This window comes from Pseudonaja textilis, chromosome 2, assembly GCF_049901715.1.
Source record: "Pseudonaja textilis isolate UNSWEBS1 chromosome 2, rPseTex1.2, whole genome shotgun sequence".
Taxonomy (NCBI): domain Eukaryota; kingdom Metazoa; phylum Chordata; class Lepidosauria; order Squamata; family Elapidae; genus Pseudonaja; species Pseudonaja textilis.
This window is the reverse complement of record NC_141991.1, coordinates 151038930-151183108: the sequence shown is the minus strand read 5'-3', so window position 1 is coordinate 151183108 and position 144179 is coordinate 151038930. Positions and strand designations below refer to the sequence as shown.

Here is a 144179-nt window from a genome sequence, read left to right as displayed (position 1 = left end):
AAAGTGGCGGCTGGGGGGAGCGCGTTGACTGTGTAACGTACGCAAAATGGAGTAAGATAGTTACTACCCTAAGAAACAAAACTAATATTCAAAACGATTTTGATGGATCAAGGACACGGGTCCAAAGTTACAGAATAGCATTGAACCGAAAGAAATGCAGATTTCTTCTGAAACAAAAGCAAATCCATGGATAATGGGTGGGGGAAACCCGACTCAAAATTCACGCAAAAGATCTTGCAGTGTGAGTTGATCCCCAAAATAAAATGAGCCAGCAATGTGATGTGGCTGCAGTAAAATCTAATGCAGTTTTAGACTGCAGTTTAAGCAATACATTGACCATGTTGATGTGCGCACATGCAGGTTTTCAAGTCCCTAGGAAGATGTGGAGGTTCTTTGGATCCTCTTGGTAACACCTGAATGTTGTGGAACTTTGTGGCAATCACAGGCATTGGTGGAGAGCAGACTTCGGAGCTTCCCCCAAGCCTGGGCCTGGCCTGGGATTGCAGCCAAGCAGTGGAGGAGCCGAATTGGCACAGATCAGCTTTTAGAAAAGCTGGTCCCCTTGAGTGGTGCATCTGGTTCTAGGCTTTAAGAAGCGTTCAGACAAAATGTAGCAGGCTCAGAGAAGAGCAGGATAGTTAAAATTAAACCAAGGCTTCATTTTATTCACACCGTGTTAGGCTTGAGATGTATGAATAAGATTCTGTATTAGTTAACTGTAAAGGAATCTTGAAGCCAAACTTAACTCTTGGTAATTTCCACACAGTTTTCTTAATACTGGCATTCTCCTGTTCAAGACATAACCAGGCATGGCCCTTCAAAATTTAAGCAAACTTAGTCAGAATAACTTTGAGAGGGCATGTCATACCTGCACTTCTTAAGTATTGGAAAGAATGTCTCGGAGGAGGAGGAGGAGGAGGTCTCGTTTCCCAATATTTCAGAGTGATGGACATGGCATAATCAGCTTAGGAGGAAGGCAGATTCTGCTGAACGAAAAGCGGGCGGGCGGCGGGGGGGGACTTCCTACAGTAACAGCAGTTCAGCAGTGAACTATCATTGGATACATTCAAGCTGAGGCTGGGCCATCTCTGGATGCTCTGATTTGGCCATCCTATTCTGTTTATACAATTCCCATGGTTTATACTGCTGAGAGTCACATAGTGTAAGGAATACTAAAGAAGCACAAGACACAGTATCTTACAATATCTAGAATCTAGGTATTTCACTTTTCCTCTGTTTGTTGGACTAAGAGATAGAAACTACTACTTCCAATCATTTTTCTTTTTTGTTATCTCTTAGGCCACCCTGTAACCTCTAGTTCTTATAGATGGGGAAACTACTCCAGGTTGCAGGAGGTGACAGACCTGGTGGAAAATGCCTCCATGCCAATTGAAATTATTGGGTCCCCCCCCCCCCTTTACTGAAAATCAGCAAGTCAGTCTAAGCCTTATCCAGACTTTTCTCTATGAAGGAATGTGGGGAGACTTCCCTTCCTCCATATGGAAATATTTAATCATGCAGTCTTTCTCCCCCCACTTTCTGTAGTCTAAAATGGCTGCATTTCTTAGAGCAACTAGAGGAGAGACAAGACAAGGAAGAAAGAGCAGCTGTGATGAAGGGAGAGAACTCTCTAGCAGTCTTACTCTAAAGGAAAAAGACAGCCAAAAGATGGGCAGAGCTAGTGGTAGGAGGAATCCAAGACACCTAAATAAGCCGATGCTGAATGGGCAGAATCAGAAAAGGTAAGGCTGAAGCTCCAACCAGACAGAGGCAGATCACTGGTCCAAGGCTCTGCAGATGAAATGGGATAATGGATCCACTGGCTGTAGAGAGGAGAAGTAGCCTAAATCAGGACACCTCCAGAATTTTACATTGGCAGAAGGCATTTTTACAGTATAGTATCCAGATCATCTAGTTTGAGCTGCCAAGGACTGAGGAGGACAACTGAGTGGAAGGACAAAACAGTTGTTCAAGAACCTAAAGGAAGCCTGTACACGGATGGGCATAATAAAAGATAAAGGAAATCAAGTTCTATTGAAGAAGGTATAAAAGGATGGCACAAATGCACAGAAAAACTACAAAAATAATCTTGAAAACCTGTGGGATGTAGGAACTAGGGCCAGATATTTTGGAAAGTGAAGTTAAATAGGCCATGGGAAATATTACTAACAGCAAAAACTGCAGGAGTGGATAAAACGTTTACCACAACTGTTTAAAACTGTATAAGATGGTGTAGTTAAACTGCTGCTTGTGGTTCATAAGCAGGCATGGAAAACGCTGTTGGCTAAGAGGACCTGAATGAGATGAATTCATAGTCCAATCCCCAAAGGGATGGAGCTAAAGGATGCTAAAACTTCCAGATGGTTGAACTTACATGCTAGTTAACATATTGTTCAATTTTTTGCAATCCATATTTCAAAAATGCAAGAACAAGAACTGTTAGACATAAAAACTGGATTCTTTAATTGCAATTATCTGGGGTCACATAATTAATATATAATAGATAATTGAAAAGGCAGTGATTTTCTAAAAATAGTCACTGCTGTATTGAAGGCTTGATTACAGAGACCACTTTTTTAAAAAAAACACATTAAAATGGATGTGCCAGGACACCTCATCTGTCTATTTCTATGAGGAGCAAACAACAATTAGAACCAAATACGGAATAACTAAATGGCTCAGAATTGGGACATTCAAGGAATATCTTGTTGAAAAAATGAAAGGAGGAAGTGCAAAATCTGGTCTGCTACTCAGAATTTTTTTTAAAAGATCACTTATATTGACAGATACAGATAATCAGAGTTGGAAGGGACCTTGTAGGTCATCTAGTCCAACCCCCCGCCCAAGTGGGAGATCCTACACCATTTCTGACAATTGGCAGTCCAATCTCTTGAAAGTCTCAACTGATGGCGCTCCCACAACTTCCGAGGGCAAGCTGTTCCATTGGTTGATTGTTCTCACTATCAGAAAGTTTCTCCTTGTTTCCAGGTTAAATCTCTCCTTGTTCATTGCAAGCTATGCCAATCTAATGCATATAGGCAGAGAAGAAGTTGGTGATAAGGACTCAATTATTCACAAGGAAAATAACCATAGCTATGAATTAAAAAGATGGCTGCTACTTAAGAAAAAATACGATACTACAGTATTCATATTCTTGGGGTCAGCAACAAAGTGCTGTTGTTACCCACAAGTTAAGCATGAGCCAAACAGTGTGATGCAGCTACTAAAAGGACAAACACTATCTTTGGGTACTTTCACAGAGTCCAGATCATGGCAAGATTTTTTTCTATTTTGTCACGCTCTGGTCAAATCCTTTAGAAAATACTATGTATATATGCTCACCTTAGAGCATTATAGTTCAAATTATAGCAAGTTCAAAAGATAGCTATTGAGGTAGTGAAAGGACTGGTGATAAGGCAAGGTATTAAAAGGTTCTCAAATATCTGTGGAGTTGTGTAAAAGGCAGAACAGGCTTATTTTGTGTTGCCCAAAAAGGCAATACCAGCAGATTAAAAACAATTTTAATCCAAAACTAATACATTAAAACTACAAGGAAACAGCTTCAGATTCAACATCAGGAGGAAACTTGATTGCATGAGCTGCTCACCAGTGGAACAGGCATTTGTTCATTTGGCTCATATGTTTTCGTTTCAGTCCCCGGCCCCCCCACCCACCCCCCAAAAAATCTCTCCCTCCCAACCAAGGGAAATTCTATTTGGAACATGACTTTTCCATTGGAAATGAACTGCTTTTAAAATGTTTGAATTGGGCTGAAATCTTCATTGTTGTTCTGATTTTTTGGACATCCTGTTGAAAATTTGTATAAATACTTTGTAATTAAAAATAAATGAATTACGTATAATCTTGTGTTTGTAAAAAAAAAAGGCAGTGGTTTAGAAGAGAACTGAATTCAGTGAGAATTGGATAAGAACTAATTCTTGGTCCTACAACTGCTCTAAATGCCCATGATTAAACAAAGTTTTTGGAAAATGCATCAAGAATAATGCATTAGAAATGTATTTCTTTTTCAAAAGGCAAGCTTAAGTTAAATGGAATCTTTATTGTTTAAGTATGTTATTATTTTGCTAGTTAGTAACATGTGCAAAAACTTATAAATAAAATAGCAATATTGCATGTGAAAAAAATCGTTTTAAAATCTGGATAAAAATGAAGAGAAGAGCAAGGGGTTACCTTCTTGAACTCTGTTTGGAAAATCTCTAGAGTATCATCAACCTGCCCGCTTGCCAGAACAGAAGGCAAAAGGAAGGCCTTTGGTGACTGGTTTCAAGGAAAGCACATGTTGCCACTATTCTATTTCCCATTTTCCTGAGCAGAAAGAAACAAGATGGACTCGGCAGTAGAAAAACCATGAATCTCATAGAAGGACAATATTGTCATATGGCTCATTATTCTGAAAAATTATATGAAATAGTTTTGAAAAATAACTTTGTAAAGGTTTTTGGGGGGAAACACCCTCTCACGCTTTTCCAATGTGATATCTATCTATAGTGACACTCCAGTATTCCTCTTCAGTTGCACAACTGGCCTGGGCCCAACTCAACTTTGCCCCATGATTTTAACTCTTAAACCTTGCTTCATTTCTTAGAATTAAAAAAAAATATTTTCCCCTTAACTGGATACTTGTTCCATAAACAGTAGCTTCAAGCACTACCATAACTTTGATGCTTTGCCATCTTTTATTGTGTGAACTCAAATGAGTTTTGCAGATGTGACTGGTTATATGTGTCCTGGTCATTTTGGGCTGATCCAGGCATGTTCACTCCCCTTGGGACACCAGACAGCCTCAGCTGGTGCTATTTCTGCCCCAATCCCACCATAACAAGAAAGATCTTGAATCTGCTAGAAATATTTTATTATATAAAAATGTCAAGTATGCTTAATCAAAGAATTAAACTAGTGAAAATTCTCTCTAAATCAGCAGGAGCAAAAGTTAAAATCCAGATTTTGTTGGAATGCATACTGTGATCCTGAAGGTAGTTACCTACAGTATCTATATATTAAGCCAAACCTTCCAATGAAGCTCAGCAAAATAGCCAGCCGGTGGAAATACTGCCACAGATGCCAAATTTGCACAACCTAATTTTTAACAAAGATCTAGATTCTAGAATGTAGTCGGTGATATGGGCAATCCACTTGATGCTGGGATTGTTTTCTGCTGACACCAGACTAGATAGTGCTTCAAATAGTCTCTGTATTATCACGTTAATTATAGTGGGACATCATCAACCATAATATAAGGCACTCTACCTTCTCCATCACATAAGAATAATTCTTCCATGGGTCTTGCCAATTGTTGGGGCTGCGTAATGACGATGGACACAATGCCAATTGCATAGTGGGGGCACCTGAGAAGACATGTTCCACCCTTCATGACCAAGAAGGGAGAGCATCTCTTCAAAAGCCACTGCTTTTTGGGCGGGGGGTTGGACTAGATGATCTACAAGGTCCCTTCCAACTCTGATTATCTGTTAAGCATTTGATTATAATTTAAGAAAACAGCATCTCTACCTCTACCATTCCAGACTCCTTAAATCTAATCATTATTTTGTCTAAGTAAATAGTAATGGACTACAAACTAGACATAATCTCTGTGACCTAATGATTCTGTATGTTCATGATCTAAATATGCATAGCTCAGCTATAGAAGAGGGTTTTTCTCTTGTAAATTGCCATTTCCTCTCCACCCCAGATAAAGAAGTGGGTATCTTCTGCGGGGGTGCTGACTAAGTGGCATTTATAGATGTCTTATTTCAACCACGCATGGACAGACATGTTCGTTGGAACGTGTCTGGTGCACCTCACTTTTCATACTTACTGTGGTTTAGAGGGTGAGACAATAAGGGAAGGGGAAAATCTTTTACTATACTTGGAACCACTAGCAAGTCCGTTACAGCACTAAGCCTTTCCTTATTTTTCCTCCCTCTTTTTTCTCTCTCCCAGACTTTTTTTTTTTCCTCCTCTCCCTTTCTTTAATTAAAACCGGCTTTTGCTCCTGGCTTGCTCAGGAATGAGGCATGGAAATCATTACGCCTACATATTATTGTTTCAAAACCTTCTAAACTGCAGGTTATTGGGAGAAATAATCTCCTGCTCAGACTCAGAGCCCAGACTCAGAGATGGCACTACCTGCTTTTGCAGCAGTGACGGGAGGTATTCAGCAGGTTCTGACCAGTTCTGGAGAGCCGGTAGCGGACATTTTGAGTAGTTTGGAGAACCAGCAAATCCCACCTCTGACTGGAGGTTTTACAGTATCCTTCCCCTGCCATGCCCACCAAGCCACGCCCACAGAACCAGGAGTAAAAAAAATTTGAATCCCACCATTGGTTGTCACCAAATACTCTTTTCACTGTCATCAGAAGCAGAAGCATTCAGGAGAACTAAAACACTGATATACTTGACAATAGGCAAAGGTTCCTCATTTAGACTGTGGACTTGACTTAGATTGGAAGATTGTCCCAGGGACAAGAGAGAATGCTGCAGAAAGATTTTTCCACATAACCTCTTTGGTGCTTCCTGCACTACTTGTCAGGTCTTATGTGGCTTTTTTAAAATGTGGGTTTAGTGCTTTTTTAAAAACAGAACTAAGTCTATTTTTAAACATATTCTAAACTGTTTTGAAAATGCCTATGCACAGAGGTTTGAGTTATATGAGAACAGAAAATCAGGTTCCACCAGGTGACTTCTGTCATTTTCTGTACATTTTCTGTGCTTCTGCACTTCATACGACTATATTTTAATTTTATATTTTATCGTTCTTGAGGACTTGTGCAAGCATGCTACCTCTATCATCCTGATCAGTCAATGTGCTTTGGATCACTTGTGCAACTATACTTCCTGCAGCTGCTTCCAAAATGCACCACAACTATTTATGTTGCCTCTCTGGCTTTGGCAGCACTATGTGCAATGGTACTATGGCACTAAGCAGAAGCCAATTGAATTGCACAGTTCCAGATGCCCCAGGAATGCACATGTCCTCATTCATTAGCCACTTCCTGATGCTGTCAGCTACATCAAGTATTACATTCTTTGGTCACTTGCTGTCTGCACTGCTGTTTCTTTTCCCCTTCAGTCAAAGATGGAGCTTGCTCACTCTCAAACTCTCCTGCTCCTTCCTTCCTCTTTCCAGACCAAAAGCATTTATCTCTTCTGCCTAAACATAAGCTGACAAGGAAAGAAGCTCACAATATGTTGAAGAGGGAAAGACTCATCAAATAGGGCTGAGACATTTGCCCTGCAGTTCAGTCACCTGGATATGAACATGCTTGAGAAAATTGCATTGCAGAGAAAATGTACATTCATTCATTAATTGACTCTGCCATGCTCCCACGTCTGGTGGTGTACAACATAAAATACAATAAAAGCATAGAATAAAAAGTGCACAACAATATCATAAATTACCAGAATTGTATTAATGTATGTGTCTCCCAATTGATAACGTAATAACCATAAAAAGTTCTGAGTAATCCCATTTTCATTCCCTTCCTAAGAATAGGGCTCTGTCCTGGAGAACTAGAATCCAGCTTGCACCCCTCCCATGATTCCTGCGCCCATCTAGAAAAGTTAGGTTGGCTGTGATTCATCCCTGCCTTTGAGTGCACCAATGCATCTCCCTCAAAATGACCATTCCCTCCTGAGTGCCACCGCCACCCCACCCCCGACACAATGTCAAGCATAATCTTCCTTGTTCCAAATATATTCACACAGGTCTTTAGAGCTCCTTACAATAAATAAAATTCTGCTTTTTATGTGGGATGCACCAACTCTGGGCTGTAGCTGGAACAAACTACTGCTCAAGACAATGTTTTTATAAATTATGTGGTAAGATAGATGAAGAATCTCTACATTCAGGATCACTGAGCTGTTGGGATTCAAGTGATATATAGATTTAATAAAGAAAAGTTTATATTTTGCCTAATGGATCGTTTTGCAAAGCAACAGTTAAAATATTATGTAGGATATTACATAGATAAAGTGCAGAGAGTGAATGCTGCTTCTCCATAACAATCAGTGGGAGAAATAAAGAAGGGAAGGAAGGAAGGATCAAGAATCTGAATTCTGCCCTAGTACATATGAACTTTCTATGCTAGCTGTGTTCACAGGACCACAATGAAAAATGATATGTAATCATGGAATCTACACAGCTGCAGAGCACTCCAGTTAAGGCTGGGTTGGCCAACCTTTTAATAACCAGTAGGTCCCACTTTGGAGGAAGAAACTTAGGTAAAGAGAGGAGGATAATTATATAAAAAGTGGGCAGAGACATATCAGACATAGTCAGTTCCTGGATTTCTTTTCTCCTTTTTTTCTTTTTAGAACTATATTAAGCCTCTTAGATGTCAAGTGTTTCCTGTCAAGATGCTGAAAAGCTGCTTACAATTTTCAACAACTGTAGTCATAGCAGACTTCAGAAAAGTTGCCCAAATTGTATCTAGACCACATGGAAGCGAGGCCTTCAGTTGCTCATTTCTGAGCTAAAGGAAATATGAAATGACAATCATACAATCTCTGCATAAAAGGCTCAAGCTCTTCACACCTGTTATCTTCTCATTCTTCCAACAACCTTCTAAAGAAGGCGAGTAATATTGCCAAATTATTTCTAACAGAAGGACTGAAGGTAAAAGACTGGCTTGCTTGAGGCACCCAGTAAATTTGCAGAAGTAAAGAATGAATCCAGCTGTTCTGAATCGAGCTAGAAGAAACTGATAATAGTCACAAAATATAGCTTTTCTTGGGGCAGCACTGTGATTTCTATTTTTGTGTGCAGAAGGTAGGCCTGTGCAGCTCTATACTTATGGTCAATGTTGTACATAATGCAGAGGAAGAAGTGGCCGTACAGTACCCACATCAGTACATACTACTTCCCTGTGGGAATTCACTCTGAATATGCCAATAGCCAGGAGGAAGTGGCCCTACATATGGGGAATTTTCCATTTCTCCTTCCAGTTCCTTGCCTTTTTTCCCCTTTACCTTATAAAAGCTTTGTTGAGAAGTGCTTCCTTCTCAGCACAAAGCTCTGACATATAAATCTCCACATATAACAAGTGGACAACTTGAGACCTTCCAGTGTTGCTGAACTACAATTCCCATTATCCGTTATCATAGACTGAATTATCCAGGGGTGCTGGAAGTTATAGTCCAGGCACATCTGGAGAACCTCAGGTCTTCTACCCCTTCAGCCTCTCTACTGGTACAACTTCGGTCTTGTGTAATCCGGCTCACTCAGATTACACTCAGATTATTTCGATTGTCATCTCATCACTTCCTGTCTATAAATATTGAGACAACTCACAGCATGTAGACCAGTGGGCTACAAATGCAAGAACTAACTTGTTTCTGTTTTACACAAAATATTTCTTCTACCCTCAAGCAAGCCTAGCAACAAATGAAAGAGGAAATTTAACAAACTGCTCCTGCATCCTTCTCTGGCAAATAGGGAGCAACGTGGCTGCTTTGACCCAGGTGTTTGAACCATCTGGGATGCGCAACCATTTTATACATGGAGCGGCTGCCCTTTGTTTGCGATGTGCTGTCATCAGGATGATGAAGTTCATCCATAGGTGCTCCTTGTTCGTCTCCAAACTGAGATTAGGATTCTGTTCCTCTAGGATAAAGGAACATAATTTTTCAAACCCTGGAATAAGCAGTCCAAAGTCCTGTGCAACGGCACCCCCTTGTGTGCATGTATGGGGAAGCAGGAAGGGACAAAAGAGGTGGCAGTGTCTCCCTCCCACCCTCCCAAGCTCTCTTTGGAGAGGTGCTCTTGCTTCCTAACCTTCCTATTCTTGCAAGGGGGGAGGAGAGGGTCAAAGATCAAGAAACAATAAAATGAGAACAGCAGAATCAGTGATGGAAAAAAAGAAGCAAGTTACCCTGTTGTATTTGTAATCAGTGTTTTCTTAGCAAATATTACATGTCTTATAAGTATCAAATAATGATGCATTTGTAATAGATGGCAAGAACTGTGGTGGTGGTGATGAGTTTGTGTTTACTATTTTTCCTTTATGCTTATTTAAAATACTGTATTTGGGGCTCACCAGAAGTAAGCAGGTTATTGAGGAGCATTTGTGAGTGCATTCACAATTCATGAATGCACTGACTCATGTCCTCTGAACTTGATCTTCACTTTCTTTCTTTCTTTCTTTCTTTCTTTCTTTCTTTCTTTCTTTCTTTCTTTCTTTCATTTGACTTACATAGCTGCCCATCCTATGCGCTTGAACCTCCGGTGGCTTACAAAGAGCATTGATTCTGGCAATTTGGGATCCAGCACCATCACTATGATTATGGAGAGGAGAGGAGGCAGCCTTAGGTTACAGATAGGCAGCAGCACAGAAAATTTCCTAATATAAGACATTTTCCTAATATAAGACAAGACTAGGTGCACATCTATAAAATGATTCTAGGAAATCACTATATGTATTTCATAGGCCTGGACTGGTACTCTCACTATGATTTCACCACCAATCCTCTTGTCTCACCTGACTCTAGGTCCTTCTCCTAACACCTTTACTCTGATTACCAGACTGGAGCTATAGACTACTTCTTTACCAATAGTTTGCTTCAAGGGGTTAATCAGACTCGAAACCTGGAAAGCTCCTGATATACTTCTGTGAGATTTCAAAATACACTATATGCAATTATAAGAACAAACATAGTTCTGATTTCTCAGGGAAACCAAGTGGGATTCAGAGATGGCTTGGATACCCAGGTACTCCAAAAAAGTAATGACTTGAACAATCTCTCATCTGTATGCTTACCATCAACCTTAGACCATTTCTGGACCATTTCTGGATGCAATATATCCTCCAATTGTTGAATGGGTGTCAGATAAAAATCAGAGAACAAGCTGAACACCAGAAGCCAGATGAAGGCTGCCTCTTTTCCTCCTCACAGGAAGAGGACAAAGAGCAGGAGCGCGTGGATTTGTTGATTTGTTTTCTTGGATTCTTATTTCATTTTACTACAGCAGTCGCTAAGATAAGAGGACAGACTCTTTGGGTAATGCACGCTACCAAGCTTCCCTGCCTTCCAGCATCAAGGAGCCAAGGCCTATGCTAGTGAAATAACAGCTCACAAAGACTCCATTGTTATTTTAGGGAGAAGCTTTCCTGGAAAGCTTCATTCAGAGAACTGGGCAAAGATAAAGAAGAAAAACAACCTGATCTGAATCAAGGCGGTGAGGAACATCAGAAAGGTCCTAGTATTGCCACAGACTTTTGTCTGGTATTCTCTCCTCAGAATGGCACAGGAGGCCTCGATGCAGGTCGGAGAAGATGAGCACAGCTGCCTGCCCACATTCCCACCAACTGAAATGGAGAGCTTCAAATAGGGACACTGTTGCTTGCAGCCTTGGATAACCTTATATTCTGCATGGATTTGTCTCCCCTTTTAAAGCTGAGAGCGTTGCTTTAGCTCACAGCAGAAAATTTGACAGCTTAACAATATGTGATAGGAAGAAATACTTCCTTTTATCTATCCTGGCTTTCAGATCTGTGATGAGAACAGGAGAAAAATCTCTCCCTTTTTCTTGCACCGTGTCTTCTTTCATTATGTGTCTGGGTCACGTTCCTCTCCACAGCCCGGCAAGAAATACAAGATGGGGCAGGCAGCCCTTCTGATTCCAAGGGAGGGGATTACCCATCCTTATTCATCTCTTGTTCCTGGAAACCATCACAGAGGCTTACTGTGTCAGGAGAAAAGAAGGTAGAAGGGAGTGTGCAGGAGTAGAATGATTTGATAGGAACCTTTCTCCAGTCTTGGCTGTGTTAGGTTGAGAAAGAATATGGACAAAATCACAACGTGCTCTTGCTCTTCTCACCGGAGCCTGTCGGAGACACCAAGCAGGCTGATCAACAGCCAGATTCAAATCTCCTTTTGATTTCTGGTGGGGAGGCTCTTTCTGAGCAAAGGCAGCTCAGCTCACCCAGGTGCAAGTACTACACCACACACCTGCTGCTCCCCCTCCCTCCCTCCCTCCCTCTCCCCCTCCACTGTACAGAGAGACACCAATAGAAATACACCTCTGCACATTTGTTTGGGGTGGGGGAGGAAGCAGCAAAAATCTCACAAAGCACAAGAGAAATACCATCTGTGCTGGGAGGGATAAGCAAAGCACGCAGCGGTCCTCCAAAAACCTGGAGCTGTGATTTGGTCATGCAGGGAAATGGGGAGACAGGCTGAACGTATGAAAAGAGATAAGAGAAGAACCTTTGGCAGTTGTGAATCAGTGAATTATTAAGATCAAATTAGTTCCATTTATCAACTCGTCCCGCTGAGATATTGCTCACAAACGGTGTTTTTCCCTGGCCAGGCATCCTTGCTGCATCTGTGGCTGGTTGTGGTTTAATACAGATGCCAAACTCATAATTCTAACGAAGGGTGACAGGGTCACCTTGAATCCCAGATGCTCACATTCTGACAGATGGTGCTGGCAAACCTGATTAGCTGCCACTGTGCCAACGCCAATGCCACCTGCATCCCTCCCCAGCTTCAGCATCCTCTACCTCCATCACATGGCTCACACCCCACCCACTTTGCGCTTTTCCCAGAGTAATCATTATCTAGCCACTTCAAAGGTAGAGCATTTGATGGGGAAGCAGAGGCTCTCTGTGAAAGGAAGTCTTCCGAAGCCATGGGCTAGAAGGGGCTGGGATAAGTGAAGGGGAAGGCCAGAACCAAGGGCCTCGAATAAAGAAGAGAGATGGACACTGGGAGACTGATAAACCCGAATCACCAAATGAAGAAAGAAAAGACCACAAATATATGTAGCGATTTGAGCCACATGGACACGCCCAAGCAATCTAACATTTATCTTGAAAAGCAAACACAATAGAACAAAAAGGGACCAAATCATTTTAAATGTTGCACCTTTACAATACACCTATCGTCTATCACAAATTACCAGAAATTTCCTTTATATGTGGTGCCCTTAGAGAAGGCACAGCAGTAACTAATGAATAATTTGCATAGCAGACTTTCTAAAACTATGAATGTATCCTTTTTCAATAAGATAACAGGATTTTAAATCTCCTTTCCCCCAGACATGCACACTATTTCTTCTTCAAAATATCCACAATTTACTTCTTCTTTGTGAACACACACATATGATTCCAGATCCTTGTGATAGAAATATGTCTCAGAAGCCTGGCAAAAACAGGGAGCAAATGAGGACAAATGATTACAAGTCATTACAATTCATACGTGAATTTTCCAATTGTCATTTTTACTTAAACTAAAAATGGTCTAATTTTATATATAACAGACAGTTACTGCAAATATCAGAAAGACCACTAAAATATTTTTACTCCTGATGTCTGTTTGCTTTTGACCTTGTTTAGGATACAAAAAAGGAAGAAAGAAAATAGTGAATTCATACATTGCAAATCAATAAATATTTTACTAATTTACTAATTTAAAATATCAAATAATAATGAATAATTCATAAAAGAAAGTTGATAGCTGCGTCTGGATTGGGTTGCTTAGTACAGCATCTTTTGGTTTTTATGGCATCATTTTAATATAATGGCAATTTTGGTTGCAGCTGATTCTGATTTTTAACATTTGGAATACAGGCTTTTCAGTGAATGCCAAAATCTTCTTCCCATGTTTATGCATGTGCATGTGTGTGCGTGTGCATGTGTGTGTCCGCACACACACACGCATATTCATGTGTGAGTCTATTTACCTATCTATCTATCTTTCATCTCTTATCACCTATGAATTGTGATGGCACAGTGGTTAGAATGCAGTACTGAAAGCTACTTCTGCTGACTGCCAGCTACAGTTCGGCAGGTCAATTTTCACTGGTTCAAAGTTGACTCAACCTTCTATCCTTATGAGTGGGGTAAAATGAGGACCCAGATTGTTGAGGGCAATATGCTGACAATGTAAACCACTTAGAGAGGGCTGTAAAGCACTGTGAAGCGGTATATAAGTAAGTGCTATTGCTATCGCCATTGCTGTTGCTATCTATCTATTTATCTATCACCTATCTATCTATCTCTACCACTATCAGGCAGCCTGGGCTTTTGAGCTGACCCACAAAGTTCTTTGGTATGATGCCTACTGACTAGGAGCATGAGCTATGTGCTGTAGCAGTAGGACCTGTATACTTCCAGTTAGTTTTACATGAACTTTTAATTCCACAATATGAAGCCAGTGTCCCACTTCATAGTTGGTCTTAAGAATTATTGTAGCTATTCTGATTTAGAATGTTATAATGCACGATACTTACTTGGATTTTTTTTACATTGCTTTTCTTGTTGTGTGCTCATTTAACAGCATGCATTCAATTCATGTATAATTACAGTCAGCCATGTCAACAAAAAGGTTGGCAAAATGTCTACAATACTAGTAAAATGTCAAAGATAAGGAAGGAAAGCATACAAAAACACAGAACATAAAATAACAGAGTTGAAAGGGACCTTGGAGGTCTTCTAGTCCAACCCCCTGCACAAGCAGGAGAGCCTCTATATCAATCCAGACAAATGGCTGTTCAGTCTCTACTTGAAAACTTCCAGGGACGGGAACAGCATCCTGGCCAGAATGTGATGGCACAAGAAAGATGTGACAAAAAGAAAAACAATGCTATCACGAGTAAGCTGTGTTTCATGCCACTTCAGTCCCAAGCCGCAATCTACTTGTCAGCCTAGGTTTGTATCATTTTGAGAACTGGAGCAGAGCAATTTTTCATAGTGATTGACTTTGGGTACACAGTTTTAAAAAGCTGTGTTTCTTATCCCCCCAAATTTTATAACTCAGTTTAGCAGCTACACATTTGCATTAAGGAAATAGTGACCCTCACCATGCAAAAGGGACCCATACTTCCAACAGAGAGATGGGCAGTGTGATCCAGTTCTCTGGGCTTAGATTATAGTGCTGGGGGTGGGCAGTTGGTTGATGAGAACAACAGGCAAATGACACTGCGCAAAACCAACCTGATTTCCCAAGATATACAGAACCAGAATTGTTGCAATGCCTACACTTCTTTGCCTAGGCTTTTCAGAGGCACTTGGTCTCCGGATACAAACAGCCTCCTGTAATCCAACATGAGTCACGTAGGCATCAATAGAAGACCTGTCATCCACTATCTCCACTTCACCCTGTTACAATGGGATAGTATCAATATCACACGTAGAATTAGTACCACTTTATAGTGCTTTGGTAAGACCCTACCTGAAAAGGCAATAAATGGAAACTTATCAAGGAGAGAACCAATTTAGAACTAAGGAGAAATCGCCATCAGTGAGAACAATTATTTAATGCAACAGCTTGCCTCCAGAAGTTGTGGGAGTTCAATCACTGGAGTTTTTAAGACGGGATTGGACAGCCATTTATCCAGAAGGGTATAGAGTGCCTGGGTCAAGAAAGGGGTTGGACTAGAAGACCTCCAAGGTCCCTTCCAACTGTGTTATTCTGTTTGTTGCAGGTAACTGTGATGACTTGTTACATTGCATTAATGTCTATAGGGAGCAATGGATACTGGGAAGGGATGAACTTTCTTCTGCAGGCAAGTTGTGGCTGGCAAAAGCCGGACACTATTCTATCTTATGTCAAAGATTCAGGCCATGGCACTTCTGCTTTGCTTAGTGCAGGCAGGAGAACAAGCTATGTCGTGATGACTGCAGTTTTTTCCATTCCTCCAGATTCAGCAGGCATCCCAGAAGTCTCCGTGATCTGTTCCGTCTCTCATAAATCTGCACCCATCTAGCCATGGCAGAGTCATCCCACACTTCGTGTCACACTTTACTTTTAATTATTAAGCTCACTTGAGTCTGTATGGAGAGACTCTAACCCGCAGAACCCACAGGAATTAGATATATTGCGATAAATCTAATTCCTGCCTCTTGTGAATGAATGCTCTGTTTGCAATACTGGACCCTTGGTATTAACTGTTCATTAAAAGATTTATTTTCCCCAGATGGGCCTTGAATTCATGTCAGGTGATGGGTGCTTTGTACAGACCTTCAGCCAAGTGAGCTATGTGGATGCTGGGTTTTTTGTTTTGTTTTTTGCATAGACTGTTCCTTCTCTCTTCCATGTGTTGCATTCCAAAGCAGGATTTGTGAAAGGCACAAAGAGATTCTAATCCCTGCCTACTCTTGGGAAGAATTGGCAATGCACCGGGCTCTTGGTATCTGAGCCACCAGGGCCGATGGACTGGGAAGCTCTGACTTTGCTGTGCCCATTGTCAGACAGGCTTCTCCCTGCAGTTCTGAGATCATTGCTCCCTTCCATCTTTGGGCTGCATTAGGGTGTTAGCAATGGCATAATCCTTGACTGATTCATGGGTGAAATGTCCTAGGATATGCTGTTGCATACTTCTGCTAAGTTCAATTCTTCTTATTCAGGCTGAAAATTCACAGGTAATGTTGGCAGTTTCATTGACATAGTGGTTATGTATCTCCCTTACCTCCCTAGTGAAACCAGAGAATTTTCCTATACATACAAATATCCATACATCCATAAAAACCAATTCTTCATCTCAGTAGTTTCGTAGCCAGGATAACCAAGATATTCATGAACTGAAGTTTCTCTGGCTATAATCCTTTAGATTATGAGGCTGAGTTTCCACTTGTAGTGCTTAGCTGAAATACTCTTTTCCAAAATATGCACAGTGGTACTCCTATATTATGATCATGTGCATTAATCTTCATTGGCCTCTGTACTGAAGCCATGCTCAGAGAAGGGCCTCCGGGTCCACAATCAGACTGGAAAAGAAAGTATAGTCCTCTGCCACCAAAATAGTCTGTTGAAAGAAAGACCAGCTGCTTTACTCCTAGATTGGCAAAGGTTTCCTGGTCCATCTCCGAAAACATCTCATTATATGATAGGGGATGAGATGAGAACAGGAGCAGGTTTTGGCTCCCTGGCATCACTTAGCAGATGTCTTACATGCAACATTATTATTAGTAGACATCAAAGCTAGCACTCGGGGAGATTAATGGATCAAACAGCCACATCAGCTGCTACTCCAAACAGTTGGCTTCACTGGGTGTGGAGTTGTGGGACGTGGCAAGCCTGAGAATGCTTCCAAAGGGCAACTTATGGCCTGAATGGAGCCAGGCACCCACTTTTGCTACAATGACTTAGCAACTGCCAGGAGTCTTGGGCAAAAGTGAAAAGTTACTGTTTTCTCCTGTGTGCAGATCAAATCTTGTTCTTGGTGGACTCATAAACAGAAATAATATCATTTATAACTTGGCTGTGCCAAGTTATTACATAATACCTTTAAGTTTCATCTTCCTATATCAAGGATGTTAAGTATTCATCTTTATAGGTAAAGATGGATGGGAAGCCAGTGTGACTACTGGTATCCACATTTCCCTCAAAGTAATCAGCTTTCAAATACAGCAGAATATTACATCTTCCAAATGTTTAAGAAAACCCACGGCTTCCTAATCTCTTTCTTTTTCAGACAAAATGTAGCATGTGTTTAGGAGTAAATACTTTGAAATATTTGTGAGCTCCTAAGTCTAGCTTCTTACTAAAATACCATTAAACATGTACAATCCAATTTTAAACAATACTTTAGATCAGGGGTCGCCAACTTTTTGGACCTCAGGGACCACCAAACTCATAATTTTAGATCCCAGGGATCACTAACTGGTTCTGCCGGGAGATCTAGATTAGCTAGGAAGCAGGAAATGGTTGGATTTTCTGCTTTCTTGCTAGTCTTTAGATCTTCGGGTCTGCTTTTAAGTACAGCTGAACCTCCCTTAGGACTGAAGGTTTGCTTGCAAACAAATTCAGTGCAGACTCACGGCAAGCAAATTTGAGAGACTGAGCAAGCTGATGGCAGATAGATAGATCATTGAATGATTCTGTGAGCAACTCAATCTGCCTGCTTTGCCTGATTTTGGGTAAAAGTTGCTCTTTTTTATAAAAAAATTCAATATTTACATACATGGTGTGTTGTGAGTTAATTTTGTGAGTTTGCTAGCAAATTTTATGTGACAGACTGAGCTAGCCAATGGCAGATAGACAGATCTCTGAATGAATCTGTGATTCTGTGAGCAACTCAATCTGCCTGCCTGCTTTGCCTGATTTTGGGTAAAAGTTGCTCTTTTTTTAAATAAGTAATTCAATATTTATATAAATATTTATAATATTTACATACAAGCCATGCCCAGCCAGTCACATGACCACCAAGCCACACCCACAAATTAGGCCACGTCCACAGAACCGGTTAGTGGTCCCTGAGATCTAAAATTATGAGTTTGGTGGTCCCTGAGGTCCAAAAGGTTGGCGACCCCTGCTCTAATTCATGTGCAGGCCTTTCTATCTTGTCTTGTAATGCCAAGCATGTATCTTTCCATGGCTCTTTATGCCACTTGTAGCTTTTGTATCCATTGTGAGGTTAGTGTCCATGTTTCACTGGCATATCTTAGAACAGGCAGCACACACTAATCAAAAACTTTTCTCTTCAAGCATAGGAGAGGCTGGTCTTGAAAATTATGCTTAGCTTGCCTGCCTACCACATTTAACTAGCCATTCCATTTCTTTTATTATATTACCTAACATTAAGATCTGTTGGCAAACATGGACTTCCGTGAAGATGGCTGACTGAATACTCGCTCAAGGAGGGATCCCTGAAGAGTTTTTCCTTGGGCTGTAACTCTCCAGCTTTCAACTGAAGGGATTGCAACTCCTTCAGTTTTTATGACCCACCCAGATTAGGGAGAGTCTAAGAACTACTCCTCAAGACCTTCCAATAAGGTGAAATCCTGCAAGCAGCTTCTGGAGTTGGACTTCAAAGCTATCTGCATGCCAAAAACTGGGGGTGGGGGGGGAGGGGCTGCAATTTGTTCATGGTTGAAGAAGCTGCTATTTCAAAATTTATCTTTCTAGCAGTAAGTTGTGCCTTTAATTTCTTAATCACCTTTAAGGACTATTATTGTTTCCTAAGTTAAATTAAAAGAGGCTTTTTTAAATCACAGCTTGCTATGCCTTTTTGAAGAGCAGTGCCATTTTAGGGATTTCTTTTCTGTTAAATAACACAGAAGAAGGCTGCTAAGGGAAGCCAAAATAAGGAAGTGTGGAGCAAAAAAAAAAAAACGGATGGAGAAACATAAAGATTAAAGGCTGTGATGTAAGTTTATTATTGTAGTAACTTGTAGCTTGGTCTTCTCTGCTGGAGATGGCTAAAATTTTCTGATCCTGATTAAAGAGGGCGCCAAAATGGAGGAGCAAAGTATTAGAATATATTTGAAAGATCTCTAAATAAAATCCACTAATGTGTTGACCAGTTGTGCTCCAAGGATGATTTTAAAATCCTCTCAAATTACTTTAGAGATGCAAATATGTAGAGAAAGTTACCAAACTACCAAGGCAATTTCACAAGTAGCTGAAACTGCAGGACAGTTCATTGCAATTTTGGAAAAACCTGATTTTTCTGCCTTCTGCACAGAGGTGGATTTTTAAACTGTACAGATGCACATAGATGTTATGGACAAGACGTCCATAACAAATTACATTTATTGGTTCATCAGGTATCCTCATAACTCATGTTTGTGATGAAGTTCTTCTTTAATGACCAATCCTTTGTATATCTGCCTTGTAGTAAAAGATGGTTATCTCCTAACCCATTTTGTAGCAATAGAAAGAAGCTCCCATGAGTTAGGGAGTTCAGGCAAAAGTGAGGAAAACCTCCCCCAGCCCACCAAGGGTCAATTCAGTGACCAATCAGGATTACAGATGTGGCCATGTGACATGGACTACATTTCCCAAGATACCTTTAACTACATTTACCATGATGCCTTCCCTTAAGGGGACAGCTCATAATTCCTATCCAATTCCCATAGACTGGCTGGGACAGCACACTGATACTTTTATTATGATGGTTTAAACATAAACCTCTCAACAAAACTGAAAGAAGAATGTCAAGAAAAAAAGACAAATTTGGGACTTTTTCTTTAAGGACATTAACAAGGTTGAAAAATCTGTGATAAAAATGAAGGCTTATAACTACTTGATAAACTTTCCAAAGAAGAAAAAGATTTTACTCCATGAAGACAAGCTGGAAAGACTGACTTAAATTTAATGAGTTAACTGGATCTAACCAGTTTCAAATCCAAAATTTGAAATATATACGCGTGTGTGTGTGTATGTGTGTGTGTGTGTATATATATAATTTTAAAGTAATTTTAAAGTATGCAAATGTTATTGAAAATGTATTTGAGAGTATCAGTATCTGTTAAAATTAAAGAAGATGCATTATAACATTTTAATTTTAGAAAAATGTTTAAAGTTTAGCATTTTAAAAAACAGGCGTCTGTGAAAAAAAAAATTCTGATAAGGTCAAAGAATTTGAAAGAAGATAATGAATCTTGTTAATAAAAATGGGGACAGTCCACAAAGATTACTAGGTACAAATAGAAATATATACTATGTCCATAGCAAGGAAGATAAAACAGGAATGGTTAAATTGATTATTTTATTCAAAGAAGAAATATACATTTAAGTATGTTTTTCACTTGGCTATCACTTCTGGATGTTGTGCTTGTGATGAAAAAAAATGAAACTTTGATTTTGGTTTTGTCAATCAGGTAGATATGTCATTATAGAAATAGCTAGTTATATATTAATGTGTAAAAGCAAAAAGTTGAGGCTGGAGTGTACTGTTGTACTGTTCTAAGAAGAGTCAGAAGTCACTGCCTTTTCACCCCCTTGTATTTCACACCTTCTTTTCCCCTCTCCTTTTCCTTCCCTTAATTTCCTATTTCTATTTTTCTTTGCATTTTATATAATCAAATAAATAAATAAATATTGAGATCTGTTGGCCAAGGTATATGTAGTAGTCTACCATGTTTAGTGAAAGAGAGAGAGAGAAAGAGAGTGATGATAGGTAGGTAGGTAGGTAGGTAGATAAATAATATATATTATACTCACATAACTATCGTTATGAGCCATGGTGGCATAGTGGTTAGAATGCAGTATTGCAGACTACTTCTGCTGACTGCTGGCTGCCAGCAGTTCGGCAGTTCAAGTCTCACCATCTCAACGTTGACTCAGCCTTCCATCCTTCTGAGGTGGGTAATATGAGGACCTAGATTATTGACAATATGCTGACTTTGTAAACTGCTTAGAAAGTACTGTAAAGCACTGTGAAGTGGTATATAAGTCTAATTGCTATTGCTATCATGCTTACTTATTACTTACGTACTTACAATAACTACTTACATATTGCTAATGTGCTTACTTATTTTGTATGAGTCCCATATTTCATTATACCTATCCATTCAAAGTTTACAAATATACAGGCAATCCGCCAGAGTCATTTCCACAGAAAGATGGATGGTATATAAATTTAACAAATAAATAAGCAAATCTACTCACAAATATAAATGTAAACAGGTCGTCAATCCATAAAGTATAGAACTTACATTTTTCTTTCCAATGCTGCAGAATATCAGTATTTTGGCTATTTTAAGAGCACAGAGAATCAATTTACACTATCCAGTTGTCAAATTCCATGTACTTGGTATGTAATTCAAAATAATATTATCCTTCGAAAATTTTGTCACATAGTTACACTGATATCGTTCACTACAAAAGTTGGTTAGTATAGGTTATGAAACAGAGGTTTTAAAGAACCATTGTTCTTATTAGATTTCTAGTGAAATGCTATCCTAGACCATCATTTCTATACAAATATAATGGAGTCCAATCAATTGTAAATATTACTTTTCGATGTATAAATTAGGATTGCAATAGAACTTGATAATATAATCATTCACTTGATGGAAAGAGGCAAAGTTGGAGGACTACGTCCTCTAAGCCACAGGCCTTGGCAATGCCCTCTGCAAGAGAGTGTATGGGAGCCACAGGCCTTTAACAATTCAATGAATTGCTTTCCTGTGTCACATTAACTCCTCTCATTCATACTGCATGCTTCTCATCCACTCTTTCAGACGGAGTGGATCTGCATAATTGAGAGAAGGGTAAGTATGGCTTTGTCCTTGCAGAATGAAAGGTCTGCTGGAACCCATGGCAGATTTTGCATCAGCCATCAGCCATTACAAAGATATTCTAAGACACCAGACGTTTCCCTGATTCAGTTTGTTGCTGACAAACAGAGAGAAATGTACTGCAAATGTTGACTATTTTAATTCTTTCCATGTATCCTAATCTGGAATTTATAGCCAACCCCGATTTGTTAATAGCTTATAAATTCAATGATAAAAACCATCAGTCTTTCTGATGGCCCTACTTTTATATTTATATGGAAAAGCCAGGGTCCTCATTATACATACTGTTGTAGTCAAAGTGATGGTGGAGGGGAAGAAGTTGCTCTCCATCAATATAAATGGATTAAATTCAATATCAAAAAGAAAAAGGATATTCTCAAAACTTATTCAACATAACGCAGATATAATATGTCTTCAAGAGACACATATTTCGAAAAATGACGAAAGACATCTAATTTGTCCAAAATTAGGTAAACTTTTCACAGCACCGGCCGACAAACACAAGAAAAAAGGAATTGCAATTTATGTAAAACAAGATGTAAAGGCAGAATTAATCTGGTCGGATCCCGAAGGAAGAACTCTGGTCACATTTTTACTTGTAGCAATTTATGCCCCAAATGATGACCAGGGGAAATTTTTTAAACACCTTCACCAAAAAATAGTAGGCTTTGAAAAAAGAAACATTTGCTTGATTGGCGATTTTAACTCCATTGCAGACTACCAGAAAGACCATAGTAATATGGGGAAAAACAAGAAGGGGAAAAGGGAACTTTCTGCGGCATGTAAGGAAATGTTGAGAGAGCTAAATTTAAAAGATCTATGGAGGGAACGGAATCTTGAAGGAAAACAATTTACATACTATTCTAACCCACATAAGACTTGGACCAGAATAGATATGGCTTGGATGGATTTGGACTTGGCTAATGAAATAAAAGAAATCAAAATCCTACTGAATGAATGGGCTGATCATAACCCAATACAGCTAATTTGGAGAGATAGGAGACGAATAAAAAAAAGATGGACACTAAACAACCAAATTGTAAACGAAGAAGAGTATATTAATAAACTGAAAGAGGAGCTAAACTATTTTCTAAAAGATAATAATAATGAAACAACTTCAAAATAGAACATTTGGGATACTATGAAAGCAATTATAAGAGGCACAACAATTTCCTATAATGCTATGAGAAACAAGAGAATTTATGCCCAACAAAACGTGTTACAACAACAAATCCAAGACTTAGAAATGCAATTACAAAAAACCCCTAAGATCCAAGGACTACAAAATCAGTTAATACTAGCCAAACATAAGCTGAATTTAATTGAACAAGATAAAATAGAAGTTAGCTTGAGAAGGTCCAAACAAAATTATTTTGAACACGCCAATAAACCAGGAAGATGGCTATCTTATAAACTTAAAAAGAAAAAGAAAAGAGATTGATACACCAATTAATAGACGAGAAAGGCATCCCACAACATGAGATTGAGAAGAAAAAGGATATTATATTAAACTATTTTCAAAGATTATATAAAAAGAAGAAATCAATGAGGATAAAATAAGAACTTATCTGGAGAATACGAATGATAAAACAATAGGGAAGGAGACAAAGAATTACTAAATAAGGATATTACATGGTCTGAGTTAAAATCTGCAATGGAAAATCAATGTAATAATACATCCCCTGGTCCAGATGGGATTCCAGTAGAATTGTATAAAGCCACAATAGATTTAGTAGGGCCTCTGATGCTGGAAGTGTTTAACGAAGTACTTTTGGCTGCCAAAATGCCAGACTCATGGAGGGAGGCGTTGATTGCGTTAATTCCGAAGGAGGATGTGGATGCCAGATATATCAACAATTATAGACCAATCTCACTTTTAAACGCCGATTATAAATTATTTACCTCAATTATAGCGAATAGAGTAAAACAAGTTTTAAATTTATACATTCATGAAGACCAAAATGGTTTCCTTCCATTCCGTCAAATTAAAAACAATTTAAGAACCGTTATTGACGTCTTAGAATATTATGAAGCTCATCCAGAGAAACAATTTACACTCATGTTTCTAGATGCGGAGAAAGCATTCGATAACTTACATTGGCACTTTTTAATACAAAAATCTATAACATGAATCTGGGCACTAAATTCGAGAATATTATCACAACAATTTACAATACCCAACAAGCCAATATACTAATTAATGGTGAACAAACAGGCCCACTAAGCATTGAAAAGGGCGTTAGACAGGGTTGCCCTCTCTCACCCCTCTTATTTATATTTGCTTTAGAATCATTGTTAACGCGGATAAGACAAAATTCTGAAATCCAAGGAGTTAGGGTCAAAGCAGAGGAATATAAATTACAGGCATTTGCAGACGATATGGTTTTCTTCCTAGAGGATCCCATGGAAAAAGGACATAATCTAATAAAAGAACTAGAACAATATGGCTCAGTAGCAGGATTAAAGATTAACAGAAATAAGACGAAATTACTGACTAAAAATCTAACAGAGAACCAGAGGAAAGAATTAGAAAAAACCATGGGAATACAGGCAACAAAAAAGGTCAAATATTTAGGCATATGGTTAACACCACATAGTAAATCACTCAAAGAGAATAATTATGATAAACTGTTACAGCAAATTAAGAAAGATCTAGAATCTTGGAATAAGTTGCAGCTTTCTCTACTGGGCAGGATTGCCACAATCAAAATGAACATCTTACCAAAACTCCTTTACTTATTCCAGACAATCCCAATAAAATTACCAAAAAATTTTTTGATGATATAAATAAGGTAACTCTTAAATTTATTTGGCAAGGGAAAAAGCTAGAATCAGTATTAAGGCCTTACAAGATGCAAAAAGTAGAGGTGGGCTAGCGCTTCCAAACTGGGAATTATATTATTGGGCAGCCAACTTATTATGGTTAAAAGACTGGGTCAATTTACGGAACAAAAGAACTTTAGTCTTGGAAGGGCACGACCTTCAGAGAGGATGGCACGCATTTCTATGGGATGTGGGGAAAACTAAACAGGCGTACTTTCATAGACATCTTATTAGAGATTCACTATTAACTAATTGGAAAAAAATATGTAAAAAACATTATTTAAAAATTCCGATTTGGCTTTCAACAATGGAGGCAATGGTTCATCCCAACAATTTGGATATAACAAAAACGACTAAATATAAAGATTTATTAGACCCTTTAGGAAAATTAAGAACTCGACAGGACTTACAGGAACAGGGATTTAAAATTGATCAGTGGTTATATATACAAATCCATAGTAGATACAAACAAGATATCAAAGAGTTTGGAATCTATAGCAAATTACAACACTTAGATAAAATCTTATTAGGATCAAATAAAAAGAATATCTCTAAATTTTATAAATATTTATTGGAGGTAGAATTAGAGCAAGAGATAGTGAAAGGGAACATGATAATGTGGAGTAGGAATATTGGAAGAAGCATTACATTAACAGAATGGGAAAAGATCTGGAATAGAATCATTAAGATTATGAAATCTGTGGCGTACAAAGAAAATATGTATAAAATGTTATATAGATGGCACTTATCCCCTTCGAGGTTAGCGAAAATGAACCCAAACTCTAGTCCAAAATGTTGGAAATGTAAAAACATAGAGGGATCCTACTTTCATATGTGGTGGACCTGTAAAGAAGCCCAGAAATACTGGCAAAAAATTAGAAAATGGCTGGAGGAGATAACCAAAGAACAAATCGAATACAAACCAGAGTTCTTCCTACTAGGGATCTCTGATAAACATTTTCCTAAAAAGACGAAATTCATATTCTAACTGCGGCCAGATTAGCATTTGCCCAGTGCTGGAAATCATCCTGTTTACCTACAGATCAATTGGTCATTCAGAAAATATGTGACTGCGCAGAAATGGACAATTTAACCATAGCTCTTAAAAATAAAGAGTCTTCAGCATTTGATAATAATTGGAATGCGTGGTATAATTGGTTATATCAGAGATAAACCGTTCAATGAATAATGGGAAATTTAAGCATAAATAGTGATAAGATGTGTATATTTAAAGTAAGGTAGGAGAATTGGATCTTGCAGACTGTCAAAAAGAATATCTGTCTGGTTTTAACGTATTTTCTTTTTTCTTCCGTCTCTTTGTTTTTTTTCCTCTCTTTTATACTTCTTTTTCTCCTTTTTCGGTCGCAAGACCGAGCGTTTTTTTTTTTCCTCTCTCTTTCTCTTCTTTCTTTCTTCTTTCTCTCTCTCTGTTGCATATGTAATGTTGTTATGTTATTTTTTAATTGTAAATTCAATAAAATTTATATATACAAAGTGATGCATCAATGGAACAATGGAACATGCCAACGTCTTCCCACTACTAGCCCACTTGCATCCGACACCCATTTTTTCCAGCTTCAGTTCAGGGCTGGGGCTGGGAGGAGAGATCAAATGTGTGCATGCACAGGCATCAGGTGCAATGGGTAGCTCCTGCATGGCACCATCCCCAGTTTGAAGGATGAAGGATAGGCTCCACTGTGTGTCCACTGCAGCCATGATCCCACACCGCCAAACAGGCCCTCCCCATATGCCTCTCCGCCTGACCCAATACATCTCTTCATTCAGAAACTGCCCTTCATCTTATTTTCCACACCCCAAACATCTCCTGCACTTGTTTTTCCTTGCACTGTGAAGTTCTTTACGCTATTGGGGAAGAGGGAGGGGGAATCTTGGAAGCTGCCTTGAAAAGAGGGGTGACGGGTGAGGTGGTGGATTTCCATCCCAGCAATTTTTTTTTCCTCCTTGGCCCCCAGCCGAAGGGTTGCCCCCCACCCACCCAACAAAAATTCCCAAGACAAACAAGCATGCAAGACTAAGTGCATCATTATTTAGAGGCACAGCAAAGGTGCCAAATGAGAGAGATCCACAGACCTTAGAAAGACAAGATCCTTTGATATTGCTGGGTGGAAAAAGAAAGGAACAATGCACCTGAGAAATGGGCGGGGCGGGGGGACAAACAAGGTAGAGGGTGGCAGGGCGCCCTTGTTGTGCTAAATCAAGAGCAGCTTAAAAGCGGAGTGGGGTGGGGTCCACAGGAAGGTATCCACAGCTCCAAAATCTGAGGGGTGGTGGTGCCCATCCCAGTTGCTTGTCTACCAGCTTCCTACAGTTTGATATTGTCACAGTGCTGAACCCGTGCTGACAAAAAGAAAGCCAGAAAGGGGAAAAAATTGGAAACTGGAAATCATTTTAAAGTAAGCAGACAGCAACCTGAAAGCTACCTTCCCAGCAAGAGATACTCACACCCCTTCCATGGCAAACCCCAAATTCATCCCAACCGAACCAATAAACTAAAGCATGATTCAACATTAATCTTATTTTTTCTAAGATAGTTAATGTTTAATCACATTTCAGTTCATTGGTTCACCTGGGATGAACTTTGGAGTTGGCCACAAAAGGGGCATATGTTTTGGTATGTCTCTCTCTCTGGAAAGGTAGGTTAGAAATTCCACTAATAAAAACGGTACATTTCAGCCACTTCTTTTGCCTCCCCCCCCACCTTCCAAATGCTGCTGGCCAAGCCGTGCCTGTCACACACACCCCCGCCATCCGAACGCTGACAAATGTGACACTGAGGTCCCTGCCAGCGCCACCTATACCACCGCCACCAGAAGCACCAGAGGTGTGTTTAATCATCCCACAGGGGGAATCAGTCATGAAGACTGCACTGGCCACCACTAGGTATCTTCAGAGAAGCAGCATAGTAGTAGTGGTGATGGTATATCACCAGTGAAGATCCAGCTGTGGACAAAGGTCCCTGGTGGGTTAGCCAGGCTGAAAAAGCCAGGCTGAAATGGGCACGGTCATGTGGCCATGATGAATTGTCCTAGATCCCTAACCACATGAGCCATCACATTTCTTTTAAGTAAGGTAACAGTGTACAAACTAAGCCCATTCTTTTTTCAAACTTAAACCATTTAGTTCATATTCTCCATATTCTGTCCGATCTCTTGCTTCTTCCTCATCATACAGATTCTTCAACAGGCAGATCAAGTGTCCCAATATACCCATGTTTTTAAGAGTTATCCACAATTTGGTATAGTCTACAAAACCTTAATAAAATAAATAAAACAGAAAAAGTTATTTGCCCTTTCCATTATCCTCTGAATATTTGGCAAGGTGAATTGGAGTGCCTGCTTCTAAATCCAGCCTCTAAAGCTGACAGGAATCAGTCCATCGATGGTTGAAATATAGACTGCAAAACCTAAAGCATTACATTAATAGCATGGGGGGATAATGTTAATTGTCCAGTATGATGAACATTCTTTAGTCCTGCTCTTTTTGATCTTTCTGTATACAAAACATTTGCTAGACCAATACTTGAATACAGCTCATCAGTCTGGAACCCGCATTACATATCTGATATTAATACAGTTGAGAAAGTCCAGAAATATTTCACAAGAAGAATTCTCCACTCCTCTACTCGTTGCAGAATACCTTATGCCACCAGACTTGAAATTCTAGACCTAGAAAATGTAGAACTACGCCGCCTTCGGTCCGATCTAAGTATAGGACATAAAATTATATAATTGCAATGTCCTACCTGTCAATGAATACTTCAGCTTCAACCATAACAACACAAGAGCAAACAATAGATACAAACTCAAGGTAAACCGCACCAAACTTGATTGCAGGAAATATGACTTCAGCAACAGAGTGGTCAATGTCTGGAATACTCTACCTGACTCTGTGGTTTCTTCCTCAGACCCCAAAAACTTTAAGCTTAGACTGTCTACTGCTTGACCTCACCCCTTTCCTAAGAGGTCTGTAGGGGGCGTGTATAAGCATACCAATGTGCCTACCGTCCCTGTCCTATTGTTTCTTTTTATTTTTCTTATATGTATCCATTTCATGTATTCATAAGTATGTTTATACTTACACCTGTTATCTTATAATCGCTCGACTAAATAAATAAATAAACAAACAAACAAACAGATCTTTTTGCAGTCCCCTGGCACCCACTCTGTGTGCTCTACCTGCCTTGACTCATAAGTTTTTACTATTTCTATATCAACTCCTGAAGCTTTGTGGTTAGCAATATTTTTCTAGGGGGCATTTAACCTCACTTTCCAGAATGCCTGTTTGTTGCTCAGTGACCAAACCTTTGTACCATTGATTTGGGGGTTCTTTTGTTCTGTATACTTGTGCCGTGTTTTCTTTACATCTTCTTTCTCCAGCAGATCTTTGCCTTTTCTGTCTTTTAGCATGCTCATCTTTGTATAGAGGTTTTCCTTGGTTTCTATAATTTCCTTAAATAAATATCTTGATTGTTGCTTTGACTTTCTATGTACATGATGCAAGAGTATTGGCAATAACAGTGGCACAAGGGGTAACTTACATTTAATGTTACTCATCTGGGTCCCATCCTACCCCAAATTGTCATCTCAAATGGTTTGGGTTGAGCCATTGTATTGTTCGAGGGCATCTTCCATGCCTGCTTGTCCTGCTTGTCCTGTGCTGTCTGGGATCAAATTGTTTGGCAAGGGGATTTTCACTCTGCCAAATCTGGACTGGGGGGTGGTGGTATGAGGGACCTTTTAAAGAAAATTAAACAAAAAAGCCAAAATTGGTTAAACCAGAGACAAGTGAGTTATGCTGTCTAGAAAGGGATTCCAGTGCCACAAATATTGCCCAACTAAAATATAGCAACTCTGCAGTGGTCCAGAAGCCAAGCTGGCGAGAGCTACAGTTTTGTAACTGTTCCAGTTTCCCCTCTATTGTTCTCAGCTGCTTTCCCTAGCCTTAATCAATGCATATTGGGTTTAATACAAGTCAGTAAAAATACTGTCTGGTGAATGGACAGTGAGCAAGAATTGACCAGTCAAAGAGACAGAGTTTCTCCCTAGGTCTATCTTCTCAAAGCCAGAAATTCTTCCCGCAGCACTTCTCAGGCATCAAGGTCAGGGAAGCTGTTGCTACAATTTTCCCTGGTGGTTGGAGCCAACGTATGCCTGCCCAGCAAGTGCAAGATTGCAAAACTGGCCCTGTCTTTGGGAATGACTGGGGAACAGCGGGATTGCTCCCAAAGTCAGTGCGAGTAACAGGTCCCCAGGGGACAAAGCCTTCCTTTCCTTTCTGGAAACGTTAGCGAGGAACAGAGATCAGAGGAGATTGGCTGGTTATTGCAAGTCAGATGGGTTTGGGGTATTTAAGCACCTGAGTCTCATGTCTCTAGCAAATGGGAAGCCAAGCAAGTTGTAATATAAAAGAAGGCCGACATCTTTGCCAGATGGGTGCAAGCAGATTGCCTGTAAATATGGATCTATCTTCCAGCCAGATCTTTAGAGAGTCACAGCCAAGTCAGGAGGGGGAACAAGGAGAAGAATGAGTGAAGGAGTCCTTTAATATTGTGCCCTCTTTATAAAAAGCTTTAATTCTGGGAGAGAAAATGCTTCGGAATTAATGCTGGAGGGAGCACAATCCCTTCGATGGTTGACATGAGATAAACAACGGGGAAAAAAGGTGGAGAGGGGCCAAGTCCCATCTTTTAAAACAGGCAAGTTTTGTCTACTGGGAATTTGATTGTTGCTTTCATTTCCTCTGGCAGAAAACCACACAGATGCACAGCCCTGAAGAGATTACCCCAGACATCTCAAAGAATGACACCCTCACCAGTGACAGTGGATCAGGTCAGCAATGATAAAGTTAGAAGATTTTCTGAGGTCCCTTCAATAGAAGCTACTTCTCAATGGACAGCAGTTTCTAGGGGAAAGGGACCAACCAATGCTCTTGTTTTGAGGCTAATGAATGGCTACTACACAGGGACCCTTATCACAGCGGGCTGTATTTCAGCCCATCTGCCTCTCCCTTGCAACTTGTTCTGCTAACACGCAACTCCCAAGTGACACCCAGCGGCCAATTCCCTTCATTGCAAGATACCCTCCCCGGATTGCTTGTTTCCAGGGGTCCTCTCTCCTCTTTGTGCATCTGTGGTGTCTCTTGCCTCCTTTTCTGCCAGGATGTCAGCAGGAATGCAAGGTAGAAGCTGAAAAGAGCAGGAGCAACATGGCAGAGAGGATGAACGGGTTGGTGGTTGTCCTTTGGACAAAGGGGGATCCCTGGGAAGGAAGAGTGATGTCCCTGAAAAAGGAGATTTTCCAGGTGAGCCAACTTCTTTTCTTTTTAGCCTGGGATTAGCTAGATGGGTGCTTTAATATGAGAAATATTTTTATAAGAAGAAAGGAAAGGAAAATCATACTTATTCTTAGTTATGCTCATTACAAAATAAAACAAATCCACTCTTGCTGTAAAACATGCAGACGTCTCTACTCCAAACTGTTAGTTCACACTTATAAGTGTGGGGATGCTGTAAAAAAAATCAATGCATTCCGGTGCACTTACATACATACATACAGATAACTTGTTGAGTGACAACAGAGAGGGATAGAAAAATTAGGAGGAATATTATCTGGATTTTAGATCTGGCCAAAACATTGCCAAAATTTCAATGCCAATGTCAGGAAAATTCAAGAAATAGTTGGTTGATTTGATTTGATTTATGTGTGTGCCCATCTTGAGCAACAAAATTCTCACAACAACAATAAAACCAGAAAACAATAACATCAAATGCTGGCACCTCCACCCTCCTTCTCCAATGCACCCACTGAGGCTCCAACATCATCCTGTCCTAAAGTTTGGAATTCATTAAATCCCAGATGGGCTTAAACTTAAACTAACTTCTAGAAGAGTAGAGAGCAGGAACAGATACCTAGGAATGAGAAAATGGAGGTAAACAATCCTGGACCCACCTTTCTGCTGATGTGATTAGTAGCCTTATTTTAGCTCTCAAACATGTCATAATCACTGTCATCATGCAGTAATGTGTGACCCTCCCAAGCAGCTTAACAGTTGCCGACCCACCTGTGTATTTCTAGAAAGAAATGTACCTGCGGTTAAGCAGATATGGACTGTCAATCCTTCAAATTCAGAAAACCCTATGAACCATGAAGAAAATCAGAACATAAGCCTAATAAACAAATACTGTATAAAAATGAGAAAAAGTAAAGATTGTTCTCACTTAGCAACCACTATTGGGACCAATAACCTGGCCATTAAGCAAAGCAGTCACAAAATGAAACCACTTGTATTTATGATTTTACTTCAGCTTTCCTTTGCTTTAGGAAAATTGTAAATCTGAGGACTGGTTGTAAGTTTACTTTTTCATCTCCATCATAACTGCAAGCAGTTGTTAAGCAAGGGAGTTGTTAAATGAGGTCTACTTGAAATTCAAATATTTTAGACTGAATAGAGTGATTACCTAGATCATTTGGAAATCAGCAGAGGAAACTTATTGGACAATATGAATCTTTGGCCATGGCATCACGTTCTTCTTGCATTCAAATGCCAGAGGGCAACCATTAAAAGGTCAAGAAGAGGGATCTCCTGTCTTCAGGGTAGTAAATCCACACAAGAGAAATTAAAGCATTAAAGTTTTAAACTGAGCTAAGTACACCCTGGGATTGCTTCTGAAAATGTAGGACATTGGGTCTCCCAGATTTTGGCTTCCCAACGAAACCCAACTAGGCTGCAAATCAAGTTTGAAAGATCAGAATGCAAACAACTGCTAAATAAATACCATACAAGAAAGTCTGCAACAGAGAAAATCTACAAAGGCCTTTCCAAAGAAGCAGGAGAAATCCTTTCCCTTGCCTGTCTCCCATTCCAGACATTCAGAAGCCAAGGGTGCTGCAACCCGACTCACCTCCCTCCCACCCTCACCTTGGACAGCAGGAGAGAGCCAGCACCCATGTGCGAACACAGTAGCAGCTTGGCTGGGCCATGCCAGCCTCCTGTTTTCAAGGCTGACCTGAGGACTCTCCACCCTATAGGACAAGATGAAAGTGCCCAGGTGACAGAGTGCCAGCTTGTACCATCTGCCATGGTGGCAGACACAGAAAGGATTCCACCCATCTGTTCCCCCACTTGGATCGCAGAGGAGGAAGCCTTGGACCTGCTTGGGAGATGAGCTCTCTGGGTGCCATCAGCCCCCCCTCAAAGAAAGAGGCCTCAAAAGCGACTTAACGCACCCTGCTTGACTGGACTCAAAAGGAAAAAAATGTGGTTGCGGAATAGGCTGGGGGCAGCAAGGAAATTAACAAGAGCCACACATTTCCCTGCTTTTGGGGAGGGTAGTGGGGAGAGGGGGAGAGCTGGGCTACTTCTCGTGTTTCCTTCTGGCAGCCCCAGTTCCAGACTGCAAAGCAGCACGTACCACCAATAGGGAGCAGAAGGGCAGAGGGAAATTATTACACACAGACACACACACACACACCATTCCAAGGAGTCTGGGATTGTGCCACTTTTCTAGGGCACTAAAAATCCTCTCCTATCTTGGCAGCTTCAAGGCTTCATCATCAGAAGTGCAAAGGGCAGCTGTTTGCTTTCCAGGAATGACAGGGCAGGTTGACTGTGGAACCTCCCCCCTCCCCAGCTCCCAGCCTCCCCATGGCCCTGTGCCCTTCCTCCCCTGAGGGTCCTGGGCCAAGAGAGCAGCTCAGATGCCTCACAAAACTAAAGCCATCCCCGCTTGGAACTCAGCATCCATCTTTCCAGGCCACTGGCACTTGTGAAAAAGGTCTCTGAACAGCTGGAGCACACCCGTCCTTCAAGGCTGCTCTGCCTACCATGATAAATGGCACAGAAGAATCCAGCCCTCCTTTTTTTCCTTTCAACAATGAGCAGGCAGGAGCCCTCTTAGAAACTTCATGGGAAGGAAAGGAAGGCTGCAGCAGGGTTGGTTAAAAGAAGAATACAAAAACTTGGCATAAGAACTGGTTGCTATTCTTAAGGCTTGATTTCGTCTTCCTCCCAAATCAACTCCCAGATGTGCAGCTGTAGTAACTCTTGACCCCTAAATTCCCCAGTTTTGGTTCCATCTCCTCCTTCTGTCCCCCAAGTTGAACCAAAGTTATTTAAACCAGGTGCTCAGAGGCAATGCCCAAATCCTTTGGAGGATCACCAGCTTTCTTCATACGTCTTGTTTTCCGTAATGTAAGATGTTTCTAATATGCAGCTAAGAAGTAAATGAAGACTATTGAGATCAAAGTTGGTACCAAAGGTCACAGTCTGCCTCCATGGATATGTCAGTTTATCCATAAAGCCAGAGCAAATACTATGTTGAGTGGAGTCTGACTGAACTGCACTAACCACAGCTGCTGTGGGGCAGCTACAAATCCATTGCTCCCTTTCCTCCAATAGGTTAGCGCGAACAAAATGCAACAGAGCAGACAACTCCAGCTCACTAGGAAAGGGCTAATGTGTGGGGCCAAAGATTCAGCAGTTCTGCTCAAGACAGCATCAGATGAACAACCTTAGCCAGGCCAAAAATGAGATCCATCTTTCCAACACTAAATCAGTCCTCCTCACTTCTCCACCAGTAGAATAAGTCAGGCTAATTCCAGGAAGAAGCGGATGACACATTGTCCTGAGCTGCCTTTGTGTGCACCTCACGGCTAGGTAGGAGAGTCAGCCAATGTTCCCCTGTGACCAAGCTTGCTGGCCAATTCCCACACTGCTCTTAGTGACCTGCAGTCATCTCTGTTTGGTGGCCTCTTGACATCTGGGAGGTATTCATAATTAGTCATACGCGTGTAATGAGTGATCTACCTTTCTACATTCAGTGTAAACATCCCAGACATTGGAAATAGGGGCCTGCAGGTAAACAAACTGGGCTCGCATCCCACTTATGAGCTGAATTGAGCAAATGATGCTGACCCCTCTGTGTGGAAAGATTTGTCTACTTCTAACAAGGCCAAGAGGATGCATTCACCAACAGGAACAAAGAAAGTACATTGTTTATGGTGCAGGCAGGTTGCCATAAGGCCCTGCACATATTCCCCCCCCCCCTCATGTACACACAACTGAATTCTGTGTTCCACAGTGAACAATCATGATAACCCAGAAAAAGCAGCAGCATGACAAATCCATTCTAGTTCTGTGTACTTGGCAAATGAAGACTGGGCCTGCACCGATGCCATTTCTTCTTTTGGGACTTCAGATTCCTACTAACACAGATGTTCTTTCCTTTTGTTACCGTTCCATTGATTGTTTTGGAAACTGCATTTTCTTCTTGTGTTTGGGGGAAGCTGATCTGAGTGCACTCATTTGACATTAACTCACTGCTGAATTACAGTTTGGGGGAGGGGGTCAAGTCTTAATGGACTCCACAAGCTCAGTTCGCTTTGATGTGATTAAGGATTTTTCAACTAAATGTTTTTCCTAGACCTACGCAGAAAAGCTCTCTCCCTATTTTCAGTCCTGCTAGTAAACTGGACTCCGAAAATAAACAGCTGGCGCTTTCTATCCATGACTGAGCTGCAGGCTTAGAAAATAAATCCTCTCAGTGGGATCTCTGTGCCCATTCTCGAGCTACTCTTTATGGAGGACCACCAGATGCTCTCTGAACTTGGTGGCATCAGTCAATTAGCCTGGGTAGACCCAGACTAGAGATTTCCTTCAAGTAAGGCATGAAAATAAAGTAGCTGCTTGGTGGCAGGTCAAGTGGAAGGAAGGAAATCTGTCCTCCTGCTGCCAAGTACAATTTACATGTGCAAGAAAACAAACCACTCTATCCTGGACTGTACCATCCGTCTTTCCTATCATTTTTCTCAAAGCCTGCTGGATATAATTGCAGTCCCCATTTATTTGGAAGTCTCCAGGTTGGGGAAGAAAACTTTAAACTATTAGATGGATGGCCCAAAGCTGCTTCTGTCAAGGATCTCACCATCTGTTCTCACAGATGTGTCCTGCATGAAAAAGGGAAAATGCAGCTATTTTGGATGCTATTAAGGACAGCGTAGAAGGAGGCACAAGAACTGACCCTGGTGTGCGATGCTGCTTCTCAAAGCCTATTTGTTTCAATGGGGACTTTCATGGGGAAATGTCCTTACTGATTGCACTTTTGCCTTGCAACTCTCTCACTCAAACACCAAGGATGTGGCTCACCATGACCCTGATGCCATAATCTGCTATAGATCAGGTAGATCAGACCTTCAGCATGTATGTCTGCCGAGGGTGGGTGAGGTGGAGAAAGTGTGTGTGTGTGTGTGTGTGTGTGTGTGTGTGTAGTGGTGCAAGTTTGTCTAAACCAATGCTGCATTTTCAAAAACTCCTTTCTTTTGCTCAAAATCTACTTCCTTTCCATAATTTTGCTGGTGAGATACAAAAAACAGGTGGAAGAGTCCATTTCCACTGGTCCCATTTCTGTTGGCAAAGGCATCTGTCAGAGGTCCAAGTTATACAAAACAAATTAACAGACGGAAGTTAAAAGAGGCAGGCAAAGATGACCGTTCTCCTGCAGAGGGAGGCTTTCTACCACAGATCTGGGGCAGGCAGACAATAACCTGCCCCCTTGCTGTGGATGTAACAGTCCTGCCCATCTTCAGGGTGCAAGTCAATTCAGGTCCTACCAAACTACTTCCAAAGCAGGCATTCTGGGTGGGGAGTGACACATTCTTTGGAGGTGCCCCTCTCCAGAGAAGTAATGCTCCTTTTCTTTTGGGAGGACCTCAGTATGTCTAGATAGCAGCAGCTGGATGGGTTGAGAAGGTGGCGTTCTTCTTCTGCATGGTTGGAGGGCATGAGGACAACGCCGTGTATGTGTGCATGTAGCAGAGCCCAAAAACAGCAATGTTACCAAATGGCCAGGCTAAGATGCCAGACTTAACCATCTGTCATGCCTGGGTCTGTTCTCCACCTGGCAGAATTAGCAGCTCCCGCTCAGCTTTAGCTTTGCCAAAGCCTCTGAATATATAACATATAAAGCAAGAAATAGGAGGAGAGAGAAAGAAGTCCCTTAATTAAAAAGGGAGGGGGGAAAACCCTCTGCAAGCAACTATGAATGACTCTGTAACCTCTACATCTATTACAAATGGCAGCATAACATAAAGGCTGTCTTATTCCTTCATACAGTACACACCTTGGTCCATCCTTCCCTTTATTATCTGAGCTCAAGAACTGGAGTAGCAGAAACTGGAAGAAGCCCTGAATTTCTATAAGTTATGATGTTTGTAAATTGAAGCACCCATGTGACCAGATCCAATTTTATGTCTTGTTTTGTTTGTTAAGCAAATTAAGTAAATTCATATGTTCCTTATTTATTTATTTAATTTTTATTTTAGAAAAAAACATTTCTTTCACATACATTTAAAACAAACAAATCAATACACACACACGCACACGCACACACACACACATACATATAACATATGCATATACATATATACATTTTACAGTGTATATTGAGCAATGTTTTTTTTTTCTTTATCTTTATCATTGATGTGATCTGCCTTGTTACAATAACTCCTTCATTCTTTTAATGTTTTAATTTCTCGATATAGTTTATAATTAAATGTTAATTAAATTCATATATATACTTTTTTTTTATTGGGAACCAGCAGAAAAGCTTGGAAACCAGCAAAATAATCATCATCATCATCATCATCATCATCATCATCCAGCAAAATATGTATGTATGTATGTATGTATGGGCTGAGAAGATATTTGCAGATTCCTCACATCCTGGACATAAACTATCAGTTCCTTGTCGCTTTTCACGACAAACTATTTTTTGTATTGAGTTTATATTTTACCAATGTAAAATATAAATTCAACACAAAATAATATAAATTCAAAACAAAAAATCATATTCTATTGCTTTGCCATGTGCACTGAAAGCCTCTATACTGCACACAAATTCCTTGTGTGTTTAATCACACTTGGCCAAATATTCCATTCAATTCAGTTTAACATTGTAAATTGTGGTTCATGTGACTGCACAACACTACCACCAGCTGTAAAGATGAGCCAACTGCCAAGCACCCAAAATGCCATAATATCACAATTGGGAGAGGGGGAAAATCATTGGAAGCCTGGAAATGAGTTATAAGTAACTTTGGGGGATGTTCATTGTAACTTCAAACAGACACTAAGTGATGAGTCATTAAGTGAGGACCATCTCTATCATTGGGATGACACATGGAAAGCTCTTAATGGGTCCCATGTAAGCATATATTTGCTAAACGTATATTTCTAAGCCTTATTCACTTTATTCATATGTTTTCATTTTAAAAACATTCCAAACAAGGACCAGGGTACTAAAATTATGCAAAATTCTGATCTACTCTCTGAATAAGGGGAGATAAAACTTGTTATCATTCTTGTCTTCCATCATTCACTGTCAGTACTTCAGTGCTGCCTCATGGCACCAGTTGAGATATTTTCAAACCAAGTTGGATGGAAGCAGAACACCAGGTACAAGAAGTTGGCTGACTGACTGATTTACATCAAGCCAAGTAATTGTTTCTAGATTTTTGGCCCTATTTTGCCAAATGAAATTACTAAGAGCTAAAAAGTGGCAAGTGAATTTTCTTTTAACCAGACTAGATGAAGCAGAGGCTGGCCAGCCCTCTTTTGGGGAAATATTCATTGGATCCTTGTTCTGAAGAATGGGTCAGTTGTGATGCTAAATGTTATAAGGTGGGGCCAGGGATCCAGAGTGGGCAGGAACCTCTCACCAGGTAAAGAGGGCTAACTTAAGCTGTAAAGGAATACATCCTTGAGTTCATTACTTGTCCTCTGGTGATAGAAATCATGAAGACACTGAAAAAAGAAAAGGGTGTTGTCCAGTGGTGGGCTTCCAAAAGTTTTACTACTGGTTCTGTGGGCGTGGCTTGGTGAGCATGGTGTGGCTTGGTGGATGTGGCAGGGGAAGGATACTGCAAGATCTCCATTCCCTCCCCATCTCAACCTGCTTTCCAGCTCTGTTCTCCTGTGCAGGGCAACAAAAGAAGACCCAGCCAATCAGCTGGGACTCAGGAGGCAAAGAATAGATGGGGGCAAGGCCAGTCAGAGGTGGAATTTACCGGTTCTCCAAACTACTCAAAATTTCCGCTGCTAGTTCCCCAGAACTGGTCAGAACCTGCTGAATACCACCTCTGGTGTTGTCTCCAAAGAGAAATATTAACGACAAACTAATAGGCTTACAGAGAAAGGAGGAAAGTCAAGAGACAGAAACAATGAGATGGGGGAGAGGAAAATCCTAGCCAATTGTGTTCTTACCACTAACTAATTTGTTCAGCTGAACTGAAGCATTTAATTAGTTTTTTTTTTAAAGGAAAGTTGGATTCCCTTAAATTAGACTGGCTGGGCTGACTCTGGAGGTGTTGAGATGGGAAGAGTAGAGAGGATGATGTGAGCTGGTAATGGCGAAGAAGTCAAGAAAAACCATTTGCCCTCCTTTTTCCTCTCTTGCCTGCAATTCTCCAGGGGACCCCAGGTTATTAGCAAGGCTTTTAAGCTTTCCCATCTTACTCTCTCTTTGGGGAACAGGAAAGGGGATGCCAGCTAAACAATTAAGTAAAAGGCAGTTTAAAGTTGGCGAATGCTACTCGGGGAAATGCTGCTTATTCTGGCTGATGTGAAGCTACTGCCAATGGCTGGCAGCTGAAGGAAAGATGGAGACAAGGATGGTGAATGACAAAGCAAAGAAAAAGGATTGCAACAAAAATGATGATGGGCAAGGAGAAATAGTAGTTTCTAGACCTGGCTGCAAAGTACAATATTCAGCTCTAGATCCAAGCACTGCAAGGCCTGAAATAGACAAAACTCTGGATTAGTTTCACAATAGTCACTTCAGTGATTGAACAGCCTCCAAACAATGATGGGGTTTCTTGCCTCCAACCGTAGGACAAATATATTCTGGCACTTCTCTTAGTTTGGTCTCCATGACTTGATTTCATCTCATCCCCAGCCCATGAATAAGAAAAGCTTAAGCTGCCCTTTGTGGAATGCTGGCTGGGGAATTCTGGGAGTTGAAGTCCACAAGTCTTAAAGTTGCCAAGGTTGGAGACCCCTGATCTAACATACCTACTTTTTATAAATGAGACAGTGATTCATACTGTGTTAACCAAGTAAGCTTTGTGTAAAGTCCAGTAAGGATGGTTGTTTCTTATGTTCTATAATCTAAGAATTTCTATAATCTAGAAAATAGATTATATAATCTAGATTTCTATAATCTAGAAAATATAAACTATTATTATTACAACTATATTTACTATATTACTAAGCCATCTGTTTAACTTGGATTGGGACTATATTAGAATTGTGATTGGATGGCTATATTCATTGAAATAACAACAACAAAAGGCTAGATAATTTCTGTGCCTAGAACAAGACTCCCAGAAGGTTGGTGTAAGTACCTTTGATAAAAACAGGAAAACCTATAAGAGATTATTCATTTATAAACAGCATACTATAAGTATGGGAAAAATACAGAGAAAATATTAAGACCAAATTATCATTCCTTGCTTCAATATTAAAAATCTAATGATAGAGGGTAATGATAGAGGGAGAACTGACAGACTCTATCAATATAAGGAAAGGAACAAGACAAGGGTGCCCACTATCACCTTTGTTGTTTGTGTTAACTTTGGAAGTGCTAAACAGAAATATTAGAGATGAAAAGAATATAAAAGGAATGAAAATCAAAAAGGAAGAATTTAAGCTGTAAGCATTTGCAGATGATCTGGTTTTCATCTTAGAAGACCCTTTAGAAACAGCATCAAAATTGATAGACATATGGAAAGGTGGCTGGTTTGAAAATAAATAAAGATAAGACAAAGATTTTGACAAAGAATATGCTATCAAGACAAAAGGAAGAACTGGCAGACCTATTGAAAATTCAGGTCACAAATAAGATCAAGTACTTGGGGATATATTTGACAGCAAGATGTAGTACTTTAAAAGAGAATAATTATATCAAACTTAAACACCAGATAGCGCTAGATCTGGCGAAATGGGAAAATTTACAATTGTCAGTAATAGGGAGAATTTCATCAAGATGAATATATTACCCAGAATTTTGTATTTGTTTCAAACAATTCCAATTAGGCTTGGAAAAGATTACTTTGAAGATTTAAATAAAATTGTGTTGAAATATATATGGCAAAGTAAGAAAGCGAGAATAAAGTTAAAACTTTTGCAAGATGCTAGAATTAGAGGAGGATTTGGTTTGCCTAATTGGGAGTTGTATTATCAAGCTACAAATCTGATGTGGGTTAAGGAATGGATAATACTAAGAAATACTAGATTGTTAACATTAGAAGGACATGATTTGTTGTTGGGGTGGCATGCTTTTTTATGGTATAAAGGAACTAAAACACAGGGGTATTTTAGAAGACATTATATACGGGAGTCTCTGTGGTTAAACTGGGAGAAGACAATATTATTTGAAAATTCCAGTCTGGCTATCGACTATTGAAGCATTTTCTTATCCTATAATATACAAAAAGGAACAAACAGATATGGTGAAATATTGAATGAAAAGGGTGAACTCAAATCTATACAAAAACTAGAGGAACAAGGTATAAAAATGAATTGGTTTTCCTATGTGCAAATAACGCTCTAGATATGATAAAGATTCTAAAACAGAAGGTTTCTATGATAAATTGACTGATTTAGATAAGATTTTGACAGGTACTGATGAAAAGGTGATTAAAAAAAATCTATGGATATTTATTAGAAATTAAATTAGAAGAAGAACAAGTTAAAGAAACTATGATTGCTTGGGGGAAGAATTTTGGATATGGGATTGATTTAGAGAAATGGCAAAAATTGTGGTCTCAAAATTATAAAATGACAATGTCAACAGCATATAAAGAAAATTTGTATACAATGTTTTACAGGTGGCATTTCCCCCGACAAGAATAGCAAGAATAAATCCGTAAAATGTTGGAAATGTCATCAGACACCTGGCTCATATTACCATATGTGATGGACTTGTGCAGATGCTAAAAAATACTGGACTAAAATCCACATGTGGTTGGAAAAAATCACAAAAAACATATAGACTTGAAACCAGAGATATTTTTATTGGGAATTTTACCTGAAATATATAGTAAACACTTGAAATACCTGATTGTAAATGTATTAACAGCAGCTAGGATTGTATTTGCCAAAAACTGGAAAAATGAGAAAACACCATCACAGGAGGAAATCATTAAGAAAATATTGGAATGTGCTGAAATGAGTAGATTGACATTTGAAATTAGAGAACAAGAAGATAAACAATTTTATAAAATTTGGGATCTATTCTATCAATGGTTAGACAATAAAATACAGTAATGAAATATGTAGACTTTTAGAAAATAATAAATATATAAAGATGTACTTCTTTCTTATTATATCTACAAAATGATTTCAGGATAGATTTGGGGTGATAATATGAACTGTTATAAAACAAACTAAGTAAATTATGATTATCTTGTAAAACATGAATGAATAAAAGTATAGTCAAATGATTAATAATGATACTAAGGTATTTGTTAAGTTTGAGCAATGAGAGGCTGAACCAGAGCATGAGTGCAACAGTACTTTATTTTACAAATAAAGGGCTGACCGTGCTTGCCATGCCTGGAACTGGCTCGCAGCAATCAGCAGCCAGTTGGACCCCGCAGCCTGCTTTTATAGCTGGCTGCTGGGGAGAACTGACCAATGGGAATGGGGGAATAACGCCCACACAAAGTGAGTGGACCTGAGTGAGAACTCCTTGAGTCCTCAGGACATAACACCCCTTCCCCCCAGATGCGAACACGCATAGTCCTTGAGGTAGATGGGTGGTTTGTGTTGGCGCCCGGAGCGGCGCAACTCGGGAACATTGTCTGACTGTTCGGTATCAGTCTGTGACGGTTGAGCTGGCATAGTGTCGCCAACACTCTCTCTGGACTGGGCATCCTCGGAAACCACCGGGTTGGTTTCTGGAGTCAAACTCTCGTGGGTTGGATCCGGTTGATCAACTCTCTGGGCGCTGTTGTCCGAGTTTGGGCTGACGGAGCGACCGCTGGCGCAGACTGGTCACTGGGTGCGGTGTGGCTGGGTGGCGGATGGGACGGTTCCCCTTCGACTGGAGACTCTGGATTCTTGTTTGCGAGGTTGCTGAGGCGCCTTCTGAGTTGGTCTATGTGTCTCCTCCAGACGCGACCATCCTCCAGCCTGACTCTATATGATATCGGCCCGGTGACGGCGATGACCTCGCCCGGAATCCAAAGTGGGTCCCCAGCGAAATTCCTTGCGAATATCGGCTCCTGTAACATAAAATGTCTAACGCCCGAAGTGGAAGCGAGGGGAGAGTCAGGGCAGTATTGTGGGTGCAGTCTATCTAATACAGTCCTCAGGCGCCGGCCCATCAGAAGTTCCGCTGGGGACTTATTGGTGACTGCACAGGGGTTGAGTGCTGGCTCATCAGGAACCGTGAGAGTTTGTGGTGCCAGTCATCTCTGCCAAACCTAGCGAGGGCCTCTTTGGTGGTCCTGACGGCCCTTTCGGCCAACCCATTACTCGCAGGGTGAAATGGGGCTGTGAAAATGTGGCGAATGCCTAGGTTGGCTTGCAAAACGGCTGAATTCTACTGATGCGAACTGTGGGCCATTATCGGAGACCAAGGAGTCGGGTAGTCCATGGGTAACGAACAGGCGCATTAACACGTTGGTGATTGCTAGTGTGGTGGTCGTGGATAGCTGCGCCACGTCTATCCACTTGGAATAAGCGTCCACGACCACTAGGAACATCTTTCCATGCACGGGCCGGCCAGATCGATATGGATTCTAGACCAAGGGCGCTGGCGCTCTCCCATCTGGTAGGGGTGGCGATGGGGGAGCAGGACGGGATTCCTGGCAAATGCTGCAGGAACTTACCCAATTGACAATGTCCTCGTCTGAGACCCGGCCACCACACGTAGCTGCGTGCCAACGCCTTCATTCTCACAATGCCGGGGTGTCCCTCGTGCAACGCTTCCAGGACTCGGGTGCAGCGAGGTCGGGATGACCACTCGAGTGCCCCACAGTAGACAACCCTGCAAACTGGACAGCTCCTGCATGCGAGTCTTAAAGGGTGCGAATTTGTTATCAACATTGCCTCCTGGCCACCCCTCCTCACCCAGTCGAGCACCTGGGCGAGCGTTTGGTCTGCCTTGGTTTTGGCGGCGATGTCAAGGGCGGTGATGGGCAGGTCCAACTGGGTGATTTCAAAAATGGCATTGACAGGAGCTGGGTCTTCAGCCGGAGCGGGTAAGGGGCAGCGACTGAGTGCGTCAGCGTGGGATAGAGTTTTGCCCGGGCGGTGGATAAGTTTGTATGAGTAGGCCGCTAGGAAAAGCGTCCACCTTGTCATCCGAGGGGAGAGGACTTGAGGTGTCTGTTTGTCGCCGGCCAGTAGGCCCAGGAGGGGCTTATGGTCGGTGACCAGTTCAAGAAGTGGCCAAAAAGGAATTCGTGAAACTTTTTCACGGCTGCAACAGCTGCTAGGGCTTCCTTGTCTATTTGGCTGTAATTTCGCTCCGTGGCCGAGGCGTCCTGGAGAAAAAAGGCGATGGGGGCCTCGGCGCCATTGGCGAGTCGATGACTAAGGACCGCCCCAATTCCAAAAGGGGATCGTCTGCTGCCAGTACTAAAGGAAGGTTGGGGTCGAATTGGATGAGCACTGCCTCTGACGTAAGTAGTGATTTGACGGCGTTAAACGCCTGGTCTTCTTTGTGCCCCCAGTGCCACGGTGACTTTTGTCTAGTAATCTGTGTAGGGGTTCGGCTACTGAGGCTTTATGGGGCAAAAAGGATGCATAAAAGTTTAGGAGTCCCAAGAAAGCTTGTAGCTCCGTTTTGGAGGTCGGTGTGGGAGCTTCGTGGATCGCCCTGACCTTGGACTCCAGGGGTGAATGCCAGAGGCGTCAATTTTATAACCCAGAAAGTCCACCTGTCTAGTGGCAATGGCGCATTTTTCTTTTTTTAACTTGAGGCCATGCTGTCTGAACCTCTCTAACACTGCTCGCACTCTCTGGAAGAGTTGGGGTCTGTCCCTGGCCGAGACCAAGATGTCGTCCGAAGTAGGGTACTACACCAGGGAGGCCCTGTAAAATCCGCTCCATGAGGGATTGAAAAATACCCGGGCAACACTTACGCCAAATTGGAGACGCTTGCATCGGAAGGCACCCCTGTGAGTGACGATGGTCTGAAGTTCCGCTGTTTGGTTATCAACAGGGAACTGTTGATATGCTTGAGACATGTCCAATTTAGCAAAAATACTGCCCGGTTCGAATGTGTGCAATAAGTGCTGAATGACGGGGCACGGGGTAGGCGCTAACTTGTAAATATTTATTGATTGTTGTCTTGTAGTCCGAGCAAATTCTCAGGCTACCATCTTTTTTGAGGGGTGTGACAATGGGCATCTCCCACTTGGCGAAATCTGTTGGCTCAATGACCCCTTGTTTTAGTAGTTTATCCAATTCAGCGTCTAGTTTTGGTCGAATAGCAAATGGAACTCTCGTGGTTTTAATCTGATTGGGACTGCCTGGGGTCAACGGTGAACGAGATGGGGGTTCCATTATAACACCCCAGCTCCTCGCTGAACACATCTGCGTAGTCAGCGAATAAGGAGTCAGTGTCTGAGGTTGAGACAGCATGGACTCCTGTTAACCCTAGGCCGAGGTGGGGAAACCAATCGAGCCCCAATAAGGTGGGTAGATTGCCGTTAACTACCACTAGAGGTAGGTGGCCTTTAAAAGCTCTAAAACTGACAAAGAACTTGCCTCTGCCGATCACGGGAATGGCCTTCCCCTGGTAGTCCTTCAGACCGAACTGGCATCTCTGAAGCCGGGTAGTAGATAGGCTGGGGTGGAGTCTCTTGAGGGTGTTCCACGAGATTATTGAGAGCGCTGACCCTGTGTCAACCTCCATGTGGCACGGTTTACCTTCTAGGGAAACGGAGAGAGAAATTTTACTAACAGAGTGGCAAGTACGCCTGGCAAGGCGGTGCGTGCGACAGTTTAATACTTGCCTCTGTGGTCCCGAGTGCGAGGACGGGGTCTTTGTGCAGCGCTTTGGGGGCTTGGCAGACTCTCGCAATGTGCCCCCTCTTAAGGCAGTTGTTGCAAACGGCTCCTTTAAACTTGCAGGTGGCCCTTTGATGTGATCCCCACAGGCTAGGCACAGGGTGATGTGCTTGGGTGGACGGTGTATTCTTGTTTGGCCCCTACCTGCGACCGTCTGTCATTGGTGAGGCGATGGACATCGTTCTCATCGTTGTGGCCTTCCTCCGCTTCCACCTCTTCGGAATGGACTGGGAACGCTGCTAGCTTGGCGCTTGGGCCCTGAATTTCGGTGGCTGAGTTCGTTGCTAGCTCGGCTGCTAGGGCCTCCTCTACCGCTTGCGCGAGGTTGAGGTCTTTTTAGCTAGCAGTCGCCTCTGTAGGTTGAGATCCTTGACCCCACAAACCAATTGATCGAGGAGCATGTCCTCCAGGTATGTTCCAAACCCGCAGTGCAGGGCTGCTGTTCTGAGGGCGGCCATATATTGGTTGATGGTCTCCTTACTTGATTGCTTCCTCATTCGGAACGTGAACCTCCTGGCGATTTGTGAAGGCCTGGGAGCGTAGTGGTTTGTGAGGATCTCAAGCAACTCGGACCACGGAACGTTTTTTAATTCTCTCGGCGCCACGAGTGCTGCAGCGGTATCGTAAACAGTGGCTCCGCAGTAGATTAGGAAATAGGATTTTTCCGATGCTCTCCGCATCCGACAGGCCGACCGCATCGATGTAATGATTGAAACGGTTCTTATACGATTCCCACTTCTCTTCGTCTGGTTTAAACGCCGGGAATACTGGATTGGAACTCATGGTGCTGGAACGGCTGGGCTACCTGCGGGAGAAATCTCTCTGGGACTACGAACGCTCGTGAGTTACTAGTGATATCAGCTCTGGAAAGGTTTTTGCTACCCTCTCTTTCTCTCTCTCTGGGTTACCACGTTGGCTGCTAGCCGTTGGAGGTGTCTTGATTCGCGCCAAAAAAGTGGGCGTTAGTGACTCTCTACAGCGCTGTGCTGTGATTCCTACTGGCTCGAAATTCAAATGACACCCGTTTGAATTTCGCGCCAAATGCAGAGCGGCTGCGGCTCGCAGCGCTTCACTTTCCCCGTAGCGAGGCTAACAAGCGGCTACAGACGCTTCTAACTATTTGACTCAGACCGCTTTCTCTGGCTGCGGATCTGCGTTTGCTCTTTTTGATCGCTCGTTTCGCTTAGCTGACCGCTCTCTCTGGCTGTGGATCAGCGTTTCCCTTGTTGCCAGCCGATCGCTCTCTCTGGGCTGTAGATCGGTGGCTAGTGACTCAGCGGTTGCAAGGTGCTTCTGGTAGCCATCCCATCCTCGTCGCCAGTGTTAAGTTTGAGCAATGAGAGGCTGAACCAGAGCATGAGTGCAACAGTACTTTATTTTACAAATAAAGGGCTGACCGTGCTTGCCATGCCTGGAACTGGCTCGCAGCAATCAGCAGCCAGTTGGACCCCGCAGCCTGCTTTTATAGCTGGCTGCTGGGGAGAACTGACCAATGGGAATGGGGGAATAACGCCCACACAAAGTGAGTGGACCTGAGTGAGAACTCCTTGAGTCCTCAGGACATAACAGTATTTAATTTTTGATTGAAAATATGAGATTATATGCAATGTAAATGTAATTGAAGACTACGAAATGGAAGCACAAAACAATTTGTAAACCAACCGGCACACTGTATGTATACATATGGAAGATGGCTTGATGTTTTTATGTTTTGTTTGTTTATGTTTGTTTTTAAAAACCAATAAAAACTTAAATTAAAAAAATATATTTTTATAGTGTACAAAAAAATTGATCAGTAGAAAAGTAATCATTCATATAGCCTGCAAGACTTTGTTTTCATTTTGTTTTTGTTAAGGATTAAAACAAAGATAAACTCTCTGAAATAAAATATCTGAAATAAGAAGCATAGAAATTACAAAACTAAAACTTACTACTTGGGTTTAAACAAATTTGAAAAACAGTGTATAATACAAAACTCAGAACATCAGCCTTATCCACAAGCTTTTACTGAAGTATGATTTAGAATCCAAGGTTAAAAACCATATGATTGAATGGATGCGAAATCCAAATAGAACAATTTATATACCACACTAGGAATATCAATGGAAGATAAATATTCAATTTACTGTTAATATTATACTTAGAGAAGACAAATACAAAACGTCTTGCTGCTGATATATTATTTCATTGCTGTCAGCCTTACCAGGTAGACAAGACCAAAAAACAGATGGCATATAGACCTAAAACTATTTTGATTCAGATTAACTATAGTACAGAATCTTGAAGTCTGAACATGTTTCCCCTCTTTCCTTTTTTATGTATCATCTGAAGGAGGCGTGTGCCTGTTTGAGATGTTTTTATAACCTCATCTGGGCTTAAGCAACGTTTATCTACATATTACCCTGGTAACAAATCTTCCTCTCTCCATAAAAGTCACCCTCTTTATTTTCCACAATTGCTGATTGAAAATGGACAATTCAGATTACAGAAACTGCTGGAAACACAATAATTAGGCCTGACCATTATTAGGCCTACCTTATTGATTTATTCTGACTGATGAGTCTTATTATATTGTCTTATGATAATTACTAGATACCATGTTTCTAAAACTCCAAACTGATTTGAAAAAGTACCTGATAAGTTAAATGCCATTCCAAAATGAAAGAAAAACTAATTAGTAAAGAACTTAAAGAATAAAAAACAAATGACAAAAAACTAAGTAAGAATTTATTCAAAGAAAGTTTTAAACAGACCATGGCACTAGATGTATTTGGAATATTAGGACCTTTGCTAAGATTTTTGAAGAATTGAGTAAAGAAAATAATTGTTCCATAGGAACATAAATTGTTTAGTTTTATTAGGAAAGACATTACTGGCTGAAAGTTGAAAACAAAGCAATGAAGAAACTGAGACTTCCTGAATATAGAATTATGCCACTAGCAGGGACTCAAGTTCCAGGCAGGAAAAAGAAAAGTGACATTTAGAAAATGATAGATAAAAGGATGGCACTTCAAAGGTTTTTGAAGAATTAGGTCAAAAAATTATAACTAATCTGCCAGCAATAATCGCTGCACCTGTAAATGTATTTTTAAAGAAGTTTATAAAGAAGAGGTGAAAGATGTGATTGACAACAGTGTGGTAAAAATTATGGGCAAACAGAATGGTATCCAAGAATACCATAGATAGCAAAAAAAAAAAAACCCTCCTCAACTAGATCATTAAACAAATCAACCCAAAATTTTCACTAGAGACAGAAATGATCAGGCTGATGATATCATACTTCAGACACACTATGCAAAGTCCTTTAGCTCTCTAGGGAAGTCTATCATGATGGGAAAGGTGGAAAGAAACAGAAAGGATGACCAACAGTAAGGTAGATGGACTCAATTTCAGTAGCAGTAAGTGTTCTATTAGAAGAACTGAAGAACCAGGCTGGCAAAAGAGCCTCCTGGAGAAAATATAACTTCATCATCTAAGAGTCAAGATTGACTTGATGGCACACAATAATAACCATCACTAACCTAATGTTCTTCTGAAAAAACTTATTCAGTTTTATATAGCATGTATTTTTTTAAGTTTTTCTGTCCTTTTTACTTTTTTCTGCTATTATTTTTATAGGATTGTTTTTTAAATATTTAATAAAAGAAAGGGAAAAAAAGTGGGTTCTAAGCTCTTAGAAAGGAACAGGGGTTACTAGAAGACAAAATAGACAAGCACTATTACTATTACTAGACAAGCACTATTACTTTTTTTTACAAGTGACTAGAAGACCAAGGAACTTCTATATATGCATGTGATATATCTAGATTTCAGTGGAGGTATTTAATAAATTTGACCACAGCCTCTTACTTGATAAAAGAGAACAATGAGGAATGGATGCTGCTAATGGGTAGGTTTGCAGTTGACTGAACAGTCATACTCACTGGCCCTTAATGTACCTAGGTCTGCATAGAGGGTGGAGGCACATACCTCAGGAAATTGTTCTAGGGCTAGGTCAACTCTCTTCAACATTTTCATAAATGATTTAGATGAGGGAAAAGAAAAAATGCTTAACAAAAATGCAGGTGATCATTGCAAATGCAGAATAGACTTAGCCTGTAATCCCAAAGGCAGCTAGATTTTGCTTTTCCTTGAAGATTCTCATCCACTTCTCATCCAATAAGCTTCTTCAGTTCTGACTGAAAGGTGGAGAATGGAAGGATTTATATTTCTTGCAGTTATCTAGTTGCTAGAACTCATTTCTGAGAGTCGTTGAGGCCACATGGAGGTTTATCTGTACCCTCAGGGTCTCCCAAATATTCCACTCTCATTTGCACTATTTAGGTAATTCTGAGGACGCTAGATTCCAATTTGCTAAATTTTCTGGATAGAAATCTAATTTACATCTGGAATCTCAGTTCTTGATAAATTGAGTTTTAAAACAGTCCATTTCTCTGAGGAAACTAAATCAGAAGACAGGGAAGGAAGTTTTAGAAAAGCAGGGGACACAATGTGTCAGAATACTGTTGTTTTAAATATATCATCAAATTTCTTCCAATGGGCCTCCTGTGATTTTTTTTTTACTTAACATTACTTTTTTTTTCTTTTAATCCAGTAGCATGTAGGATGCTCAGAACTATTACCGAAATATTATTCTGTTATTTCTGTTACTTTTGTATTAGAAGTGTACATTCATAGTCAGACTTATCGACGTATACCTCACCATGCAGTTCTGGAATAAGGTTTTAATCATATGATAGTATCCTGGATACTACTGGATAGGGGATGCGGTGGCTCAGTGGCTAAGACGCTGAGCTTGTTGATCAGAAAGGTCAGCAGTTTGGCAGTTCAAATCCCTAGCACCGCAAACGAAGTGAGCTCCCATTAATTGTCCCAACTTCTGCCAACGTAGCAGTTCGAAAGCATGTATAAATGCAAGTAGAAAAATAGGAATTACTTTGGTGGGAAGCAGAAGTGGGATTCAGCCGGTTCTGACCGGTTCTCATGAACTGGTAGTGGAAATTTTGAGTAGTTCTGAGAACCGACTGGCCCTACCCCCATCTATTTGCTGCCTGCCTGATCAGCTGGGACTTCGTTGCCCTGCACAAAGAATGGAACTGGAAAGCAGGTTAATGGGGTAGGCAGGGAATGGGGATTTTGAGGTAACCTTCCCCTGCCACGCCCACCAAGCAACACCCATAGAACCAGTACACATTTTTTAATCCTACCACTGGTGGAAGGTAAGTGTTCCGTGCACCTTTGTCATTTAGTCATGCCAGCCACATGACCACGGAGACGTCTTCAGACAGCGCTGGCTCTTCGGCTTTGTAACGGAGATAAGCACTGCCCCCTAGAGCCAGAAACTACTAACACATATGTGCGAGGGAAACCTTTACCTTTAGTATCCTGGATATATGGAAGTTATGGTCTATGAGTGTGACTAAGCACTCATTAACAAATAGAATGATGCAATTGTGAGGCTTGACACAAATTATTTTTAAATTTTTAAGGTGGGAAATTTTTACTTTATTCTCCTACCATGCAGCTCTTTGGGCCCCCTGCTGTGGCTCCCTGTCCCATCACTGGCTGGCCCCGCCCCTCACCCTTCCCTCCCAGTCACTCCTTGCCTAAGAAGGGCGACAGCAGAGCCAATTGGGTTCCCAAAGAGCAAACACAAAGGCAGCAGCCCCCACCTTTTAAGGTTTAATAACAAATTATGTTCTGAAGGCTGCTTTCCACTAATTATCTCCAACAAGAAAGAGCCTTGCCAAGTTGTTTGTCAAGGCTGCCAAAAACCCAGAGATAAGAACTAATTTACAAGATTTCTCCAAACACTAAGATGTCCACCAGTTGAGCTTAAGAGCTTCTTTGCTGTCTGCAAAGAACGCTTTTCCAAACCTGGCTTTTATCCTCTTGAGAGGGGCCATTATCTTGCAGCCTTACTCCCGAGTTGCCTGTGCTGCTGTAATTGTTCTTTCCTCCGAGTAATCCTTCGTGCACGTGCACTTGGCACAGGCTCCTCGGGAACCTCCTCGTCACTGCTGCCAGCCCCCACAGTCCACTCCCTGATGGTCCTGGCCCCTCATCAGAGTCATCACTCTCCTCAGCCATCTGCACCTGCTGCCGGTTAACACAGCGGTGGATGGAGACTTGCTCCATATTCCAGAGAGGGAACGAAGCATCCCTTGCCTACTTGCCTCATCTCATGGGAACTTCTGGCCCTTGTTGGTGCTATGTGCACCTCGGTTGCTCGGGGAGATGTGTGACTTTGTCCCCGTCCCCCCCCCCCGAGACACTGGCTGCGGCTGACGCTGCTGCTCTTGCCCGCCTGCATGGCCTGCTCGCTACTCTTGCAGCGCCTTGCTCAGCACACTTAAATTTAGCATGCTTCACAGTGGGGGAGACGGCTTCTCCTCCTCATCCTGGAGCCCATTACTACGCAGAACATCGGCTGCAGCCGGATCGGGTGCACGCAGCACCAACAAGGGCCAGAAGAGGCAACTATGGGAGAGAGACAGAGCGGGAGAAAGAGAAATGAGAAAAAGACAGAGATAGAGATACCTGTTCCCCAGAGAAAAGAAAGTACCGGGAGCCACAAAACCTGGGTAAGCATGGTTGGGGGGGAGGTGGTCATGTGACTGGGTGGGAACGAGTGATGTCGAGTTGGCCACACCCACCCAGGTTTATGGCTCCTGGTATTTTCTTTTCCGTGATCCAAATGGCTCTTTTGAGTGTTTAAGGTTGCAGAACCCTGTCCTATCCTTTTCCAGGTGATTGACAAAGGATGATTTCTGATGGAGGATTAAATAATAAATTTCATTAATGGAGTTCATTATCATTTGACACAGAAACTGCATTTTGTAATAATGCTGGAGATGTCAGAAAATAGTCTATGCTACTGTCCATGCCATTATTGTTCACTGTAGTATCCTTGTATAAATGTACTGTATATAAATCTCATATGTGGATGACTCAATTTTTTAATCAAAATACCATAAAAATGCAAGTACAAAGTAGCCGTACCCAAATAGGGTATTTCACATTGGAAGCCAAATGTGACCCTAGGTTCCGCCTCAGTTTACCTTCCCAATAAGCAACTGAATCGAAGATCTTTTAACATTTAAAAGCAGTTTATTAGGGTATCCTCATAAAATGGGAATTTGGAAGAGAGGAAGAGACGAGAAAGGAAGGGAGAACCCCCAATCCCACCTTTCACTTCTTTTTATAGTTAACACAACAAATACAAAATTTTAAGAGAGAGAAAATAAATCAAATTAAAATTCAAAGTAACTCTATTAGTTAACACATTACAAAACCCGTGTCATTTGCCCCTCACATGCATTAATTTCTCAGGCAAAAGCCCGTTTCTCGGACTGCAGTCGCGCTGCAATTGGGGAACCTTATGAAATTCCAAAAAAATTAGAGCTGCGCAAATTCTCAGGTAAACAAATCTCGTTCAGATTCACCGCTCCTCTGAAGCCTTCCGAATCCTAATGCTCAGTTTAAAGAAGCCATGTTGTGTCGTAAAGCACTTGCGTAAAAATTGCACTGCAACTTTAAGAAACCTAATACAAAGAAAAAAATAAGACAGCTGAATCAAGGTCAACTTCGTGTCACGACTCCGCTGTTTCTATGACGAAATATCTTCACCGCCACCCAGCAAACCTCCAAGAACGTTCGGAAAATTCCAAAGATGGAGGCGCCCAGGGCAAGGAATAAACTTCAAAATGGCGGCCACCATGCGCCAGCATACAAGATGGCCCCGCCCACAGGAGGGGGAGAGTTAAATCCAAGATGGCGCCCTCTATAGTTCCGGTCACTCGGTAAGCGCGTTGTAACATGGCGGTCCGCGGAAGCCGGCTGCTGCTGGGTGGCGTCCGGTTGTATAACGCCAAGCCGCTTAAGTTACATCTGAAGGGAATTTATCGGCCGGACCCTGCCGATCCCCGCACTCCGGCCTGGCAGCTGACCCCCGAATATGAAGCCAAGCTGTTTGGGCGCCACGGGCAAGCCTCCGGAGTGGACCCGACCCGGTTGTGGCCGTCGCCGGAGAAGCTGCAGGAAATGGAAGCTGAGCAGAGAGCCTGGTACCCTTCTTTGAAGGAGATGCAGCAGTCGCTGGATGCCAAAGACAGCGAGGCCGAAGCCCTGCAGCGACAGAAGTGAGGAAGGCAGGAGGAGGGAGGCTGCGGGTGGGCGCCACGCGTGGAAGCGTCTCCTTGGGCTGGACGAGGAGAGGGCGGAACCGGGGAAAGTCGCGAGCGCCCTTCGGGCGTGGGAGGCCACCGCGACCCAATTTCAGCCTTCGGGCTTTGCTGGGACGGCGCTGAGCCAACAAACCACACGCTTTGGGAACGGCCCTTGAGTCGACCTTAGGCTTCTGACTTGAGGCCTAATTGCACATTTTCCGAAGCCTCATCAGAGAGGTTGTTGCAGAATAATGGGACTAAACAGAGGAAGGCCGCCTGCAGCAACACGAAATAAAAATTATATACTTCTGGTGTGTGAATAAGTATTTGTGAGTTGCACAGGGTGGATTAGCAGATCTCCCAGAACAGAGCATCCATAAACATTTGTTCAGTGTCCATGTTTTGGGCAATTATTTCTGCACTAAGAGAAATCCTTTTGTTTGTTTTCATTTTGCATGTTTAAATGTAGTTTGCTTTGTAAGTGTTTTTACTCAGGGTAATTTCAGTGGTATTGAAGGATGCTGGTAGATGCTGGCCTCAGACATTCTTTGGTGTGCCATGAGTGTACATTTGAAGCAAAACATCTGATAAAATTTAGAGCAAACAATCTATGCATTAATAAAAGCTAAGCAAAACTGAGATTGCCATGCTATGGTTTAATTTTGCTACTCTTGCCTAGTAGATCAGTTCCAGAGCAAGATGCTGGAGGATTGCTTTGCTCAGGCATCTTCTTTTCAGGTGCTGTCTGAATTTTATTCTTTCTTCCCTCATGAAGTAATGGAAGTGCCAAATGAATCACTGCATACTATAGTAATCTAGACAAAATGAAAATACTATTGATACATGACTTTTTTTCGTAGAGCAGTGTTTCTCAACCTTGACAAACTTAAAAAGTGTAAAATTTAAATCCCAGCTGGCTAGGCACTTTTGGGAATTGAAATTCACACATCTTAAAATTGAAAAATACTGCTGTAGAGAAATATGATATTCTGTATGAGATTGCAGGCTCTTTTCAGGAGCACATTTGCAATTTGAGTAACATGCTCATGTTAGATGGCAGGTAAGACGGCATTTTTGTGAAGTTGCCACTGATTTGAGCCTCCATTGTAACTTTGAGATTTTTCTACATTACTTTGAGGACTCACGGCATAAAATGCAATTTGTAAATTGCTGATTTAACAAGTTAAATTAGCACCTCTCAATATTTTAGAACAGTGTCATGGTATCTCTATGAACACTATCCAAAATGAATATTTTAAATTATAAAGCTATTGTAGACTTTGGTATTAGAATAACTATTTAGTATGAACCTATTCACCCATTAAAGTGAAAATGCTGAAAATAAACTGAAAACATAGTTTCTATGTCTAGAGTTGTATAATGTTTTGTTTCATAGTTTTGTCTTTTGCTTTCTAGAGATGAGATAATTGCTGCCAAAATGGCTAAAATGCCCCAGATGATAGAAGACTGGCAGAGGGAAAAACGGCAACGCAAGCTCAAAGAACAGCAAGAAAAAGAACGAAGGCGGTTGTTACTGGCTGAGGCCCGGGAGCAATACGGCTATCACCTGGATCATCACAGTCCTGAATTTCAAGAGATGGTGATAGAGAGGGAGAAGATTAAACGGATGGAGCAGAAGGAGGAGAAAAAACGGATGAGGGGGATTCAGGCCAAAAAAGCAATGGAAAACAAAATTCTTGCCTCATCTCCAGATAGCAAGGAGGAGATGGCTGAACAAAAGGATACCTAAAATACTATATTGTAAGTCTTTTAAATAAATCTGCCTACAGATTGTGACAGGCAATTCTCAGAGGCCCAATTGATTTACTGCACTTCTCCTCATGCATTAAAGGCCAACTTAGAAGTCTTATGGAATGTGGAATGCTTCACTGTACAGAACAATCTAATGTCCTTTCTCTGCCTGCTGTGACCACTTGGAGCTTCAACAAAGGATTTTTGAATAGCAGATGCATTCTCTGAATTTCTTTTCTCTTTCAAAAGAGCAAGCTCTGTTTCCACCATCTAGCTCAAGGGTCCCCAACTCCCGGGCTGTGGCCCACTATTGGGCCATTGCCTATTTGGAACTGGGCTGGGCTGCACAAGAGGCAAGTTGGTGTGCACACACAGCTCCACTTGCGCAAGCAGTGCTCCAAAGACGTCTCTTGTGTGTGTAGAGCTACGCACTGGCCTGCTTACGTGGCCCTGTTCTCTCCCCCCACCAGGCCGCAACCCCCCCTCCAGGCCACTTGCTCCCAATGCTCCAAAAGTTGAAGGGTGGGAGCAGAAGCTGAGCAGGGACGAACATGCCCTGCTCAATCTGCTTTTCAAGTATCGAGCAGCCTCCATGAGTCTGAAGGAGAATGAGACTGCACTTCTAAAGGCTTCTCTTCTCCGTGCCAAAAGCTTTTGCAAAGGGGAGTGATCTCGTGCTGTTTCATGCCTTCTGACCCTTTGCAAAAGTTTTTGGCGTGGAGAAGCTTGAAGGAAACAGGGCCCCAAAGGCTTCTCTTCTCTTCTCTTCTCTTCTCTTCTCTTCTCTTCTCTTCTCTTCTCTTCTCTTCTCTTCTCTTCTCTTCTCTTCTCTCTCTCTCTCTCTCTCTTCTCTCTCTTCTCTTCTCTCCTCCTCTCCTCTCTCTCTCTCTCTCTCTCTCTCTCTCTCTCTCTCTCTCGTGAGTGGAGGTGAGTAAAGGTAAAGGAGTCCCCCGACTATAGGGGGTGGCGCTCATCTCCATTTTAAGGGCCATTGAGCCATCGCTGTCCAAAGATGTTTCCGTGGTCAAGTGGCCAGTATTACATTACAGAGCGCTATTACCTTCATACTAAAGTGGTATCTACTTGCTTTTGTATGCTTTTGAACTGCTAGGTTGGCAAGAGCCTAGGGCAAGGATGGGAGTCTCGTCGCACCAAGCTCAGGTCTCAAAACTGGGCTACTGGCTTTCTAACCAATTTCTTAACCTCTGAGCCATAGCACCACCCTAAGGTTGCGTCCCAGATAATTATTGCCTAGAATTTTGACTGGATGTTGTTTGGTACATTTCTTAATAGTAAAATTACTGAATTTAATTTGAAAAAATGTCATCAGTAATGGCTACGAAGGGGGAATGTCCCTGACATTATTCCTTCAGCCTCTTATTAAAGGTAAAAGAATGTAAAGTATTGAATCTATTATAGTTGCATATAGAGATAAAGATACCAGTTGAATGGTCCAAGCAATAAACCTAACATTTTTTCCTATTCCTTGACCAAGTTCATACTTCTCTGTGTGTAGGATTCACACTAAGGATGTACATAAATAGACATGGACTTGTGCTATGAAAGTCTGCTCTGAATTTTGGCATATTTGCCCTGCTCCATTCACAATTCTATACCAGTCTTTCAGCACTATACCTTTCAGCATTTTGGCTGAATTCATGTTGCGAATCTGGATTGAATGCCGTTATGCTTCCTGCAGCATTTCATACAGCTTGGGATTATTGAGCCCATCCAATAAGATGGATTTGCTGCATCCAAGCGAACAATGATTTTGGCTTGATACCTTCATCTTTTACATATGTTCATTCCTTACTGACAATAATTATGAAGGGACAATCCACCAAAAAGGGATTTATGCACTGAGCACTTTTTGCACTAAATAGCTGTGCCTGAGCAGAGGAATTTTGAAAACACTGTACACATAACCCACTCAGCCATAACTCCCCTATGCACACTGTAGCTGAAGGAGAGGCTGATGCCTAGTATGGCATTGTGTAAAAAGCAGATGGTAGGCTGCCTTCACTACAAACTGCTTAGCTGAAAAGGTTTTTGGTCCAAGTCCACCCTGGCAGATTCAGAAAAAAATGTTATCAGTACCTGTAATTTAATACTCTGGTTCCCTCTAGTGGCAAAACTAGAGCAGAATTTCGTTCAGTCTCTGCACAGTCTTTTATTTTGATAATGCTCCTAATGAATGTATGAAAAGTAGGGAACCAAAAAGAAACTATTCACGGTAGATTTTGCCATCTAACAATATTTTAAATAAAAGGCTTGTTTTTTCTTTTGTGGTTAATTAGGTCCTCAAAATGGCACATACCTGCAGAATCACTTAATGGTCTCTTGGCAGTCCTTATTCTCTACCGGATTTTGAGAAACTGAAGGTGACACTAGTTCAAAAACATATAGCATATGTTCTCCACCTACTGTTGCCATGTCCTTTGGAAGAAGTATTGATACAATCCATATGAACAATTTGAGTAAGCTTGTTTTGTGTGTTTATAAATAATCCTTTTTCTGTTTTAAAGGTAGTATTAAAAATGGAAGGTAGAGAATACATAGCTTAACTCCTAGCTTTCATTAAGCAAAATTTCTTATGGGAATTATTATTTTGCAAATGTATTTAAGATTAATCAGTACTAGATTCTTCTCATTACTAAATTATGTAATTCACTTTTCAAATTATAATTCAAAAATATATTTGAGCTATGAATTTTCACATGCTTTCTAATTTTGCTACTGATGGAAACTGTATTTTATGTGCTTCTGTTTTCTTACATGGAGTGTTGTCATTTTTAGGCAACAGTTTCTTATTATGTCATGGGAAGTAGTAATTTAAAGTCATTTGTAATCAGCTTGCAGTAAATTAGGTCTGAATACCCTGTTCCTCTTGACAATTGGATTGAGGTGTCTGTGTAAATACTGTATATATAAATGGTGCTGCATCATCCTGAAGATAAGGATTTACTGGGATCTCCAGGGCTTCATCTTTGGCTAGTGCTATTCAACCTAAAGGATGGACTGGAAAAGGTAATCAGATTTGCAGATGAAACAAGCTGGAATGAATGGCTAATACTTTGTAGCAGTCTTAGATACTTTTTAAGATATCTGGAAGTCCAGACATCCTAAAGACACCAAGGTTGAGAAACACTGCTTTAGGATGAAAATCACACTTCAAACTGACCTTGACAGAATTTTGTGGGGGGGGGTGGGGGTGGGACGGAACAATGCCAGCAGAATGATGTTGGGCAATGACCAATATACAGCCTTGTATTGGAGTAGAAAAATTCAAATAGAAAGGTACAGGAATAATGACTTGGGGGGAGGGTGGATAGGTATATAACTCTTGTCATCAACTGAACCCGAGTAAGCAATATGAGACAGCATTTAAAAGGGCCAATGCAATCTTCAGCTACCTTAATAGAAGCATCCAAATCACAGGACATAATCATTCCATGATTCATTCCACAAGTGGCTAGCTAAGCCACTTGTGGTATTGTGTCCTGTTTTGAGGATACTCTTTGACAAGTTGGTTTAAGGTTAGACAAAAGCTATCAAGATGTTAACAGATCTGGAAACCAATCACTTCCTGCAATGTCTGGGCATGTTTTATTTGCAAAGGAGAAAAATAAGGATACTATAATCAACCAATCCAAAAAAAAAAGGCTGTTGTACAAGAGTGGGTCAATGTGTTCTCTGATGAAGGTGAGAGCAAGACAAGAGTCAGTAAATTAAAAAGAAAAGCAAAAAAGAAATTGAGGCTGAATATTAGAAGTAATTTCATGATGTCCAGCGCTATTAAACAGTGTTTAGTTCTCCCTTCCTGGAAATTTTAAAATGAGGATTGGATTATCACTTATCAGAGCAGTTTAGTGGATTCCAGGACTAAATCCAGTCCCTGGACTGGATGATCTTTGAATGAATCTTGACTCCTGGCAACTTCATGGAGAGGTCCATGTAGTTTTCTTGGCAACATTTCAGAAGTGGTTGATCATTGCTGCCTTCTAGGATATTTTTACTTCCCAGTCTAGAACTGAGAATGATTGACTCAAGATCATCCAGCTAGTGTCTGTGCCTAAAGGGGACTAGAACCTGGGTCTTACTGCCATTTGTCAGCACCCTAAATACTGGGTCACCTTGGCTTTCAAGATGGCTTATAAGATCCCATGGACTCATACTTCCTATGATGTTTATTATTCCTTTAGGAGCATAATAATGAAACATGACAAAGAACCGACATAAAATAGGATAACAATACAGGTGTGTTTTAGCAATAAATCTACAACACAACAGAAGTAGAATTGATTTCATTTATATTCAGTCATTGAAGAATATGCCAAACTATATTATCTACATACTTTCAAATATGCTTTTCTGTGCCTACTCATTCACATTATGTAATATAACATTATCTAGTTGAAGTTTGCTCTTAGATTAGACAATAATTAATATGATCCACATTAGGCAAACAAGTCTTATGTTTAATGTCTGGAGATAATTATGCAAGTTAGGGTTTTCCCAAAGATGCTTTTCTAAAAGACAACTGGATTTTCTTGGGTTTTTGGAAAACATTTTGCTTCTTATCCATGAAGCTTCTGTAGTTCAGAAAACAAGAAAGGCCAGTTGCTTTTTAGAAAACCACCTTTGGGACAAATCTTATTCTATAATGTTTCAGGAATGCACGGGTATGGAATGTATTGATCAGTGGGATTAACCCACATCCTATCTTCAGAATGTCATTTGATTCTATTTTGGCTCATAAATGAACTGTTCACTGTTTCTATTAGTAGATTTAAGTCCTACTATAGTAGGAACTGACAATTTAAGTGCCATTTAACGTAATAGACTTTACTCACTCCATGAAAATTGTTCTTAGGAGGAGGAATACTAACAACAAAGGTAAGGGAAACCAGAAGAGCAAGGAAAAACAATGAAAGACAGCATGTTCAAATGTCATGACCACACAATAAAAGAAGAGATGCCAAAATGTCCCCTTTTTGCCTTTTCATCATTGTTAATGCTAATTACACCAAATATAATTTTAAAATAAGGAATGCAAAAAAGTACAACAAAAACCACATTGGCTTAGCGCTGTATGTCTAATAAGCAAGTCCTGAGTAACAGTATGGCAAGGGTGTATGAGACATCCAACAAAGGTATTGAAAGAGCTTTTAAAAAATAAAAGAAAACCATATTTCAATAGCCCAGTGAATTGATGGAACAAATCTTAGTAGTTAATACTATAGTCAGATTGAAAAATGATAAGATCCATCAGCTTTTTTGCCAAATTGATAAGCAAAGAAAATACTGGGACAAGTATTGACGTGAACAGAATTCTGGAAGTAGTCATAGGCTTTTGAAAATGTCTAAGTCCAGTTACTGTTCATTCTGCAATATAAGCTGCTTCTTGATTTAAGGGATTTTCGGCCAAATTGTTTGCCCCATCCCAAATTCTGCAAGCATTTTAAATCACTTTCCAACATTTAGAAATGTTCTTAAATAGAGATTGAGCTAATTAAGTTTTATTACAAAAATTCTCTGTTCTTTTCAAAAAAGAGAAGGCCACAGCAGAGAGTTGAGGTTCTATTATGTTTCCAACCAAAACTGGAAGCCTTTGCTGAATTAATTGCACTATTAAGCTCACTCCCAATGTGACAGGAAGAACCATCTGATGTGCCTTGCTGGTTAAGGAGCTCAGACTGAGAAAGAAAGTGGGGGAGCATGAAAAAAATAGGAGGCTGGAACGTCCATGTTATTTCAAAGTTTTATGAGATTGAGCAGGACAGAAAATAGGACAAATGTAGCCCTCAGTTTGGGTTGTCTGGCAGAATATATCATGGAATATTGAAGATAGGCTGCTCCTGTCAGCTTCATTAATTAGCAAGCAGCATTTTCATAGCTATTCCCTGGTTTTGTAAGCTGAAATCCAGTTAGGTAAGACCCATCCATTCATCATAAAGACATCACACACTAGGCCAGAAGGCCAGTGGTACAATTACAATACACTTTCAAATAGGCCTATCCCAGGAGGAAGACAGCATCCTAAGCCCTCGTATTTTGGCAGTTCCTTCTTTGGTCTAAGCACCCTTAACAGTTTGTGAGGAAACCTGTTGCCTTAGGAAGGACTGGTTCCATCTGCATCACTTTCTTCCTGGCTGGCCTTAAGTTTGGACAATACAGCATGAATCCGGAACAGTGTTCGTGACTCCATTGAATAATTTTTGTAGTTGTTCCTGGTGGAAAAAGCATTCAACAATTGCTGTATCCCTTATATCAAACCTGTATGTATTATGTGCACCAAAAGCTATTTCATGAATCCAGGTATCTTACAGGATAATATTTGATATTTTGTTGATATCTCCTAAGGTAGATGTCCAAAGGACAGCTAAGCATCCTCCCAAGTCAGATAGGGTGTGCAGACTCCTATTTCCTACCCCAAATATTGTCATATGTTGGGATCTAGGAATTGTGCCTTTTCCCTGGCAGCCCCTGCCCTATGGAACACTTGCCTTTTGAAGTTTGGCAGGACTCCGCCTTTTTAGCCTTCTGTAAGGCTTTAGATTAACAGTGTTGGAAGGGACCTTGTAGATCATCTATTCCAGGGCTCTCCAACCTTGACAACTTTAAGCCTGGTGGACTTCAACTCCCAGAATTCCCCAGCCAGCTGGGGAAGTTGCCAAGATTGGAGATCCCTGATCTAGTCCAACCCCCCACCTAAGCAGGAGACCCTACACCATTTCTGACAAATGGCAGTCCAATCTTTCTTGAAAGCTTCCAGTGATGAAGCTCCCACAACTTCTGAAGGCAAGCTTTTGTTTCATTGGTTGATTGTTCTCACTGTCAGAAAATTTCTCCTTATTTCTAGGTTGAATCTCCTTGATCAGTTTCCATCCATTATTCCTTGTCTGGCCTTTGGTGCCTTGAAAAATAGCTTGACTCCCTCTGGCAGCCACTCAAATATTGGAAAACTTCTATCGTGTCTCCCCTTGTCTTTCTCTTCACTAGACTAGCCATGCCCAGTTCCTGCTACTGTTCTTCATATATTTTAGTCTCCAGTCCATTAATCATCCTGGTTGCTCTTCTCTGCACTTTTTCTAGAGTCTCAACATCTTTTTTATAGTATGGTGACTAAAAATGGATGCTGTATTCTAAGCGTGGTCTTATTAAGGCTTTATAGAGTGGTATTAGTACCTCACTTGATCTTAATTGTATTCCTTGCATTGGCTTTTTTGACTGCCGCTGCACACTGCTGGCTCAGTTCACTGATTGTCCACTAAGACTCCAAGATTCCTCTCAGAGTTACTGCTATTAAGCCTGGTTTCACCCAGTCTATATGTGTACTTTTGGTTTTCCTTGCCTAAGTGTAACCTTTTACTTTTCTCTACATTGAATTTTATTTTGTTAGATAAGCCCCAGTGTTCAAGTCTGTCAAGATCCATCTGGATCTTGAGCTTATCTTCTACTCTAAATGGGCAGCAATCTAAATGTTTAAATAAATAAATGTTTAGATCAGATGAATGTGATCCAATAAAAAGAAATGCAATGAACCAACCTGGGAAATACATCTTTGCTTATTAAATTACTAATCGTTTGACTCAGAGTAACTAAGCTGAGAACTTGCTAGTTCTTAGTCCTTCTTAAACTTACTAAGAACTTGGGGAACAGAAGAAAACATAACTAGGTAGCTAACAAGCACCTTTGGGCCCTTCTCTCTATGAGATTATAAAACTCTCAAATGCTGTTAAGCTAGGAAGTAGCTATATTTTCCAGGGAAAAATATTATGAGATATGCTGAGTATTTACTTACTTGGCTCTGCGGAGCAACTGTACAGCCTCTTCATTTTGGCCTTGTGCCACATACAGCAGACTCAACTCCAATAGTGCATTAGGTACCAAGTAATGATCATACCTGATCTTCTTCTCACTGTAATAAGATAGAAAACTGGAAGTTTTACAGGTTTTGCTGTAGTGCAGTTTCCCCTGATCTAAGCCCTCCAGATAGGTTGGAATTAAGTTCCCAGAATAGTCAACAATGCCTCACACTCCCCACCCCCAATTTCCCCCCAATTTTTTTTAATCAAAGACGCCTGCATCATACCTTCTATGGACAGCACTGAAGCATGCCTCAGCCTCAGTCAAATTGTGCAAATGCTTGAAGACTAAGCCTTTGAGAAGTAACACAAGACACTGGTCATCTACCTGGTACTCACTGGCTGAGGAAATTGTGGGAAGAGAAATGGAAAGAGCAGAAGAAAGGTTAACCAGGATAAACAGTTACTGCATATTCTACTTTGCAGAAAGGTTAATTGGCAATATTTCCATGCATATTCATGTAGCAGGCAGGTTACTCATTCTGCTTGTACAGGTAAAAACAGAGGCCATAGATCTCCCTGCACATCTATAATAGCTTGTTTGTGATGCCAAACTACAAAAGAGATTCCCCTTCCAAAATGTACAAGGGGATGTTTATTATTTTTAAAGATCAGATGGATTTCCTCCAGGACTTTAGATTCATACATAAAACAGAATTATAGAGCTGGATGGGCCCATAAACATTATCTAGTTGATTCTTCTGTATAATGCAGGAAAAAACCATTTTTTCACTTGTGCACTTTTCACTAGTCCAGTGCAATAGGCTGATCTGGGAGACTGACTGACCCAAGTCACCCAAGCCAATTCAACCTTATTTACAGGGACAAAGTATCTGCTAAACTACATCTTACCAAAATCATAATTTGGTGTGGGCAGTTTCTACCCAAAAACTGAAAAAAGGTTAGGGAAGGGGAGAGTTGCTAATGAAAAAACAGCTCCCTGACTTTTAGACTTTTGTCCCTGCTGCTTGATTTAATATACATATTTCTCCCTAATTCTCCCTTTCTCCCAAAATATCCCCATGCATGATTTCCTTTTTGAGTTGATAAGACTTATTTAAAATGTTAAAAATCATGTTTGATCTCATGCAAAATGGATGCTGGGGACAGGAGCTTGCCTATTTGTTTTTTTTTAAAGCTCCAGAGAGGGACAAAACCAGTTAAAACACTTATTGATCAGAATACAACCCATCATTAATTCCAGGTGTTTCCTATAGGATGATTCTTTTCCTAAACATGGGCTTTGGTCGTTTACCATTTCTTATTTTCTGAGAAAACATGTAGAGCCTGGCTGTAAACCAGGGTCATTTTTGAAAATAAAGATTATGCCAATGTTTTTGCAGCCTGCTGGTTCCTGTATTTAAACTGAAAGATGAGGTGGGTCAAGGAGTGATGATGTCTTTCTTGCTAAGCTGGGGAACCACGGTCTGTTGACACCAACTTTGCTCTACGTGTAGGAAGCCAGCGTGCTACCTGGTGCTTCTTTTAGCTGCTTCTCAGCCTGTATCAGAGTGTCTAAAGTTCCTTCCAGCAACTCTTGCTGCTTGCCCAGCACTGTAAATCCATTCCACATGTACATCATTTCCTAAAAAAAAGATAAACCAATACAGAAAGTGAAAAATAGTGAAAAGAAAGGACTAGGTGAAAAGAAGGACTGGGGCAACATGATAGCAGTATTCCAATATTTGAGGGGTTGCCACAGAGAAGGGGGCGGGGGAGGGGGGATCAAGCTATTTTCCAAAGCAACAGACAATGGATGGAAATTAATCAAGGAGAGAAGCAACTTAGAACTAAGGAGAAATTTCCTAACAGTGGGAACAATTAATCAGTGGAATAGCTTGCCTTCAGAAGTTGTAGGTGCTCCATCACTGGAGGCTTTTAAGAAGGAATGGGACAGCCACTTGTCTGGAATGGTATAGGTTCTCCTGCTTGAGCAGGGGACTGGACTAGAAGACCTCCAAGGTCCCTTCCAGCTCTATTATTCTGTTACTCAGAATTGTGGCAGCAGCTATAAATGGAGGAGATATATTTTGTCACTCTACATCAGGGAAGAACCAGTTTGGTATAGTGGTGAAGGCACCAGGGTAGAAACCAGGAGACTATGAGTTCTAGTTGTATCTTAGACATGAAAACAGCTAGGTGACCTTGGGCTGGTCACAGCCTTAGGAAGGAGGCAATGGAAAATCTTGCCAAGAAAATTGCAGGGACTTGACCAGGTAGCCACAGGAGTCAACACTGATTTGAAGGCACACCAGAGAACCAAAAATTTCATTCCTGAACTCCCCAACATGTGAGCCAAACTATACTGTTTGCTCAGAATGCTTACACATTGTTTAAGATTACTAATTTTATTTTGAAGGAATAAAACATGTTGTGGATCCTCCACCAACAAGGCCCCACAACAGTCCCTTGCTCATTTCCAGTTTAACTACTATCTGCCTTCAAAAGATGGTGACTGCATTCCCTTGCACATTCACAGCCAGTTATAGATATTTTTTAGCAGTGAACAAACCTAGTTCCTTCTTTTAAATGTGTTGTTAGTTTTAAGCTGACCTGGATCTCTTATCTTCTGAGCCAGAAATTCAGGTTCCACGATAGTCGATTTGTTAGTGTTAAAGTAGAGCTTTTTTTCCCCTTACTGATTCTGAAGATCTCTTAGGATGCAGTTACACAATTCAGATACGGGTTTGAAATTAAGCTCTGTGCATACAAAAGGCAGAGATCTCAATCTAGTGTGGCAATTGTGTTTTACTCCTGTAATTCTGTACTTTTAAAAAAATTATATTATAATTTTACTGAGATTAGTTCTTCACCTATAAATACAACACTATCTGGGAAAGAGTAAGAAGCTGGTTTCTGTTCTGCAAAAATCCTGCCATTTGGAGCACACTATCCATTGTTGGTAGGCACTTCTCTGACAAATGTCAATTAACTAGAATCACAATAGATCTTAGCATCTTGTTATATTACAATTTTGCAAGGCAAAAATATGTGGAAAAAACATTACTTTTGTATGCATCTGGTACATGAAATAAACGTGCGCATACACACACACACACACACACACACACACATATGGTATGTACACAAACACACATATATAAATGGGAGAATGTACCCAAGAGTATATTTCTCAGTTGTGTATGTATACAGCGTGGAAACAAGCTTGCCAAATAATTTAGGAAGAACATCCATTCAAGTTTTCACTTTTGACCTGCAGTTCATGGATCAAATTCAAACACTGCCAGCTTGGCACAACTGTGAAGAAATCTTCTCCTTTGAGACTCTGTGCTACGAAATAGTAGAGATCCACTTTCTATCCTTACCAGAGCTGGCACAGGTAAGGGAACCAAGTCACTCGATTTGTAGCGCCTTGCTTTGCGAATGGCAAATTTCTCTGTGGGTGGAGATTTCCCAGCAATTTTCTGTTTGAAGGAGGAAACCTGCCTGTAGGGTAAAAGCATGGAAATTACTAATGTTTCACAAAGGCAGGTATGTGGAAATTAAAAATCTAAGAAATTTTAGAAAGAGTTTAATCCAGTTCTGCCACATTAGACTTTAAATCAGTTTTCAGTCCTTTACAAGTAGCCCTTTAAGTAAGACATTGATTATGCTTCTGCATTCTAACAACATTCATTCACAAGGAATTCATTCATTCACTGCACGAAAATTTCTGTGGCAAATCCATTATAAATCTGCAGATTCCTAACCTTGGGGATTTGTAATCAGTTTTACAATTGGAACAAGAGAAAACTCTTTAAATCTGGCTGGAGAATTTTGGGAGTTGAAATCCACACATCTCAAAGTTCCCGAGGCTGAGAAACAATGTTTTAGAACATTCATCTTAAATTGCCTCAATTTTCAAAAAACTCTTACCTAAAAAGTTCAACCTCTACTTCACCAAAAGGCCGTGGCTCCTTAGCAGGCAGCATGCTAAGGAAGGCGGCTTTCATATATACATACATTGCCTGCAACAAAACATTAAAGGAGAACATTACAAGATTCTGACAGGAGCCAACTTATTTATTTATTCATTCATTCATTCATTTATTTAAAATCTTTATGTAGCTGCCCATCTTATACCAAGCTCTGGGCAGCTCCCAAGAATTAAAACAACATAAAAACCTGTGCCCATCTTATCTGGCATTCTTCTTTCTCAGCAGCCAGCATTGTCATCTCTACAAGATAGACCAGGCTAAGAAACCAATGCAAAGGAGATGGACTGTTTTTTATTGTAATAGTCATGGTATTGGAATCTTGCAAGTCTGAATGTACTTCCCCCTTCCTCTCTTTATCTTCATGGGAACTAGTAAGAAGGTGTCTGAAATTTGCTAAAATTAGTTTCTTGGCCTGGGCTCAAGTCCTGTTTATCTAATTGTTGTCTTGGTAGCACCTCTTCCTCCTGTCCTTCAAAACCATTACCTATGTCCTCTACAAGCATGAAAAGAGGCACAATCACCCTCTTCCATTACAGCTCCCCAGGCAGCTATTAGTTGTTAAAATATGATGACTGAGATGCAAAGTAGTAAACAGGGAATAACCACAGATAATACTATCTTCTATGAATTGTTCAGCCCCATTTTAAAACTATTTAAAATTAATGGTTAAATTAATGGTTATTGCCACATCTTAAATTAATGGTTAATTCAAATTAATGGTTATTGCCACATCTCATGGAAGCACATGGCATAGTTTAACAATATGTTAATATTACCTTTTTTCAGCCCTGAGTCTCTTTTCCCTTCAATGAGTAAACCAAATTTCTGATATTGTAAGGTAGGGGAAATCTGCCATATTTTCTATCTCAAAGCAATTTAGTAATTCATGCTTACTTTTACCCACTTCCACTCCAAAGTGAAAAATTCTAAATGCTCCTCTTGCTGGAGAGTTACTCTCATCCTCTAAATATTATGGTTGCTCTTTAAAAAAATATTTATAATATTCTCTTTAAGGTATGGTAACCAGAACTATACATAATGTTCAAGTACTGTATAATCTCACCATCCGTCATAATGCCATAGTTACATTGACAGTTTTATATTAAATTCCCTTCTGATGAATCAAGCATAGAATTTGTGCATTCTCTCTTTTTGTAACAGTTATACTGAGCCATGCACTATGACTCCACAGCCCCATTCGTGATCAGTTGATGCTAGCTTTAATCTCATTAATAGATAAATGTAGTATGAGACCTCAGCACCAAGGTTATGGAACATCACTTCTGAAACTGTGAACACACATTTGACTTTGATAATCCAGCTCCATAGTCTTCCTCAAATGCCAGGCTTCAAAACTGGAAGAATTGGTGCTGAGTGACTAAAGGTGGAATCAACAGGAAAAGTCAACAAATTCCCAAAGTTTCAATAGCCTTGATGTACTTTGCCTTTTTTTAAGGAAGAGATTTCCATAATTTGGTATAATGTTTGAATGTTTTGCTCAAAAAGACTGGTTGCTCTTTAATTGCTGTACACCTTTCTAACCTTAGACCAGCGGTTCTCCTTGCTCAGCAGATCTGCGTAGAAGTAGGCCATCTTCCACATTCCTTTGTACGCAAAGCACCACATCAGTTCCCAGTAGCACATGTGGTGAAACTGCTTCCAGGCTTGCTGTGCTGAGCAGCCTTCTTCAAACTTCTTGATGGCCTGGCCAGGGTGGGAAAGGTCAAAAGGAAAACCACGAAGGGTTTAGAAAAGCTAACAGTTTTACTGGCAAGGAGAAAACAGGGTTTATATAATACTGGAGGTAAATTTCTTCTTGAATTCAATTTCCTAAAAAAAAAAAAATCATAGTTTCCTTTTTTAATAATAAGCAATTACAAAGCAATGAGGGCTAGACACTTGTTAAAATAGGTTTGAAAATTGGGATATTATGATAATTCAGAAATACAACAATATCCATATTTGTGACCTGGATTTCCAGAACTTCCTCCAACTCTTTCTTTCGTCTTGCTGATATGTTCTTCCTTAATATCTTTGCTTTATCTTTATTTATTTTCAAACCTGCTACTTTTCCCTACTCTTCTATCTTTTCTATTAATTTAGGTGCTGTTTCCAGTGGATCCTCTAATATAAATACCAGGTCATCTGCAGAGGGTTGCAATTTGTACTCTTCCTTTTTAATTTTCATTCCTTTTATTTCTTTTTCATCTCTAATGTTCCTGTTCAACACTTCCAATGTTAACACAAACAACAGAGGCGACAGTGGACAACCTTGTCTGGTCCCTTTTCTTATGTCTATAGCATCTGTTAACTCTCCATTTATCATGACCTTTGCAGTTTGCTTATAATATATCGTTTCTATGGCTTGAATATTTTTTTTTACTGAAGCCCATTTGTTTTAACTGTAATAACATAAATCGGCAACTCACATTGTCAAAGACTTTCTGTGCATCTAAAAACATCAAAGCCATTTGCTTTTCAGGATGTGCTTCATAATATTCCAAAGTATCCAGAATTATTCTCATATTATCTTTAATTTGTCTCTTTGGCAGAAATCCATTTTGATCAGAATGAATGAAGTTATTTAAATATCTTTTCAGGCTTTCTGCCAAAATTGAAGCAAAAATTTTATAGTCTGAGTTTAGTAGGGATATTGGTCTATAATTTTTAAAATTTAATTTTTAATAATAAGGTTAAGTATTTAGGGATATATTATATAACAGCAAGATGCAATACACTAAAGGAGGATAATTATCTTAAACTCAAACAACAGATTGTGACAGATTTGATAAAATGGGAAAATCTACAATTATCATTGATTGGGAGAATATCTACAATTAAGATGAATGTATTGCCTAGAATTTTATATTTATTCCAGACAATTCCAATCAGATTAGGGAAAGAGTTTTTTGAAGATCTAAATAAAATAGTGTTAAAATTCATTTGGCAGGGAAAGAAAGTGAGAATAAAACTTAAATTGTTACAAGATGCAAGAATAAGAGGAGGATTCACTTTGCCCAATTGGGAATTATACTACCAGGTGACAAATTTGATGTGGGTAAAGGAATGGATAATATTAAGGAACAGTAGATTATTGACCTTAGAAGGACATGGTTTGCTGTTGGGATGGCATGCCTTCCTCTGGTATAAGGGAACCAAAACACAGGGGTATTTTAGAAGACATATTCAAGAGGCATTATTTTTAAATTGGGAGCAGATACAAAAGCAATATTACTTAAAAATTACATTATGGTTATCTACTATCGAAGCTTTTTCTTATCCAAAAACATATAAACAGGAACAGGCAGTTATATATGGTGAGATATTGAATGAAAAGGGTGAACTTAAATCTATGCAAGCACTGGAAGTACAAGGTATAAAAATGAATTGGTTTTCATATGTACAAACACAATCTAGATTTGATAAAGATCTTAAAACAGAAGGTTTCTATGATTTAGATAAAATTTTGACAGGTACTGACGAAAAGGTAATTAAAAAACTCTAGGGACATTTATTAGAATGTAAATTTGAGGAAGAACAAGTTCAAGAAACGATGATTGCTTGGAGAAAAAATTTTGGATATGGAATTGATTTAGAGAAATGGCAAAAATTGTGATCTCAAAACTATAAAATGACAATGTCAACTGCTTATAAAGAAAATTTGTATAAGATGTTTTATAGGTGGCATTTACCCCCAACGAGAATTGTGAGAATGTTTAAGAACAAATCGGATAAATGTTGGAAATGTCATCAGATGCCTGGTTCATATTACCATATGTGATGGATGTGTCTGGATGCAAAGAGATATTGGACTAAAATCCACACATGGTTGGAAAAAATGATAAAACCACACATAGACTTTAAATATTTACTGAGATATTTTTACTGGGAATTATACTGGAAATATACAATAAAGAATTGAAATATTTGATTGTAAATGTTTTAACAGCGGCAAGGATTGTATTTGCTAAGAATTGGAAAAATGAAAAAAAAATACCTCTGCAGGAGAAAGTTATTAAGAAAATTATCGACTGTGCTGAAATGAGTAAATTGACATTTGAAATTAGAGAACAAGAAGATAAACAATTTTATATGATATGGGACTTATTTTATCAATGGTTAGATAAAAAGACATGGTAATGAAATAGACTAGGAAATTGTATAATAGAAGACTAATAGATTGATATAGAACATAATATAAAAATATATAAACATTGGACGAATGCATAATATAAATGTATAGTAAAATCTAGAATATCTCGTATAAAATGATGGAATAATAGTTTAGTCAAATGAATGATTAATAACTGATAAATATATAAGCATATGTTAGATTGACAATGTGAGAATCTATACAACCTATGAGTAAGGACTATGAAAGGATAGCACAAAAGATTTGTAACCAGCTGACACACTGTATGTATATAACTGGAAGATGGTTTTATGTTTTTTATGTTTTATCTGTATATGTTTGCCTTAAAAAATAAAAAAAGTTTATTAAAAAAAATAAATTTAACAATATCCAGTGATTGTCTGTGTGCCATTACTCTGAATTTAGAGTTGAAATGAACGTTTATTTTTGATGAACAGTCATTGAGATGTGTAGAACACAAAATTAAATGCTTAATTCTGAACTTCGTATGTTGCCTACCTTCTTCATCTTCCATCCCAGCAACTGGTGGGTGTGGGTACAGGAGGTGCTAAGATGACAATTGTCATCATGGAACACAGAAGCTTAAAATTTTGGATATACTACCGTAATGTATCAGACTTAAAAATAATTAGTAGGATGATTCAGGCACACTGTCTGATCTGCCATCTTAAACTTAGTGCTTTGCTAGCATCTGCCATGAATTATTAGGGGGATGGTGGAAAGAGGAAATAGGAAACTGGTATGTAGAGGGCAGAGGTGAGTCAAAGGGAAAGTGGGTTGACAGAAGCCAGAGGTGTGAGAACCAGCCTGTTCCAGTTTTCAAGGCCACAGAGCCTGGGAATGGAATGCAAATTACAGCAAGTGGTACCAAACATTTGAGGAGTTCCCAAAACACCTATGCAGCATATCATTGGATGAAGCCAAACCAGCCAAAGGGGGAGGGCCAGGGAGAAGGGGAAAGTCTGTCACTTTTTGTGCATAATAATCCTTAGTAAAAGAACTTATCACTTCAACTAAATGGAGTTGAGGGTCTTTCTTTCCTAGGGACTTAGTTGGGACATGCCTGACACATTCCATGATGGTGGAATACATAGTAGCTAGATTCCTGTTCTGATCCTACTAAAGCACCTCACCTCATTGATGTTCCCTTTGATTTCCTCTATCCTCCCAGCAAAGAACAAGAAAATGGCACTCTGCAAAATTAAAGAAAATTATACTCAGGTATGGGGAAACAGCTATATGCAATATGACAAACCCGATGTCAATACCCTGTTGATCCACTCTTTCCCTCCACACTATCCATCCAAAGCAATCTTTACTAGGATAAGAAATCTTATCAAAGATGATAGCAAAAAAACACACGTACCTTGAGTCCCAGAGCCCTCATGGAGCATATACCTCATAGTGGAGAAAGATAATCTCAAATATTTCTACACCACTTTGGATAGATTAGTCCCACTTTTATCTGCCTCCTCCCCCAATCCTTTAGAACCTTCTGAAGCTCTTAGTGCATCAGTCACTTTAACCAAACTACCTGCCAGATCAAATTAACAGATTTTGCTTTAAAAGGAATGCCTAGCAAACCTTTTAAGCTTTGCTACACAGAAGGTAAAAGTTTGAGTTTACATGTACCACATTTTTTTTTACTGAAGCTCTAAATGTAAAAGGGCTGCTTGGATCTTCAAAAAACTATCTTATGTTTAAAAAATGTCAATTTAAAAACCTGGAAACAAAGTGAAGTACCAAAAGAGAGAAATATTATTTGATTATTTTTTTAAAAAAAATATGAATCTAAATCTGAGTTTCCCTTTGGGCTTGAGGCTCAGGTTGAAAGTCCCAAACTCCTCTCCACTGCAGCATTGGCCTCCTAGATGCAAAATGTAAAACATCATGCCTTCCCCCACATCTAGCTCCGTTGCAACCAAAACATTTCCTTGCAACTCTGAGTAGGGAAAGAAAAATCTAATTGATCCTTCAATTAGACACAAACACAGGCAAAAAGTAAATGACCTGAAGGACAGGGCAGTCATTTTGGATACACTTTTTATTGATTGATTGATTGGCCTTTGGGCCATATCAAAGTGCAGAGTTCCAGAAACAAATTATTACTAAATTTCGATAAAAGCAATTTAAAATGGAATTGGAATAAAACAAATGACAGGACAGTCATTTGGATACCATTTTACCTGTGGATAGCGGGAGAGGTATGGCTTCAGTAGGGCCTCAGCCTCTGTGAAATCATCTTCACCAATCCCTGGGGACAACACAGAGAAAAAAAGTGCATATTGTGAATAAGGATAAGACAATTATAAGTTCATGTTTCCCAGACATACCTTGAAATATCCAGTTGGAGACTGAAGATATTCTTATGTACATAAGAATTATATTATTATATATTATATAGTGGCCCAGGGACAATCTCGGCCTTTAAATCTCTAATTAATAGTGTTCAAAGGGAGCTAGGAGACGTCCATAGGCCGAGTGGTCCATATCATTCAAGAAGTAATTCTTGGTTTGATAAAGAGTGTCTGATGCTCAGGAACCAGATTAATCGGGTTTGCCTGCTCTGTCGTAATCGAGGGGATAAATGCCCACCACAGGACTACTACCGCTTGAAGAGGGAGTATAAAAGACTAATTGCTAAGAAAAAGAAAGCTAAAGAGAGAGAGAAGTGGGATCTACTTCTCCTCTCCATCCAGCAGAAGAACACTGTATTATTTTGGCAGCTCCTGGCCGGATCATCAAGAACTCCCTCTCTGCTGTACTTCCAACAGGGAAGAGATTGGGAAAACCATTTCTTGGCAATTTTCCAGGCGTCAACAAGTTTGACCGTGCTTGGGCCACAGCTGCCTCCTGCAGTTCCTGACTGGCAACCTGTGACTCATGCTGAGATTACTGAGCTTATCTCTGAACTGAAGTCAGGCAAAGCCCCTGGCCCTGATGCTATACCCCCTGATCTGCTAAAATCCAACCCCGAATGATGGATTCCTCTCTTAGCAAGACCCTTCACGCATATCAATACCTCTGGCAGGATCCCTACCTCCTGGAGCTTAGCAATTATTGTTCCAGTTTTTAAACGAGGAAATAAGAACAATCCAGCTGACTATCGCCCCATAAGCCTGCTCTCCATCATTTGGAAACTGTATGCTAAATATCTCCAACGTAGACTCCTCACCTGGGTTGAGGAGTCTAATATTATTGGTGCTGAACAGATTGGGTTTAAAGTGGGCTGTGCCACATTGGACCACTGCTTTGTCTTAGCGTACCTGGTCAATAAATATACTACCATACCAGGTGGCAAACTTTTTACTGCTTTTATCGACCTAAAGTCAGCATTTGACTCAGTCCCTAGGGGACTGTTGTGGTCAAAACTGCTCAAACGTTCTATCGATGGACATCTTCTGTTCCTAATTAGATCCTTGTACAACCAGACCTCTAGTCAGGTCAGGTGTGGTCTGCAGGAAGAACTTTCTAATCCTATCCCGATTAAGAACAGAGTAAGGCAGGGTTATGTTCTGGCTCCTCTTTTGTTTAATTTATTCTTATCTGACTTGGCCTTTCACATTGGACATATTGAGTCCCATGCCCCAAAGCTGTCAACTACAAAGATCCCGCTTCTCCTTTATGCTGATGATGCGGTCCTCCTTTCATTGTCAAGGCCAGGTCTGAAAAGATTATTTTCTGCATTCGTTTCCTACTGTGCTGAGAACCACTTGTCTATTAATTACGACAAATCCAAAGTATTGGTGTTCTCTAGAGCCCGGAAATTGTATAACTGGGCTATCAATGGTAATGCTGTTAAGCAGGTTTTCCATTTTAAGTATTTAGGTATTCAATTTCAGAACACCGGTGCTTGGACTAGACATTGAACCCAGGTGCTGAATTCAGCCTTCTGTAGTCACCAGCAGATTTTAAGATTTTTTTATACCCAAGGAGGCCAGTTTATTCCTTCTGCTCTGCGTATTTACAAAGCCAAAACTTTGGCTCATACTCTTTACGGAATTCCCATATGGATACGGGGCTTCAAGGATTGTACTGAAAGAACCCAGGCTGTCTTTCTTAGAAAACTTCTGGGTCTTCCTCCTTGTGTTGGTTTTGCTCCGATGTACCTGGAACTGGGCACTTGATCAGTCAAATGTATGGCGTGGATTAACACCCTTAAATGGTGGGTTTGGGTGCTCTTTCTGGCAGTTCCTGGTAGCTACCTCTCCCTGGCATTTGCTGACTCTCATATTTCTCATTGGGAGAGGGAGCTGATGAAGAAATTACACCTGCTAGGTTTTACTGGGGATGCCCTGGGAGATTATGGCCTTAAGGATGCCCAATTTAGGGTAGTCCAATGGCTTGTGGACATTGACTTACAATATCTATAAGCCAGAGCTAACAAAACTTGCTCCCCTCTGATCTTCAGCCAATTTAATAATTATGGACTGAGGATGGCTTCTTATTTTTATTACTTAACCATTCCCAAGTATAGAAGAGCTTTCTCCCTAGCTTGCTTTAATGTCTTGCCCTCAGCACTACTGGATGGGCGATTTAAGAGGCTCCCGATTAACAAGCGGCTATGCCCCTGTGACAGAGCTGAGGTTAAAACAGTGGAGCATGTCCTTTTATATTGCCCTATGTATAACACAGGCAGATCTAAGTTACTGTCTTTCCTTGAAACAGACCCTTCTAGACCCAATGTTAGTAATTTGTTCTTATATTGTCTACGGGATGGTTCCTCATATATAACTTCTTTGGTTTCCTTTTTTTTTTTAAGAGCTGTAACCATCAGAGGAGAATGCTGCAATTCCCCTTAGTCAAGTTTTTGGTGACCAATTGTTCATGATTAATTTTCCCATGTTCTTCTTTTGTTGTACTTGTGTTTTGGTCTGTGACCTCAAATAAAGTATTATTATTATTATTTTATATTATAAATATTATATATCATACTTTATTGTTATCCCTGAAAAAAAATATTTCTTGGGTTGCTCAAGTTACCAGCTGGGTCAGGTAGCCAATCCTGAAGATTTCTTTTTACAAGTCCCTAAAATTGAAATGTTTCAGTCCCATTTCCTACCTTTCTCTTATCCTCTTAAGTAATCAGCCCAGATTGTCACTGTTCGTACTGAAACCCTCTTGACCCTGCAGAAGGTGGCCCCCTTTTTTGAACTGATTATTAATAAACATTTATAAAAACACATTTCATGAGTTTGATGAATTCCAATTATCTCACTAAGTCTTAATGTGAATCATACCGGATAGGGAAATATAATTATACTACTGTATATGCAAGAACAAAAGCCTACTTGCTTTCTTGCAGAAATCCGTCTCACTGTGACTGAAGGAGTGCTGAGCAGACTTATACCTATTAGGTTAGACCAGCTTTCTTCTTCTTAGTTCAGCCATAGTGATGCTGATGCCTCCCGTTAGAACTTATTTTAGTTAATTGCATAAAAAGATGTACATATCCCCATTAATTGACTTTAGTCAGAATAAGAAAACAACCCACCCACCCACCCCCACCCCCAAGCAGCCATCTGTTGGGGAAAAGCGATGCAGTTCCTTGATCATGCTGCTGCCCCATTTCCAATGCTTCTCTCCGGTGGAGGGATTCACTTACCTAAGATGAAGGTAAGGAAAGTATAGTAACAGAGAAGCAACATTGTACAAAGTAGAGCCCGCAGGTTGGGTGTCGTGGCTCCCTGGTGTAGTTTTTGCAAACCATAATCCTGAATGGAAATTAGAAATAATATTCAGAAAACCAAGAGAACCCATGGAAAGAAGGAGAAGAAACGTTGGACCCATTTGCAGATAAATTCAGCAAAGGTGAAGAAAAAAACAATTTCTCCAGATACAGAAAAGTATTCTGGATAGGGACACTGGTTTTAGTGATCTTTATGGGATTTCAAATTGTCCATATGGAGGAACCCAGAAATTAGTGCCCTCACCCCACTGCCAGAAAAGTGAAATGCATTTCTGAGTTCATGCATAATATTAAGCTATAAAGTACCCTGGCTTTGTTTTGGATTAGCATGGCATTCATAAGCATCCAATTTAATTATATTACCAATTACATCTTATTATTGGTTCAATGAACCATGAGTTTAAAACTTCCAAGCAAAGTGTTACATATTACCATAATTGTTGCTTCATTACTGTCTCTAAAAATATTGCAATCATTTGGGTTGTTTCAGCCCAGTTAGGTTAACTGCTTTTAATCTGTTGCTCTCCAGCATTCTATTGATCATGGTGGTAGGAATACTGGAAATTATCATCTAATGTATTGGGAAGACACCATACTAGGGAAACCCAGAGAAATCAGTTTTGAGAATTTTAATTACTGAGCTAAGTGTACCAGCGTTCTCTCACAAAACAGTTATACATCACCAGATACATTCTGCGAACCCAGCTAATGCATCCATAGCCTTCAAACTGGCCCTTGTACCTTGTCCCCTGAAAACCCAGCAAATTCCAGAAGTCTCAAAATCCGGGGTGGAAAGAGGGAGAGAGTCTGTGGAAAACACGTAAAACATAAAAGATAACAGAGACACATGTAAAGACTACATCCTCATCCCAAATCTTCAATGTGTCCTTCAAAGTGGAATAGCTGATCAACTCTGAACCTTTGTTGACATTGTCTACTACAAAGCCCTTCACATCCTCTTCCCCACCGTTTTCTTCCATTGGTATCATCTTTTTCCAGGAAGGCATTATGGCTTGCTTCTCTTTTAATAGTAAGCACCCATGCTGTATTACTTAAGACTTTGGTGCTATACTACTCAGAGCCTGTACAGATAAATGCTTCTCCACAGCAACATTTGATTCTACTACACACACAAAAAGCTCTGTCTAAAGAAAAGTAGAACCATAGTGAAAGTTTTGACCCTATCCTTTACCCTTCTCATAATACCTTTTCCTCTAAGGGAGGGACATTTCCACATATGTGCCTCCAAGTAAATAACTTCCCTAGGAACAGTCAGAATTATGGGGAAGTCTGAGTTGCTGATCACATTCTGCCTACTGGACTCGAATCCTTCTATTAGCAGAAAAAGATTATGTCTGGAAATGTACTAGCTGATCCCAAATGAACACGAGAAGAATGTGTTAGAAGTAAAATTGGGATTAGAGGCATTTTAATTTATTCTGAACCCAGAACAAATCATTGCATTCCACACATTTTATTATGCTTCAAATCCAAATGTATGTTTGGTTCGGGCACAGACTGCCTGGAATCAGCTGTTCAGTGCATGCTATAGTTTATGCACAGAGTGTTTTGCACATGCATAATTGAGGTGTATACAATAGTCCGAGTGGTGATGCCATAGATGAAGTTAGATACTTGGCTTAATGGCACTCCTTGGTGCCATAGGTAGCATTTTACTTTTCTTCCATTGACCATCCATAGTGCTTCATTTATTACAGCTCTTAAAATCCTGATATATTAGAGGAAAAAAGGCAAAATAAAAATTCCAAGTTCTGATAAGGAAGAAAAGTTCTGGAATGTGAGCAATTTCATATTTTAAATGCAATTAGTCATAGCATCATATTGGCCTCAGAAATATAATAGAGCTTGCTTTTGCTACCAAATATATTTGCTTGGAAATAATCACCATTTTATAGTAGTTCTTAAGTAGAACATTTCTAACCATATATACATCTCCTTGATTGAATAACAATTATGCTTGATCAAGTGTTGTACAAAATCACAAAGTGCATATCAAATTGGCCCAAATTTTGCCTCTATGTTGCTTTCTATAAAAGTAGTGTAAGATGGGGAGGTGGGCAGAACAAGAAACGAAGCCAGAAGAGTCCTCCCTAAATCATAGCCCAGTGTTCCTTGGGGAAAGGAAAGAAGGCTCATAAAGACCCCTGCTTGAGTTATGCCCATGTCCCTGAAACTGGCTTCTTGGTGCCTTTGGGGGGCGGGGGAAGTTGTTAGGCAAGGCTTAGCTTTCTTCTTAGCAATTAAGAGTATCAATCTTGCAGAAGGCTATATTTAATTTTTCATATGTCTCTGACGGATGAAGCAAAAGAAGAAAAGTACAGCAGCAACAATTATGCAAGAGAAACCCAGTCTTTCCGGAAACCACAGCACAAATGGCTATGGAGACCCAAAATCCAGCAGCCAGACTGGAGTGGAAGTCCTGCAGTGAGCCAGCCAAACTTTGAGATCCCTCCTCTAGGCAACCTCTGACATTTCTTCTTTATGCAAGCTAGAACGTCATCTTGCCTTCTATTGCAGCAAATGGGAAAACACCAACTTCATGCCAAAAACCTTGAACAAGCTTCAAAAAAGGGGTCTGCTGTAAGGATGTGACTTCAGCAAATAAGGAGAGTGAGAGAAGCCTGTTCACACCACAGTAAGCAGCCTGTGTGTGAACCCTTATGGTAGTCTGTCTCATCTAGGCAAAAGAAACTAGCAGAGAGTTGTTGCTAAAAGATTATCCAAACTTTGGAAGCTGGTTGTTTGGCAAAGAGAAAAGGACATCAAAGGCACTTTTCTAATCAAATTGCCATAACTGGGGTCTGTTGTCATTTTAAACTGAAGAGACAAGGACTGACAGTTGTTTCATTTGCTTCTCTGAATATTTACTATTGGACACAGATGAACTGAAAGTAGGAACAGCAAGAATGGTATGAACTCTATTAAAAATATGAATGGAGCATAAAGTTGTGATTTTATGTTTTGTCATTAACAGTGTCAACCCTTCAGAAATTATGGACAGCTTAAAACAAATTATTTGATAAAAATGTAATAATAAATATTTGCTAGTTTGAGCATGTCCTTGAGAAGTCACATTCCTATGATCATAAACCCTGTAAACCAGCTTAGGTTTGTCATACAAGACCAAGTTGTTGGGCAAGCTAGTGAAACTAAATGCTGGAGTTCATCAAAAGAATTTACTGCAAAATATTGTAAAAGTGTTACATTTTATGCAACTCAGCTAATAAGAGACTAGTAACAAAGCTGCTCAGATTATGTAATTGATTAAATGGTTTATTTGAAGGAATATGTGAATTCCATTCCCAATAATTCTTTATTGCCACAAAGAAGAGGAGGTCAGCCCATTCTCCAATATTGTCCCATTCTGCATCATTGAATAATCCATAATTTATTTGTGTTTTAGTTTTATAAGAGATGGCGAAGAGCTTCTCTCTATCTTTAGGAGTTAAACTGAGAGCCAGATTTTTTTCAGAGCAGAAAGATCAGATATGCCAACAAGCAACAGTTACACACTTTCAAAACTAAAAAGTACAAGGCAAAAAATTGATTAAGTCATGGGAAAATAATGAAAGAGAAGTGCAGGAATTAAACTACAATAAGACAGGTTAAAAGCAGGCCACTCAATCAACTGTAGTAAATGGCTACCCTATGTCCTAATATGCAATACTATAAAAATTCTTCACTCCATCATATGTTACGGTTTGAGCTGAAGAGTGTAGTCCACCAATGCCAACTCAAGAACTATTGTCATTCTTATAGACAGCCTGATGGTGTCTAACTTTTTTGCACAATGCATAATTTTATGAACTTCTATGACATCCTGTTTTTTCTCAGTTAAAATACCCCATGCAATGTAACCTTTACTCATAGGAGAGGGGGTTTTTTTCCAGTCCTTTGAGGTTTTCTTCCTGCTAGCCCTGTTGGCTAAGGCTCTCTGATATATGATAGCGCAGATAAATACCTGCTGTGAAAAAGAAATTAGAACCAATTATCCCAGACACAGGAATGAAGAAAGAGGAAATAACCTGGGGTGCTGATCTTCAAAGTTTGCAAGCATTTTTAGCTGGCTAAAATTTAGCTTAATATAGTACCTACTTAATACTCACAATAAGTGTTGTTCTTTCCACATATCTGTATATCTTTCTCAACCTGTACATTTGTACATTTGCAACTACAGAACAGCATCATAATGCCCAAGTGAAAACTAAGTGGATTACTTCTGAAAAAAAATTAATGGATTGTCTCTTGGAGTTCAGGTTTTGTCATAAACATCACTTTCTGTGTCCCATAAGAAGCTGTGGAAGCATACCCAACTCACCAAATTGAAGGCTCCAATGCCAAGAGCAATCCCCCCCTCCAGATGGATACGAACAGAGTTTGCAGGCAAGCAACTAGGTTGGATGAAAGCATTCAGCTCTCTGTGAATATAAAAAAGGTTACAGAACACCACTGCCAATTTATCTGCCTGAAACTACCATAAAAAGAAAAAGGGTTCTATTTCATAGACCTTTTTCACTCTAAACCTGGCTTTTAGTCATACAGGGAATTCAGTTCATTCTCTAAGACACTCTACCATATGCCATAGACCCAAAAGGCAACACAAGGGATAGTGGCTTACATTCTTTTGTACTACTATATCTCTATATTCATTTTAGAAAGAATCACTAAAGTCCCCCCAAAAAAACTTTTTAGTCAGTTTAAATATTTTACAGAAGGAAGCAGGCACTACAATAATTTTAAAAATGGGGAAAATATCCAAAGGAGATTGCTTAAAAAATTGGCTATGTTAATTTTTAAGGTATATATACTTTTTATTCCCACAGTTAAATAATACAAGTTGAGACTAATTCAAATCCCTACTCTTCCATGAAATTTGTGAGTAATTTTGGACTCATCGACCTCATATGCACACCACTAGAATAAAGGATAATCAAAGCTACCATTTCAAACTCAAGAGAAGAAAAGCAAGATCTAAAGAAAGACTAGGATTAAACACATATGAGTTGATTTGGCAATATGTGGGCCTGTGACTAAAGCGCCGTGGTTTATGTCAGCAGTTGGGTGGCTCCCCTTGGTTCTGCCAGTTATGTGTGGAACCACCCCCTCTGATCTTAGTTCCTCTTCTCTGTCCCACAATCCCCTTTTGGCTAGGATGCGGATTGGATAAAAGAGTGCCCACAGCCTTTTCCCCTGTTGATTAAGCAGTTACTCAATCAACACGCAAGAACAAGCACATAACTAAGAATAAACTTAACTAAGGTGTTCCTGATTATAGAAACACTATGAAAAACACAACTGAAAAAATCAGTTCTTTGGATTGCTGATTGTTCTTGTCCCTTTGTTGTTCACTGTTGACCTAATAAATGTGCTAGCAAATAGCTAAGAGATATAAAAACAGTGCTGCCATCTACTGGTCCAATAGTCCATTGGAGGATCAAGAGGTAGCAAAATACTGAAATTGATTAACTCATTCTAGATTTAAGGCATGTAAATGAAAGGATTCAACTCTTGTCCTTCTGTAGCCTATCAGACGAGAAATTCCTTGGCAGTGGTTGATGTTCCCAGGGAATTCTGGCTTATTTCTTCTTGACATCTGTTTTTCTTAGAATAATTTACAAGTTCCTCATTGATTCCCATAGCTAAGCCTCTTTCTCAAACTCCAGCTATTCAAAAACATGACAACCAGAGATTGCATTTTGGTCACATTCCTCCAGACAACCATCAGAGGAAAGCCAAGAATGACTGCAGAAACAATATAACTCTTTTCTGCCACCTAGTGGTTAAAAGGTTGTATAGTCAATCTATAGTTTTTTTAAAAATCAGATATTGATAGAAAAAAACAAAGGAAACTGTTGCAACATACAAAGGAACTAGGGCATTGTACATGACAAGTGGCTTTTAATACTGTATTTCCCCATGTATAAGCCACCCCTTTTTTCCAAAATTTTCAAGCCCAAAAAGTAGGGGGGTGGCATATACAGAGCAGGTACACTTTTTATACGTGAAAAATGCATAAAATAATAAAGTAGGAATAAACTGGTTTTCCAGCAGTATGCTATACTTTTTGTAAAAATTGTACGTGATGATACGATTACGAGTGCGAGTACGCGATAGAAATGCATATGCTAGGCATCGGCCTGAATGCTTCGTTCCTACTCTCGTTCCGATCGTAGATTGCTAGCGTCGCCCGCACCGCTTTCGGCGTCATGACCGAAGTTGTAGATCTAGACGTCGAATTTTGTTTCTTTGTAAATTTTCTTTCTTCATAACTTGTTTCTCTAATAAAATATTTTTTTCAAAACTTCACAGTCCAAAAATTGGGGGGGTGGCTTATACAAAGGGGGTGCTTATACATGGGGAAATACGGTATGAAGGATAATGTTGGATGGGGCTGGGATTTTAGTTGAAGGGTCACTATGTTTTGCCATGGGAATGTTGTGTCTTAACATGTATGGGCAGCAGAAGAGCATGGAACCCCCTTCTGGATGCCTTGTAAGGGTACACTTTGAAGGCACCAAGATTGAAGGAAACATGATTTTCCTTCAGCTTTAGGATGGGAAACATCAAGGCATCAAATTGGAAGATGAACAAGTGAAGGAGACACTCCTCACTAATGCTCTTTCTCATTCCTACCTGTGACTAAAACCCCTTAATTTACCCGACCTGCCTTCCCAACTCACCTGTAGATGAGGTAGCTGCTACGCACCTTAATTCCCCCTTTTATAAAATTAACCATGTTTTCATCCTGTAAGAAGCAAAATGTCTCCATGAATAAAACAACCTCAGTTTGCTGGGATGATGTATATGCCACTCCTAGTTACACAGCACTCCATCAAAGGCATTTATCACACTTGGCCACAAGCAGGATAACTGCTGAAATGTTGAGACTTCATCCCCCCCCAGCTTGCTTTCATCAAAAGAAATTAATGTCAAGATAAAAGGGGGAAACTAACTCTAGACCAGTGATGGTGAACCTTTTGGTTGTGGTGTGCTGAAAGGCACATGTGCTGGCACCCACAATGCAATGTGCCCCACCCCCCCTGCGCATGCACGCGCAACACCCCATCCCCACCCTCTTAACTGCATTGTGCTTGCGTGTGCCTCCCAACTGGTTTTTGGCCCATTTGAGACTGTTTTCACCCCCTGAAGGCTCAAGAGAAGCCTCTGCAGCCTTGGGAGGCCGAAAAACGGGCCTTCTGGAAATACCAGAAGTGTCCATTTTCAGCCTCCAGAGGGCCTCTGGAGCTCGGGGGAGGCTGTTTCTGCCCTCCAGAGGCTTGAGGGAAGCTTCTGGAGCCTCGGGAGGCTGAAAATGGGCCCGTTTTGGCACTTCCGGTATTTCCGAAAGGCCCTTTTTCGGCCTCCCGAGGCTCTGGAGGCTTCCCTCAAGCCTCTGGGAGGGCGAAAACAGCCTCAAACAAACCAAAAATCAGCTGGGAAGCACACATATGTGCAGTGTAGGTAACAAATGGTCCTACGTGCCACCTGTGGCATGCGTGCCATAGATTTGCCATCACGGCTCTAGACAGTTATCTACACCTGATCCCCTTGCCTGATTTGTTTCATAGAACAGTATCTCTCAAGCATTTTGCATTCCAGTTCTGTTTTCCACCAAGCAAGCTAACACAGTGCTCATACAGTGATACAAGCTGAGTCTGTGGGGGTGTCAAAGATGGCAGGAGTGCAGCTCCGCTCCTTTAAAAGATCCAGGCGATACTGATGCCTGTACAAAAGGAGTTTGCATTGTGCTTTTGCTCCACTTGTCCTACAGTTTCCATAGTTAGCACAGATCAGGTTGACTGAGACTAAAACTCTCCAGAGAGCCAGCCTGATGTAGTGGTGAAGGTGCTGGCCTAGAAAACAGGAGACTGTAAGTTCTAGTTCCCCATTAGACATGAAAGCCAGCTGGGTGAGCTTGAGACAGTCACTCTCTCTCAGCTCAACCTACTCCACAGTGTTGTTGTTGTGGGGGAAAGGAGGATTATGAACAGTTTCTCGAGTTACTTATAAAGATAAACTAAAATTCTAATTAATAAACAAATTCAAACCACAAGCTGTAACATAGGAAGAAAAATGCTGAAATATATTTATCAGATTCTGTCTTCCAGGTTTCTTGCACCTCTCTATCATACTCTCTCTGAGTTGGGAACTACTGTAATAATGGGATAGAATTTGCTATTAAGTTTGAAAAATTTTCTTACCTGGAGGAAGGTGAGGGCTGCCCGGTGCAATAAGCATTCTGCATAACATACTTCAGCATGCAGTTCCTCTGTAACAGGGAAACATGGATTTAGGGAGCATGTGCAGATTTTCTAATATTGTCTACTATTCACCATAGTGACTCATATTTTTGTCATGTCCTACTTGAACTACTAACACAATATGCTCTCAGAAGCTTCAATTGCTCCACGGTGCAAAGACCTGTATGTCAGCCAGTGGGAGCACAATACACACTAGTCCAGCGGTCACCAACTGGTGGGCCGCAGCCCACTGGTGGGCTATGAGAAAATTTTGGTGGGCCACAGAGAAATCTCACCCCCAGAGCAACCCCACAAAGCAATTAATCCAGGCTGCGCAGAAATACAAGGCTGCGCTGCCCACATGGCCCGCAGGAACCCTCTCCACCCACTCACTCCTTACCCAGAAAACTTGTCTGCTAAGTTGCTATTTTTCCTTTTTCCGACCACCATCTATTCTGCTGCACTTGGAGATTTAGATTAGCTAGGAAGCAGGAAATGGTTGGATTTTTTGCTTTCTAGCTAGTCTTTAGATCTTTGGCTCAGCACAGCCAAAACCTCCCTTAAGACTGAAGGTTTGCTTGCAAGCAAATTCAGTGCAGACTCACGGCAAGCAAATTTGAGAGACTGAGCTAGCCAATGGCAGAGAGATAGATCACTGAATGATTCTATGAGCAACTCAATCTGCCTGCTTTGCCTGATTTTGGGTAAAAGTTGCTCTTTTTTAAAATAAAAAATTCAATATTTACATGCATGGTGTGTTGTGAGTTAATTTTGTGAGTTTGCTTGCTAGCAAATTTTATGAGTTTGCTTGCAAGCAAGTTTTATGTGACAGACTGAGCTAGCCAATGGCAGATAGATAGATCTCTGAATGAATCTGTGATTCTGTCAGCAACTCAATCTGCCTGCCTGCTTTGCCTGCTTTGGGGTAAAAGTTGCTCTGTTTTTATTAAAAAATCAATATTTATATAAATATTTATAATATTTACATAAAGCCATGCCCAGCCAGTCACATGACCACCAAGCCACACCCACAAATTAGGCCACGCCCACAGAACCAGTTTGTGGTCCCTGGGATCTAAAATTATGAGTTTGGTGGTCCCTGAGGTCCAAAAGGTTGGCGACCCCTGCACTAGTCCACATTTATGGACCGTAATTGGGAGCAGAAACTTTGTTGCTAAGCGCCGCAGCACGTATGGGTTGTTCAGTGGAAAGAGGCAGAAGTCCCAGGTAAGGAACTCAGGGGAGCATGGGAGAGATGAGCAGGTACCATTGGGGGTTGGGGGACTGACTGCCACAGGCAGGAGCCGGAGAGCATGGGCAGGTTAACATGGGATCCAATAAGGCCAGCAGAAGCTGCAGGCAGAGGCCTTGGGTGGGCTGGCAGAGATCGCAGGAAAGTAAGGGAGAGCTGCAGATGGGCACACACCGCAGAAGGTAAGAGGGCCGGGAGTGCCACAGAAGTTCCTTGGAAGAACTCCATAATGAACTCCAAAATGGGTTTCTCAGGAGAAAAACAGCAGGACTGACTTACTGGGATGACTTATAACCTCCCTGCAAAGTTGCCCGTTGACCTTGTGGGAAGTCAGCAGGGAATATCACAAATTGTGATCCCCCGATGAGATTCTCTGTGACATTGTAATCACAATATGGGCACCCAAATGCTATAAGATATCTAAAACACCAGATCTAGGGATGGCCTTTTATGAGGTGGACAATATATTTCTTGCAATTAGATGTTGACATCCTCCCACATTTAGGAAATCCCTCCCTCCATCAACTGCTTAAAAGAATCAAGAAAGGCAAACATCCAGTCCGTAGGCGGTAGGGGATACTTCGGAGGACACAACAATCTCAGCTAATGCAGTAAGACAGAGCACCTTTCACTAGAGCCTGCTTATCTGGAATCAAGCAAGACTTGAGTGGATTTGTGTAACTTTATACCTACTCCCTCCTATCCTCCAGCTTTTCCTATATTAAGACAAATAAACATTTTCTTGACTCACAGCACTCTGAATTTTAACTCTTCTCACCTTCCGTACAAGCATCTCCACCTTGCCGACTGGAGAAGGTACCAGTCACAGTGGTTTTCTTCCGAAATCTATCAGGGGAACCAAAAGCAGTTGAATTACTAGGTTCTTCATCCACCTTCTCCAACCCCTCACCCTGGGAGATCACTTTCCACCAGAAGCCACCAAGCATTATACTCCAGCAGCACCTTTAAGCAATCCTCTATTATTTCTCTAGGTTATATTCATCCCCCAATCATTTGTCCTTTTGCACCCACCTTTTCATCCCATTTTTAAACTCAGAAGGGAATAAGCTTTTAGAATTGCAGATCTTGTGCCTTGTTCAAGGAAGAATTAAATATCCACCAACTAATGCGGCAATCAAGCCAGACTTTGGGGAAATACTGGTTATTTAGAAGCAATATTCACAAGCTGAACAACCTGTCATCCCCTCTGCAGCAGTCCCAGGGCGTGGCTGCAGAAACAAACCTTCCTATGCTCCATTCCAATGGTGTGTATGAACTACATACCTCTGACAGATCTCCTGGGCTTCTTTCATGGTGTGCCCTGCATGGACAATATCTTCATGTTCAAAGGTCATCATGGCTTGCATCTCCAGGATGGTGGCATAAATTAAGGCATGGTACATGCTCTCTCCAGTTCTGCCAAAAGGAATCAACAGTGAAAGACAAAAGATATGGTTCAAGGCAATACATGGATTTGCTGATTATATTGATATATATGATAAACACACACAAGCATACATACCAGAGGTGGTATTCAGCAGGTTCTGACCAGTTCTGGAGGAAACTTTGAGTAGTTCAGAGAACCGGCAAATCCCACCTCTGACTAGAGATTTTACAGTATCCTTCCCCTGCCATGCCCACCAAGCCACGCCCACAGAACCGGTAGTAAAAAAATTTGAATCCCATCACTGATACATATATACATACCACATACATACATGCATACATACAGCATAAGGCATTAAGAAAGGAAAAGGATTAATATTTGGAACATAGAACATCTTCAGAGTTGGAAGGGACCTTGGAGGTCTTCTAGTCCAACCCTCTGCTCAAGCAGGAGGCCCTATACCATTTCAGATAAATGGCTGTCTCTTTTTAAAAGCCTCCAGTGATGGAGCATTGAAGGCAAGCTGTTTCACTGGTTGATTGTTCTCACTATCAGGAAATTTCTCCTTAGTTCTAGGTCAGGGGTATCAAACTCATGTGATGTATCAGGATTTTTTCCCCCTTTGCTAAACCGGGCCTGGGCATGGCCAGCACACGACACAACTGGCCCGCAGGCTGCGAGTTTGACAGCCCTATTCTAGGTTGTTTCTCTCCTTGATTAGTTTCCATCCATTGTTTCTTGTCTTGCCTTCTGGTGCTTTTTGATAAATAGATTGAACCCCCTCTTCTTTGTGGCAGCCCCTCAAACATTGGAATATTGCTATCATGTCATACTTAGTCCGTCTTTTCACTAACCTAGCTATGTCCAATTCCTGCAACCATTCTTTGTATGTTTTAGCCTCCAGGCCATCTTTGTTGCTCTTCTCTGGACTCTTTCCAGAGTCTGAACATCTTTTTTACATCTTGGTGACCAAACTGGATGCAGTATTCCAAGTGTGGCTTTAACAAGGCATTATAAAGTGGTACTAACACTTCAGGTGATCTCTATTCATGCAGCCTAGGATTACATTGGCTTTTTGGGTGGTTGCAGCAGGCTCATATGTAAATGATCGTCTTCTAGGAATTCAAGGTTCCTCTCCCAGTTACTACTATTAAACCAAGTTTCACCTAATCTGTACCTGTACATTTAGTTTTTCTTGCCTAAAGCTTGCTTTTCTCTACAATGAATTTCATTTTGTTAGATAGGGCACAAGTTCAAGTTTGTCTAGAAGTTTGAGAGTATTCAGTCAAATTAAAACCCTTTCATTGAGCCCTGTGAAGTCCAATTACCAATTACCAGTTAAATTCAGTCTGGGAATCAAATCAATCTGGGAATCAAATCAATGCAGTTTTATCAATACCAGCACAGAAATCTACAGATGTGGCTTTTTAGTATAGTAAAGGGGTCCAGCAAAAGTCACTTTTGAATTGTTCATGGATTTCAGTTATTTCTCCTAATGTTTTTTCCACTCTCCCTCCCTATCTGCCCCAGTGCTTTTGCAATTGGTACCCTGTTATGCACTTGAACAGTTGATTTATCTGTGGATTGTTGCATTTTGGGTAATCCAGCCATGATCTGTTAACATACTGCGTTAACAGGCTAATCCATAATATGATTCGTCTGATGTAACTTGGTTTAGGATTGAGCATTCATTAAATGAATGCAGCTTTGCCATCAGCTTTTGCAAAGAGTTACTGCTTTTGTAAAGAGTTACTGCTTACAAAGGTGGCTTCAGATTTCATCAGAATCAGTTTTGTAACACAGACTTAAACTGGATTAGAAGGCAAAAATCTAACTCTTAATGTGCATTCTAGTTAAGACATTTGTATGTATGTTACTTTTTCTAAGCTCAAAACTTAAGACAGAAATTAAATGCATCTACTAAAATACAGTAAAAATTATCTTTAATTTTAATAAAATGTATTTTTAAAAAGTGAGTCAACATAATTAAAATTATCCGGCATGACCATTGTATTCATTTTACCTTCTAAAGACCATCTGAGATACATACACTTAGCAATCCTTTCAGAATATATAACAGTAAGAAGGTGTGCTTTCTGTAGATGTTTCACTTCATAGAATGACAGCTGCAGTAAAACAGTTTCCCCATTGATTTCCCTATCCTTGTTTTAAATTATAAGAGTCATAAACGCTGTGTTCCCAGACTGCATCACTCAACACTGCGCAATCCTTACATACTTGGGGTTTGAATAAGGCCTACTGTTAAATAAACACCTCTTCTTTCTTTTCCCTACACACAGGATGTATAACTTTCTCCACCCTTACAAAAAACAGCCAAAGAAATGCCATGCGGATGCTGAAGATCATGCAGCAAAGAGCTGCTCTTACTAGTAACAGCCACGTGGCCTTCAATAACATTTAATTCTAGATTTTGCCACCTGACCTACCAGCACAAACCTGGTCTGTCTGTAATAAGCCTCTTAAAACACCAACTCCCAGCACTAATATATTTTTAGAATACTGAAGTATATATATCCTGTTGCCTTCCCCACAAGCTATATGAAATACTTATGAGCTGAATCCCTCACAGAGGAACTAGACAGCTGCTTGCATATGAACATTATGGAACACGTAGCACTGACTTTTCTGGAGAAGCTAGTTTGCCTTATTTCAGACTTGAAAACCAAAAGGACTCTAGAAAACCAAACTGATTCCCTCCCTCTCCAGTTGAGTTTATTCAAGCTCAGTGTCTAAGAAGCAACTCTCCTTCCATTGCATCCCACAGATTTGTTTCATCCTTATAGCCCTGAGCACTGTAATTGGGGTTCTCTAGTTGGAAAGTGCTGAAGGAGGATTTAATTCAACAAAACAGTGGGAAGCCTGGTGATAGTGGAGGGGAAAGGGAGCTGATATCCCACACTTGTCCTGCGTACAGGATGAATCAGCTTGAGCACTTCTGATTTACCTGGGCTGCAGCATTTCCAAGCTCTTACTGAACTGGTTATGCAGGAAACAATTCAGTGCCTCCGTGCACTCGGCTAAGGCAGTCTCCAGGGAAGTGCTGTAGGTAAGAAAAGAGGGCCAGTTATCACAGGTGTTCTTCTAAGATTTGGAGTAACAACACACATTTTCTTGTAACTCCTGTCCATTGAATTATTAGTTTTTCGCAATCTGTAATGGGACTTTTCCTTAAATTGTATATGTGTTTTGGATGAGACGATATTAAGGCAAAGATCTTTTGTGGACTTCTAAGTTTTGACTATTACTGAAAAATGTGGTCTAAGTGGGCATCCATCAAAAGAGGCATTGATTTACCTGCATGGGAGAAGCAGCTCTACAAGTTTTAAGAGCAAACAGCAGCATTTAATTCTAGTGATACTCCCTCCACCCCTGAAATAGTTCCCTACCATTAAAGATCTTATATTTCAATAGAAACAAATAATATCATCATTTAATTAGCTTCACATGAGCTGTAGAAGGTGCCCAGATAGATAGGAAATCACTGACTGATAAAAAATAAGTGTAAATGTGTCCTGCTTCTTTTCTAAAGCTATAAGAGAAACTTCCCACATCTGAGGGCACCCTCCCTCCTGTAGGTATCAGGAAATGCCCTTCCTCTGGGGTTCTTGAAGGAAGTGGTTGTGTACTTGTCACATTTGTTTAGCTCAGGTGTCCTCCCAAAGACAGAATTCTTACCTGTGACAACAGTAAGCAAACACGGCCTTTGCCACCATAGTTACCCCACCTTACTCAAACAGGACTGACCTTTCAACGAACTCTCCAACTGGTAAACTAGGTTTTAGCCTGCCACCCCCAGGAAATCTTAGACAACTTTTCCTGTAAATGTAGAGATCCAGAGCTTTATATTGGTGCTGACTTGGTTTTCCTGTTAATTTATCTAGCTTAGTTTCCTCTGCGTTAACCCATTGTTGTAGCTCTTCAAGATTCAAGACAAGGATCTTCCCCAAATGAAGCTAAACATGTCAGGAATTCAATGTGCAATTTTTCTTAAAAAGAAGATACTAGAAATACAATCATGCACCATTTCAATTTAAAAAAATGGGGGAGCACTTAGGAAACTATGGTAGGTTTATTTTAACTGAGCTCAGAATTATAAAGGGTCATGAGTAGGAAATAAGATATAGTTGTAATTATCAAGAAAGTGCAACAGCAAATAGCTAATATATGTAGAAAGTCTTTAGGGTGAACGGAATGTAAATTGGCAAAGGAAGTAAAAAGCAACAAGGCATATGTATGTAGACATGAGAACCAGTTGTTCTAGTGGTTAAAGCACCAGGTTGGAAACTAGGAGAGTATGACTTCTAATTCCACCATAGGCATGAAAGCCAATTGGAGGACTTCAGAGCAGTCACTCTCTCTCAGACCACAACATCAGGCTTCAGTGCCAAGCAAGTCAGTCATTTCATATCTGTGATGCGCCAGGGTGGGATACAAAACAAACAGTCACAGAAAACAGGTGAAGCCCCTTTTATTCCTTCAGTTTGCTTCCAAGCTCCGAATATCTTTGATGGAAGACAAAAAAAACTCCCACACAGTTACACGAAGAAGGAAAAAAGCAACACAAACCAGGCAAGATAAGGACTGGAGGATGTCCACAGATAATACACACTGGGAAGGATGCCAAACTCAGAGAGGAAATATTTATCTTTCTTGGTGACTTCAATCTACCTCATATTAACTGGACCCTAAACGAATGTACAACTGAACCCATACATGCAACCTTCTATAATGCTGTAACAAATTTGGGACTGGAACAACTAGTAACCAACAATACTAGGCTTAACAACTGCCTTGATCTCATCTTCTGCAATAGTTTGAATTCAATTTACGGAATACAAATTAAAGAACCCTTTTCCAACAGTGACCACAACATGATAGACTTTTGTCTTAACATACATCCACACAAAAATCATCACAATGACAAAATCCCCAATTATCACTTCAAAAAAGGCAACTATGATCTTATAATCAACGATCTCTCTTCCCTTGATTGGCAATTTCTATTCACTGGAAGCAATACTGTTGAAGATCATTACAACATATTTTTACTAGAAATCAAAACAGCCATCAAACTATATGTACGAATAACAACTCCCAAAGCCAGGAAAAACAGATTACCCATAACAATAAGGAAGCTTCAATCCAAAAAGAGATCACTTTGGCGAAAAAACAAATCTGGTCACATTGCCAACTTCAAAAGCCAATACAAAAATCTATGCCACCAGATAAAAACTGAATGCACTAATTATCACATTAAACAAGAGGAAAACTTTCTACGCACAAATTCCACCCGTGCTTTCTACAATTTTGTAAACAACAAACTAAAAGACTCAAGGTCCATCCCATCCCTGAAAGGACCTAATGGCAAAGACTGCAACGACAACACCATCAAAGCCAACCTCTTTAACACATTCTTTGGCTCAGTATTTGTAAAAAGCAGTGGATCAAGCCCAGTACTTCCTAGTCAAACCACAGACAACTACAATGATCTAATACATATCAATTTTACAGAAGACGTTGTTGAAAAAGCACTGTGCAATCTAAAACCATCTCTATCTATTGCACCAGATGGAATATGTGCCTACTTCTTTAAAAAGCTATCCACTGCCATAGCCGAACCTCTAAGCATAATCTTTGAAAAATCTTTCAGGACCAGCTCCTTGCCAAAACTATGGTCACAAGCCACGGTCATCCCCATCTTCAAAAAGGGAGACCCCAGCCTAGTTGAAAATTACAGACCAATCTCCTTATGCTGCGTCACCTGTAAAGTCATGGAATCAATTATTAACCAATCCATTATCCTCCACTTAGAGACAAACAACCTACTCTCTAATAAACAATTTAGTTTCAGAAAAAAACTATCCTGTAATCTGCAACTCTTACACTGCAAAAACATATGGACTACACAACTCGATCAGGGCAAAGCAATAGACACAATCTTCTGTAAAGCCTTTGATTCAGTGGTACACGACAAACTACTACTAAAACTAAAATCTTATGGTATCTCTGGACACCTACATAACTGGATAGAAGCATTCCTGTCAAACAGACAACAAATGGTCAAAATTGGGAGCATCCTATCAAATTCTGTACCTGTCAACAGTGATGTCCCCCAAGGCAGTGTTTTAGGACCAACTCTCTTCATACTCTATATAAATGACCTCTGTGATCATATTAAGAGCAACGGTGTTCTCTTCGTTGATGTAAAGCTATTCAACAACACAGACAATACTACTACCCTCCAAAAAGACCTTGACTATGTATCAGAATGGTCAATCAAATGGCAACTTCAAATCTCAACAAATAAATGCTCTGTCTTACATATTGGCAGAAAAAAAAATCAGAAAATAAAATACAAGCTAAATAGTCAAGACCTTGTTGAGGATCCAAACTTTGTCAAGGACCTTGGAGTATTCATCTCAAATGATCGAAGTGCTAGAGCCCACTGTAACTACATAGCCAAAAAGGCATTAAGAGTTGTTAATCTAATCCTACATAGCTTCTTCTCTGGTAATATCACACTACTAACTAGAGCATACAAAATATTTGCTAGACCTAAACTTGAATACAGCTCATCAGTCTGGAACCCATATCATGTATCTGATATTAACACAATTTAAAAAGTCCAGAAATATTTCACAAGAAGAGTTCTCCGCTCCTCTACTCATTGCAGAATACCTTATGCCACCAGACTTGAAACTGTAGACCTAGAAAAGCTATAACTACGCCACCTCCAGTCCGATCTAAATATAGTATATAAAATCATACATTGCAATGTCCTACCTGCAAATGAATACTTCAGCTTCAATCATAACAATACAAGAGCACACAATAGATACAAACTCAAGGTTAACCACACCAAACTTGATTGCAGGAAATACGACTTCAGCAACAGAGTGGTCAATGTTTGGAATACTCTACCTGACTCTGTGGTTTCTTCCCCAAACCCCCAAAATTTTAACCTTAGACTGTCTACTATTGACCTCACCCACTTCCTAAGAGGCCTGTAGAGGGCGTGCATAAGCGCACCAATTGCGCCTACCGTCCCCTGTCCTATTGTTTTTTTATTTTTCGTATAAGTACCTATCTCATGTATTCAAAACTATATTTATTCTTATACCTGTATCTTGTAAGCGATTGACAAATCAAATAAATACTAAAAAATACTAAACTAAAGATATTTACACAATTTGTTTCCCGTGTTTTGCCAGGTCCAAAATCTTATTCAGTTGTCACACCTGCAGCCCATGAAGAGGGTAAAGGTCCTCTCCTCCCGAGGAGACCATGTCTCTCCCTTATCCTCTCCTCCCTGCATGCCCTAGGATGGATGGGGGGTGGGCCTGGGTCCTCCTCTGACTGCTCAGCCGGCCTCTGCCCTTCCCCAGCCTTGTCTACAACCTCTGGAGCCACACTTCCACTCCCTGTCGGTGGTTCTTCCTCTCCCTCAGAGTCAGTCTCCATCAGGGGCATGACAATATCACAACCAAAGGATCTGGAAAAAAGTGGCATTTGCAGGAAAACACTGCATTTGCATTCCCTTCATGTTGTATCCCGTGTATGTGTGCCCTGGGGGCGGGGGGAGGGCATAAATTAGGTTACATATGTTCTGTCATGAGGCCATGGAACTATGAGGAAAAGTGGCTTAGAATGGAGGAGTTACCAGGACTGTGACGTGGCTCTCTGTGGCCTTTCCCACAAAGATACATTGGGAGATGTTTTCCTGGCATCTTTTTCCCAGCAGCCCCAACTGAATCTAGCCTATTTTTGAACCTGATCTTTCTTTTTCCAATTTCTCTCCCATACCATATTTGGTTCTACTCTGTTCCAGTTTTGTAGAATTCTTCTGCTGACAGAGAGACGTAGCCTCCGCCCCCTCCCCAGTCCTTTGCATAATTTCTTCCAACATTCTACTGGGTTGAAGAGAATAAAAAAGTGTTTTTAACTCTGCTGAAAATAAAAAGAAAGAAAAAAAGAAAGGGTTTACACAGTAACATCTTTGCTTTGTTCTTCTCCCCCAAAAAGAATGACGTCCAATAGAAGTTAAGCAGAACAAACTGACACCAAGAGAGAGTGTGACAACTGACAATATGGAAAGACATAGCAAATTTGGCTATTAAGAATACGTTTAAATGCTCTTATTGTATGCATGGAAACATTAAAGTGCTGCTTTTCAGGATTGGCTAAAAAAAGATGCCAGTTGCAGGAATGGTTGACTGCATTTTTAGCCCTTATTCTACCTCAGCAGGGAAGCAGAGCAGAAGTTCTGATGACAGCAGAACTGAGAATGGGACAAACCAGGGTAGAATATGCCTTCTTTATGCCAATTACTGGCAGGAGTCTGAGAGTTGGAGAAACAGCAGCAAAACAGTGGTTCTCCTAGGGGAAGAGAAAGCAGGAAAATAGCTCTTCAACTGCCATTCCATATTTTGAGTGCCAGGGAAATTCATCCCCCAAAGACGTTCTCTTCGCCACTGCTCCTCCTACCCAAGCACGGTAGAAGCCATATTCCTGCAGAAAAGCTGCCCGTGAGTGCCAGCTGAAGAGTTATGTGGAGCCAAGAGACTACCAGAGAAGCAGCTCCATCCAAGACTACAGGACATGTTACCTGGAGATATAGCAGCAGCACACAGATGGCACACCTAGAAACAACCATTGCAGGCTCTTATTCACTCTGGCCAACAGTCCCTTTCTGACAAATGTTAAGGTCATATATTTCTAGTTGTCTATTAGTTCAGTATTAGGCACCTGGTATAGAGTTCCCCAGTTTAGGCTCTGCGGCATAAAGGTTGATGGCAAGCCATATCTCAGGGAAGTGCCTTTGCAGATGGTATTCCTGTGGTACAGTGGACCCCTGTAATGGAAAATAGGGGACTGTGGGACTTTTGAATGTCAGAACTTACACTCAAAAGATTTGCTTCCCCTCCTTGTCTCACCAAAGGTTGTCAGAGCAGTGTGATGAATGGCTTTTGCTATAGAGGAACATTATCCCATTGCCAAAAAGCAAATGGCTCTAAAGAGATGGGACATACCTTAAGTGCTTAGTAGGAAACAAGACAGGCCTCCAACTAAATCAATCTTAGAACAATCAGCTGCAGATTAAACCATCAACACAGCTTATGATGTAGAACTGGAAAAAACACTGTTTGCAGCATAGCAAGAAATTACTTTTGCAGGGATGGGATGAATGGCTGTCTTCACACTGGGGCCAGAAGGATACATAAATGACACATAGGCCCAAATTATCTGAAATCCTAAAGAGGTTTATGAAATTTATCATCTTGGATCAACTTTTTTTTGAGAAAGCATAGAGTATGGGCCTAGTGCCAAAAAAACTGGAGAATGGGAAATCCTTAAAAGGAGGAAAAAAGAAGATCTAGACTAGTCAGCTTACTGTCAATTACCAGACAAAACTCTGAAGCAGATAATTAAGCATCTGATCATTAAGCATTTGGAGAAGAACGTACTGTTGGCAAGAACCATAGGTTTGTTAAGACTAAGTCATACCAGACCAACATTTCTTTTTCTAGGACAGAGTTTAGTTTATTGTTAGAGTGCAGTGAGCATAATGTATCTTCATTTTAGCCAAATATTTAACAGTCTTTTATGAGACCCCAGTAAGGGAGATGACAAACAGTGGACTGGAAAATGTTACCATTAGATCAGTACAGAATCAAGAAAATAAAATGACTGCCTCTGTATCAAGCTGAAAAGACACGCTGAAAGCATATTTCAGGGATCCAATCTAATATCTATGCTGTTCAAAATATTTATAAAAATTTGGACAATAGAAAATATGATTATTAAATCTATGAACAAGGAAAAGATGAAGGGGTAGCAAATGTTTCAGAGAGGGGGTAATATCAAGATTCATGGCAATCTTGATGTGATATAGCTATAAACATAGTAAATGCCATCCTGGGTAGCATTGATAAAAGTATACCGGTAATATCATGAAGCTATTGTTCCTTTCTATCAGGCCATATTTATAATATTCTATCTATTTCTAAGCACCACATTTTAGGAAGGATATTGAAAAAGTATAGTACAGGTAGTCCTCAACTTTCAGCAATTCATTTAGTGACTGTTCAAAGTTACAACAGTAGTGAAAAAAGTGACATGACCATTTATCATACTTACAACCATTGGTGGCCTCCCCATGGTCATGTTATCAACATTCACGTACTTGGCAACTGGTTCATATTTATGACAGTGGCAGCGTCCTGGGGTAATGTGATCACCTTTTGGGACCGTCTGACAAGCAAAGTCAATAGGGAAACCAGATTCACTTACCACCCATGTTACTAACTTAATAACTGCAGGGATTGACTTAACAATTGCGGCAAGAAAGGCTGACAAAACTCACTTTACAAATGTCTCACTTAGCAACAAAAATTTTGGGTTCAATTGTAGTTGTAATTCAAGGATTACCTACATGACCATAGCACCAGTCTCAAGATAATAAGGGATCTGGAAGATAAACGTACAAGGGATGCTTGGAGGCGGCATTCGTGTTTTACCTGGACAAGAGAAGCCTGGGATAAACTGTAAAGTAGACCACAAGTTTCTGTCAGTTAAATGGCATAGCAAGTTAGCAGTGGGAAGGAGAGTTGATGTGCCCAGAGACAGCTTCACAAGCAAGGCGGGAGGTTGTATCTTTGTATCTTCCCTTTAAAGAAGTCCAATGAATTCCACAATGTAAGAATTCCTCAGTATTTCAAAAGATTCTAAAATAGCCTTGTTCTTAGGTAATAAAACTGAGAGCTTAAGAAAGGTTCTGTCACACTACCAGCCACAATAATCAATATTAGTTTAATGGACTTTGCAGTTTCTCATGACTATGATGTTAGGTACTAATATTAGGACTTATGGTGATCAATAACCAATTAATGACATTCCCACATCCTTGTCAAATTTGTCTCAGTCTAGGAACTTATTTTGCAGTGTACTAACTGTAGCAGAGTTCTGTATCAATATCAATTAAACTTATTTAAGAAAAATGCATGCCACTAAATTAAGAGGTAGTTAGTTATCTATCATACCTGCTTCATGGATAGTGCATCTACTTGTGAGAGACACAGAAGAATATAGACAACTTTGTGTTTTTGTAAACAATGGCAGGTGAGAGTGTACCAACTCAGTGAGTTGAGATGGTTTATCAGTTACTAGTAAACAATGGAAGCAAACAGTAGGAACAAAATAGGACAACCATTGGCACTGAGTCATGAGGCAGGCAGGCAGCCTGGGCTACAAAAATGGAGATGATCATTAGATGGAAGCTAAGAGACATAGAAAGGCTGCCATGTATTATTTTTGTAGCCCAGAAATAGCAGTACTCCCACTAGAAGGTGGTCACCACCCCAGTAATTAGCCAGTGCAGAATGTACAAAGCCAGGCCATGCTCAGCTCACACTCAGGGAACAATCCAGTTCTTTCTGGAAGTCTTCTGTGCAAGAACCCAGTACTATAGAAAACTTTTATCTCCCTGCCACTTTAAAAATCTCATGTTTTCATTTAATTTTCATCAGCAGGTTTGAATGCATTTTCATATTCATTAGATATATATTTTATGTGGGTATTAGGGGATCAGAAGAAGCACTAAGATGTATAATCTATAACTTAATTAACGAAGTATATGATGCACAAAAAATTCAGTTTGAAAGCTATAAAAATTGTTAAAAACAAAAGTTTGTGCTATATCTCTTCGGTGTAAAGGTTAAGCCTGGGAGACTCTGATTCAAATCCATTCTCATCAATAAAAGTTGATTGGGTAACCTTTTGTTCAGTCACTCTATCTCTCACTCTAACCTATTTCACAGAGGAATTATTAATTAGTTTTGAATAACTATAAAATCAGTAAGGTTCAAGGCAGGTAGTTGTGAGATAAAAGTGGAGGAGAAAAAGAGGTGTTGTGATGACCCAGGATGGGATACAAAAGCAACAAAGTCATAAAAACAGGTGAAGTCCCTTTAATTCCTTCAACTTGGCTTTAAAGGTCCAATTATCATTGACTGGGAAAAAAACTCCCCCCCACAAACAGTTGTGAAAAGGAAGAACTTCTGTTCAAACTCAAAATACATATACTGTATATTATAAATAGAAAAAAACAACAACACAAACCACACTGAAGAATTAATGAGACAAGGCAGGATAGGGGCTTGAAGATATCCACAGATATTGAAATACATACACTGGGAAGGACTCCAGAACTCAGATAAGAACAGACAGACTAGAAATATTTTCACACTTTGCTTCCAGCACTGGCCCATGCGCAGTTTGTCCTTTTAAACAGTCCTCACAGCTGCAGCCCATGAAGGGGAACAAGGCCCCCGTAGATCATGCTATTCACGTTTCTCCCTTATCCACTCCTCCCTGTGTGCCCTACGATGAAGAGGGGATGGGCCTGGGTCTTCCTCTGAATGCCCAGCCAGCCTGTGCCCTTCCCCAGTTTCCTCCGCAACCAACCTCCGGAGCTACACTCCCACTCCCTGTCAGTTGTTCAACCTCTCCCTTGGAGTCAGATTCTAACAGGGGCATGACAGGTGTTCATACTGATTTGAGTTCCTGGAGGAAAGTTAGACATATAAAACTAACTAAGCATCAGCAACTCGCTTTAGAAAGGATAGCAATTTTAAGACAGTAATTTTAAAAAGTAGGATTTCAATTTCCTTGATTCCCCCAACAAATATTGTAGAAATTGTAGTCCTAAAGAATTAGGGACACCAGGTTTTCTATACAAGGGTTTACTGATATTCCCTATATTGAAATTCTCTAACTTTTTTCAATTTATTTGTTTTGCTTTAATTTGGGGGAATTAGTAACAGTGGAATGCTAGCCGCAATAGAATAACAGAGTTGCTATGTCCTGAACCAAGCCATGCCCCATGCTGCATCTCTCTGATCAATTATTTATCCAGATGAACTTAGGAGCAAGTTATTATAGCAGCAGTATCATAAATCCACCTAATCAACATTGATTCAGTGAACTTAAATTAATGCCAATCACTTCCTTATTTAGAGGTTGAGCACTATCTTTTTCATTACTACAACACCAAAAGAAGGAGCTCACTCAGGGGTGGGATTCAAAATTTTTAACAACTGGTTCTGTGGGCATGTATTGGTGGTCATGTTACTGGCTGGGTGTGGCCAACTCAACATCATTCACATCGAGGCATGCATCTCATCGCCTGGCCTCTCGTGACTGCGGGGATGCTGCAACAGTCTTAAAGTGTGAAAAACGGTCATAAGTCACTTTTTTAAGTGCCACTGTAACTTTGAATGGTCACTCTACACAAGCAAAGTACCAGCAAAGGAGGAAAAAAAAACCCCAAGAGAAGTTCCAGATACAGGAAGTCTAGTCCTGCCAAGAATGTAATAAGTCTTAATGGAGAGGCAGTTTCTGTAAGCAACACCAGAATGTTTCCTTCCTGCCTTCCTTACAGGATTAGGCCAGTAATTTCTTCTAACAACCGATTCTCTGAACTGCTTAGAATGTTAACAACCAGTTCTAGTGAATAGGTGCGAACTGGTAGAATCCCACCCCTGAGTTCACTCCAATCTTGGGTGATACCTTATTTGTTTTTTTTTCTGCAGGTTAATTTTTAATTCTATTAAAAAGCAATTTAAATTGGGATGGGGACCCATCTGAGAGTTTTGCCCTGAGAGTTCTACTTACAGCCCTGCACCGGCCCAATCAACTTGGGCAGTTGCTGAGACATCCAGGTGACTGTTATTACAAACTTAGAATGCTAATTTAAGTAGGTATCTGGCACACTCCAAGTAAGAGCCACTGTTCTTGTTCAGAACGGTGACAATACCTGTGAATCACAGGCAGGGAAAATGGGCCGGCCTCTAATACTTTCTACTAGGCTGATGCCAATGTGGCAGAGTGGAAAAGGGTTGGGCTAGTATTAAAAAGACTTAGGTTCACAGCTATTGACTTTGACAGATTTTGGGCCAGTTACTCTGCTTTAGCTCAATTGCCTCTCAAATTATTTTTGTGGGGATAAATGGAAGGAAATAATGAAATACAGTGCTTCAACTTTCAATTTTAGACTTCAGCAGGTAGATTTTCAGTTCCAAGTATTTCTTGTTTAAATTGAACTTCTATTGGGGATTCAAATATGACAAGACTTCCATCAGAATTTTCAGAATGGAAAGCTTATAGGTAAATAATTATTTGCAAACTCCTCAGAAGCCTAACTGAAACAGATTTCACTTGGGTTTGGGAAAAGTTAGAAATAAGCTCAATGTTCAACTCCTCAAACATCTGGATTAGTTAAATCTCTATCGCAGTTCTCACCACCCAGCACTGGAAAGGCATAGAGAGGGAAAGGAGGGAAACCGAGATGAAAGATCCCGAAAAGCTGAATGGGAGTCGAGGTCAGCAAGTGGGCTTCCCTGGCGGCTCCCGTACAGCGCTGGTCTTCTTCTAGGGTGTCTGCCTACATTTCTCCCAGCCACCTCCCGCACCGATCCTACCCCGCCGCAAACCTACCATCCCCGGAGGGTAGGGATCCTACACCTAGTAAATTGCCAGCTGGTAGGAATCCGCCCAAAGGGGTAGCGCCCATTTTGGAAACTTTCTATCGGCTTAATAAACCATTCCCTCTGTATGGATGTCAGACTTCTGTTTCTCTCGCGGGGAACCTGGCTGCGTTTCTTTTCCGAAGAGCAGGCGCTGGTAGGGAAGAGGAGCGGCACTTGTGGGCTAGCCTCGGCTTGGGAAGTGGGGATCTCCCCCTCGAGGGAGAGGGGCGGGATGCTTCGTCGCCTCAGGCTGCCTAATGCCTCGAGCCGGAGCCATCTTCTCAAGACTGGCCTGGCTCAGCGGGAGGGGCGCGGAAATCCGCGCCTCACCCCCTCCGTCCTCGGCCGCTTAGAGCCACGTTCGTGCCTCCGTTGGAAGAGCGCGCTTTCCTCCGGTTCGTTGCTCTCGTCGCCCGCGCACCCGGGAGGGACTGCATTGCGGATACCTCTGAAGCGGGCAAAGCAAAGCGCTCCCTTCGCCAAGAGGAAGAAAAGGAAGCGGGGGACGGAAGAAGAGATGAAGCCGAGGGCTTTCTGCACCCGCGGCCGGCGCTGCAGGCAGCCGCTTCCCCACCCCCCTACCCTCCGCCTTACCTCGTCTTCCTGTGATCGCTTTCCAGAGCCATGCTGGAGGCATGAACGAACGAAGCGAGACTCGCGGCTGTCGCTCCGAAGCCTGTGAGACGACACGCAGGGGAAGCGGCCGGTCCGGCCTGGGCAGACTCCGCCCCGCAGGTGCCTCGCTGCTCCTACCTGAACCGCGCTGCGTAGGTGACACCGCTGCTCTGCCGCCGTCTTTTTTCTCGCTCCATCGCAGAGTTTCAAGTTTGGAGGAAGGTGGAAGCCGACAGCGCCACACAATCACTCTTGCCCTTTGCTCTTCCTCAGCAATTGCAACTTTCTGCGTTTTTCCTGCGGGGGCTCTAAAAACCGTTGCCCCGTAGTAAAGATTTTGCTTGCCCTCTGGCTAATCAAGCATCGCCTCTTGAGGAGGGGATCCAAGCACTCGCAGCCTTTACAGCAACTCAACTGAATTAGGCGAGTCAATATTACTACCTACAAGATGCAAGTGGCAAGGTTGGCACTGAAAGATTACAGATGGTCCTCCTTTAACAAGAATTGGGATCTCCCTGGCTTGCTAAGTGAAACCACAACTGTACTTATCTCACTTCAGCTTTTCTTTGCTTTAAAGATCTGCAAAGAACATACATGCAAGATTTTGTCATAAAGTTATTTTTTCATCACTGTCAGAATAAGTTGTAGTTCAAGCAGGGGACCCTATACCATTCCAGACAAATGGTTGTTCAAGGACTAAACAAGATTATTCTGCTATAATATAGACATTTATAGTTAGTCTTTTATGACCATTTAACAACTATTAAAAGTTATACCACCACTGAAAAAAGTGACATGCAACCAGTCCTTGCAGTTGACTCGCAGTGTCTTTGAGACATCCGATCAAAATTTGGGCACTTGTCAACTGACATGCATTTATGACAGATGCAGCCATTTACAATCTTCTAAGGGAGCTAGGTTCACTTAATGAATATGTGATTTAATTGCTATGGTAAAAAAATATAACATTGGGCATGACTCACTCAACTGCATCGTTTTGTTCCGGTCCCAATTGTGCTGGTAAATCAAGGATGTTTTACTACATTAACTGATGTTGTCAACTCAGAAAACAGAAACTCAAATCAGAGCACTTAAGGTCATCCTTTCACAAGTGATTCAATAATTAAATCTGGATACTCTGACACAATTTAAGACCTTTTGATGACATTCTACTCAATTAAAACTTCCGTGTATATTGTAAAAGTATCCAGGCAGAGTTACTGTATACTAAGATGTTTTGCGGCCCAAACTCTAAGGTATTTTCTCTCTTTGTTAGGTTTATTCTAACAGTGGTGGGAGATAATATGTTTCACATCCTAGGGTGGCAAGCTAACTTAGAAGGAGTAGACAAGCCATATAATCTACACTCTCCCGACTTCCGGCTTCATCACTCTGACAGGCTGTTGTTTCCAACCCCAATGATATAGCTATTATTGAACCAACAGCCATCATAGCAATTATTTTAATGGGGAGAACCCAGGGCTCATTGGGCTAGCACAGGGGTATCAAACTCATGATATGTGATGTCACATGATGTATTGCAACTTTTTTCCCCTTTGCTAAACTGGGGTGCATGTGGCCAGTGTGTGATACATCTAGGCCACAGACTGTGAGTTTGACACCCCTGGACTGGCATATAGAAAATGATTAAAATAAATGAAAAAAATAACTACTATGCAACTAGGAAAGTGTCCATGAATGGAAGTACTACAGATTCTAAATAGATAGCACTAGACAATCTATTTCTGATTCTCATTTTTCTATTTATAATTATTTTCCCCTTGGTAACCCTAAACATGGTAAATACAAAGCAAGAGAAGAAGCTATTATTGGCTAATTTCTAATGCAGCTTCTTAAAATAATATAACTTCTATTTTCTTTCAGGTGTTTATTTCACTTATAAGGAAAAAATAAGCATCATTGGGAGTGGGGGTGGGTGGGCAGTGAAAGCACCATGAGTTGGCCCAGCTGTTCCCTCTGCTATCAACTTTGTTAAAGGCCATGTCAGCTGCCATTTCAGGATAACAGGATGGCAGTGAGTGAAATAAAAGTATCACTTTGTCAGCCTCAGCTGCTTCCCTGAAATGTGTTCCACAAACAGTAAGAGCTTTTCATGTATATCTCCTGCAAGAAACAAGATAGCTTCACTATCTCCCATTGATCTGTTCAATCCACAATGTAGTCAAACCTGCTTTTTTTAAAAAGAAAAAAAGTGTTGGTGAATAGGGAGATGGTATGAGGAAGTCCAAAGGGGAAATTCTTTAAGCAACTATGTTTAATAACAAAGAATTACATGATTTTTATATAACTCAAGAACTATGTTTTGTATAATCAGATTTATATGCATGAATTAGAATCCTATATTCTGAAATAAAGATGCAACTCAGCTCCCAGTAAATTAAGAATGCAAATTCTTCATAATTTTTGAAGTATTTTTTTAATGGAAAGAAAATATAGGTTGTTTGCTCTGTGGACATTGTGCATGGAAAAAGTCATTCCTATATATTCTTTATGAATGTTCAGGAAAAAAAATGCACAGTATTTTATTCTCCAAGGACTTCTCAAATTTTCATCAGATACTTTATACTGGCTTAACATCCAATGTTGTTTGGTGTCTGAAACAAATTTTGCAGTATTTGCCATGTGATGTTTTAGTAGTGCATTACAAAGAGGCTTATGGTTTTAAACTTCCAGGGGAAAAGTTCAAGTCAGTAGTTGTGCGTTGCAAAATAATTTTGGCAAGTTCTATGATCATACTTTTAATTGATATGAGTTAGTGTTGGTCAATATAACTGACAATGTATTTACTAAGTATACTATACACTCAATATTATAGAACAAGTATACATAGCAATATCATTAGTAGCAATAGCAAAGCTACCTATAAAATCCAGATCAATGTTTCAAAGAAGCCATAGCTTTTCAGCTTTGGAAGCTATGGATAAGCCATACTGTTCATTTTATTAATGACTTTGAGTCAGTGTTGAATCTTGACAACCGCCTGGACTAGTCCCGGCAGTTTTCTTGGCAAGAGTTTGGAAATGGTTTGCCCTTGCTTATTTCTTAGGGCTGAGGGACTGACTGGCTCAAAATCTCCAAGTTGGCTATGTACCTAAGGCAGGACTGGAACTCATAATCTCCCAATTTGTAGCGTAGTGCCTTAACCACTACACCAAACTGGCTCTCTATATTGTTTATTACAGAGATATATTTTACAGCAAATTGCTTAGACAGCACATTCTTTTAAAAAACAGCACTTAATACATAAAATGTTCAATAATTAGGATAAATCCGATGTTATTTGAAGCTGTAAAATAAAGAAATGGCAAAGTCTTTAAAAAAATTAAATTTAATCAAATTCTCATAAATAGTGGATTTGGAAAACTCACTGACATGTTGTGTTTTGTTCACCTACACTTTTTTTTATGGTCATTTTTTTAAAAAAATTAGATCTACAGTTCAGAAACAAATGCACCTCAGCCAATAAAAATCACATAACCTCCAAACATTGTAGAAATTATGGTGCTGGTGTTTCTAAATTGTGTTGGATTATAATAGACTAGACATATTTCAAAAAGCTACATTTTTCCCTTGATCATTTACATCCAGATCTCATTTACTCCCAAAATTTTCAAGTACAGCCAGCTATTAAATGGAAAAAATGGAAAAAAAAAACAACCAAAAGAATGCTTCCCCAGAAATGAAGGAAGGTCCAGATAGTTTAAAAGAGGTGATTTCATTCCAACAGTAAGATTGCAAGATGTAACCAGTCCACCTGAAGGGGTATAGCAAAACATCTTCCAGGGGCCTGCTATGACATTTCCACAAAAGCCAAGGGCTGTTTCATTTCACAGCAGCAATCTGGCCTTTCACTGCCAGCCCAGTGGTGCCTCAAGAGGAGGTTCCTTAGCAACTGCAATGTGATGCCCCAGCAACAATATTGCAGAGTCCATCCCTGGGGAAACTGGCAAGTCACTATCTAGTGACTTGCCAACAAAGCTTTAAGCCCTGAGGGGAAATGGACAGCCTAAACCAGGATTGGGAAGGGACAAAATAAGATTCAGAAAAACAATATCCTTCTGTTAAAAGGGCGATCTCTCTCAGAAAAAACAAACAAACAAACATGGGGACACAGCTAATTTGGATCTAGCCAAGAGCGACAGGAGTTGTTGCAAACAAGGGCAGGAAAGTTCTGATCCTTTTCAGAAGGCTTCAGAAGTTCAGACTTGACGCTGTATTGCTGATCTTAGGAAAATTCCTTTTTTAAGTAGTTTAGGCACTTAAAAATGCTAACCAGACTTTCCAGCTCAAGGCAATTCGATTTTCTTTGTTCAAACAGTTTTGAGTCACCATTTATGCCATTTATTATGCCTTTTCTCAGGCTGAATCCACAAATCACCCTGCTTCTTTATTTTACAGGTCATCCACTTTAAATTCAAGAGAATTTCATTATCATTACCCCAATGATAATTTGGGGCTTCCTGCCCTAAATCAGCTTTCCCCAATTTGGAATGCTGTGGTTATGTAGTTAGCTACGCAACTCCCAAATTATCAGCATCAAACCTATCAACAAAACACCAAACAGGGCAAGGGATCCTACAAGTAACTAATGATATTAGTGCAAGATGACACATGCCTCTAAGCACCTCACTCTCAGTAGGGAAAGCTTTTTAAATTAATAATGCAGCATCAGGGAATCTTAATGTGATTGTGTCTCAGGTCATTTCTTTAAATTATAGCTATGCTAATTTCACATGGAAAGGAAAAGGAATATTTGCTGATTTCACCATGCCCATCAACTTTGCCTGTGAGGTGTTTTTTTTTTAATATTCTAGATCAAACAGCTTGCCATCAGCAAGTATGTTCTTAAATAGAACAGATATCAACATGGCATACTCAGTGCTTATATTCTTTATCTATGCCCCACTACAATGATTTAAAAATATGAGGTTCTAATCTTATGACTTGAATAACGGATTAAATCTAAACCTTGTATATTGTTCATCTTCCAACAAGTTATACCTGAAAAGTCACAAAGTAACTATTTTTCAAAAGCATTTCGTATGAATGTGCTCAACTTTCATGTTTGGATCATTCCTACATAGAATTTATTGGGGGGAAATCCTCTCCATAATTGGCAAAGCAGTAAGAAGAAAACAGATAATAGAAGTATGTTGGAGACAAAAATAGACAAAAATAGTATTATAAGAGCTTCATTGTTTAAGTGCTATAGCCTTTTGCAGGTTTGCAACTTTGAAAACCAACAGCACTTAAAAAAAAACATATTATATCCTTTCCCATAAACAGTTCCTTCCATTTGAACCTTCTTTCAGTAAAGTTCCACGCCTTTGTCTCTCTGTGGAGATGGTACTTATTCCTATACCTTAAGCTATAGCCAGGGTCAAATTAAACCGAATCCAGACATCAGCAAATAATAACAGGCCTCATACAGGCGAGCAGATGGTGCTAGAAGAGATGGAACTGCTGCTTCTAAGCGTTAATCTCATGTAATTAGCCAATTTGGGAAGAGGCAGCCAAAAGACAGCTGATAAATTTGTGTTTGCCCATACAAATGCAAACATGCTACAGTCAGCAGGCACTGAGCAAAAATGAGCAAGTCAGATTTGAATTATTCAGGGGACACCTGCCATTAATCATAATCTTGCTTGGACAGGTCACCCAATTTGAGACTACAGCTCCCAGCCAAAATTATCTGGGCACTGATAGTACCATTTTACTGAGCCAGTTCCACATGAGATGCTCAGGACATCAAAAGCCTGTAAGAGAGAGGCATCCAGCCTGACAAGAGCAATCTTTGTATGGTTGAGCAAAGACCCCAGGTGGTACTGACCAAGAGGCCATGAGGCAGCAAATAACCACCAATGTGATTGAAAATTGCCTCCAAGCAGGGAACATTATATCAGATGAGCCAGGCTTTCTTCCTGTCTGTAGAGAATTAGAGATTAGTACCTTATAGTTCTGAATAGGCAAAATTGCCAGCTAAAATTGGACACAAACTGAATCTTTAATTTTACTATACAGGTAGTCCTCAACTTACAACCATTTGAAGTGACAACACTGAAAATTGACTTATAACTGGTCCTCACACATGTAGCCATCGAAACATCCCTTCAGTCACCTGATCAAAATTCAGCAACTGGCATGTATTTACAATGATTGCAATCACCATTTGATTACCATTTGGAACCTTGGGGAAAAAGGGGGGCGGTGTGTTATTGACAAGCCAAGTCAATGGGGGAAGTTGGATTTACTTAATGTGACTCAATGACAGCAGAAAAAGTCGGGTAATTGAGCATAACTCAATGACATCACTTATTGACAGGAATTCTCATCCCAGTTCTGCTTGAAAGAACTACCTGTATGACTCAATGCAATAAATGTAGCTGGGATCACACATCACATTAAGCCACCATTAAGTTGGCTATCTTTTGATTAAGATATTAAGTGAATCCATCTATTGTGTGTGTAAACTGTGGCTCATGGTTTACTTTAGGGTGTTGTGTGAAGACAGTTACTTTTAAAAAACCAAGTAAACCATATGATAGTGACACTACTATTCTTCATTCTTGTTTCCCTTGCACAAAGCTTTGCAAATTCCTTTTCTAAGGCAGCAATCCAAGGTTTAGCAAGTTAGCAGCCAAAATCCAGAGTGAAAAATCCACTAATTTCCATCCTATATCTTTCTAACATGGCAATGCAATGCTTTGTAATGTTTCAAACAAATGCTTCAGAGGAAACAGATCATGAAAGTTACACCTGTTTTCAATTCTTTAAACCAGTTATGCAATCCAGGGAAAGACACAACTGCTAAAATGTTGTAGAGAAGTGCAAATTTTACACTACCGTACTTTTAATAACTTGAGAAATCCATTGTTTCTTCCAAATCATAATTGTTTTGCTGAGAATTCTTCCCATCCAAACAATTCCCTTGAGAAATAAAGAACGAGACACATTTACTGAAGGAGCATCATACTCCTGCCACTGAGCGGCCTCAACAACTTGTTTATTTCACACTCCATTCACAGTGCCTAGAACATTTCAACCCAAGACAGAAAGGAGGCATGGACAGAGCTCTCCAAACCAATTTAGACCAAAATTAAAGTTGAAGGACATAACAACAGGACTTTCACTCAAGTAGAACCTGAAAACTGAAGTTGCAACATTCTATTGTCCCACTTTATGAAGAAGAACCTTGGTAGAAAACTCTTCCATGATGTTTATCAGATGAACTCTTCAAAAACATTTTTATTTCATTGTTTTTCAAATTCTTCCACTTCCAGTTCTTTCTAACTTGAGCAAAACAGGCAGCAGTAATTTTTTCTTTCTCATCAAGGCCTCAGTATCAACACTTCATGCTGGTATGCACATGTGCTTTTAAATCAAAATTTGAGCTTAGTAACTGAATTTTTGTTACAAGTACATCAGCCATCCCCAACCTGGTACACACAAGATATATTAAATATGTAACTTCCATTCACTATGCTCACTCTGGTTGGGTGATTAGAGAGTTATAGCCCAACGTTTCTGGAGTACCAGATTGGATAAGGTCAATCTACGGTATATATTTTGCGAGTTGTGTGTTTCAGTTTGTTGATTTTACATATTTTATCCTGGGGTTTGGGTTTTTTGGGTGGTGGTGGTTTTTGTTTTTGTTCATCATGAAAAGGGACAAAAGGAGCAATGAGGACTACTGAAAGCTCTCCCTTAAATCCCAGGCTCTCAGGCACAAATAAAGCATTCAAATCCACTTTGGGGCAACACTCATCAACTCATTCCAATATTCAGCCATCTACTTTGAAGAAAGCTGTAATTCAGCACTAATGTTCTTGCTTGCTGATAAGGAAATTGGAAATTAAGAGTCTGAAGCAAGCAGTTCAGGTTGAGCATGCATGCAGACACCTTTCACTGCCAAATAGCAAGTCAGAAGCAGCTTTTCAAATTTCTTTAGTACCCAAAGATACCATGATGCTATCTAAAATTTTGATCAAGTAAAATTTCCACCTCAAAAAGCACTCATATGGCAATCGTAAGTTATAGCCTAATTCGTTGGATGCTATTTAAAAACAATTCTTCAGCGAACAACATAGCAGAACTGGCCTAATTCCAGCACAGTCAAGATAACTTCCTTTCCACGCAGTATAGACCAGGGGTGTCAAACTCACAGCCTGTGGCCCAGATGCGTCACACGCTGGCCATGCCCACCCCCGGTTTAGTGAAGGGGGAAAAAGTTGCGATGTGTCACATGGCAACAATGGGTTGTCACGAATTTGACACCCCCGATATAGACTATATCCTTTTAGGCCTTAAGTAGAATCATTTCAGTGCCTTCTGGATGTGATGAACTTCAACTTCTAGAATCCATAGCTAAAATAAGTGAAGTCCAAGACATATGGAGGGCATCTGGTTGGGGAAAAGTACTCTGAACACTGGACACTTTTTCAAACTTAAGAATTAAATTGCTTCTTTCCTCCATGCCTGCCCACCAGCCCTGAAATCAAATTAAACTTATAAACAATATATTACACACTGTCATCATAGCCACACAACCATGTCACACAAATTAGCAGAAACATATGGCTTCAGAATTTATTATTGGAGGCATAGAGGCTATAATACTTTGCTCCTCTTTGCAGTGGGCACCTGCAGCGGAAAGAATGGGATTCCCAGGCTTCTTACGGGGATAGTGAGGAAAGGCAGTTTAGTTTATCAAAGGAAGCTGGGAATTTAACATGTGATAACTGACAGGTTTATTGATGTTCAAACCAGAAACAGCTTTGACCAACATTCCCACAGAAAAGTGAAAGATGATCTAAAGTTTCTATAGTTTTTTATCTATAATCTATGTATTAAAGCCAATTTCCCTAGCTACCAAGAATTTTTTTTAATCAGAAGTCAATTTAGTTCCAGTTTCAAAGGTATAAATAAAACAAGCTCTTTCTTTACATATTTTTCTATTAAAATATTCAGGAAAATGTCAATTTGATCATTTTTCAAAACTAAAAAAGAGAAACATATCTAATATCTAAAACACAACTATTTTGTAGTAGTTTTGTATCCCCAACTATTAAGGGATTCTCTTTTGGGGAATCTTTAGATTAAAAGTATTTTGAACAAGTAAAATCTGAATACTAGGGGGAAAAACTTCTTTAAAATTCCCACAACACAGAAAATAGAGAAACAAACATGTGTTTCAAGCTATCTCAAGATACTCAGTTATTACAGGGATTTGTAAAATCCCCTTTTTTTTTTTTGCTACTATATTAACGTTTGTGGCTCCGAATTCCTAATGTTAAAATGATGGATAATAAAAGTATACATGGATGTTACACAGGCAATTCCCAGGAGCTAGACTTCAAAGCTAGGTGTCTGCAGAACAGGCCAAAACCATGAGATGCCGTTAAAAAGAGAAAGAACAAACAAGTTTTTTAAAACCTAGTGTTTGAAGTTGGATGAGTGTTGGGAAACTGTACCCTTGATATTCTTTGGGAATGATTTTAAGAGCAGTGTCAGAAAACCATAGATAAAGATGGGTAGTTGCCTTATTGGATGATGGCAAAAAAAATACAGGATAGGAAAAAAAACATGGGATCTTTGTGCACAGAATTACAAGCTATTCCGTAACTCTGGCACAGCCTCTCCAGTAGAGGAACAAATATCAAACAGATCATCAGAAGGCATATTACTCACCTAACACAAGCCACCCTTTTGAATAGGGATGGACAACTAAACTGATTTCAAAACAACATTGAAGGAAAGAGAAGGGGAAGAGTACCAGCAACAGAATTAATTGATGGGCACAAAGTTCAGCATTGTAGCAATGTGCACTGGCATGAAGAGGAGAGATTTGCAAACAAAAGAGCAATTTGTTTGCACACATGCAATCTTGTGAAATGGGAGAAGGTCCAGCAGCACCCACCTGCTATGTCAACCTTTCCCTAAACACCTTGCCTGACAGTCTAAGGATTGTTATTAAGATGCAGTTGGGCTCAAATGCCACCCTTGTTTTTGAGAAGAGAACAGAAGGTCCATTTGTTCTGCTCCCCACCCCGCACCCCAACTGCCCCATTCCCAAGGTATTTTCCTCTAGCCAGCAATTCATTGGAGACATTCTCAAATCACACCATCACCACCCAACCCCAGTAGTTCCCCTTTAAATAAATGAATATTTATATAGAGAATTTTATATAAAACTCTGTTTCTTTATCACTCGTCATCAAAGTTCTGACTCAGCAGGAAGTTGGCTGCCAGATTTTCATTCTTCTCACAAGCAAAATATGCCTGGATCACCAGACTCTCAGGAAAGCCCAGGGCCTTTAACTGAGAGGAGAGAAGAGGGAGAGGGGGAAAGGGAAGTACAAAAAGAAAGAAAGAATGAATGTTAAATGTTACTTATGGCAATAATCTAGTTTTTCAGCAAGGAACCAATTGTCAGCAATTTTGTCATAGCATATTGAAATAAAAAAAATTGACATAATTGCCTTTTGAAATTCTACATAGATACCGTAAATTTGTGGCTGCCTGCTTTCTTGTAACTCTGCTCTAGGAAGGGGAAAAGAGCATTCCATAATATTTCTCTTTTAAAAGACACAATGGAAGAATGTAAATTATCATTTATAGGCTTAATATAATCTCAGGGTCTCATGCTTTTTATACACATCACATATTTTTCTTTTGTTTTAAATTAAGAGTTTTCTTTAAAATGTGGAAGGTTTAACTGAGCTGATTTTTCATCTCTTGCAATGCTAGCTTAGCCCCATTTCTCCAATTCTCCTCACGCCAGTAGGTATAGCTTCTTTCCAAAAAATCCCTCCAAATCCAAGAAGAATCTAATAATGGTTTCAGAACAAAACATAAATATTTGCAATTAATCATATTTATGCAAAACAACATTAATTTTAATAATGCACTTTAAGTATAAACATTTTTTCTTGATGTTGCAAAATGATCAGTATTCTGACGTGTAGCGTTCTTCATTCAACTGAATTACAACAGATCAGAATCTCCACTAGAAGAAAAAAGCAGCGTCAAAACCCCTATTTCAAATGTTTTTTGTCTTAGAGAAATATAATAAAAAACAACAGGATTGCAATTTCAGAGCTCACATTCCAATCAGCATATTCCACACAATTGATTCTCATAGTCATTATCATCAGAATCTAGTCCATACTCCAGAATGACAGAAGGTGATTAGACTTTAATGCTGAGCAAAATCCATAAGTAATATTGCAAGCTCAATCCCTTCTGTACTGGTTGGACTAACTGTTGCTCTAAAGAACAAAAAGAATGATCCCTATTTTAGCTGCTATGTCAGAAGTGCATGCCTTGAGGCTAGGAATGATTCATAAAGGTCCCTAAAAATTGAAACCGAGCTATAATTTTAATGTGACTGAAGAATAAAATTATTAAATACATGATGGAAGAATAGTATCAGCTACATTTAATTTTAATTGTGTTTTTTTTTTGTTTAACTCACTATTTTTTGAGTGCAATCCTAGCATGCCACGGAAAGGTTCAAGTATACCTTCAACCCCAAATTAGCTATGCATGCCTTCACTAAACTGTTCTATATGACAAGAAGGAACTTCTTAGAAGCCAACCCCCTACTGAAAAAGTCAAGCCAAGAAAGACCAAGTATACCCAGAGGTCCTTCTTTCCTTGCCACTGCCCCTTCCTTCCTCGTTCAACATATTTACCCTTTCTATGGCTTCTTTTTCCTGAGGCGTAACTTGGATGTAGTTCATCTGGGGAGCTTCTTCCCCAATAGCACCCATCTCTCCCTCAATGTCTGCGATGTCAGCCATTTCACCCAGAGGTTCATTGAGCATCTGAATGAACTGCTCCTGATGCTGACTAATTTGCTGCGAAGGAAGAATGCTCACCGTTACCAAACACTCTCTGTATCTGCATCTGTGCAACTGGCACAACATGTAGTACACGTTGATGTAACACCCCCAAATCATTGTCTCCAATGCTGGGACTTTGATAGAACAGCTGAAGGGGCCACACAGGAATACATGCACGGCTGATCTGTTTTCCTTCATCTGCTTTTCCCATCCTTAGCTCTCTTTTTTCTCAAGTATCATGAACTTGCGTCTGCTTTTCAAGCTACCCATGTATCATTAAAAGCCATATTAAACTGCTGATTCATCAGTGACCAGCAAGACAGCCCTTGCTTAATTGCCTTGTTTAGCAACTGTTCAAATTTACAGTAGCACTGGAAAAGTATGTTTATGACAGATGCTCGTACTTGTGACCTTAGCATAAATTTGTGATTGCCATTTGCACACCCCACAAGCCAGCTTCAACAATCAGAGCCAATGGAGAAGCTAGCAAGTTAGTCACGTGATGTCTCACAAAATGACTGGGGTGGTTAGCTTAATAACTATAGTGGAAGTAAGTTCAGAAATCTGTGATAGTCATATGAAGTCTCGCTTAACAACCATTTCACTTAGCAACAGTTGCTGGTCTCAATTGTAGTCACTAAGCAAGGACTAACTATAGCTAAATCTTCAGAACAAGAAAGAAACTGAGCCAAGATTGGAAAAAACATAATGTAATGATCCCCAAAAAACAAAAAATCAATCTCAACATAGGGTATAATTGTCATAATCAAAGCCACGAGAAAAATCGAGAACATAACTGAACATGTGGCACCATTTAGCAGATGAACCAGAGAAAGATAATTTCCTTTGTCTTTTAGATTACAATTACCCCCTCCTCCCACTGAGATTCAAAGAGACTTCTGTGGAATCCTCCAAAAGCTAGAATTTCCTTCCACAATAGCTTACATTTGCTGCAATATTGCCAGGGAAGAGGGAAACAAAGAAAGTCCAAAGAAAGTTACCTGGAGCAGCTGAGGGTTCTCTTGGCCTAACTGCTGCAGTAAAGCTGGGAGCAAAGCTGGATTCTGCTGTATCACCTGCCTCATATTCTGAAACTGGGGCTGATCTCGTAGAAATTCCAGAGGGTTCTCTCCTGTAGATCCAAGGAGTATTAATGCCACGCATTCAATAACAATGATAGCAAACAGGAAGAGGGCATTAAAATGTCTGAGGAATGTGCAGAAAGGAATGAGCCACTGTGCCTTCTAGTGTGAACAGCTATTCCCCACCACACTGTATCCTTATATGTACTAATTAGAATTTCTACTCAGAAAATGTTCTATGCCCACATTCTAATTAGTACGTATAAGGATACAGTGTGGTAGGGAATAGCTGTTCACGCTAGACAACTCACCTTCTGGTGCAGGCGGATCTTGGGGCTGGCTCTCCTGGATGGGAGCTCTCTCAGGTTCTGGACTACCCGGAATGCCCTGCAAAGTTAAAAAGAAAAAAGTAGAATTACAAAACTATTCCCAGACTGGTTTGATTGGTAAGTTGTCTAGAGTGGCTGGGAAATTGGGCATGAGCACACAATTACATCCAAGGGCAGAGTCTGCAGTCTTCTCTAAATTTCAGAATCAAGCATGAGTGGAAACTGTATAGAAAATTCATTAACACTGTTTCTATTATTGGCTCCAAAACCCAGGAAAACTTTCAGAGAAGAGAGAAAACATTTTCATTTTTCAAATCTCTCAGTCCTAAAATTATAGCCCATTAACAGCTACTACCTGCTTGTGCTCCATTCAGTTAATTCCATTAAATGTTCACTATTTCAATTTTCAGGAATTAGATAACTTAATTTTTTCTGTATGAATGTTGAACAAAGAGTGTAAGACCACAGGACCAGGTTAGGTTCACATGCTTTAGAATTCAGTTGCATAAAAAAGATTTGCTTTGCCTTCCCATCCTGAGTATGTTCTGTTAGACATTCATAAAACAATAGCTTCTGCTAAAAGTATACAAGGAGACACCCACAGAGACATTAGCAATCATGGAGGCCTTAGTCATCTACTTCAATGCCTCACAATATTGTATACTGTATGAGAAAAAATCTCCAAGACTCATTTTCAAATTTGTGTCAGTCAGTATTGCTGATATGTGGCTATCATTGAGATCACAACAAGAGATTAGTTGAAGAGAGAACTTTTTTCAGCTTCTTGTTAGATGCAGCAGAAGATACATTTACAAAAACAGAGACTGACTCACTGTATCGTGTGTGCAAACATCACCCCACTTTTGCAGATATGACTGAGTTAAACAGGAATATACACTCCTGTTCCAGATGTTTTGAGGTACAACTCTACATCTGACCCTGCCCACGCCTGTTAAGGTTTGTGAGAGGCATACTTCAAAATATCCAGAGAATCCAAGATTACCTACCTGACAGCAATTTATTCTGAGACACACCTATCACTCATGCAAGCCTGTTGTTCATCCAGTGACCAACTACGCCATATATCTGTTTAGATAATCAAGTGCTTGACAGACAGAACATTTTGATTGGCCCCTGCATTATACAGTGGCAAGCATTGTGTGCAGAGCAGAAGCCTCTTATTTGATCACAGGACCTGCTTGGTCAAAAACTAGTGTTGCTATGTCATCTCAAGAAGTAGACTAATGGAATGAGGGAAAGGGAAAGCAACAAAGCATTTGGAATACAAAAGAATATGATTCCTTTGAAAAAATGAAGAAACCTCCCAGGTATTTCAGCAGAATTCTTGAACAGACTAAATTCAGTAGTTCTCACCATCAGCAGGTATTCCACAGCTCGGTGTGGGTTGTTGTAGCTCGCCCGTAGTGCTGCTACTACCCGCTCTCGCTCATAGCCCATTGACATGATTTCAGTCAGCATTGTCTCATATTCTGAGCCAGTAACTGAAAGTACAAACAAAAGATAGCTTTGTATTATTGGAAAGCCTGCTGTTACTTTCATGGCTAAAAGCTTCCCCCTTCTCTCCAAAGAGCAAAAGCAGGCAAGCTTGCCTTATTGCATTATCGAACAATAATATAAGCACCAACTCTCCATTATCGGGTCCTCAAATATTTTTGAAAGCTAGAGGCAAAATGGAGGTTTCCATTCTCTCCCCACCCACAAAAAATCTTAGTAAATCATTGTAAATCATTTCAGCTGCAATGCAATTTCCTTCACAGAGATGGAGGTCCAATAATCAGGATTCCTGACTTTTAATCTCCAGGCAGCTTTCTTCCAGAAATGAAAACTGGAGTTCAGAATTCTTAGTTGCCATGCTATGTTTTGCTCCTGTTATAACAGCCAGCAAGAGGCAATTAGGCTGAATTACAGATGAATCACCCAAAACATTTGAATCTGAATGAAGAAAATTAAAACTTCCAAAGCATCATTTGTTGATTCTTGGAATGTGGAATGAGCCACTTCAACAGATTTCATCCTCATCAATCTTCATCTACACTAACAGTTTTTAACATTTCTAGACTGGAGATAATCTGGGCTTAAGTAATTAACGTTTTATTTAAAAAAGAACTGAATACTACTAATTTATTGTCTGCTAGATCTAAGCGTAGCAGTAAAGTGGAAATGTTCATTCCATTGTGGCTGATGAACATATCTGATGTTTTGAAAATAGGTAGATATTCTCAAAAAATGATTTCATAGAGGACCCAACCAGTTACAAGGATCAGTTTATCACAGTATCACCTACTACTCTCTCAGCTCTTTCTTCCTGCAAGATACTTTCTGCCCCCTCTACTTGTCAGCGTCCATTTTCTGGAAAGGTAGGCAGATGTCATAATAACGTAATAGGCTAATCTAATCTTTTTTTTTAAAGGGATCTATTTAAGAACCACAGACATTATTCAATTAAGACAATTAGGCTGCTGCTTTTTTTCCAAAATGTCAGTTTAAAAAAAAAAAATCTAATGGGGCAAAGATTCGGTTGAGTACCCATGTTGAAGTTAACAGTTGCTCAAAACAACACATTTTAGAGCTAAAGGGAAAAGATGTTAACCAGTAATGGCCATCAGAGGGCAGTATATTCAAACTGAATTATTTCAAGAAGCTAGCTATGAATCTCTGATGTAAGAATGTAGTAGTTGAGAAAAAAGATGCCATAGCACACCCCCCCCCCAACCTTTTGGCCACCAGGGACCAGTTCGGTGGAGAGGTTTTTTCGCACACTAGAGGGACCGTGCTTTCGCATGCTGCCTGCATCCTGCTTCGCTTGTTTGCACGGTCCGGTTTCTGGCATGCTGCAGGGTTGGGGACCCCTGCCATAGCCCCAGTCATAAAACAGCCAGTTGCAGTGAAGCTGTTAAAAATTGGTTTCTTTCTTGATCAGCAAAAGAAAGTATTCACCTACCTAAAGTGGAAGCTGCATCATCTTCACATCCCATGCTACCTGAAGAGGGAACAGAGCTGCAAATTTAAGAGAGAGAAGTAGTAGCTGCGTCCTTCCAGATAACTGGACAAGAAAGTTGAAAATCCAAAAATAATTCTAAGCAAAAGAATGACTGAATTCCCCTCCAATAAAAAAATCTGTCTTATATGCCCAGCTATGACCAACAATCATCGAACAACCGCTATGTGTAAAGATTTTGACCATGTCCACCTTTGACAACTGGAGTCAACCATTTCTTTAAAAGGGATAGGATGAAACTAGCAAATCCTAGTGACTAGGTTAGGAGTCAACAATTAGCACCAAGGCTTTCCAAAACATAAATACAAATAACACTGAATTTTCAGAACTATTCTTTCATTCTGAAAAATCATTCTAAAATTTCTTACTAAACTAGTAAGAGTTGTGGGATGATAAGATAAGCCAAACTTACCCAACTGTAGATTCTAGGGGAGAAACAGTCACTGACTCTTCAGGAGGCTTTTCCTCACTTGGTGGGGATGCTTGAAGGGGTGAAACAGTAGCTGCCATAGGCCCAGAGGAGGGTGTGGGTTCTGAGGTGGCTGCTGCATCAGTGGGTGAAGAAACAGGAGCTCCTCCTGAGCCTGTTTTGTTCTTAACAGAAAACCAAAAGAAGTGTCTCAGGTAAGGAGGTGAAGCTCTTTCCGTCTAAATTGCTGTATCATCAAGAAGGGTGAGCCTAAAAAACTGCTCTTTGTGTACTGAAAGTAATGTCTAACATATCTTTTGACTACCCACCCCCAATGCTGAAGTACCTAACAGACTAATACCAGTACCCCATTTCCTAATAAAAACGATTAGCACTACCGGTATTCATCCAAAGGGAAACTGCTGAAACACAGTAGCCCTTTGAAACAAGAAAATCGTTATCATGAAGCAAAGGAGATGCTCAACCATACCTTGGTGACCATCACCACTACGAAGTTCTTCTCATCAATCTTGTATTCCTTGATGGGGACATCATCACTCAGGATCTTGCCAGCATATATAAGCTTCTGGCCTGACACGGGGAAAGCTTCCTTGCCCTTTTCAGCCTCAATCTTCTCCTTAAGTACTCGGACCTGTGGGTCAAGACCAAGCTGGCTCCACCATCCACCTTGTACTGAATGCTTATAGGCCAATTCTTTCTATCCCAACAGTGTTGAACTATAGATGCAAGTGCCAGATGAAAAAATGTGGTGTGGAGAAGCTGCTGAATGCAAAGAGTGGGTGATGCATTCGGGGATAGAAACTGAGAAGTGGCCTGAGTGCGAGAACTTTAAATGACACATCACAATAACTAATGCTTTTTGAAAACCCATTCCTATTCATTAGGAATGGCAATGGTTTCTACAAATTGTTAGAAAGACAATCCTATTGTCTTGAATCCCATCACTCCCCATCTCCAAACCAAAGACAAGGATATATGGAATTAATGTTTTTATTTTATTTCCAAAAGCCTTAGTTACATTGGCTAGGCACTGTTCTCTCAAAATTATGTTCATTCCTTCCTATTCAACAGGCCGACCTGAGAACTGTCTTTTAACAACCAATGTTCCCTTTGTTGAAATATAGTACTCTATAATCTGGGCAAAGAAACTATTTTGTCCCAGGATAATGTTGCAGCATCCGTTCTGGGTCGGTCACCGGGACCAGAGGTTTTTTTTGTCTTCCAAGCTTTCAGACTCATGCTGGAGCCCAACTTCAGGGAACTGCTAGAAAGTTCCCTGAAGTTGGGCTCCAGCATGAGTCTGAAAGCTCGGAAGATAAAACCTCTGGTCCCATGATCGACCAAGATTGGATCCTGCAAACTATTTTGTCCACGAAAACCAATAAAAGGTGAAAAGGTGAAAACTCGCCTTATTGATGAGATGGGTAGCATATAAATGTAATAAGTATATCAGAAGTAAATAGTTTTTGTTCCAAACAGGAAAATGCTGTTGAAGAATATAAAATAACAGTTATGTTGCATTATCCTTCCAGATTGTATGGGATATTAATAGTTTCTTTCACTGTTTCAATTCATCTCAAAGGTATGAAAGATGAGGTCAAAGCAGACTTAACCTAACCTAATGTTTTGGGTTTTTTTTCCAAATGTGTTGGCCCAACTCTTGGAACCACCAACAAGCATGATCAATTTCCAAAATATCAGAAAAACTCCAGATTATGATCGGCAAATTTTTCACACAAGGTAAGTACTATTAAATGGAACAAAGACTAAATTTTATTACATCATTATTCTGAGACATACTGAAAAATATAGATGTAAAGTGCACAGTTATTTCTGTTACTTCAGATTAATCAGGTCATTACATAGAAACACCTCCCACTTATGCAAAGGAGAACCCTCCAATTATTGAATTGCTTAATGGCATATTAAAAAGTGTTGCATGCTACAATTCTATCTTGCAATTACACTTGAGTACAGAAACAGAGTACAAATTTCATTTGCTGTGATACTAGAAGACATGGAGGGTTGTTCATCAAATGTAATACAACAGTATTCATCATGAATACACTCTCTGTTGCAAAACTGAAAGATTATGTGCAATGATAGATAATCCAAGCATCACAATCTTGAATTTAAAATATATTTAAAATAAGGTTTTGAAGTAGTACTCTTTTGATAACAGCTTGTCTACTTACATATTCAAAGTGTGAACTCCCAGTTTTAAATCTTTCAGGGCCATATTGATGGGGATTAGCATCTATGGCTAAAAGATAGTAAAGAATGTTTTGGGCATATTCCAATTTTACTGATCAGTTCACTAAGGTGCAGAAATCTTTATATACCGTACATACAGACATACGTTTAATGTAAAGTCCTAAAGACGCCTTCTGTTTTCAAAAAGTTAGAATGAAAACAGTTAATCTGTGGAAGGTCTTGGTATTGTTAAAAACCTAGCAAAATGTGAAGATGACAATATGGGAGCTCTGAGCTAATATACATGTTCTCTCTCCTTATGTATTCTAACTTTTAAAATTCCTTCTGCTGGCAGAACTCTTATGCAGCAGTGGCCAAACATTCAATTCTCATTCTTCCTGGCATAGACAATAGCAATTGCTGTCTAGGTTCCAAATTGTGAAGGACAACTTTGCTTAATATTAAAGGCACTTTCTGAACTGAAATAGGTGCTCTTATAGCAAAAGCATCCAAATGAAAAGAATGTTTTGTTTGTGTGTGTATGAACACAAATATTCAAGTTTTACAACAACTTTATAACTTGAATGTAAAGAGATAATTAAGACCAAACTAGAAATAGGATAAATGCAAGTCTTACTCATTTGCAACAACAGATGTTGCACATAATCAATGAATTTAAGGACTAGAAGAGACTTAGAGATAATCTAATCCAGGGGTCCCCAAACTTGGCAACTTTAAGACTTGTGGACTTCAACTATGCTGGCTGGAGAATTCTGAGAGTTGAAGTCCAGAAGTCTTAAAGTTGCCAAGTTTGGAGACCTCTGATCTAATCCAACTCCTGCTCAGTTCAACCACTGATTTGTAACTTAAAGCATTGTGTTTACTAGAAAAAAGTCATAAATTACTCTTGACCCAATTATTTTCTATATGTATTGTTTTACTATCTGGAGTCATTTCAACATCATTTCATTAAAATAGGTTTAAATCTGACAAATCACTATAATTCTGTAACAAAAAGGCCAGAAAAGCCACAGAATTCATTGTAAGTAATAATGTTTTCACAATTGAAGAAAAGTTGATAAATAGGAATGCCATCGATCAAGAAACCTCATACATCTTATATGGGAGACCTCCAAAACCATTCTAAGTAGAATGGAAACACTAATGGTTTTAGGAAAGAGGGATATCAAGAAAGGTGTGATTGGAAATTAACTCTCAGAGACAAAAAGAGAATGTTAAAAAACAGAAAATATGTGGGCACAGAAAAAAACAAGGATGATAAGAAGTATAATTATTTTGGTTAGTCTTTTTTCTTATATCTTTCTCTTGGTTATTAATTACTACTGTATACACGATTTCCTGGCACTTTGCATAATACAACGCAATCCCCAAAAAGGAATAGCATGATGAGTATATATAACCCCCCCAGGCAACATATCATTTCATTTCAGGATTAGAAATGAAGGCTAAATATTATACTAAATAATGGAACAGCTTTTAGTTATCTGCCTCCTTCGTGGAAAGAAGCCGCATGAAAACCGGAACAACAGCACGCTGTTACAGTGTGGGACTTCAAGAGGAAATGAAGAAAAAAGCAGGATTGTTAATCCTCAGCAGCCTCGAACTGCAGAAACACAACAGAGAATGAGCTGCCAAGAGTTATGGGAAGGGAGAAAAGGAACCACTACTTTCCTTACGTGACTGGCTGGTTAGCATGTTCTCCTTTTAAAGGAGTGACATCAGGAGAGACAGATTAGAGGCAGATTCCCAGACAGGGAAAGCAGAACAGGGCGAAATAAATCCCCTCCCAAATGAAACACCGCGAGCGAAATGCACTGAGAAGCAAAAGAGGCGCTTGTTCAAAGATGATTTCGGCGGAGGACCCGTAACTGGGGGGGGGGGGGAGGACGCACAGACTACACACGGGAGGAGGGCCGGAAGAGGAGAGGACCAAAGACCCGCCGCCCCTCACCGTCTCGTCAGGCTCCATTCGGATCTTGAATGTCTGCTGTTGCAGAGTCTTCAGGGTGACGGTCACCGCCATGGCGAGAGTTGGCGGAGGGAGGCTGCGGCGAAAACTGGCGGTTCCTCCCAACGGACTCAGCGGAGGCCCCCCCACAACATGCAACTTCACAACGACGCCATTTTACGCGCACTTCGCGCCGCTTCCGCTCCCAGCCTGACTCTTCCCACGTGATGAGAGACAGGAAAGAAGGCTTCACCATAGAGACGGAGAGGAGCTATGGGCCGCTTCTCTACATTGCTCGGCTTCCGGATTGTCTTGGGATTTAGTGTTCTGCGGCGTACGGCTCCCGGGAAGGGTTGGTGCGCGGATCATCGGCGGCGTTCGACTGCGAGAGGGACGGCAGCTGGCGAAGCGGTAGATAGAGCAGACTCGGGGTCAGCCGATCCAGGGCTTATTTCCAAACATTAACCGCATGATTAGCTGCGCAATCAAAGCTCTCCGACTCTTGTTCAAAGCTGAGCTTTTTACTTGCATACACAGGATTACCCGCATTCTTCGTATCAAACTGTTGTGGTCAACTTCTCCGCAAGTTTGCGATATATATTCTCAAAATTCCACAATGGTTAGCTGTTCTCAAAATGTAAACTACTATAAGGGTCATATACTACTATATATTTTTCCATTCCATTGTATTTCTCAGACATTGCAGTTTTCTTGGCAAGGTTTTTCAAGTGGTTAGCTCCTTCCTAGGACTGTGACAGGCCCAAGGTAACCCAGCCCCTTTGTGCCTAAAGCAGGATTGGAACTGACAATCTCCCAGTTTCTAGCGGGATGCCTTAACCACCACTCGGAACTGGCTCTCCAAGGATCTGGTATCACCATGCATTAGAATACCAAAACCCTTTGTTAAACCGCATTTCCGGTCTACCCCAATCAATAAAGACGACGAAAGATCAGCATATGGGCCAGACAGTGAAGTTTAATTTAATAGAAATTTTCTTCAATCTTCCATACATTCAAGTGTGAACAAGTGGGATGACCCATCTGATACTGTTCTTTCCACCTCCAGAAACCCCTCCCACCCTCCTCTCTGCCTGAAGAGAGACCTTTTACATGTAAACACCCACCCCAATTCCTACTCTTATCTTCCTGCTGGGGCTCTAGAATCCCTCCCTGAACAACCCAACACCCAAGGAAATAGGCTAAAAGCTAGAATGCAGAATTAAAAATTAAATTTGCTCAGTACACTGTGCTTTTGAAGAACCTGATCTGTATAGTAGGCACAGAAGGACGGTGCCTACTCCCTGACTGGAGTCAGGATCTCTATCAATACCACTGGCCTTACAAATGGTGTAATACTGGTTATCTCAATTTAATGTCTTTGAAATCTGGAGCTATCTATGCTACCAAGCCCTCCCATCGCCCCACCCAACACTCCCCTGTACCTTCAAAGGATAAAGGCAAACTTTAGATGGACACAAGAGTTTTGCTTTTTACATCCATTGAGAAGGGCTAGTTAGAGGCAAATTTTTACTGCAAAAGTGGCCACAAAGAAGGGGAAGGGTCAATGGTATTATTTCCCTTTCCAAGGGCTGTATTCCTACAATTAGCCTTCTTCTGATGCAGGTTCTAGTCCCCCATTCCCCCCTACACACATGAATGAGTAATTGATGATATTTGGGAAGGAATTAAGACAAACACACCAATAAAAAAGAAAGTTCTTGTGTCTCATAGAGACATAACTGTTATCCCCTCTCCTTAGTTGGGTTCAACTGCATGGTACAAGTCCAGGGCAAGGCTCAGCCAATAAGTATACCCAACAACCCCCAATCACAGCTCGTCCTTCAATGGGCCCTCTGTTTCCTCTTCATCTTCCTCCTTTTCTTCCTCCTCCTCCTCTTCTTCCTCTTCATTATCTTCACCCTCGGGTTCCTCTTCTCCTTCTCCTTCCTCTTCTTTCTTCTTCTTATCTTCTTCTTCCTGCTTCTTCCGCTGGTCTTCGTCTTGCTGCTCTTTCATTTTCTTTTCAGCATCCTAATGAGAATTTAAAAGGAAATACATTATTGATTCAGGACTTGCTGAAGAAAGCATCACAGCAAACAGGACCAGGCAAGGTTTTGTTTTTTTAAAAAAAATAAGGATTTAGTGAGACAGAGATTGGACAAGAGATAAAATCTAGCTCCAAGTTATCCAATGACATGGCTTGACTGAGGATGGTCTTAAAATTACATTTCCTTAGCTAAATGTATCCTGAGAATACACAAGAGATTCTAAACCAGTACTTTCCAACTTCTGCAATCTTGAATGTATGGACTTCAATTCAACTCTCAGAACTGGCTGGGCCATTGCAAAGGGCTAATCCTAAAAGGATTATCTCAAAGTTGCAAAGACTGGGAAACAATGTTTAAACAGACTGACATCTAACAGAATTTGGAGAAAAATCTGACTGCTGTGGGAACAAACTTGAGGACACAACTCAAAACTAGTCTATGATGGCATTTTTTTTACAGATTTATATCCCATTCTTTGCCTAACGTATTTCAGGGACAATTCACGAACAAAAAAGCCTTTAAAAGGTTTTTGTAAATGTATTTTGCTATTAATCAAAATGCAAAATACTTTCTGGAGAAATAGAACGAGAACTTTAATTTCAGCCTTTAAGACACCCATTCATGTATGCTTTCATACAAGGAATAGGATTTGGGCCAAGTCACTAAGTAACAGTTTGGTTCACATCCATTTCTGAAGTTCAAAATCTTAAATATTTGAGAACAAGGAACAGGTTTCTAATTCCTAAATTTTATAAAAGCCAAATATTATTTCTTATCTATGAAAAAACATTTCTCACCTTAGTAGCACCCCACGTTTCATTGCCAAATTCTTCAGCAAACTTCTCATCATCAGTAATCAGGAAATTGTCAAAAATTGTGCCAGATTTCACCTAAAACACAAGGAAAAACTGTATTACAGCTAAAGCTTGCCAACATTTTGATGATTTCTCAAACTAAATGGTGGAAGATATTACTCAGCATACCATTCGTTCCTATTGGTTTCTGACCACAATTCAAAGTGCTTCTGATGGCAATTGCCAAGCATCAGAATTTTAATCATGTGACCATCGGTATGCTGCAATGGTCCTGTGAAAACAATCATAAGTCACTTTTTTCAGTGACTTAACTCTAACGGTCATTAAATGAACTGTTATAAATCGAGGGCTACCTGTTTAGACTAAAGGGGAATATTTATTTTATAAGTACAAACTACAAAATGTCTTCATTTAGTGATTGTCTCATTTAGTGACTTTTCAAGTTACTAGAGCGATGAAAAAGTAGGTTTACAACCAATTCTTGCATTTACAACCTTTGCTGGTCTGCAATGCAAAAGAATCAGAAATTAAGATAAGCAGTTTTCACTTAACAATTTTGCTTAACAACCAAGTTGCCAGTCACTAAACAAGGACTATCTGTATAGTAAATTGCAGATTTAGAAATGATTTGCTATTTAATGTACTGATAAAGTTTCAAACAGATACTTTATTGTATTTTACATTGACTTTGTTCTCATTTAGAATAATACCTTAAAATATTGTAAGTCTCCCAGAATAATACAGGAACTAGAAAAAGATTCAGAATAATTCGTAGAAGTCGGGACCGAAGGTTCATTCTTTCAAGCTTTTAGGCTAGTGCTGCAGCACATGCTCAGGAAATTTCTCTCTTCAGAATGTGTGTACTGGGCTATTTTACTAGCTGTATTTGTATAGTGCCTGATTATGCATGGCTTTTAGTTAATAAACATGTTGACAACTAGCCTAGTTCCTTAAGTTTCTGGTAAGCTAATGGTAAATCAGCACTCCTACTGACTGACAAGGAGCCCCATTCCCAGGCTTCAATCATTTCTCTGGCTATTTTTGTCCCTGCCCAAGCCATCAATCAATCTTACGGTAGTAGTTGTGAATTGAATGTATGTCCTTGTTCATCGCAATGTAAGGCTATCAATAAATTTTTATCTCACCTAACCGCTAATAATGATAGAAACATAATTTGTAGTTTTTATAAGATACAATCCTCAATCATCAGAACAGTTACTTGAGTAGTTTGGCTTCCCACTTTTCAAAAGGTTTGTTGGAAAACAAGCAAGAACTTACCTGCCACAAATCCAAGCCAAGACGACCAAAGTCCTCATAAAAGTACAGATTAGGATCAGGGGTATATTCAGGATTATCTATCTCGGGATGAATCCACTTTCCTTTGTAGTTGGGGTTATCAATTTGACGAGGTTTCCATTCTCCCTGTGAAACATTGAATGTTTTAAAATGGAAAATTCAGAATACATCAAATTCTATAGCATGTAGGTATAGCAATATCCAGCATTTGCTACTTAAGCATGTATGTATAAAATCAGTCAATCCCCTTCTGTGGTCAGCCCCAAATGTCTTACACATCCAATTGGCTTCCAATAAGTGCTCCTCATCTGGCAGCCTGCACCTGAAACATTAACCTGAGCCACTCTGGGTTATGAGACACCAAGGAGTCTCTTTGACATGAGCAACCTTCCAAACACCCAGAGAAAAAAATTGTTCATATTCATACCAAGCTGGATACCAGACATGAAAAGACAGAGTTAATGCACTGTGAAATAATGCAGGATTCTTTCAATCCTGGAATACCTAAGGCAAGGGTGTGCAGCCTTAAAACACTCAGAGCCATTGGACCAGTTTCCCACAGAAAACAAAACACCGGGAGCCACAAAACATGGTTAGTTGTGGCCAACTCAACTTACTCCCATCCAGTCACATGGCTGTTTCTCTTTTTCCCACCTTCTATCTCTTTTCCCCCTATTTCTTTCTCTTTCCCTCCCCTCCCTTTCTCTTTCCCTATTTCCCTTTCTCTCTCTCCCTCCATCCCCCGTGTGTGTGTGTGTGTGTGTGTGTGTGTGTGTGTGTGTATTCTCTCTTGAACCATTTCCCAAAACTGGCAAGGGCTGTTTGTTTTGCTGATGTTTATATTTGTTTTGTTTCGTTCTTCTTTGGATGCTTTTTACAATATGATTTAAATCAAGCCATTTCAACTTCCCAGATAAATGAAGCTCTTTTGTCTCCCTACTGTAGTTCCCCGTCAGCTGAACCACCGACTGGCCTTGCCCCTCACCCTCTCCTCCGTTACTTCTTGCCTGGCATGAGAAGGTAAGGGTGACGGTGAGCTCCGTATTCCAAAGCGGGAGTGAAACTTGCCTCCTCTCTCAGGCTCTTCTTCTGATCCTTGGTGGTCATTCAGGGAGACTTGCTCTCCGCCTTGCACAGCAAAGTTAAATTTAGCGCACTTCACAATGGGGGAAGACGGTGTCCCCTCCTCCTCCTGGAGCCCATTACAATGCAGAGCATCAGCTGCAGCTGAGCCAGTGTCTCTAGGCAAAGGGCCACACCACATCAACAAGGGCTAGAAGAAGCGCCAAGACCTGGCAAGTACAGGGGCGCTTCCATCCCCCGCAGTCACCCTTACTTCTCAAGCCAAGCGAGGAGTGACTGGGAGGGGAGGCGCACGGCCAGCCAATGGTGGGTTCAGAAAACGGAGCCACAACAGGACGACAAAAGAGCCGCATGCGGCTCCGGAGCCATGAGTTGCCGACACTCAATCGAAGGAAATAATGGAATCTTCTGAAAATGAGCTCAGTACCTTATATTTACATCTCTGCCCCTGGATAATACAAGCAGCCAGAAAGGTAATAACACCAGGGACCCAGCAAATGATAAATGCACCACAGGTAAGGGGTTAATGCCAACTGCCTAAAGAAGCAAGGTTATGAAGGAATGGGTGGAGCAATACATAGTATTCTCAGCAATAGACTCCCGAGGCCAGGATAGCCCTTATCCTTTATGAAAACAGATGCAAATCTTCCTCTGCCACAGGGATTTGGGAAATGAGCTTTACAGAACATAGCATATTTTAATGATTTTAATATTTATGGTTTCAAACAGTATTGCTGCAAGCTGCTTACAAGTCAGATTGCTTGCAAGTGACTTTAACAAATACCATATTTTTCAGACTATAAGATGCTCTGAACTATAAGACACACCTAGCTTTTGGGGAGGAAAACAAGAAAAAAAATCTGCCTCTTGCCTCCCAGCAATTTGCCTCCTTGCAGCAAACAGCCTTGTCAGCATCAGCACAGCCTGGTTTAGCATGAGCAGCTGATTGTCAGTTGGATCTGCCTCCCAGAATACTGACGATCAGTCTGCAGGGATCACCATCTCTTATCGCCACCTCCGCAGCCATTTTTGGCCGTGCGTCCCACGGGAAGCGCGGTAGCCGAAAACAGGGCATGCAGAGGCAGAGATTGGTGGTGGCAATCCCTGCAGACTGGAACAGCTGATTGTAGGTATTCCAGGAGGCAGATCCAACCAACAATCAGCTGCTCATGCTAAATCAGGCTGTACTGAAGCCGACCAGACTGTTTACTGTAAGGAGGCAAATTGCTAGGAGGCAGAGGCCAAAGGGTGGGTGGGGCAACATTCACTGTATAAGATGCAGACATTTCCACCCACTTTTTTTTTTTTTTGGGGGGAGATGTGCATTTTATACACCAAAAAATACAGTAATTTTTCATATAATCCATATTTTTAAAATAAATGCTTTTTAAATAAATTATTCGTGGATACATTCCTTTTGGACAAAAAGGAGAAATATTGTATAAACATCTCTTTTAAAAGCCCACTTCCTAGTCACCTAGATATTTTAAGCTATTACCTTGTAGTCTGGATTCTGGATTACTGGTGGTTCCCACTCCCCATCCATCTCTTCATCCCAGTCCTCAGGTTTCTTGGCATCGGGATCAGGAATATGTTCTGGTTTATCCCAGTCCTGTAATATAGATGGAAAAAAAATCCCTGTACAAATTTCATGTAATTTTTTAACTCTATCCTCTCCATTGGTCTGCACAAAAAAACCCACAATCCATTTCTTGAGTGTTCTGGGGTAAAACAGTTTTGATTTTTGGGGGGCTAGTTTGTTCTTGAGTGAGAAACATGGTTATAAACCATTAGCACCTACTGACCTCTGGTTTTGTATCTTCAGGATCATCTATCTTTGCTCTTTCATCCCAGTCATCTGGTTTCTTTGCATCTGGATCCTTAATTTTCTTTGGTGGCAGAAAATCCCAGTCATCCTCCAAGCTGCCAGACTCTACTTTATTGTTGTCAATCTTAACCTCGTATGTATTATCAGGTCGAACAATAAGGGTATAGAGATGGCTGAACTCATCATCCTATCAAAGGAATTATACTGTTAGCAAATTCTCTCTAACCAAGTTTAGTTATTTCTTTTCCTCCATGCTCAAAGTTACCTTCATCAGAGCTACCATGCTACACTGCAATTCCTCTCTTTGGCTCTACTTCATAGAACTTATCACCTTTGTCATTCTTCTCTGACCATTTATCGTTATATGTTTTCTTTATCAAATTAGTATGTTACCCATCTCACTATCCAAAGCAACTCAGTTGGTTCACAATAAATTCATAAACGTTAAAATTCACAAGAATTAGATAAAAAATTAGAAAAATAATATTGCTAACTTCCCTAAACATTAAAGTGCCATCATGGAAAGGAATTCCCATTGTTGTCTCTACCTCCCATTCCAAATACTCACTTTACAGCGAATATCTTTATTGATCAGAACATTTTTGCCTTTGTAGTTGAAAATAACATGTACTTTCTTGGTACCTGGACCACAGATATCAGGACCTAAATTGGAAACAGAAAATCCAGCTGAGTCTATATTGAGAGAACCCTGTATCATCTCTCAGACATGCAACTCATTCCATCAGCCTTCCCCACTATCAATCTTCATGCATTTCAAATTTGGAGTATGGTGAAGATGACAGCCTAAGATTAAAATGCTGTAAATATTAAATGTGCTCTTTTTTATAATGCCTAATTGCTATGAGAAAGGAAGAAAGAAAACGGAAAAATTAGATTTTCTCTTTCTGGGAAGTGGCCATGAGGCAAAAGGGATACAACAGACAATATGAAGATGGCATAAAATTATGATACATGGATCATAGCCGTTTAGCAGTAAATGAAATTACCATAATTAATGGACATTGGAATTCTAGACTCCATGAATATACTAAAAATTCTAATGATCAGTAAAAATGGGTTTATAGTTAAAACTGAACACCTAATCATAAATTCAAACCAATTTATCTGTAACCTATAAAATAAAATATCTAACATTTCCTGCAGGTTTTATGAACTGTCAATAGAAAAGGAAGCAATATTACTAAGGGACTATAATCCGTAAATATTTTAAAACTGGCTTGCCCCTGCCTTCTTCCTAGGATTGCAAGAATGATTAGCTCAAAGGTGCCCAGTTATTTCATGCCTAAATTAAATGCCTAAGTTCCAGCCTAGATGGCTGGAACTTGGTTTCCTGGTTTCTAACCTAGTACCTTAAACCACTACACTAACTGGCTTTCTTGACTGTATTAGGAAGATTATTCTATTATGCATGCATTATATAGGGGGAATTAAGGAACATGTCCAGCCATCTCGACTTGCCAAACCCTACAAGACATTCCATACACACATTCTTGCACCCCTTTCATGCAACAGTGGAGGAAACAATGAAATGCTTTTATTTAGAAGTCTTCTATGTTGTAGGACTTTTAATTACTTGAAGTACACCACCAGCATTACTACTGTATACATCTTCTATTCCATAGTCTAGTCTCTAATTACCATGCAACAGTGCGAAGATGCACTGCATACTATGAATAGTGCTATCTATATGCTTGTGAAAAGGATGAGAAAACTGGATAAACAAGCGTGTCTATTTGTGTAAAGGTTGTACAGTAGCTCTGATTCCCCTCACAAGTACTATTGATTTGGACTACTTATCTGAAAGGGAAACTGGGATGGGAGGAACACCTACTCTCCAACCTAATTTGTTATCAAGGAAATACGTTATTTCCTAAGATAGGAACATATTTCATTAACCATACTACCTCAACACAACACCATGCAAGATTAGCAATTATTCCCCACCCTGTTTAATAGAATTCCCATGATTACTTATAGATTCTTACAAGGCCATTTACTAATCTTCAATTTGCTCCATGAGCTCAGTGGTTGCTGATTTTAAAAAAAAAGCTTGCTGATTATTGTTAAATAATGCTATTCTCTTGTGCTACTTAATAACTGCAATAAAATTAAAGACTAAATGATCAAGCAACTATTTTCCCTCACTTCCCAAGCAGGCACGCACCAAACATGATGTTGTATTCAGAATCTCCATGCATGTCTTCTTGTTTCAGGGTTGAAGGGAAGAGTTTTATATATCCACCTCCACAGTCAATATTTTGCTCATGTTTTACTGTGAACTGCACCACCAGAGTCTTGTCCTTGTTGCTAAAGGAATCAAAGCTAGCAGAAATGGCATAGAAACGAGCATCTTGGCTTGTTTGAAGTCCTGGTAAGATTAAAAACACAGTTAAATCCTTTGCCTGGAATAGGGGTACTAAAAAGACAATGCAATTTGATTTCAAGCTACAACCAGTCCTCTGTATTAATAATCAAGATGCACTAAAAATAGCAATGTCAAGTACAAAGCAGTGCATCAAAGATTAACTTAGTAGGCTTCAATATATTTACTATTCGAATATTATTCTTCTATGAAGCAGCAGAGGCAACATGAACAGTTTAACTACTTAAGTAACTGAAATAACTGACAAGTTTAATAATGCATAGCACTATAATCAAGGCCTCAGGACCAACTGTGATTTATTCACAATTCTACAATTACATCATCATCTTACCTTTGTCCTTTTCTGCATCTCCATAGAATTTGCCAGAAGTAAGTATGAATTTTCCATAATCTGATTTATGCTTTGATTCTACCCAACGGCTTGTCCAAGCATCTAATAGGAGAACAAGGCAACACAATTTGAATCTGTAGAGTTATAAAGATTAAAAGTACATTATTTGTGTATTGCTGGAATACTAACAGTCCCCAAAAGCAAAGATTTCTTCCTATTAAACAATGATCTTTACCATTTCTGCAGTTTCAAAGAGCGTGATTTTTGCAACAAGTTTACCTTTTTATTCAGTTTCTATGTTGTTTTGGAAATGCCAAACTACAGGAAATACTTTGTATCTGTAAGATATTACTAGCAGAGAAAAAAGGCCCACATTTCTGGTTAGTTTTAAACCATTCACTGGAAAGGTTTTAATATCGTTCTATGGATAGAGTTATTCATCAGTCTTAGTGATACTGTGGGGTTTATCTTGGGAAGATGGCATATGCTGCAGTTAAGTCACCAAATGGCATTACTGGGCCTTCTTTTGAAATATATATTCAAATATTTTAAAGAAAAACAATGGCACAAGAGGCACCCAATTCTTACAAAAGTTTTATCTCAAAATCTCCAATTCAGGTTTGTTCCAGTACAGCATATTTGGTTCTGTATCAGAAAATCATAATCAAAAATAAATGCTACTGCCATATAAACTATAGGTCATCCTTGACTTACAACCACAATTGAGCCCAAAATTTCTGTTGCTAAGCAAGACAGTTAAGTGAGCTTTGCCCCATTTTATGACCTTTCTTGTCATAGTTATGCAGTTTAGTAAGATAGTTGTTAAAATTAATTTGGCTTCTCCATTGACTTTGCTTGTCAGGTCGGAAAAGGCAATCACATGACCCCAGGGCACTGTTATCGCCATAAATACATGCCAGTTTGCCAAGGGTCCAAATTCTGATCACATGATAGTGGAGATGTCTGCAAACCGTTGAAGCTGGTCATAAGTCATTTTTTTCAGTGCCTTAGAGTAAGTTGAGAACAGCCTATATTATGATTCTCTGTGTTAAATACTTTCTGTTACAATGCAACAGAATGCAGTGCAGAACTACTACTCAATGTATTATCTATTTAACAGAAGTTTATACGTGTCATTTTCAGTATTCAACAATGGGCGGTTTGTGTGTTCTAGAGATATCCCATGGTGATCTATTTAGTCCATGTTCTATGTCCCCATGGCCCCTTCTGATTATGGTTTAATTATCAAGTCCCCAATGGATCTCTGATCTAGACTAAACACAACACATCTGTTATCACATCTGCTAAATTTCCCTCTTTGACAAATTTTCAACATCAGATAGCACTTTCCCAAAGTATTTTTACAACTACAATCAGATTAATTCCCTCTTGACATATTTATCTAAAATGGCTGTGACTGTGATCACTTCACCGGTCACAAGAATTGCTACATTACTATAAAATATCCATGGCATAAAATCAGAGTAGATAGATCTCTACTTCCAATTTATTAAGATACTGAGCTGAAACAGAAAACATGGAAATCTAAATTTTGTAATCTCTAGCTCCAATTTACTTCACAGCTGACAGAGGATAAAGCACATATACCCTGTGTCTTGAGCTTCCAAAGGAAACCCTCGGAAATACAATTGAGTAAAATTTTAAGCCACTGTATACCAATTCTTGGTTCCATAATCAGATTTTTTTAAAATCATACCACATTAGAACCCGGAGCCACCTATGAGTACTTTCCCTCTTTTAAGGTCATTTCACCCTACACTCCTCTTTTCCTCCCGTCAATCCTGCTTTGAAGCTCGCCTCCTTCACAAGATCCCACAACCCAGGCTGCCCCCGCGTGCACCTGACTAGATGCAATATGGCAATGCTGTTAATCTACCCATCGAGCTGGATCACGGAGATATTAATCAGAGGACGACCGTAAGACCTGCTAAAAATTATGCTGTTGTAATTAACACCTCGTCCCCGAGAGCCTGCGGGAACAGCACAACTTCCTGAGCCCCCCAAAATACGGACAATCTAAGATGGCCGGGAATGGGTGGGTGGTGGATGCGTGCCCGCAAAGGCGAGAAACAGAAACCGACAGTCCTTCACTCTGGCGGCACTCCCAAAGCCACCCAATCTCTGCCCATATGCCTCCACTCCCCCTCCGGGCCCGTAGTGATTTGCTTGGATTAGAAACCCAAACGGGCCCGGGATTGTTCTGCTTTAAAATCAATGCTCTTAAAAAATAAGCGGACCAACCAATCCTCCACCAGGTACTCCTAATTTGCATGTCGTTAAATTCCTCTCCCCATCCTAGAACCGCCGCACCGCCACCCCTGTCAACGCTGGACGGCGTCTCACCTCCATCCCCGAATTCCTCCCTGAAGTACTGGGTAGGTCCGGCCGACACCAGAGCCAGCAGAGAACAGAAGGCTAGAATGGGATTCATTTTGTCTCCGCTGGGGGAGAGGCGCCTGGCCCTTTAAGAAGCGCAACCTTCACCAAGCTACCTGACAGCGATGCCCGAACAACTGCAGCCGGCAAAGGGCTTTCGCCACGCTTTTATAGCGCACTTAGTGGAACGCCTGCCCTCGCCGTGTTCTGATTGCGCGTGCTGATCCGGACGGGCGCTACCATTGGCCTGCCGACTGTACGGCGGGTTGGACTGCTCCTCCGCACGTTGGCGTCCCAGATGTCTACTTCCTATTGGATACTGGACCTGGCCAATGAGGCACGACCACGCGTTCGGGGAGATACCTCCCCCCTCCGCCGTGTGTGCGTCACCGTTTTTTTGCACAACTCCGAGTGTGGCTAACCACTTTTAAAGGCCCAGGTGAAAAAAACCTTTCTTCGCACCTAGCTCTACAACAATCCTATTCCAGCCTGGCCAAGTAGCAAGAAAATCACCAAACAAGCGAAATCAGTTCCAGCTTTGCAAGAAATTACACGAGGAAAAGCTTAACCTTTGCTTTCCATTTGGTCAAGTCCTGGGTTGATTTAGCCCAGCATATTCAAAACCAATTGTTAGTGGCTCAACAAAAAACCCAGGTCAAATTGATTCTGTCAACTGTTTTTAATGGGTGCAGATGTTATCCTCAATATTTTGCACCTTTCCCTGGAATTATAAAGACCTGTGTAATAATTTGTTGTAATTTCAAACACTGGCATCTAATAGCAATAGTTGGCTTTATAGAGCAGATGTTCTTGCAAAACACATTCTGTATGAAACTATTGTAGCTGATACTGAAATACCTGACAAAAAGAATCTGAAAGGAATATAGTACTGAAATTCTGCAGTGCAGTTATTTTAAAACGTTTTCAGAAGGACATTTTTCAAAAGCTATTTTTAGTGGTTGACAAAAAAGAGTGAGTCTGATGTTGCTTGGTGTCAGCTGGTGCTCCACTCAAAATCCAAGAAAGAAATACTTAGACTCTTTTAATCAGAGAAAAGATATCTTTTACTGGAAATCAAGTGGTAGCAACAAAAGAATTCTGAATCTGAGAAAATGAGTATCTGAGTAAATCACATATACAAAGTAATGGCAACGTTCCCACCCCCAATAGTTCAATTGGCTCATCCAATTAGTTGTGTATATCATGTGGGCATCTCCAGGTGGTGATGAGGCTTCTGTCTATTGACCTTGACATAGTTTGATAAAGAGTTGCAGCTGTGCATAGCATAGAATAGAAACCTAAGCAAGAATGTACCCACCCACCCCCACCCCCCCAGTTTATACAGTTCTGGTTTGTAACACCTCCAGCTCACTTCCCATAACCATACTGCCTCGGGTATAGTTTGGGCTCAAAATGAAGGACCTCTTAGGAAAGGGGTAAGGTCAATAGTAGACAACCTAAGGTTAAAGTTTTTGGGGTTAGGGGAAGAAGACTTCAGCCCTGATGATTGGATAAATTCTATGGAGACTGTTACGGGGAGCTGGACCACTTACCAAGGGGTCGTCATTGGTGTCAGTGTTGCTCAATCCCTGGCCATTGGTCAGCAAGATGGAAAGAGTTTTGGGAGACAGGGTGAACTCAACCTCCACCCCCTTCAGCACAGTTTCTCAGGTCTGCTGAGACAATGGCTTTCTAAGTGGGACTAAGGGTGGCCTTCTTGGTGGATCACCTGGTTTTGCATCCTGCTGCCTGCTGCCCCTTCTGATCACACTTGAAGCAAGCGATTGAGCGTGGCTGTGGGTTCTCTGGTTTTGCCAGCTCTCTCTTCACTGGGAGTGATTTCTTCCACCCTCACCCTGGGCAGCATTTGTTGCATACTTAGTCAATCTCCACTTCTTCGGCCAAAACATACCAACCGTGAAGGGTCAGGGAGACCCCCCTTGAAATGCAGGTGTTGTAAATGTCATTGTTCAGCCCATCTTTGAAACAGCTGATAAGGATGTATTGTGGCCAGTTGGTGAGCCGACATGCCAGATCATGGAATTATTTGGTGTACTCTGCTAACCTTCTCTGACCCTGCTGGGTGTTTTTTATGCGATCCCTCGCTTTGCAGTCAGCCAGGGGGTTTTTGAATCATCACCAGAGCATCACCATAAAGCGGTTGAAGTTTCTCAGCTCTAGGACATTTTTGTTGTGAAGTGTGACCATCCTGCGTGCAGCAGCTCCTTCCAGCACCAGGATGACACTCCTTACCTTAAGACCTTCAGTAGGCAGTTCGGGGCTATACTCCTGCATGTATGTCAGGACATGAGCCAAGAAGAACCCCAACTGCTAGGAGTCTTCATCGAACTTCATCCCAAGTGGTGGGGGTCTTCTGACTCTTCCTTCTGATTGGGCAGCCCCAACCAGGAGGCAGCTCTGGCCAACCCCTTCAGTGGTGTTCCTGTGGCTGCAGTAGTGGCGGCTGGAGTTGTTGAGGTGCCTGACATGGTGGCTATCAGCGATGCTCATCTATCGTCATCCTCCACCTGGGTTTGCCGGGCCTCAATCATGGTGGACTTAACAAGGGACACATGCACCTTGAGGATTTGGAATGTATTCATCATGAACTTCATGGCTTGCTCCATCATGAGGTTGGCATGGTTGGCTCTCCGCCTGCCTCATCATCCTCGAACTCTTCCAGCTTCGGTTGCTGCTCCTGTTGCTGGGTTCCATGGCTACCACAAGTGAGGGTCACTCCCTTGGATCTTCCTTCCCAATCATCCTTCTTCTTGATGCCTATGGGCCACCTGGGTCTTAACAAGTCACTACATTCTCCATCTTCTTCCATCTACTCCCAGGGGAGGTCTAGTCCCAGGGGAGCCCTGGATGAGGCTTGCCTCCCAGCATTTGGCTTCTTCCTGGTCACTGCCTTGGGCCGACATTGGGTGCACAGTCCCCTCAGTAGAGTGACAGGTTTCTCCAGGTTGACCAGTACTGTAGATTTTGCCTAACGTCAGACCTACTCCAGTCTGCCCCTCAGGAAAGCAACACTCTTGAATGCATTGAGTTGAATCAAAAGAACTTTTACTGAAACTGGATGCAGTAAAGTCAGCCAGAATCCCACTTTCATTTAGTAACGTTTTTTTCTACTGTATGAACATGACACTGTTTTCACCTCATCCCTAGCCCATGAATGTGAATGGTTTAAGTTGTCCTTAGCAGTACTGTTATTCAATTAGTATTTTCTACCTTATTCTAACACAGTTCAGGGACATTAGTAGGGTGTATTCAAATCTGTCCAGGCTTTGTAACCTTAAATCTTAAGGAGAAATCAGTTGTAATTAAGACAAGATATGGACCACTAATGTCAGCCAATGTCATGATCATATGTTAATCAAGGATAGGTGTGGGGTACTGCACTTCACCAGTTGGAAATGGCCCATTCTGTGTCTACCCAATTTGCCTTACAGAGTTAAGGAGATAAAAAGAGAGCCCCAAAAGAAGTAGAATATAAATCTAATAAATAATTTTACAAGAAGACAACTACAGGTTGAAATTTGGGTATAACCATACATCATCAAGATTAAACGCAATGGGAGCATCATCCCTATTGGCATACTTGCTTCAGTCAGGAGACAGTTATAAGAACCAACAGTTTTCTGTTCTCCAGTTCAGAATCCATGTGATCAGTGAAGCCAGCCAGATTTACCCTCCTCCTCCTTTTTCCACTGCTCTGACAGCAGCCTGCTTATGCCACCTGCAAAGTATGCCTCCTCTTGTTATATCAACCTCTCTCTGAGTCTTACCTGATGTGGGTAATTGGCAGAATTACCAGCCAGGTGTGTGAGAAAATGCCTTTCTACTCACAATATACCTGGAAGCAATTGGGCTGAGAAGGTTGTGACAGGGCAGCTCAGTAACCAGAGACAGTAAGCAAAAGAGGAAGATACTAACCATTATGGGACTGTAATGGGAGACAGCTGTCTGAAGAACAGAGGGGTGTGACAATGGCTAAGAGGATAAACTAATGTTTCTTTACTGAAAGTATCCAAGGCTGGAGGAGAACATATTGTATCAACCCAATTTCAGAGAGACTATTCTGCACTTTAGGAAACCTTATTCCTTTGAAGACTAATAGTGTAGTGGTGAAGTTTTATCTAAATAGAAGAACTCCTAAGGACAATACTTATAGCCACATTTCTAAGAGTATTTTATTATTTTATTTCTATCAAATTTATTGGCCACCCTTCTTACCACAAGGTAACTCTGGGCAGCTTACAATATTTACAACATTTATAACTCAATAAAAGGTGTATATCTACAAATAGCATGTTGAATCCAGTCACAGGCAAATGAAATAATTCTGCTCATCCTCTATGCTAATCTGTTCTAATCAATGGCAATATTGAAAACAATATTAACATGTTACTCATTTGTCTCAGGCTCCCATCAATTACACTGGCATTTTGGCAGATGGCATCACCTCTATGTTCTATTTTCTATATTTTATGCTCATAGAACTACCGGTAATCTATGTTTTAAGTCCTTGGTCCAAAAAATACCCTCCATAAGTTAAATGCTTGTCCCCAGACACCACATATACACATTATGTCAGTATCTGGGGTGGGTGAGGGGCAGTTGCCTACAATAGGATTATTAATATCCATGGCAGGCTGTAACATTTAAAATCTCTATGAGAAGCAATATAACCAAACAGTGGAGTTGGGGGAAGAAGGACAATAATAAATGAATGTAGTATAAATCTATATTCTCTATTTAAAAAGCATGTGATAAAATGTGAGGTGTTTTTTTGTTGTTGTTATATCAAAATTGGCTAAAGCTTTGTAGATCCAGCTAGAATGTTTAGAGAGTTCTGAAGTAAAAACTATTAAAACTATCTCACCTGATTTTCATTTTCTGACAGGTACGTTTCTAAGAAGGAAAATTCTCCATTTTACAGGAGACTGGTTCAACCCGCTTTTGGTGTTACCTGTGATAAAACAGCCGGCTGTGATGAAAAGAGGACTGTATTTTCTACAAACAGGATTACTTGCCAAAAATGCAGAACAATGACCTACACTGAAATAACCTGCTACCATAAATAAAAAGGAACAAACAGCAATGGAAAATCAGCAAGGTCATGATTTCTAAGAAATAATGATGCAGAGTTGTAGGAGTAATGTAATTGTTATCATCTGAAGAGAGACTCTGAAAGACAGTTTCATCTCCCAGCATGGAACATAGAATAATAGAGTTGGAAGGAACTTTGGAGGTCTTCTACTCCACCTCCTGCTGAGCAGGAGACCCTATATAATTTCAGACAAATGGCTGTCCACTCTCTTTTTGAGAGCCTCCAGAGATGGAGCACCTACAACTTCAGAAGGGAAGCCATTCCGTTGGTTGATTGCTCTCACTGATAGGAATTTTCTCCTTAGTTCCAGGTTGTTTCTTTCCTTAGTTTAAAACTATTGTTTCTTTTCTTGCCTTTTGGTGCTTTGAAAAATAGATTGACTTCTTTATCTTTTTAGGAGTTCCTCAAATATTGGAATACTGCTATCATGTCTCCCCTAGTCCTTCTTTTCATTAGACTAGATACATCCAGCCACCAAATCATTTTTGTTGCTCTTCTCTGCACTCTTTCCAAAGTCTCAACATCTTTTTTATATTGTGATCAAGACTAGATGCAGTATTTCAAGTGTGGTCTTACTAAAGCGGTACTAATACTTCATGTGATCTTGATTCTATCCCTCTATTAATGTAACCTAGGATTGCATTGGCTTTTTGGAGGATGCTACACACTGTTGGCTCATATTTAAGTGATTGTCCACTAGGACTCCAAAATCCCTCTCACAATTACTGGCATTAAGCCAAATTTCACCTAGTCTGTATCTATACAGTTGATTTTCTTGCCGAAGTATAAAACCTTACTTTTCTCCATATTGAATTTCATTTTGTTAGGTAGGGTCCAGTGTTCAAGTCTGTCAAGATCTTTTTAGATCTTGATCTTCTCTTCTGGGGTTTTGGCTATTCCTGCTAGCTTAGAGTTGCCTGCAAATTTGATGAGTTCCTCTTCTATTCGCTTGTCCAGATTGTTTATAAAGATATTGTAGAGTACTGGGCTTAAAATGGAACTTTGGGGTACCCCATAGCTTACTTCTCTAAATATGGATGTAGTTCTATTAAGGACTATATGTCGAGAATGATTTGTCATCCAGTTAAAACCCATTGGGTGATGGTGCTGTGTCAGGCTACAGAACTTTTCCCATTCAATCAACTAGAATGAACTTCTGAAAACATATCAAAATGTATCAAAAATAATCCTTTATTAAGATGAGACAATTCATGCAGGGGTTAAAAGCAGCGTCTAAGGTCTCTTCATCTCCTGGCTATCTCTCCCAGAGGTGATATGTTCCAGCTATCTGGGTTTCATCCATTGTATCATGTGTAGGTTATACAAAGTCGATATAAGATTAAATATATTCAGGTTACATCAAGAAGGATTTCTTTATCAGTCTCCCCCCCCCCTTTTTTTTTTTCTTCTTCCATTGAAGAAATGACAGATACACGGATCTGACATCCTGCCCTCCTTAAAAAACAGATAGGTCTACCTGGAAAAAACAAAAATCATTTCAGTTCTCTGGGAGACATGCAGTACATTTGTGGTTTTGGGAGTTTAGCCCCTGGTAGGATTTCAACAGCGCAGTCTGTGGCACGATGGGGTAGGAGTTCATCACAAGCTTCCTCGCTAAATACTTGGGCCAGATCCTGGTACTCATTGGGGATATTAATGGGTTCAGCCGACTGTCCGGTCTTCTCTGTTCCTTTCTTTATCCTTTCCTCTGAGCTATTTGCAAATGCTACGTCTCTCTGGAATTGTACGGTTCCTCTCCTCCAATTTATTTTTGGATTCCATTTCTGCAGCCATGTGAGGCCTAGGACTAGCAGCTCTTCCATTCCAGGGACTACAATGAATGTGAGCATCTCCCTAGTCTTATTTCAATGGTTCTGTGGTAAACCTAGCTGGCTCCCCCCACCCCTGCTATAGTTTCAACTAATTAGCAGAAAGCGATGGGATTTTCCATTTCTTTCAGTTGGATCCCCAATTTCTCTGCAAGGGAGGGGATTATTAGGCATTGGGTGCATCCCGAATCCATTAACACTGCAACTTCCTCCCCCTTCCCTCGGCTGGGGATAAACAGTCTTAGGGGGTAGAGTGATTGGTTCAATTGGGTTGCTTACCAGCAGGTCGTCTTCCGGATCGCTTTTGGACTGGCTCAGGTCCCCTTGGAGCATTGGGGATTCTTCCTCTGGGTTGGGGGGGGGGGATCGGAATCCCACAGCTATTCGGCCCCTCAGGCCAGTCTTCTTTCCTCGAGGGCTGGATGTTCCAGGTTTCCTCCCTTACGGGTAGTCTGGCTTTCTGGCAGAGGGTTTTCGAATGGCATTCTGCTGCGCGGCGTCCCTCCTTTCCACACTTAAAACAACCAGACATTCTTGGAGTCATGGTGGTTTGGGGTTTGAAAACTTCCCGTTTCCCCTGGGGTGGGGATCTTTTCCAAAACTTGCCACTGTGGT

The 144179-nt window shown here is 40.4% G+C and overlaps 4 protein-coding genes across 16 annotated transcripts; 1 reads left to right on the top strand and 3 right to left on the bottom strand.

Annotated features, from left to right (window-relative positions):
• The first annotated feature begins 53702 nt into the window (after positions 1–53702).
• On the top strand, positions 53703–60813 carry GADD45GIP1 (GADD45G interacting protein 1). 2 transcript variants are annotated; one of them, XM_026716724.2, is made up of 3 exons: positions 53703–54046; positions 55490–55834; positions 58123–60813. In XM_026716724.2, the coding sequence occupies exons 1-2, from the start codon at positions 53724–53726 to the stop codon at positions 55821–55823; spliced, it is 657 nt and encodes a 218-aa protein (XP_026572509.1). In that variant the 5' UTR covers positions 53703–53723; the 3' UTR covers positions 55824–55834; positions 58123–60813. The 2 variants fall into 2 exon arrangements, with proteins under 2 accessions (XP_026572509.1, XP_026572508.1); XM_026716723.2 differs by lacking the exon at positions 58123–60813 and having other exon boundaries at positions 55490–56039.
• A 189-nt stretch (positions 60814–61002) lies between these two features.
• On the bottom strand, positions 61003–103818 carry LOC113446872 (tetratricopeptide repeat protein 39A-like). 5 transcript variants are annotated; one of them, XR_015742021.1, is made up of 18 exons: positions 103673–103818; positions 91339–91434; positions 88271–88402; positions 87765–87832; positions 85696–85763; positions 84175–84239; positions 81813–81912; positions 78215–78280; positions 77390–77498; positions 73971–74038; positions 72918–72977; positions 69174–69335; positions 67570–67661; positions 67020–67140; positions 65167–65278; positions 63921–64031; positions 63630–63746; positions 61003–62055 (listed from the first exon to the last, which is right to left on the bottom strand). XR_015742021.1 is itself a non-coding variant. In XM_087925942.1 (18 exons), the coding sequence occupies exons 1-18, from the start codon at positions 103729–103731 to the stop codon at positions 61938–61940; spliced, it is 1728 nt and encodes a 575-aa protein (XP_087782068.1). In that variant the 5' UTR covers positions 103732–103815; the 3' UTR covers positions 61003–61937. The 5 variants fall into 5 exon arrangements, 4 of the variants coding, with proteins under 4 accessions (XP_087782068.1, XP_026572500.1, XP_087782070.1 ...); XM_087925942.1 differs by having other exon boundaries at positions 63921–64035; positions 103673–103815; XM_026716715.2 differs by lacking the exon at positions 103673–103818 and adding an exon at positions 103514–103601 and having other exon boundaries at positions 63921–64035.
• Positions 103819–110537: 6719 nt separating this feature from the next.
• On the bottom strand, positions 110538–124632 carry RAD23A (RAD23 nucleotide excision repair protein A). Of its 8 annotated transcripts, none has more exons than XM_087925945.1 (10): positions 124424–124632; positions 121667–121744; positions 120728–120889; positions 120241–120422; positions 119772–119827; positions 118184–118311; positions 116792–116867; positions 116400–116530; positions 115249–115413; positions 110538–113872 (listed from the first exon to the last, which is right to left on the bottom strand). In XM_087925945.1, exons 1-10 carry the CDS (start codon positions 124493–124495, stop codon positions 113759–113761), a joined length of 1164 nt encoding a protein of 387 aa, XP_087782071.1. In that variant the 5' UTR covers positions 124496–124632; the 3' UTR covers positions 110538–113758. The 8 variants fall into 8 exon arrangements, with proteins under 8 accessions (XP_087782071.1, XP_087782072.1, XP_087782074.1 ...); XM_087925946.1 differs by having other exon boundaries at positions 119772–119806; XM_087925948.1 differs by lacking the exon at positions 115249–115413.
• A 746-nt stretch (positions 124633–125378) lies between these two features.
• Positions 125379–136763, bottom strand: CALR (calreticulin). The gene is made up of 9 exons (XM_026716801.2): positions 136590–136763; positions 134226–134327; positions 133676–133879; positions 132059–132153; positions 131468–131677; positions 131161–131274; positions 128562–128705; positions 127266–127358; positions 125379–126451 (listed from the first exon to the last, which is right to left on the bottom strand). The coding sequence occupies exons 1-9, from the start codon at positions 136675–136677 to the stop codon at positions 126248–126250; spliced, it is 1254 nt and encodes a 417-aa protein (XP_026572586.1). The 5' UTR covers positions 136678–136763; the 3' UTR covers positions 125379–126247.
• Positions 136764–144179: the final 7416 nt, after the last annotated feature.

Excerpts from the sequence above, each read along its gene's own strand:
- GADD45GIP1 (XM_026716724.2), top strand. The coding sequence starts at position 53,724 with ATGGCGGTCCGCGGAAGCCGGCTGCTGCTGGGTGGCGTCCGGTTGTAT. Across the intron at positions 54,047-55,489 it reads GAAGCCCTGCAGCGACAGAA|AGATGAGATAATTGCTGCCA; the intron begins GTGAGGAAGGCA and ends TTTGCTTTCTAG.
- LOC113446872 (XM_087925942.1), bottom strand. The coding sequence starts at position 103,731 with ATGGAGCGAGAAAAAAGACGGCGGCAGAGCAGCGGTGTCACCTACGCA. Across the intron at positions 69,336-72,917 it reads TCAAAGGGAACATCAATGAG|GCCATCAAGAAGTTTGAAGA; the intron begins GTGAGGTGCTTT and ends CACCCTGGCCAG. Across the intron at positions 62,056-63,629 it reads CAGTTGCTCCGCAGAGCCAA|GAACAACTACAAAAATTATT; the intron begins GTAAGTAAATAC and ends TTTTTCCACCAG.
- RAD23A (XM_087925945.1), bottom strand. The coding sequence starts at position 124,495 with ATGGCGGTGACCGTCACCCTGAAGACTCTGCAACAGCAGACATTCAAG. Across the intron at positions 121,745-124,423 it reads GAATGGAGCCTGACGAGACG|CATTTTCCTGTTTGGAACAA; the intron begins GTGAGGGGCGGC and ends ATTCTTCAACAG. Across the intron at positions 118,312-119,771 it reads TGATGCAGCTTCCACTTTAG|TTACTGGCTCAGAATATGAG; the intron begins GTAGGTGAATAC and ends TTGTACTTTCAG.
- CALR (XM_026716801.2), bottom strand. The coding sequence starts at position 136,677 with ATGAATCCCATTCTAGCCTTCTGTTCTCTGCTGGCTCTGGTGTCGGCC. Across the intron at positions 134,328-136,589 it reads GGAGGAATTCGGGGATGGAG|ATGCTTGGACAAGCCGTTGG; the intron begins GTGAGACGCCGT and ends TTCTCCTATTAG. Across the intron at positions 128,706-131,160 it reads TCCAGAATCCAGACTACAAG|GGAGAATGGAAACCTCGTCA; the intron begins GTAATAGCTTAA and ends AATGTTTCACAG.